Source organism: Rhynchophorus ferrugineus, unplaced genomic scaffold (genome assembly GCF_030347505.1).
Source record: "Rhynchophorus ferrugineus isolate W39M unplaced genomic scaffold, kcgeb_rfMv2 rfM1, whole genome shotgun sequence".
NCBI classification, from domain to species: domain Eukaryota; kingdom Metazoa; phylum Arthropoda; class Insecta; order Coleoptera; family Curculionidae; genus Rhynchophorus; species Rhynchophorus ferrugineus.
Window position 1 is genome coordinate 5265881 of NW_027472580.1, and position 144179 is coordinate 5410059.

The window sequence follows — 144179 nt, forward strand, 5'->3', positions numbered from 1 at the left end:
AGCAATACACTCTCTACAATAGCATCATTCGGTTTGGATGAACTCCATCAGACAGACAGAAGAAGATATTATTAAATAGTAGAGTTGTGAACTAGTGTTAGATTGGAAATTAGTTAGAGCAAGTTAGTTATTGACTTGAATAGTGGTTCAGAATGTGACAGTGAGATAATGAAACTTTCTGGATGTGGATTTATGATTTAATATACCAAAAATGAAAATACCAAGGCAGGGTGATGAGAGTGGAAACAACTAATGGTGAACATATAATTATTAGAGGATAACTCTAAAAAATCATATTCTAGAGTTCGAAAGATCTATATGCATAGACATGTGTGCAATTGTTCAAAATATATATATGAGTATTTGGTTAAAATGTGCGGGGAGAAAAATAATACTGTTTTGCAGATTTGACAAACTGATTAGAGAGAATTGCAATGCATAAAAAGGTAAATATGTTCTTTAATGAAATTAAAATACGTAACTTGAATGTACAATTATTATAACATCCAGGGGATACCATAGATGATTTAAAACACATTTCAATGTAAACATAATAAAATGGCTTTAACCTACAAATAATTGTGGCTGTTTAATTAAGTGTAGTTTAAGTCCTTCGATAATATACGCATGACGTATTGTAGTGTTAAAATAAATTAAATAATATAACTGTTTTCTAATTGTTTATATTTATATTAGAATGTTGTTTTAAAAGAGCTTTAAACGTGGTAACATTGCATCGTTTTGACGTCATAAAGTGAAATGACCTGAGTTTACTGCTACTTAGGACAGACTATATTTAAACTAACACTAATACATTGTAAAAGTCTGTGTGGTTCAGTTCGCTTCGATCTTTGGTTTACTACATGTTGTCCAATAGTAAATTCATAAATTCATTTGATTTCAAAGTTATTGTGCAATTATTTGTTGGTAATTAGCGATACGCTTTAGTAATTACACTTGGAACTTTTTTTAGGCAGTGTTGGGATTCTACTTGGTTTGATATTTTAATGCAACCCCATATTTGAACCCCAGGACCAAAATGCAGACAAAAAAGTTCGAAGACATTGAATTGCAGTATTTACTGGACGATAATCTAGCTCAAACTAAAAAAAAATTCAGATAGCATAGTCAACTATTTTCAGACGTTGAGGTTTAGAAGGTTGACGGGCTGTTAAAATGAATCCATTTTGAAACGGTATCATAATTTTACCAAATGTATAAAAATACGTTGTTATGGAATGTATTTTTATTCATATTTATTTATCAGTTTGCTGAGTAAATTATATGGTGAAGTAAAAATATTACCAAAATAACCTATTACCATAAATAGTGGAAACAATTTAATACGCATAGGAGTCCGTAATTCCTATTTTAGTTAAAACGTAACTGTTCCGGAAACAAACAGGCAAAATGGGTCTCATTGACATTGCTATGGCAAATAGCTTTGAAATATAATTTTGTTAAAATTATTAGTTTTTTATAATGTTCTGTTCTGTTTAGTCAATTTAGCAATCGAATATGTATAAGAACATGATTGAATATTATATTATTGCTCAATAGCGAAAGGTGTTGTAAATAATGAATTATCAAATATATTAATTAAAAATGTCATAATTAGCCAGATAGAACTGATACATATCAGTTTTAGGATCGAAAACATATCAAATTCATATTATTCTTTTACTCAAAACTCAAAGGTAATTAATATAATTAACTATAAGAACATAACTAACCTAATAAGTTGTGGTCGAATTTCAACCACTGAGGAATATAAAAAGACGATTCAACTATAAAAGTATATTTGTTTCCAATTCCGAGTTTGGAAAGGACTAATAGAAATCAGTGAATTTACAAATACTCTTGATAAAAAGTACTGTGGGTATTGTGGTACGAATAATTGGGTGTAAGGTGGAACATATGTAAAACCAGTACGCAAACAGCATGAACTGAAAATAGTAGCGTAAATTTAGTTTCACCATTTCGTCAACAACTTCAACAATTAAATGCAACCTAGTACATATAGAAGATTTTTTTTATTACTCTTCGTGAGTGCACAATCTGCCCTATTGGCAATAAGTATTTCTTATGTCTATTTTATATATACATGGCATGTAGAAAATCACTTCATTAAGCAATCTTCTGTATAAAATATTATATTAACTAATTAGTCTTATTCTAAAGCTTATTCTAAAGTCTACATATGTCCAGTAATCAGATCAGGTGGTGTTAAACGTTTTAGTCTACGCACTTCACTATCATGTCGCATATTTAGCTGATTAGCGAGTACATTGGGATGCACTGACACTCTTTCGAAGTACTTCACACAAACACATTGAATTACACTCATTATAGTTTCTAGAGGAATATCGAGTTGTATCACTTTATTTGAAATATAGTAGGGAGCATCAACAATGGCACGCAACACCTTATTTTGGAACCGTTGAATGATGGATATATTAGATTTAGCTAGCGGTACCCCATAGTTAGATTCCATATGTCCAAATGGGCTTGAGTATAGACTCATACAGCAATACCTTGTTATCTAATGATAATTTGGATTTGCGCCCGATTAGCCAATACATTTGATATAATTTTAATCCCAGTTATTTCCGTTTAGAGAGTATGTGATTCTTCCAGATCAGGCGTCGATCTAAGTGCATACCAAAATATTTAACATACTCTGCCTGGGGGAATTAACGATGATTGATATTCACTGGTGGACATGTTCTTCTACGCAGGGTAAACGTTATATGCGTGGATTTTGTTTCATTGGCTTTAATGCGCCATGTCTTCAACCATAATTGTGTTTGGTCCAGGTGGGTTTGTAGGTTTATTGATGCTGTGACTGGATCTTCATGGGATGCTAAGATTGCTGTATCGTCTTCATATGTTGCCAGAGTAGTTATTTTTGTGGTGGGCAGGTCAGCCGTATACAGAAGATACAGTACCGGACCCAGTACACTACCTTGCTTCATCGCCTTGATTTACAATAAAATGTCTGTCAGTGAGATACGATTTTAGTAACTGATAGTCCGGATGAGGGAGAAGTTTCTTTAGTTTAACCTGCAAGCCCGTATGCCATACTTTGTCAAAGGCCTGAGATATGTCCAGAAAACCAGCCGAAGAAGATGGAAAATAATATAGGCAACCATCATATAATACGCCCAACAACTATAAATCTATTAAAGTTTAAAACGAAAATAAAATAATTTAACATATGTATGTTATGAAATTTGAAAGGATTAAAAACTCAGAACTTCTAATTTACTTCAAAATACCGTGTTGTTTTGAGGGAAGAGGTAGGAATTTCTTGAAGGGCGTTGAAAATCGGCCCAAATCCATCACAACACAAACCAAATACCTATCTCCAGACGTCTCATCCCTGTTATACCCTTTATGGAACTGAACGGCTGATAAACTGAGCTACTGCAACACGCCTTAGGTACATCTTCAACTGCAAGCCTCTACCCAAATGCTTGCAGATATTATGAGTTCCCTGCAACTTCAGTAAGCCTTAGGTGGCCTTACACTCTAAACTGTGACTCATGTGTTAGACGTGATTTTTAAAGCTTGAGTGTTTGCTAATTTGAACCATAACCAGAGCCATAAACTAGGCTAAGGGTTTTTGAGCACATTCAATTCACCCTTTGTGACATTAGAGCTTCGGCTCTGATGGTTTTGCTCATACTCTACTTAACTGCACCGTCTATCGTCCTGTAACTGCAGAAGGATTATCAGTGCAACGTCAGTCTCTGTTCTCTTTTTTGATAATTATTCATGACATCGTATCTATTACGCAAGTTATGAAATATGACAGTTCAAAATACAATAAAACTATTAATTTGCCTTAAAATATTGTCTTATCTTAAGGAAACAAGATGAAATTTGAGATGAGACAAGCAGAAGAATGGACGGCGATATAAAACGACACTGAGGATGTTATCAATTACGAAATAAATTAATCCTCTATCTCTAGATGTCTCAATTGTTTAGTTAGATCATTTAGTATTGAAACAAACACATGGCATTCGAAAAAGTATTTCTAAAAATAAACGACTTTAACGCCATCTATAACGTAAAACCGTAATTGCTCTTGCACAATCTACGACGTTTGGCAAAAGTCCCGCTACTATTTTGAATGCCTCTAACTTTGTTCAAAGAAAAGGTAAGTAAGTTTGGTTTTCACAGGAAGTTATATGGGCTTTACATTTATTTTTTCGTTATGATTGAAAAATTATGTCGGCTAAATGGCAACTGCAATTCCCTATACAACTTTCCGCTATATTTAATTCATTTTTCATAACATCCTGTAACATCCTGAGACTGAATTTCTCCAATTTTGTGACGAATATTGTCTTTAAGATGTTAAATCGTTTGGGGCTTATTCACATAAATTTTGATTTTGAAAAATGCCATGAGAAAAAGTCAAGTGCTATCAAATCCGGAGATCTGGCTGGCTATGCTAAATCGCCACTTCACGAAATTAGTCTTCCTGAAAAGTGTTATTGAGTAATTGAACTGTTGAACGAGCTGTGTGTGCTTTGGGCCCCTCTTGCTGAAACGACATGTCTTCTAGTCTCTTGTCCATTGTCTTCCAGAATGAGGCTTGTCTGCTGTCGTACTGTGCTATCGAAATTTCGCATGTAAACGATTAATTGTGGTTTGGTAAGGCAATGTACTATTGAGATACATTTGACGCAATTTCCGCTGAGTGGACGTCTACACAATACAGTGGTTATAGCGAAACTAAGCTAAACATCACACAACCAAAATGGCGCGCAATCAAAATAGTAGCGAAAGTTTTGTCCTACTTATTATTATTTTTCGGTCACTGGCAATTAATGGAAAAATCGAAAATACTATGGAAATTGAAGACGCGATCTCTCATCGAACACCAAAAATATTAAATTATCTATTATCATTTTAGTTAAACGATAAACCACTTATGTGTTAGGAACGAACGAAAGCGAAATCACCAACATCTTAGCAATATGACACAGTAATTCGCACGTATATCATTTACATAATACATTAGCTATTTCAGAATTTAGTTTATTTTACTGGTTCATAATGGTTCAAGAAGTAGTTGTTTATTAGAAAGTGTCCATTCAAGACCTGTATAGACAATTTAATAATACGAACGTTTTTATTTGGTTATGTTATATGTAAGTAACATTTTAATTTTGTATTATAATTGTTTATTGTTTATCATTAAATGATATTAGTATTTTGAATTTTGGTAATAGTTTAGTTTAGTTTAGATCAAAACTATTGTTTTTTAAATATGAGTGTTGTAACAGGTCAATACAGAGTCTGCGGCCTACCATAGTAAAACACATTTTTTTTAGCAAATTTATTTTTTATGCAACACAATTTCCTTCAAGGGTGATTACTGATTATAGCTACCCTCCAACTATTTGGTACCATTTTTGTAGTACGATTTGTCCTTTGCTTCAAAATAGGCCTCAGTTTCGGCAATCAGCTCATCAGTCGACGAAAATTTCTTCCCAGCGAACATTCTTTTGAAATCTGGGAACAAGAAATAATCGTTGGTGGCCAGATCTGGAGAATACGGTATATGAGGAAGCAATTCGAACCCCATTTCATGGATTTTTGCTATCGTTTTCATTGACTTGTGACACAGTGCATTGTCTTGGTGAAGCAGTACTTCCTTTCTCTTTAAATGCGTCCAATAACGGTATGTAATAGTCGCTGTTGGTGGTACTTCCTTTTTTAAGGTAGTCAATGAAAATTATTCCATGCACATTCCAAAATACAGATGCCAGCCGTCTGTTGCGTTTTCCCACGCTTTGAAACGGGTTCATCGTGTGCAGTCCACTCGGATGACTATCGATTGGACTTCCGAGTGAAATGATGGAGTCACGTTTCATCCATTTTTACATATCTACGCAAACACTCGGGTTAATTATGCTTGATTATCTTCAAATACTGATCCGAATCATCAACTCGTCGTTGTTTTTGGTCAAATGTGAGCTCGCGCAGCACCCACTTTGAACAGAGCTTTCTCATGCCTATATACTCGTGAATGATATGATGCACACGTTCAGTTGATATCTTTAGAGTGTCTTCTATTTCATTCAATTTCAATTTACGGCCATTCAAAACCATTTTTGTAGATTTTTTAAATATTTTGGTCGGTAACAACCTCTTTTGGACGTCCACTACGTTCACCGGATTTGGTGCTCATTTCGCCACGTCTAAATTTAGCATACCAATGCTTGATGGTTGATTTTCCTGCCGCAGTGTCCGGAAACTCGGCATCAAGTCAAATTTTTGCTTGAACTGTATTTTTTGCCTTAAAAATCAATATTTTATCAACACGCGAAATTCTTTTTTATACATTTTTTTCACAATAACAATAGTTGGTTCACTCAAAATACTATAATTCACAAACTAATGATCCGACAGCTGTCAAATTTATACACGCATCTTTTGATGGTTAGGACTTTTCAATTGACCTGTAAATTGCCAAATGCTTGATTGATTGTAAGTGAGATTATTACCAAAAAGTAGAAACACAATGATTCTTGTAAATGATAGATTGTTAAGTAATAAAACAAAGTCTCTAGTCATTTAATGTCGATATTTTAGGACTAAACTTCCTATATGATTGTATGGTATTTTAACAATAAAAAAAATTATATCGCCCAGGTATTAATATATTAACGGTACCAAGTGGTATCAGATGAGTTTTATCCTTGAAAAACAATAGTTTTTGAGTGATTAGGTAAATTAACCAGAGGTCGTATATACTAGGAAGATGACGGATGCCAATACAGAACACTCACTACGACAAAATAGTAATGTTTTTAAAAGTAGTAAAAGACGAAGGGTCATAAACCATTCAATGTTAATTAAGTGGTATATAGATAACTATAAGGTGTGGGTCGCTATAAATCTTATCTATGTACTTAAATGCTACGGTTTATTTTCCAAGGTTATTACCGCTAGTTAAAAGCTAGTTACTCGAATATTGTTTATATACACTAAACATAATTAAATAATGTTTATTGCGTCTTGTAATATTGTAGTTCTGTTATAATCTCCTGTGCTTTATGATTTTTATATGTCACCGTTGTGATTACATCGTATCGTCATCACCATTGGTATCTTTTCTCATCAGCTTTCAACAATGTATTGTTAAACGTCCTCTAAAATATATAAAATACGTAAGGTGAAAAGTTATAGCAACAATGTTATGTATATAGGAATGAATATTAATGCAAAATTTCGCTGGATGGAATATGTAAAAAGTAAAAGGCAAGAATTGGAATTAAAATATAGGAAAATGTTTTGATTGACAGGAAGGAAATCACGATTATTGAATTTCAAGTAATAAAATGTATTTACAATATATTATTACAATTAATATCAATGCAATACAAGTTCCTCCAAAACAAAGTTCGAGAAATATTGTAGATGCATCGAGATACTACAGGACTGGATCACCCAGGAACTGAAGAGAAATACAAGGAGATATAAGGACAGGCTCCATTCGCATGTCAATATCGAAGTAATACAATTATTGGATAACACCATAACAGGAAACAGACTCAAAGTAAACAAATCATTTGATCTTGTGTAGTGTAGTATAGTTAGGTGAATTTAACAGGAAACAGTAGTATTAGTACATAAATATTATTACACTAAAGATTAGACAAGATAGAACCGATGGACCATATATATCTAGATATGAGTTTATGTAAAGACCAATAGTAGGGTAGTTGGCAATGACTAGTAACAATGTAATAAATAAATAAAAACCTTTATTATATGCATGTTGCAGCTCTCGTTTATACGTCTCTGTATTATCTGCGAGATTTATTAAAATTGTTAAAGTATAAACGGTAAAACATAAATATGCAGTTTTTTAGTAAATTTTTTGTTATGAGTCGTATTGGCATTGAGATTATTCAATATCTTTCTTTCTCTTTAGATTTATCTAGGTAAATATTTATAAACACAAGCATATTTGAAATTTAAATTAGGCTAATTCTGTGTAAAAGTAAACGGGGTATATATTTTGCAAATAATCATTCACTCGGTTTTTCGTCTTCGTCGTTAAGTACAGTGTACTTAATCTTTCAAGGAGGCAGGGAATGAGATAAAAAAATAGAATACCAAAGAGGTTATTTTTTCAAAGCTCCAGCACCAGGGATCCGTCTTTTAGTCAATATCGCTTTTCATATATAATTAGAAGTTATATTTCATTAAGTGTTTTGCCCGCAAGAAGCATCATACGAAAACATATGCCGACCAAAAAGAAAAGAAAGTGACAGTACAGAGGGGAGAAAAATCGAAGAGTTTAAATAAATAATAAAATCGAACAACGGAAAAGCATCGGGTCAAAATAGGAGAGTAACTGAAATGCGGAAAAAAAGGTCCAACAAATATATTGATTATGTAAAGAGGAACAAATCCCACAGGATTGTTAAATATCATTTATTATTTCAATGCATAAAAAACTATATAAAAGAGACTATAATGAAGTATGGCAAAAATATTCATTATAATAGTAATATACCAACTATATAGAGATTATTAAAGATAAATTTATTTTAAAATTAAAACTGGGAATACGAAGAATTTACCAGAAATAAAAACACATAATTTCATGTCAATTTTAAGATAAACACATATCAGAAGCATTACGAATCTTTGACGTCAGTTACTATTTCCTAACAATAATTTCCTCAATGCAACTGTTGAACTTTTTAGCGCGCTTCGATTTTATTTGTATTAGTTATCTCATTTTTCACTGTTAAAAAAATTGTTCTGTACAACCAACCAAAAGAAAAGATAAATGAAGAAGTTTAACTTGGATTTATCAAGGCAAATAACCCAAATTATGGCTGTATTCAGTGACCGCAACTGAAATAATAATTTTAAAAAGAATACTGGAACTTTTATATAGTTAAAGTGAGTGAGTGGTCCAGGCACACTAACCATGAAAAATAGTAGAATATTGAATATTAGCTTAACACTTGGCAAGAAAATGAATAATGTCAGGCAATAACTCTAAAGAGTAGCCAATAATAGCATAATCGCTACTTGGGAACTGTGAGAATATTATTATTGAAATAAACCGCTCTATCTTTACCATATGAAAAAATCATATCACAAACACAAATTTAGGACCCTGACCAAGGCGAATCGAATCCGCGACTATCGCAGCAGTAGGTGGACCGTCCTGTCGCCTTTACCTGCGCCACCAAACACACAGATGCATATGTATCTGACAGGATTATCAGTATATTCATTTTACATACCTGAACAAAATTAATAGAGATTCATATACTCAATATATAAAACAATATTAGCTAGTAGTACCGTATGGAAACACAGCCACTATATTGGCACCCTTGATATTAAACATAGATGGAAGAAACATGTTACAAAAAAAACATATTGGTTATTGGGTAGATATAACAAGTCAGAATCCAATATAGACTTGGTGTTCAATTTTGTGATTGTATCAGCCAAAGCAATAGAAATTCAATACAAAGATTACAAAACAAGGGAATGAAATTTTGATACACCATAATGCATTCATAATGACAATTTCCATAAAGACTTCAAGCTAGAAACTGTCGATAGAGTCAAGCATTAGTTATCTTATTTTTTCACGGTTAAAAAAATGTTTCTGCACAACCAGCTAAAATAAAAGATAATAAGGCCCAACCTCAAATGTTAGGAACAGAATTATTTACTCCACTACAAAAAAAAGTTTAAATTATATCCATTTAATAATGCAGCTCTGTATTCTATCAAATTACCTTAATTAAAAATAAGTATATTATGTAAGATTTTGGTAAATAAAATACACAAATTGTAATTTTGAAGTTAATTTTAATAATAGTCTAATAATATTTTAAGCATATGCATCTAACATACATACTTCACCAAGTACTTTTCTGGATCTATGTTTAGGCATTCTTTAACATATGATTTTCATCTAGGAATTCTTCAGTTTGATATCTGCTTAGTATCTTTTACTTTGCTTGACTTTAGTGATGGTATTTGGTTCATACATTATGGGTAGGTAATATTGGAAATGATTGAAATTTCTGTTTACCATAACACACATACCAGGCTATAAAATCGTTATAAAATCACATTATTAAATCAACAACTTGCCCTTAACATAGTGAAGTATAACCTATCGAACTATTTGATTTATAAGAAACCTCATATTGGGTATTGGCCTTTCGTAACCTAAGCATGATGAGATTTGATTCACACTTGTTGACAGCTTTAGTGTAATTGACATTTTTCTTTGTATTTTGATATGGCCATTAGTGAACAGTGAATATTCAGTGATTTCATTTAAAAGTTCTTGTCTACATGGCATTCGAATGTTGTAGAAACATATATTGGCTTCATGCACACTAGTACCACTAAACCATTCGCATTATATTGAAAATAATTTTTATATTATTTCGTACCGGAAAACAGAACCAAATTATTACAGACATATGTTTTTTACCTGGATATTACTTTAATTACACTTTAAACATAATTAAAGGTACTTAAATTGATAAAAACCTACATTAGAATGATATTATTACGGTGAATTAATGACCGATGTTCAAACTGTAGTGGCTGGTTCCCGCCGCCTTGCAGTATTTTTCTGCCGTAGAACAAAAATATAGACTTGTTTGAGGTTTTTAGAGATGTATAATTATGTTAGGGGTCCTGCCGAAACTGATAGACGATGGATTGACTAATTACAGTTGGAATATACTATTAACAGAATTGGTCATGGAAGAGTCAGACGTAATACATATTCAAATTGAGAGTGCATAAAAGAATAAGTACATACATTTAAGTATCTGCGTATAGAAATCAAAAATAATGGAAAATGTTGAGATGGAAATAATCTATGAATTTATTCATCGCAATATATTAAAAAATTCATTAACAAATAGGAAATATCAAGCCAAAAAAATATCGATATATCTATGTATCGAAATTTTTTTAAAAGATATTGATATCTTCGACCGATATATCGATACATTTCTTCCTGCCGATATTTTTTGATATATTTTTTTAATTAAAATAAAATAGAAATATTTCTTAAACAAATAAAATACATTAAAAAATTGTATTTATTAAAATTTTAAATGTTTAGTGTGTTTTGGCACTTAATTTTAAAAGCTTATTAAAAATATCGCAGTTGTTATATATCGATATATTTTTTTAAAATATCGAAAACCATATATCGATATTTTTTAAAATATTGATATATTGATATATCGATATTTTTCTCGCCGGCCAACACCTCTAGTACACAGTAATTTACATTTTCATTATATATCAATTTAAATTCTATTAAGGCAAAAAAAATACCGAGACCGTCGTCACAATATTAAAAGAAATTCAACAATTCCTTATCTAATCTGAAAATCTATTATTAGATTGGGCATTTAATACTAGAATATGTTTAGTAGATTTTATATATTTTGTGATACGGTGTTGTTAACATTAAATGGATTGCTTTAAGCGAAGAAAGAAAAATGGTATGAATTTATTTTAGGAAAATTATGAGGTTGCTTGCAAGCTATCTATTAACGTAATTGTTGTGACAATCAAAAAACGTCATCTACTACTTATGAGAGAATAATGTTGTTTTTAAAAGTATTAGAACGCCGAGTCATATAAAACATCCTATGTTTACATAACCTACAAATAAGAAATGTGCTATTAGTTCTAATTTGTTGAATTGTTCGTATATTAAGTGGACTATAGACGACTACCTATAAGGTGTGGTATCTTATCTATATATTTGAATGCTATCGTTTATTATCCAAGGTTATTACCGCTACGTAAAAGCGAGCTACTCGATTTTTGTTTCTATATACTATACATTATCATTTTTATTATGCTTTCCAATACTCTAGTTCTGTTATGACCACTTGTGTTTCATGACTAGAGTAGATTTTTATATGTCACTGTTATGATTAGGTCGTATCTTCATTACCATCAGGGGTGTGCAACTCCAATGGTAAGTATTGGGTAAAGTTTTGCTTAGTTCAATCATTGGCGGCGCTGACAACGTGAATTTGATTGGTTAGTTTAAAATAGTTATGTAGAAACCTGTAAGGAAAATACTTTGCTTTGATTGGTCTGCCATTTCGCCTGATTATTTTGTGACGTCACATTTATTGGCTAATAGTTATCTAACTTATCTTGATATATTGAAGGTATACTTTAAATCCTTCTCTGTTGATATTGAATTAACTCATAATAGGATATTTGGATAGTTGAAACACTAAAAATGTATGTGTTTTTTTAAAGATATTTAGATTTTAGAGTATTTAATTTGTGGAACTACTTAATATAGAATGCAGACAAATATTGCATGTTGTCTCTTTTTCAGAAGTTTTGTTAAATAGCCTGAAATAAGACAAAAATACAATATTAGACTCTTGTTTTTCTCAGAGCAAAGTTTTCTGGAACTGAAAATATTGTCTCAACTGGTGATTTAACAACCTCAAGTGGTACTAGATCTTCCGTTAAAAAAGAATATAAGTTATCTAACATGTTCATCTTCTTTACAATTTTCTCCGGGAGAATGATGTGAAAAAAGTGGTGGTGTGCCCTTTTAAATATTTCTCAAACATACTAGGTGAAGAATGCTGTTTCTACCTCCATGGCCTCTAATAGATCCAACAAAATTCTTTAAACAATCTTGGTTCAGATTTGTTAAACAAATGTAGTTATTTGTAAATTTAGACAAAATAGATTTCTTTAAGGTAATAAATCCACTAAAAGTAACAATTAAATTTTTAATTGATGGCACCGTAACAAATATTTTCTTAATAAGGTAATCAAATTTAAATATACAATAGCTCTACTATAAAATTATTGAACACTAATTGTTCTAAAAAGTTAAAGTATTGCAAATATTTTAGGGATATTTTACAATTAAAAGTAGTTTTTATTACTACTAATTATCCAGTTATCTTAATTATTACCTTCTTGTAAGACTTCTTTATGTAGAGACATCACACTGACAGCATACGAACAACTTGATAAATTAATTGAATTTTATTACTACTCACATCTTCATAAGTAGGTTTTGATTTTCTGTAAACAAACAATATATAAACAGACATGTAGTAGATAGATACTTTTATATGTACCTGATAAAAACAATGTTGGATATGCATTTACCCTAATACCTGTTCGTGAAGGAATTGTAATTCTAGACTTTTCACTAAAATGTCCGTGACAGACACCATGACGTTGATATATTGCATTGTGGTTTATTCAGGTAACTTACTACTATTTACTTGATCAACCCATTTTTGGAAAGGATCATTCTTTGAGAAACGATGTCTAATTCCCGTAGTAGATTTTTACCCCGGTAAATTATATCTTTTACTACACTGACGCAAAACAAAATAGAAAATATGCACAACGTAAAACGAAAATTTCTTGATCTAAACAAAAACCAAAACCTACAAACAACAAACTTAAAAATGGACGCTCATAGAAAATGCTTACTTCACATAATTTGATCGACCAATCATGTTAGTGGCGGCACCAGGTATTTAAACTAGCCAATCACAATTTGCGATAGCAGCGCTACCGTTGATTGAACTAAACAAAACATTTCCCCAAGGTCGCCTATACCGTGAAATTTCTATTTTTTCTATGATTACCAATGACATATTTGATGGTGTAAAACATCCTCGATTATACGAAAAATATAGGAAAAGTTCCCGGTTGGACAGCGGGAGAGCGAACTGAAGTAGCACTGGAACTGTGCTGAATTGATATAATTTCATAATAATAATAATAATAACAATCGATAATGTAAACAATCGTTCGATAATGTAAACACACAAACATAAATCTTATAAACGGTTTCTACAACAAATGGGAAATTATGTCCCAATTAGCGGCGAGTGTAGAGAGTCTAGATTGATCAATGGAAAACTAAAAGAGACATACAAATATAGATAAAGGAAAATATATAAACTGGGACTGTTGAATGTATATGGTGGGAAATTATCAGCATAATTACAACTAATATTTACAACCATTCAAATATAGAAATATTGATGAAAATAATTCAAGAGGTAATTTATTTTATAATGTTACCAGAAAAAAAAACAATCCAGAAAATATTTAAAAACGTTTCTAGCTTGTACTGATGTTAATGGTTCAGACAAAATAAAGCCAATGATAATCGGAAAAACAAATATTCCGTGCTTATTTAAAAACTGTAATATACCTACTGATTGGGATCGGGCAAAAACTGCTTAGGTGACAAGCAACATATTCCTGAAAAGGTTTCACAAGCCCTTTGTTTCTCTCAGGTATAACAGTGGCGTTGTAATCGCAAATATTCTATTTATAATTTAAAGATTATCAAATAGAACTGAAACCAAGTGATTCGTTGTTGTTGTTAGATAATGGCCTAATCATTTCCAACAACAACTGAGTACCAAAGATGAATAATTTTTTGTCGTATCTGCCATCAATGACAGTTTATTAGTCCAACTAATAGACTTCTACATTTACTAGTTTCTACTGTCATCTGTCAAGGATTACTGAAAACATATCTGAGAGTTTGGAACAGGCGACATTACGAGAAGCGATTTTAAATTTTCATATGGTCTGGAATATTCTTAGTTAAAAAAACTATTTAAAAATATTGGAACAATCTGTTTTGTACCGATATAAAGAAGAGAATATTGGAAAACAATGGTAAAGGCCATTAAAGACAGACTAAAATTGCAGATTATTTTCCTTTTATTTCAATAATAACGATGACTGTTGAAGTATTTATGTCTCAATATAAAATAGCATAAATTTTTTCTTCAATATTTTTTGTTGATTGATGCTGCTCAAGCTTTCAATAAAGTTTGGCATAAACAATTTTTTAAAATGTTAGAGTCTGGTGAGGTACTAACCAGTACTTTTTAATGCCAATTTTAACTTGAAAATAAAAGCAGGTGTGTCGCAGGAATGTGTATAGCGACCACTCCTTTAACTTCTGTACACTGGGGATTTGCCTACATTCAAAGAAAATATTGTTGCTATATATGCAGATGACACTGCAATCCTAGCGAATGGAGATAAAACACTGAATCAGTCGGAAAGTTATAAACAACTATATCCGAAGCACAAGACAAAAAATCACAGCATATTGATTTAACCACCAAAAGAATCAATCACAAAACAGTATAAATAAATTAGCTAGTAGTACAGTATGGAATAATAGCATAGAAGCAAGCATGGTTATTGCGTAGATATAATAAGTCATGAAACAAATATGGACTTGCTGTTCAACTTTGAGATTGTATAAGCCAAAGCAATAGAAATTCAATACAAAGATAACAAAACAAGGTACTGCGAGGAATTTTTAGTGCACCATGATACATTCATAACTACAATCTGCATAAGGACTTGAAGCTAGAAACTGTTGATAAGGTCAAGCTTTAGCCCCAAAGACATGAACAGAAGCTTCAACAGCACATCAGTATTCAGGTTCCCCAGCTTCTTAACAATAATGACTTTGTTAGAGGACTAAAGAGAGTAATTATATTTGATATAGTTTAGTAAATCTATCAGTCAAACTCATTGCACATTAAAAAACCGAGACATGGATATGGTACTATATAAAAAATACATTATTATTTTTAAAATCATAGCAAATTAGAATAAAAACGAAGAGCTTATTGGTGTTAATTTGCTAGATAATTTAATAGTAATAAAAAAAATTTAAATGATATTTACAATTTCCTCGGGACAATAATAGGATGAAGTGCCTTGTCCCAACAAATATACTGAAAATTTCAATTCATTTCCGTGAATTTACTAATCTAGTTATATTCTATTTAACAATTTAAAAATATCTATAGTAGCTAGTATTTTTGTTTAATGTTATCTCTAAATTATGTTTAATTTTCTTAAAATTATCTCTTAAAATATACTGACATCTGGTGGAACTTCATTGTGAAAAATTATATAACATTTTAGGAAAGCAGATACTTTCTCGACACTGTCATGAGAAACACGGGACTTCCTTGAAATGTCAATGAGGGTATACTATAGAAAAATATCGATATATTTTTTTATGTTATTAAAACCAAATTGAAATGTTATCAATCAGTTTTATTTAAGGTCGTCTACGTTCAACTAGACTCTTACATATTACATTTTGTTCCCCTCTCTATAGTCCAGCTCATGGTATAGTATTTCCAATAAAAGCGCCAATGGACGTAATCAAAACTATCCAACATATTGTCATATTCAGTTTATAAAGCGTAAAATCCATTTTAAATTAACTAACTAGCTTTACTCCATTTAAAAACAGACAAAACATGTAATTAAATCGGTTTATCGAATTCATTTTGTGTTGCTACTAGTCAATACCGTTGTCATCTGTCAATATAAATACAATAAAAGAACCCTAACCTACAAACTATTGTCAATTTATTGAACAACCTAATTATATTCTATTTAACAATTTAAAAATATCTATAGTAGCTAGTATTTTTGTTTAATGTTATCTCTAAATTATGTTTAATTTTCTTAAAATTATCTCTTAAAATATACTGACATCTGGTGGTACTTCATTGGGAAAAATTATATAACATTTTAGGAAAGCAGATATTTTCTCGACACTGTCATGAGAAACGCAGGACTTTCTTGAAATGTCAATGAGGGTATACTATAGAAAAATATCGATATATTTTTTTATGTTATTAAAACCAAATTGAAATGTTATCAATCAGTTTTATTTAAGGTCGTCTACGTTCAACTAGACTCTTACATATTACATTTTGTTCCCCTCTCTATAGTCCAGCTCATAGTATAGTATTTCCAATAAAAGCGCCAATGGACGTAATCAAAACTATCCAACATATTGCCATATTCAGTTTATAAAACGCAAAATCCATTTTAAATTTACTAACTAGCTTTACTCCATTTAAAAACAGACAAAACATGTAATTAAATCGGTTTATAGAATTCATTTTGTGTTGGTACTAGTCAATACCGTTGTCATCTGTCAATATAAATACAATAAAAGAACCCTAACCTACAAACTATTGTCAATTTATTGAACAACTTAATTATATTCTATTTAACAATTTAAAAATATCTATAGTAGCTAGTATTTTTGTTTAATGTTATCTCTAAATTATGTTTAATTTTCTTAAAATTATCTCTTAAAATATACTGACATCTGGTGGAACTTCATTGTGAAAAATTATATAACATTTTAGGAAAGCAGATATTTTCTCGACAGTCATGAGAAACACGGGACTTCCTTGAAATGTCAATGAGGCTATACTATAGAAAAATATCGATTTATTTTTTTATGTTATTAAAACCAAATTGAAATGTTATCAATCAGTTTTATTTAAGGTCGTCTACGTTCAACTAGACTCTTACATATTACATTTTGTTCCCCTCTCTATAGTCCAGCTCATAGTATAGTATTTCCAATAAAAGCGCCAATGGACGTAATCAAAACTATCCAACATATTGCCATATTCAGTTTATAAAACGCAAAATCCATTTAAATTTACTAACTAGCTTTACTCCATTTAAAAACAGACAAAACATGTAATTAAATCGGTTTTTAGAATTCATTTTGTGTTGGTACTAGTCAATACCGTTGTCATCTGTCAATATAAATACAATAAAAGAACCCTAACCTACAAACTATTGTCAATTTATTGAACAACCTAATTATATTCTATTTAACAATTTAAAAACATCTATAGTAGCTAGTATATTTGTTTAATGTTATCTCTAAATTATGTTTAATTTTCTTAAAATTATCTCTTAAAATATACTGACATCTGGTGGAACTTCATTGTGAAAAATTATATAACATTTTAGGAAAGCAGATATTTTCTCGACACTGTCATGAGAAACACGAGACTTCCTTGAAATGTCAATGAGGGTATACTATAAAAAAATATCGATATATTTTTTTATGTTATAAAAACCAAATTGAAATGTTATCAGTTTTATTTAAGGTCGTCTACGTTCAACTAGACTCTCACATATTACATTTTGTTCCCCTCTCTATAGTCCAGCTCATAGTATAGTATTTCCAATAAAAGCGCCAATGGACGTAATCAAAACTATCCAACATATTGCCATATTCAGTTTATAAAACGTAAAATCCATTTAAATTTACTAACTAGCTTTACTCCATTTAAAAACAGACAAAACATGTAATTAAATCGGTTTATAGAATTCATTTTGTGTTGGTACTAGTCAATACCATTGTCATCTGTCAATATAAATACAATAAAAGAATCCTAACCTACAAACTATTGTCAATTTATTGAACAACCTAATTATATTCTATTTAACAATTTAAAAATATCTATAGTAGCTAGTATTTTTGTTTAATGTTATCTCTAAATTATGTTTAATTTTCTTAAAATTATCTCTTAAAATATATTGACATCTGGTGGAACTTCATTGGGAAAAATTATATAACATTTTAGGAAAGCAGATATTTTCTCGACACTGTCATGAGAAACACGGGACTTCCTTGAAATGTCAATGAGGGTATACTATAGAAAAATATCGATATATTTTTTTATGTTATAAAAACCAAATTGAAATGTTATCAGTTTTATTTAAGGTCGTCTACGTTCAACTAGACTCTCACATATTACATTTTGTTCCCCTCTCTATACTCCAGCTCATAGTATAGTATTTCCAATAAAAGCGCCAATGGACGTAATCAAAACTATCCAACATATTGCCATATTCAGTTTATAAAACGCAAAATCCAGTTAAATTTACTAACTAGCTTTACTCCATTTAAAAACAGACAAAACATGTAATTAAATCGGTTTATAGAATTCATTTTGTGTTGGTACTAGTCAATACCGTTGTCATCTGTCAATACAAATACAATAAAAGAACCCTAACCTACAAACTATTGTCAATTTATTGAACAACCTAATTATATTCTATTTAACAATTTAAAAATATCTATAGTAGCTAGTATTTTTGTTTAATGTTATCTCTAAATTATGTTTAATTTTCTTAAAATTATCTCTTAAAATATACTGACATCTGGTGGAACTTCATTGTGAAAAATTATATAACATTTTAGGAAAGCAGATATTTTCTCGACACTGTCATGAGAAACACGGGACTTCCTTGAAATGTCAATGAGGGTATACTATAAAAAAATATCGATTTATTTTTTTATGTTATTAAAACCAAATTGAAATGTTATCAATCAGTTTTATTTAAGGTCGTCTACGTTCAACTAGACTCTTACATATTACATTTTGTTCCCCTCTCTATAGTCCAGCTCATAGTATAGTATTTCCAATAAAAGCGCCAATGGACGTAATCAAAACTATCCAACATATTGCCATATTCAGTTTATAAAACGCAAAATCCATTTAAATTTACTAACTAGCTTTACTCCATTTAAAAACAGACAAAACATGTAATTAAATCGGTTTATAGAATTCATTTTGTGTTGGTACTAGTCAATACCGTTGTCATCTGTCAATATAAATACAATAAAAGAACCCTAACCTACAAACTATTGTCAATTTATTGAACAACTTAATTATATTCTATTTAACAATTTAAAAATATCTATAGTAGCTAGTATTTTTGTTTAATGTTATCTCTAAATTATGTTTAATTTTCTTAAAATTATCTCTTAAAATATACTGACATCTGGTGGAACTTCATTGTGAAAAATTATATAACATTTTAGGAAAGCAGATATTTTCTCGACAGTCATGAGAAACACGGGACTTCCTTGAAATGTCAATGAGGCTATACTATAGAAAAATATCGATTTATTTTTTTATGTTATTAAAACCAAATTGAAATGTTATCAATCAGTTTTATTTAAGGTCGTCTACGTTCAACTAGACTCTTACATATTACATTTTGTTCCCCTCTCTATAGTCCAGCTCATAGTATAGTATTTCCAATAAAAGCGCCAATGGACGTAATCAAAACTATCCAACATATTGCCATATTCAGTTTATAAAACGCAAAATCCATTTAAATTTACTAACTAGCTTTACTCCATTTAAAAACAGACAAAACATGTAATTAAATCGGTTTATAGAATTCATTTTGTGTTGGTACTAGTCAATACCGTTGTCATCTGTCAATATAAATACAATAAAAGAACCCTAACGTACAAACTATTGTCAATTTATTGAACAACTTAATTATATTCTATTTAACAATTTAAAAATATCTATAGTAGCTAGTATTTTTCTTTAATGTTATCTCTAAATTATGTTTAATTTTCTTAAAATTATCTCTTAAAATATACTGACATCTGGTGGAACTTCATTGTGAAAAATTATATAACATTTTAGGAAAGCAGATATTTTCTCGACAGTCATGAAAAACACGGGACTTTCTTGAAATGTCAATGAGGCTATACTATAGAAAAATATCGATATATTTTTTTATGTTATTAAAACCAAATTGAAATGTTATCAATCAGTTTTATTTAAGGTCGTCTACGTTCAACTAGACTCTTACATATTACATTTTGTTCCCCTCTCTATAGTCCAGCTCATAGTATAGTATTTCCAATAAAAGCGCCAATGGACGTAATCAAAACTATCCAACATATTGCCATATTCATTTTATAAAACGTAAAATCCATTTAAATTTACTAACTAGCTTTACTCCATTTAAAAACAGACAAAACATGTAATTAAATCGGTTTATAGAATTCATTTTGTGTTGGTACTAGTCAATACCGTTGTCATCTGTCAATATAAATACAATAAAAGAACCCTTACCTACAAACTATTGTCAATTTATTGAACAACCTAATTATATTCTATTTAATAATTTAATATTATCTATAATATTTTTATTTAATGTTATCTCTAAATTGTTTTTGATTATCTCTAAATTATCACTTAAAGTATATCGACATCTGGCGGAACTTCATTGTGGAAAAAATTGAAACATTTTAGGAAAGCAGGAAACTCTTACCTATAAAGCAAATATTAGAAATAATATTTCCATGACACAATCATGAGTTTCACGGGGTTTCCTTGAAAGGGTAACCTTGGTTACCGTGTTTTTATTTGCACAAAACCACTTATTTACCTTCTGTCAACTTACGCTGACGTCCTTATCTAATCTCACGCGAGATAAAACGCTTCTTACGCCGAAATATTTAGTGAGTTTATTGTAGGTGGTGTCGCGTTAAAATAACGCAATATGGATTTCTCTAAAAAGCGTACCAAAAACGGTGTTCAGATGATTCTGACCGAGAAAGAGTACAAATGGGCGAGCTTGCAAGCAATCACCAACGAAACGGTGAAAGAAAACAGCGGGAGGCGCATAAAAGAACTGATCCAAGAGATTAACGCACATCTGGCGGATCTGCGGTCGATTCATATCGAAAACGACGACAGAAGCGAGAAAAAACGCCAAGAACTAATCAAATTATTTGAAGGTTGCCTGTTCAAGCTGGCCCAGTCGAAACAGGGCGATGAGATCTTCCTCAAGCTCAACTCCCAACTGGAGGATATACGTAAACAGTGCAATAATGCGATACAGGAAAGAAACGTGGCGGAACTGAAGAAGTTGAGTGCCAGGGCGGAAGGAAATTTGCAGGTTTTGAAAAATTTGGATAAGTCAAACGATAAAGCAATTATCGATGATTACGCTCAACTGACAGCGAGATATGAAGACCTCTACAACACCATCAAAAAGCATTTCAATTCTGAGAGAATCAGCAGACCCATGTCAACACAGGAGTATCTTAAACTAAACGGTAAGTGTATTTGATTTTTTGATATCATACATATATAGATGTTAAAAGTTTCAATGTAAGTATAATACTCGACATACATGAAACCCGACGATAAAGAAATTATCTAAGTTTTAATCTATGAAAATAAACATGTAATACACAGGGTTGGACAGTATCTAAATTCGATTTATATCTATTTATTTAAAATATTTGATGCTGATGTATTTTGTAATTAGTGTTTCAAGTACTTATGCCAATAAAATACATTTAGCAATCTTAACACTGCATAGTTTTCGAATGTAAAATGCCTTGTGGCCATAGAACTAGAATACTTCAGAAATTCATTGAAGTATAAAAACTGAACTTGAATAAATAATAATTTGCTGATTATTAGAACCTAATGGAAATTAGAATTAATTTTCTGCTATTAACAATTTAAAAAGGGTTAGAGAGAGTTAGGAGATAGTTTGCAGGTATTTTAATACCCATTTATTACTGTAATTAATGATATATATCAAATATGTTTCAGATCTTATATTGAAAATATTTAGTTTTAAAATATTAATATTAATATTAATATAATATATATATATATATATATATATATATATATATATATATATATACATATATAAAACTATAAAATTAAGTACCAATTTTAAATATTTATTAAAAATAAAATATTTTTTGAATATTTAAAAATATCGATATTAAAAAAAATATTTCGATATTGGGCATGTTATTAGTTTCATTTAAAGGCGTTTATGTCAAACGAGACTGTCACATATTATATTTCGTTGACATCTCTTTAAACTAGCCAATAATATAGTACTTCTAATAAAACAGCTAAAGGATGTTTAACATATTGTCAAATTCAGTTTATTAAACATAAAATCTAATATAATAATAAAATAGCTAATTAAAAATAGACAAAAAATCTAATTAAATCGGTCTATAAAATTGGATTTACGTTGGTACTGTTCGAAACCGTCATCATATGTCAATGTAAATATAATAAAATAACTCTAGCCAAAAAACTATTGTAGCTGTTTAATTAACTGTAGTTTAGGCCCTTCGATAAAATATACATTAGATGTGCAATAATGTTAAAACAAATTATATTTTATACATTATTAGTTGTGGTGAGGACGTCGCATCATAAATTTTGATGACCTGCATTGATTATTTTATTGGAAGGACTATGGCTAGTTATAAGTAATATTTTTGATAATAATTTTTTACACTTAGTTCTAAATTAACTATTTGTTCATAAAACAGACGCTACGAATTAATTACAATACAATAAAAGAGCCCTTAATGAATAATAAATATATAGCTTCAACTATTCTCTTACGCTATTGATATCAAGTATTTTAAGAACGAATTTATACTTCCTCTTGTTCTTTATCTGAAACCTTGCTTGGGCCGAGATGATAAAAACATGGCAAATGAAATTTAAACGGTTCCAATAAACGTATGCTCAACAAACAACGTGATATATTTATTAATCGTCTATTTACGTTCAGTACGTCCAGTACGGTGGTTCGGACAGGTTGTGTTTAAGCGCCTACAAGTTTGTTAAATGCAACATTTCGTGATTATTTGGTGAGTTATCTTTGTGGTATTAGTGATCGAGGTTTCATGGAAATCGTGCGGTATTATCAATGATTGTACCATGAAAACTTCAAAAGAAATAACGAGAAACACGCGTGATGTGTTATTCGCTAACGTGACAGTCTTAAATCCGCCGAGTTTTCACGTTCGGTGGCATTTATTTTAAATTCGACTAAAAGTAGTTCAGTTTTATTAAGTGGAATACTCTCTAATTTTTTTGCAAACATTTTCCATATATTATATAGTTTCTTTTGATCGTATTATGGCTGTTATTGAGGTATGACCTTCACCTTGTTTCCTTTTATGACCTCACACAACTCCAAAGACCTTGCCCTTGTACTCATGTTAGCTTTAGAAACAGAAGAAATCACACGATAGTATGTCCGGTGGGCACGGCGTTTATATAATCTTTTGTTGGTACTAACCATTGCTGACTAACCTACAATTTGACTTTACATTAACTTAAATCACTGGTGTAATAATGTTTATTTATTAATACTGATGCTTTTTTTATTAAACACAGTTCACTACACTACACGAATGGTTTGATTCTTTTGAGTTTGCGTCCTGTTTTGGTATTATCCAACAGTTGTCTTGCGATTCTCTTGATTTCCTGTGTGGTTTCGATGTAAGTAACAACTCCTGTAGTATTTCGGTGCAACTAAAATACTTCTCACCACTTTGTGCCGGGAAACTTGTGTTGTATTTTTGTCTTGTATATTTAGCGAAGTTTTAAATCAACATTGATGCTAAGGTACTAGGCGTTCTTTTTATATGGAATTATAATATTATTTATTGTTATTGGTGCTTGTGCCCTCTGATTACAAGTGAACTTCACATTCACAGAATTGCTTTAGATATCTTTTATTTTTCAAGTCCCGGTCCAATTATTTATGTTTGTTACTTGCCTGTCGTTATTTTCTGGTGACTTCTGCGCTATTGTCTCCGACACCAAAAATCGCAGTGTCATCTCAATAAATCTTCATTTTCTTCTTATTTCACTGCATGGATTTCCATGAAATGATCTTTTACGTGGTCTAGTATTATGGCTTGAACCACTAAGTTAGTTTTTCCGATACGAATACTTTTTTTGTATAAAATGTATGCTATGAAAGTTAAGTTAGAACTGATTTTAAAATGTAAATATCCTTACTGGGTCACCCATACTTCTGTACATTTATATCCAAAACCTCTATTGTTAAAAGAAACCACGTATCCTTCCATTTTCCACCCCGTCACTTAGTACGGGGTCCAAGTTCACTAAAACGCTTTCTTAAATTGGAAATATTCGGAGTATATTCTTGAATAATTGTACTATCAATTTATGGAACAAAAAAAATTAATTATTTTGAAGCCTCTATACATATTTCACCCCTTAATAATAGTGCCAAATAATATATAGAAGCAGCGTTAACCATCAGAAAAAATATTCTGAATCTTTCCACTGAAACTTAAAACATCCCACAGTTATTTTTTGCACATATATATTCTTTCAGTGCCTATGTGCGGAATTATTGTTTCCCTTTCAGAAAATATTCTACATATGGCATGTTTTATGAGTACGTCAAATATTCATTTTTATATTCAGAGGCATCATTCTACCGGTTTTGGCACGAAAATACGTTGCCTGTTTTCGTATGAATGTATGTTTGTTATGTCTAGATCATATATTTTATAAATAAAGTTATTAACTAAAATAGTTTAAATATTTCTTAATTAGACAGCAAAACGAATAACTAATTGGATAATTAATACAGATTATTTGACACAGTAATAAAATAATTTCATTATTTGGAACTGTGTAAATATAGGGTGGGTTATCTGTGTATATTTACAGGATTTATTACTAAGGATCTAATAACCCTCTATAAACGACCAAACGGTTTTATCGACTGAATCTTCGTCAGTCTCTTTACCTTTATTAATCTTCGAAATATATACCCTGTAAAGGATCGTCTCCCGAATTTTGATGACTTAAAATTCTAAGGGTCTACGGATGTGAAACTAAATTACTGCAATTCGACTTTGGTGGCTGTACACCCTGAACTGAAATCGTGTGTATTGTTTTCACTGGTCTATATTAGTTATCGGCGCAATTTCAGTGATACAGGTGGTAGGAATCTACGGACTAGGGGTATTTTTCAAATCTTGAATGTCTCCTACTTGGAATAAGTGTTGATGAGTACCTTTAATTCATCTTTTATGACAACTTCAGCTGCGATGTTTTCGTCCTAATTTCAATCCGATTAATTGAATGAACCCAAAAGTGAATATATATATATATATTTATATAATTATAATTATTATTACATAAATTACTAAATTAATTAATTATTACCATTAATATAAAAATATAATATTATTATTATTATACATAATAGGACAATATAGTAACACATAATATCCTTAAAAATGCAATTATTAATTTTCAGATAATAATTCTAACGATATGGGACCTTCTGGTAATAAATTACAGATAAAAGATGAAATCGAGAAAGTGATACAACAAAAGAGAACAAGCCAAATCCTCCAGGGCAACTTAAATAGTAACGCTGTAGCATCGGTGCGACATCCCGTACGAACACTGAATGAACTTCCAGAGGAACTTTTGTATGAGGAAGTGGGAATTGCTTCATCTAATAGAGAGTTTGGTGAGTGTTTTGAAGTTTCTATTTGGACATACAACATGCTATATCTTGTGAAATCTAAAATGAATTGCCACATAAAATATATATTCATTAAATCTCTTGAAATGTACTTGTTGAGTTATTAAGGAGAAAAAACAAACAAAGTAATAAGCATAAGAACCAACTTGTTTATGCAATAGGTTAATTAAAAAGTCCCCAGCCTACCTTAGTTAAACACATTGTTTGGCAAAATTAGTTTTTTTTATTCAACATAATTCCCTTCAAGAGTGATACACTGATTAAGCGACCTTCCAACATTTTGATACCATATTTGTAGTACGATTTGTCCTTTGCTTCAAAATAAGCCTCAGTTTCGGTGATCACCTCTTCATTCGACGAAAAATTCTTCCTAGCGAGCATTCTTTTGATATGTGAGTACAGCAAATACTCGCTGGGGACCAGCTCTAGAGAATACGGTAGATGAGGAAGCAATTCGAAGACCAATTCATGGATTTTTGCCATCATTTTCACTGATTTGTGACACGGTGTCCACAGCAAGGTGTGACACACCAAGTCAATGGTTAAGCATCACTTTCTCTTTATTAAAACGCGGCCGTTTTTCGGTGATTTCGTCTTTCAAGCGATCCAATAACTCTATGTAATAGTCGCTATTGATGGACCTTCCTTTTTCTAGGTAGTCAATGAAAATTATTCCATGTGAATCCCAAAATATAGACGTCATAACCTTGTCAGCCGGCTGTTGTGTTTTACCACGCTTTGGAGCGGGTTCATCGTATGCAGTCCACTCGGATGAGTGTCTCTTGCACTTCGGAGTGAAATGATGGAGCAATATTTCATCATTTTTCAGTTTAAAAAAACTCGGGTTTATTATGCCTGATCATCTTCAAACACTGCTCCAAATCATCAACTCGTTGTTTTTGTTGAAAAGTTGGCTCGCTCGGCACCCACTTTGCATAGAGCTTTATCATACCCAAATATTCGTGAATGATATGATGGTCATATTCAGTTGATAACTTTAGAGTGTGTGCTATTTCATTCAATTTTTTAATGTTTTCGTCGGTAACAACCTCTTTTGGGCGTTCACTGTGTTCACCGTCTTCGGTGCTCACTTCACCACGTTTAAACTTAGTATAATAATCCTTGATGGTTGATTTTCCTGGGGCAATGTCCGGAACGGTGTTGGACATCAAGCCAAGTTTTTGCTTCAACTGTATGTTTTCCCTTCAAAAAGTAATATATTATCAACACGCGAAATTCATTTTTGCATGCATTTTTCACAATAACAAAAGTTGTTTCACTCAAAATGCTATAATTCACAAAGTAATAATCCAATAGCTGTCAAATTTATACACGCATCTCTTGAGGGTTAGGGCTAACTAAAAAACGTATGGATTTAATTTTACTAGTGCTATCTGTGTGTCAGGCCGGGGACTTTTAATTGACCTGTTATATATTGGAAAATATAAACCGATACGTAATGGTGATAATTATCGAATGGAATTGATTGACTACGTCGTATGTCTGGTTTGGTCAATGCCGATTTCGTCGTCGGACCAGTCGGATATAAGAATTCTACTGTTATAATCTTAATCCTCTGACTTGACTGTTCTTGATTATTTACTTTCACTCTCCGATCTGACCAAATATTGAATCTTGACTTCCAATTTTCTTAAATATAAATAAATATAGTTACGTTGCAACAGTGCTAATATATGATACTAGAAGATCTAGTGGACTTTCTATAATCTATTTTCTAGCTATAACAACAACATACAACTTTGTCTCGATTGTCGGTGAATTAAGCCTCACCAACTGATGTTTTGTCTAGGTCTGATGACAATATTATGACTTGATAACATCATATGGCATCTGATCCAATTCTATTTTAAACAGTTTGACCAAATCGTTGTTATGACGAAGTAAAGTTTATAACTCTTGGACAATATTCGCTTCACTGTTGGATTGTGAGTATAAAGCCTATCAATTTTCGCATGCGGATTACCCATAAAGATGCTACTACTTACTACTTAAGGTAAAAATGCTCATTAAAATGTATCTGAATATTGTAGTAATAACAGCGCTCCTAATTAGTGACATATTCGTTTTTGTACCTGCACGTTTGTTTTTCTATTATATTAGACAGGAAAGTTTATTAGTATAATGGCTTGAAAGTAACTATGAAATTATCCTGTACAATATGCGTTGAGCCAAACAACGCCCTAAATCTAATAGGGTGATTAATCTGGTGGTGAGATCATTTGTCGTAATTTTACTTTTCCATCGACAAAATATAACCCAGTAGATTCACCGTTGTATTTTAATGCCTTACAATATTGACCAATTATTATCATTACTCCATTTGTAACTGATTTATTGCCATTATAATATATTTCCGGTCATGGTGCACTGTGTCTGTGGAATCGCTTAACCACACTGTCATTGTACTGAGTTCTCTGTTTTTGTGTTCGATAAGCACGAACTCGTTGCCTCCTAAGCCTAGTCACTTCGTTTCGTTAATGCGGTTAGTACGTGAGGTACTTCGTTACATATTTTAAAAGTAAAGAAATTCTCGCGCACGAAATTTATGACTAAATAATAATGTGATAAAATAAGAAATACAGTTACAAACTATGCTTAACCAACGAACAGTATTTAATATACATTTCAACTCATATTTTTGGCAAACGTTTACTCTACCGCAATCGTACGATTCAAAATTACTGTTAGCTTAGGTTATATAATCGATGTACCTCTCAAAAAATACCTACATCTTTATGAAGTATAAATCATAGTAAAATTTTAAACGGCTAGAGCCGAGAAATTATGTTCTAATCCAGTGTCTCCCGAACATTGTTCTGTCATGGCCTCGTAATTTTTACACTGCCCCTTCACTTGATGTTTTTAAAACAAAAGTATGGAGCTGCTGCTTATCTTTTACTAAAGAATACTAGTTCGCGGAAAATGACGAAAGTTTTATCGTAAGGTGTGGTTCCACTTCAAGTCGGCTTCTATAATAGGTGAGGCAAAAGACCCGCTGCTATTCTTATTGCGTGCCATCTTGGTTATGTCACGTTTACCTCAGTTTCGCTTTAACCATTATGTTGCGTAGACGTCTAAATTTTATTATGAATAAATATACGCCACAAGAACAAACAGATATAGTGACAATATTAATTGAAAATAATCGTTCCATTATTGTCAATCAGCTGAAATTTCGTCAAAAATATTCTAATCGTCCTGTGCCTCACAGAACCACAATTTATTGTTTACATGCAAATTTTCGGCAGTATGGCACGACACCAGACAGGTCTTAGTCTGGAAGACAACGGACGTTTAGTAACGCTGAAAATATGGCTCTGGTGCGCGATAGTGTTGCAGAGCCTCCAGAAACACCACTTCGGAGATGTGGTTCCCAGTTACACATTTCTGTACGCAGTTTATGTTTCCATACAAAATCCAATTAATTCATGAAACATCATTGCATCTACTAAAAAAACTGTATGGTGTGATACTCATGCTGGAAACGTCATTGCTCCCTATCTTTTTGAAAATGACCAAGGTGTTGCCGTTACTATTACTGCTGAATGGTACCAAGACATAATTCGAAATTTTCTTGTGCCTGACATGGAAGAGCAAGGACTAGACACGTGGTTTCAGCAAGATAGGGCCACAGCACACACAGCTCGTTCAACAATTGAATTATTGAATTACGTCTTTCCACGAAGACTAATTTCTCAAAGTGACGATTAAACATGGTCAGCCAGATCTCCGGATTTAACAGCATCAGACTTTTATGACTTTTTTTTTGATGGGATTTTTTAAAATCAGAAGTTTTTGTCAATAAGCCCCAAACGATTCAACACCTTAAATATATCACGCCACGTATTGAAATTGAAAGAAATTTAGCCTCAGATGTTGCAGGATGTCATAAAAATGCCTTAAAAGGGCCGAAAGTTTGATAGCGAATTGCGGTCACTATTTAGCCGATATAATTGTTCAATCACAATGAAGAGAAAAATATAAAGACCATAGAAACGTTTTATGAAATCCAAACTTATTTATCTTTTCTTTGAGCAAAGTTATAGGTAATCAAAATGGCAGTGGGACTTTTGCCCCACGTTATATTTATTTTTAAAATAAACTAGTGTTAAAAATCTAGCGTCACATTTATAAGTTGTAACAAAAGTTATTGCTTGATAAGCTAATTTTGTGTATTCTTTACGACAAGATAACCAAAAGTCTATCGATGATTTTATGTCAAATATATCCTTGAGTGGTGTTTCAGTTGATAATTCAATTAATGAATCTACATTTGAATCTGGAAAATTAGTTTCGGAATCTAACTTGGACGTAAATGAGTTTGTTATCCAAGCTTTGCTGCTGACGATTGGAGCAAAACATTCTTGAAAGTTCCTTTCCAGCCCTAATAAGTGTTTTAATATAACTTAAGATGTCTTTTTGTATATCACTTAAATTACTAAATGCCTTGAAGTTGCCTATTTCCTTGAAGTTTTTTTTGCAACTTCCACTTTACATTGTTACCTTGCCGTGCAATGTCTAGAATATATAAAAATTAAGAAATATCAGGTATGTAAGCCACTTTTGTCAACCAGTTAACATCATGAAATATGTCCGTAAATTCATTTATTACATGTCTGAATGTTGTATTAAAAAACTTTTATTTCTTCTTTTAATTCAATACGCGTTTTAACACATTGCCTCTTGTGAGCCATCGCATTTCACAGTGTAAAAGAAGATGTTCTTGACCACTCTCCATTTCTTTGCCCAAAACAGAGAATAGTCTTGCGTTCAGTGGTCAAAATTTTATAAAGTTTATGAACTTACTTTTGCATTGTTGCTGTCGAGGATAAAGGTATTTTCTTGACAAGCAATGCCTCTCTAGGAATTTTACAGTGCGTTCAAACTCATTCCTACAAGTTTTATTCTTAAATAAAACCCAGTGCGAATACGTTGACTTTTCTCGTCTGCCATCATTACTCAATCACTCACACATGTTCTATTTCATGTTATCCTTAATCAAGTGCAATATTTCTTCGGCTGTCGTTCGTGTCGGCAAATATTTACGAAACAAAAATTATTTGTAAATAGTTTTCCCAAAATCATTTCGTACATAACATATCAGGTTGACATTATCGGATATGTCAGATTGCAGTTTCATCGATTTGCAATGAAAAATAACGACATGATATAACATGACATCAGATGGCTTATGACTGTTGATTCAATGTCGCCTGCTATATCCACAATCCTAGCAATTTTTAGCGACAGAAGTATTATCTTCTCACCAATGCCATGTGGATAGATGGACTTGGCAATTATTTGTGAGTATCAGTATTCAACATTTTAAGACATACAATATATTTGCGAGCGCATCCACAAATAATTTACAATGAACAAAAATATCGATCTTTTGTGACAGTGAAACTATTGATGACCTTTATAGTGACACATTGTATGGGAAACCAAAATTCTTCTTTTTACTATTTTACTCATAATTGTTGAATAGTTTCTCACCATATAAACTTATTCAGCACTCAGCGTGGCAAAAGGAAGTTAAATATCAGATGGAAACCAATATCAGAAAAAAAAAGCGGGGGACAAGTGGCATTGCTCCAAAACTCTGCAATATAAAACTGAGCTGAATAATCTCTTACATTTCAGTTACAGAGGGTTTAATGCATAAGATTAAAATGCTTCTGCTTGACCAATATTCAAACATTTTAAGGTAATATATTAAACTTAAGGAAAATACAAGCACATGGAAGTGTATTGGTACCAGTACTTTATCTGCTGTACACTTGGAACTTGTCTACATGCAGTGAAAATATTGCTACATTTGAAGATGACACTGAAATGCTAGCCATTGGAGAAAACGATACTAAATCAACCGAAAAGATACAAACAGCTATGGTCGAAATACAGTGTTGGACAGCAAAATGACACATCAAAGTGAATTAAAATAAAGTGTGCTTCTGCTAAAGCAACAGAAATATCATAAAAAGTTGTCAAAACAAGATACTGCAGATATTATTGATGCTCCGTAGTACATTCGTAATGCAACTTTGTATAAGGACCTGAATTTAGAAACTGATAGGATACGGTCGATAAGGTTATCAAGATCTATATCCAAAAAATGAACGAAGAATCTAGCAGCACATAAATGTTGAGGTTTTTTGGCTCCTAGATAATTATGGCTAAATCAGAAGAAGGAGGGTAAAACTATTTCATCGAGTTCAGTGAAGTTATTAGTAAACTATTTTAGTGAACATTGAAAACAATGGCATAGATGTGAAAACAGAAGCCTAAAGTGTTTTTCGTAGATAACTACTTTATAATTTTAAACCATTACCAATTAGAATAAAAATGAATATCCTTTAGTATTAATTTACTAGATTGCTATAATAAATAATAAGAATAAAAAATATATAAAACTTTTCCTGGATTTCTATAAACATTTAAAAATCAATATCTCGGTCTTCCTGGCTTCTATGCAGGTTTGGTTCTGAAAAAACAACCTTCACTATTTTAGCAACGTTTCAGCGAAATTTCGTCTGTCATCTTCCGTCTTGCTTCCTTTTCCTCTACTCGAAAGTAACTTGATACAAAGCGACCCAAAGGGTAAAATCACACCAACTATAAGCTCTCCAAACAGAATAACATAAGATAATAAAATATATATACATAAGTATATTTGTATATATGTTTTGTTGCCACCTCTTCGATAGCTCTCTTACTGGATTACAGTTGGAGCCCTTTTATTTGTTGCTAATTCACCTTGCGCCCTGGTTGCTCACAGCTGACGATTTTAGCTAGATTTTCTTTCGACCCAATGATACACATTAATTTATTTAGGCTAAGGCTAAGATGTAAATGAAGGAAGAAAACCTCAGTTCGAACTATTTAACGTGGTATCTATGTCATTCTTATTGCCAAATTATATTGCATTTGCCAATCAGATTCTCTTCTAGCTATTGATTAATATTATAAAGGTTTTTCCATATCCCACATAAGCCAGAGGCTCGGTAGCGCTCACAAAATAAGACTAAATAATGAAAAATTGAGTACTGTATATATAATACTGATATGCCGGAGAGTATTCTGCCATAAATACTATGCAGCTATTATAAAAGTAATATTTTGGGAAATGACTTATTAGAATTTTACAAACATAATTAATATTTTTACTCATTTATCTCTGCGACATCTTTTACAAAGGGTTCCTTTTCTTTCGAATAATTGAATGAATTCAAAAGAGAACAGCCTATGATCTCCGCAGAATCAGAATATGCGAGAGGGTTGAGAAAGAGAAAAACTATTAAGATACTTTAAAATATTATGTTATTTAACGGAATTGTTACTATTTATCTAAGTGCCATAATGGCAAAACCTATGAATTAAAATAATAATTTTTTTGTTTTCAGAAAAACATACGGTAATTAAACAGTCGGATTCGTTTAAATCTGATGGCCAACGCACGCCCAGCCAAATTAAGAAAATATTCTCGTGCATTTCACCCTCGGTCAATGATGGATCTATCGAGGACTTATCGTCGGTTGTCCCTGCTAGATGTAGCAATGCTCCAAAAACGCCAGCCGCAGAATCCTCAAGTTTTACAAATCGACTGAAGGAGTTTCAATCGAAGGAGTATTACCGTGGACAATCCGCTTCAACCCAACGTCCCGATGTGAATACCAGGCCGAAGAAGATGGACGGTACAGAAAAGATGCCGCTGATACCGGTGAGAAAGAATGTGCCAATCGGCAATTACGAAAACGTTCAGCTGCAAAAACCCAAACCGCCGCTTTTAGTCAAACACCCAGCATATATGAGTAAATATGATCGGAACAGTGATCCGGTTAAACCGCCACTTCTTCCGAAGAAATTGAATACCTCAGATGAAAGGAGGTCTCTTAACGGTAAGGATTTAATTCGCACTTTCTACTAATTAAACCTCTACCCCTCTCCTCATCAATAGTTAAGATCATGAGTATTCAGCTCCAAGTATGTAGTATACTCCAAATATTAATCCATTGTATTCTATACATCTTGCCAATATTTCAGGCAGTCTATCGATAGTTTAAACGTAAGATTCAAAAGTATAGACGTTCTTGAGCAACAAACTTGAAATATATTTAAATAATTTCGATCTGCTGTAAAAGAAGCTATACCGTCATCAAGAGAGAATGAGGTCTATGAGGTAAATTATCCCGTTTAATTTATGGAATTGATAAAAGCAAGACTGAAAACTAGAAGAGTATGGTATAGAACCAGAAGAGCTCTAGACAAAACAATATCTAATATAATTAGCAATCAGACAGATCAAAAGATTAGACAATATAATAAGAGTTGTTTCGAAAAATATATGTAAGTCAAAATGTAAGCAAAATGTATAGATTCCCATGACCAATACTTTGAATAAATGAATTTGGTTATCCATTGTAAATAACGGGTTTTCTTGTGAAACATTACAAGTATCATCTTGCCAGTATACTTATTAACACACAATCACTAAAAAATAACCGAATAGAAGCTGAATTATCGATATTAAATAATAGCAAAGTTTGAGCTTCAGTTGACATATATTGGAATTGTATAAAACATACTGGAAATCAGAACTCGTTCATTGTGATACTCATAGTGTTACATCTGGTTGTCAGTACAGAAAAGGAAGACATCTACCTTTGAATAAAAAAGAGCTTGATCATTCCCATCTTTTGTTGATTATTAATTGTTTCCATTAATGGAGTATAATACTAGGTGCTTGCATTCATTTTGGCCAGCGACACCTATTGAAACTTTGAGCTACTACTCTGATATGTTAAAAATCAATTATCGATTTTGGTTTCAACGGTTTTAAAGACCTGATTTAGATGCCAATGATAAAGAATGGCTTGGAGGGCCAAAAAAATTGATAACAATGAATTTCAAGACTTATTGGACGATATTTCAGATTAAACTATAAAAGCTTTAAATTGTTTAAACTTTTACATGCAATGGAAAAGATCCAAAGAGAGGGAAATGGATAGTATTAACAATTGAAAACCCTGATGGAACGCTATAGACAGAAATATACTATCCAAAAACTAAGTAAAAATCATAAATACGGTTGCGTAAAGACTGTGAAGTGATTTTGAGGATATTATTGGGGTTAAATCCAACGCTGTGTTGTAAAAAACTATGTCAAAATTTGAAGCGTTACATTAATTCCTATTTATCAATAGTTTTCAATGATACGGTCGATATTATCTTTTTTTTTCAAGCAATAGTCATAATGTGATCTCTGAAACAATATGTTGTTCGTCACTGCATTGAATCTTGTGTTTTAATATTTTGGTGTATTTATTACTTACAGTTTAGCCAAACAATGCTTGATTTAATTGTTGGTATCTTGTTTAAGTAATTAAATCCTTTCATTCTGGACTCTGAACGTCAATTTGCTTTATCCTCTCGTTCTCTAACTCTGTTGGACCTCTGTTTCTAGTGTTCTAGTGCTTCTTTGGTCCTTGTAAATTACAGACGGCTATATTACTAAACTTTTCTCCTATAAATATACGAGCTCTTGTATCAACTTTATTAATATATTTAACCATATGTTCTATAGCGTGACTGATATGGCCTTGTTAGCTTGAAAGAAAACATAAAACGGAAAAACTACAAATAAACGTGAAGACAATAAAGCACATTTAACCCTTTTGTGTTTCATTTAAAAATATATAGCTATTTAATCACACTAGAATATGATGTAGTAACCAACAGTCAGGCCCAACCTAATACGCGGACAACACCAATCACCACTGAACCTATAAGTACTATTAATAAATTAGAGGAAATGATGGGTAAACTTATGGAACAAATGAGTACAATGATGAATTTACTCACAATCGTCGTTACCAAACTAGCCTAATGACCGATAGCTATTAGAGCAAATATCGAATAGCCATCTGAAATGCTAATGTACTCCAGCAACATGCCAGGGAGCTTAAAATGTTCTTATATGAACAAAATATTGATATAATGGTGGTACCTGAAACACATTTCACGGATAGAAATTATTTACGGATTCAGAAATACCAGCTGTATCACACAAAACATCCGATAATAAGGCACATGGGGGAATATCTATAATTATCCGTGAAAACATGAAACACTGTGAAAGAGAGAAATTCAGCGAGGAATATTTACAAGTCACCAGTGTAACCAATGAGGATGTGCATGGGCCATTAAGAATTAGTGCTATCTATTGTCTACCTAAACGCAACAACAAGGCAGAACAATACCACAGTGTCTTTAACACGCTGGGTAATAGATTCATAGCCAGAGGAGACTACAATGCAAAACATGTTATGTGGAGTTCTACATTAATAACACCATAAGGCAGAGAATTGGTCGAGGCAATGAAGGCACATACTTTACAGCATATTTTCACTGGTGAGCTAACATATTGGCCGTCAGATAGAAATAAATTTCCCGATACCATAAAATTTTGTGTTACAAAAATATTGATACCAAAACATGCAAAGCTGAATCATGCTTAGATCTATCATCTGATCACTCACCAGTTATTCTAATAGAGAACTCAAATATTCTCAAAACTGACCATTATTTAGAGAGAAATAAGACAGTTTAATATCTGTAAATTTACCTCTTAAAACAGAAAGAGATACAGAAATAGCAGCAAAATATATAACAAAATCTATACAAGAGGCCGCATGGTACTCAACACCTAATATCGCAACACATCAAAAGTTTAATTATAATTATGTTTCATCTACAATTAAACAAAAAATTGTTGAAAAGAGAAAACTGCGAAAAACCTGGCTGAACGAGCTAATAAATAAGGAAAAAATTAAGGAATTCAAAATTATTTAACAAACTTAACGCCAACTGATGCAACGGAATATTCAGTCTGGAAAGTAATAAAAAAGATTAAAAATCCTCAACAACATAATTCACCCATTAAAATTAACATCAATATCTGGGTAGGAATGATAAAGATAAAGCGGAAGTTTTCTCTAAACACTTAAAAACCGTATTTAATCCGTACCCGTCTGGAATATCCGCAACAGAAGAAAATAACTTAGTTGACTTTATTAACACACCGTTTCAAATGGACCTGCCACATGACAAAATTTACTGTTAAGGAAGTAAAACAAACAATACTTAAAGAAATCAATGATAAAAAAGCTCCTGATTTTGACCTAATTATTGGAAGAAACTTGAAAAGGCTCTGAGGAAATTGTATCAAATTAATAATATTCATATTTAGTGCCATGATAAGACTTAATTATTTTCCTAGCACATGGGAAGTGGCTCAAGTCATTATTTGGATTATAATTCTTAAACTTATTTTAATTACATTATGTCATTGTGCCATTTTATAAATTAACATTATATCTCCTTTTATTGTCCTATAGGCCCGAAATTTTAAATTGTAAATTTTTCGAAAAACTATACATTAAAAGACTCAAATTAATCACAGAGGAGAGAAATATTATTCCAGACCATCAATTTGGCTTCCGTAATAAACACGGAACAACAGAACAAATACATAGATTAGTTAAATAAATTAACGATAAAAAATATTGCTCCCCTGCATTTCTCGATATTTCTCAAGCCTTCGACAAGGTGTGGCACACTGGACTGCAGGTTAAATTGAAAAGGCTTTTGTCAACTACTGAAATCGTACCCCACAGACAGACATTTTATTGTCAAACGGGGTGACGAATACACTGACCTAGAGCCAATATATTCGGCTGTTCCGCAGGGCCGTGTTCTTGGCTTTGTTATATCTATCCATCACAAGAAACCTCCAACTTCAACAAAACAAAGTCGAATTGTGATTGAAAACGTGGCGTATCAAAGCAAAAGAGACCAAATCTACCCATATGACATTCGCCCTTTGTAGAAGAACATGTCCCTCAGTAAAATTGAATAATTATGAAGTAAGCAGACAACGTTAAATATCTGGGAATGAATTTTGATCGACGTTTGACTTGGAAAAAAACACATAGTTACAAAACGCAAACAGCTTGAACATAAACCAAATCTAAAACTAATGTATTGTATCTAAATTATTATTAGATAACAAGGTTTGGCTTTATAAGTCAATACTTAGGCCCATTTGGACCTATGGTATTGAACTGTGGGATACTACTAGCAAATTAATATAGATATCCTCTAGAGGTTCCAGAATAAAGTGTTGGGAGTCATCGTCGAGGATTCAACGCGATATCCCCTTAGAACCCATAACGAGTGTCAATGCACTCGCCAAACAGTTAAATGTGCGCGATGACGGTGAAGCGCGTAGGCTCAAACGCGAACCATACGAACTGATTAGTAGACGCATAGATTGCGACTTAGGAATCTCTAGACTACGTTATAATAGTCTTTAGAATAAGTTAGGATGGACTTCAAAATAAGTTAGAATAGTAACTAGAATAAGATTTGGATTATAAGTTGTACAGCAGATCACTTACTGAAGTGATCTTCTACATGTTAGGATGGTTATATTATATAACGGAAATCAATCAATAATACTTATTGCCCACGGGTAAATTGTTACGTCTAGAACGTCTAAGGGATTAATAAAAAAAGGATATGACGAAAGTACTCGTTTTGGTTTTCGTATTAATAGCTTTATCACTAAACAATACTAATATTTTGTCTTATTTTTGTAGACAAAGTTGAACCGGCTGAAAAGTTACCCGCTGATTATATAATGACGGTGACACAATCGAGCGCACATCCAGTAGAACCTACTTCTGAAGGGCACTCACTCAGCACGTTCAGAACATCTTCGGATATGCAGGATGCTAAAACGGAACCGGTCAAACAGGAACATCAAAAACGCAGTTTGCGATGGTTCGGGCACGGAACAGGAAGATCGAGGAGGCCATACAGGGATACCATAACAGGAGAAAGATACTCGCTCATGAGCGAATTCGAAGTCATCGTTCGGGATATCGAGCTAGCAATCAGGCAGTTCAAGGGACTCAAGTACGATTCGGAGTACGAGAAGATGGATAAGAAATTGGCCAAATACTATTGCACCATCGAAGATTATAACGAGTATTCTTCCACGGATGACTTGCAGAAGGAGATCCTGCTACGTCGGCTGAGGACGGCTAGTGACGATCTGAAGAATCGAATAGTGAAAAACGAGGTTTTGCTACGGGATATTTTGGAAGAGCAGGTCACTCTGATCGCAGCTCATTATAATATTACACGTAAGTCAACTTTTTGTAAGATTATTTCGTCAGTTTTGCTAGGTTTCGTCTCTTTCATCAAAAAGAAACAGAAGTTTTATCATTCAAATTACATTCCAATATTTTTAAAATATTGTAATCATATTAATCATGTTTCCATTTTTCTTAAATTTTTCTAAAATACAACTAATTTGGTGAGTTCGCTGGGTCTAGCAGAAATCTCTATTCTGTCGTCCCTTAACCAACATATCCTTCACAACTATGGCAAAATGTGGTCCGAACGTTATTACGCAAGTTGCGTCTGTTATTCGCGATTTTTGGTAATTCGTGAAACAGCAGTAAGAATGTATGCCCATGAAAATTCAATATCAGTCAATCAATTTAGATGGCTCTCTTGGTTAAATTCATGAGAATTCCTGTGCCTGGAAATGTTGTAAGAAATGTCCTTTCCATCGCCAGTCACAATGCTCCACAGATAATTTTCATTTATTAGCAGCCATGCAATGTACACGTAATTTTAAATTAATTCGCACTTTCTATCAATTAACAGGTCCGTTAAAAAGTCCCTGATCTACCATAATAAAACAAATTTTTTGGCAAAATTACTTTTTTTAAACATAATTTCCTTCAAGGGATTATAGCTGATTATAGCGACCCTCCAACTTTTCAATACTATTTTTGTAGTACAATTTGTCCTTTGCCTCAAATTAGCATTCTTTCAGGATCTGAGAACAGGAATAGTCGCTGGGGTCCAGATCTGAAGAATACGGTGGATGAGAAAGCAATTCGAAGCCCAATTCATGGATTTTTGCTATCGTTTTCACTGAGTTGTTACACGGTGCATTGTTTTGGTGAAGCACCACTTTCTTCTTCTTCAAATGCGATTGTGAATGCGTTTTCAGCGATTTCGTCTTTCAAACGGTCCAGTAACGCTATGTAATAGTCGCTGTTGATGGTCCTTCCTTTTTCAAGGTAGTCAATGAAAATTATTGTAATTATAGCAAATTATCATTGCATGCGTATCCTAAAATACATATACCATAATCTTGCCAGCCGACTGTTGCATTTTCCCACGCTTTGGAGCTGGTTCATCGTGTGCAGTCCACTCGGATGACTTTCGGAGGGAAGAATCATCAACTTTGTTAATATTCGTGTAATAGTCTTGTTCCAAAGGTTTTTTTTCTTTTACCAAATTGACCAGCTAGAACCAAATGGTCTTAGGCTGATGTCACTTCAGATTCGGAGTATGATTGTTTTGCGGTCGAGAGAGACCCTGGGTTACGACTGGGACTGTCGTAGTTTGTTTACTACCGGGATCTGTGGACGGGTAGGTATTTTATCAAGGTGTTGTTGTGTTCTAAGGATCCTATAGAGAACCTCACGCTGAGCATGTTTATGAAATTTTTCATAAACAGGAGGTCTGATTCGAGGTGTGTATTGAGGCTCCTCATAAATCATGGGGCTTTGAGTAACGCGCGGACTTTTTCGGATTGCAATATTTCTAGTAATTCAAAAAAGCGGTCGAACTGGAGACCGAGGTATGAAGCTTTCTGAGGCCATGGCATAGCGACTTTATCAATTTGGAGGCGATAGGCGCGGAACTCCTTCTTGCGGTGGAACAGAATAGCCCGAGTTTTGCTCTAGTTTATCTGCAGCCGCCAGAATTTGTACAACGCTATCGGTTGGTTCAGCTGTACTTGGAGTCTGTTGCGAATACCGTCAGGACAGTAACCGGTCGTGAAGAAAGCGCTATCATCTGCATAAAATGCTGTGTGGGAAAGTTTGTAGAGCGGTAAATCAGCCATATAAAGGTTGAATAGGGCTAGGGCTAGTGGAGTGCCTTGCGGGACTCCTGCGGAAATTTGTTTATGAGAGGAGACTGCGTCACCGATCCTCACTTGAAAGGACCTACCGTTCAAGTATGAATCTCTCAGGGACATTAGGTCATTCGGTAGATCTAGCTGGTTCGCTTGAAATATTACATTTATTAATAAATATTACATTACAAATATTACATCATGGTGCAAAAGGCTTATACGTATAACCATTATTTGATAATTTTTATCATGTTGGCAGAAACTCCTCTGTAGTACTTTAGATCAAAAGAATAAGAACGTGGCATCTAAGACTGAAAGAGCTTTCCTTCACTGCATAAAGCTAACAGTTTCCCATAGAGATTCCATTCTGATGTTCTGTTTAAATTTATAATACTCAATATATTAAACTTATAACAACTATATTATTTTTAAACTTTTTTATTTCACCTCCGCATTTTTATTTCTCAGAGCAAAATAACTTCTTATAAATGATTTCACTCAACCTCTCAAACTAACTTCTGCATAAAATCTGTAGGCGATGATATTCTACACATTTATTACACGAAAAATTAAGCTTATCAGTGTCAGGAAAATTACATTATATATTAAACTATCAACAAGCATTGGCATTCACCTCTCCAGAAAATCATGCATATGTTCTGGACAATCAGCTCACTTAATATATACTATTTCGATTCATATTGTTATTATGATATTATATACATTTCTTTTTACGTATATACATCTTATCTTTTCCATAAACCTATAAAATATATATCAATAGTAGAAGATGGTAATCGTAAAAACTTTAATCTATTAAAACAAATGGATTATATAAAAGAAATCCTTCAAACTGTCAGATTGAAATGCGAAATATTCTTGGTTATCGTTACTTTTAAAGTGATTTAAATAACCATTACTATTTTGATTTGGTTTCAGTCATTTTTTGTCGCATTAAATATGTTTCTTGATTTGTAAAATAATGCGTGCAAAATTAACGTGAAATATTGTTGGAATTACATTATATATTAAACTATCAACAAGCATTGGCATTCACCTCTCCCGAAAATCATGCATTTATTCTGGACAATCAGCTCACTTAATATATATTATTTCGATTCAAATTGTTATTATGACATTATATACCATTCTTTTTACGTATATACATCTTATCTTTCCCATAAACCTATAAAATATATATCAATAGTAGAAGATGGTAATCGTAAAAACTTTAATCTATTAAAACAAATGGATTATATAAAAGAAATCCTTCAAACTGTCAGATTGAAATGCGAAATATTCTTGGTTATCGTTACTTTTAAAGTGATTTAAATAACCATTACTATTTTGATTTGGTTTCAGTCATTTTTTGTCGCATTAAATATGTTTCTTGATTTGTAAAATAATGCGTGCAAAATTAACGTGAAATATTGTAGGAATTACATTATATATTAAACTATCAACAAGCATTGGCATTCACCTCTCCCGAAAATCATGCATTTATTCTGGACAATCAGCTCACTTAATATATATTATTTCGATTCAAATTGTTATTATGACATTATATACCAATCTTTTACGTATTTATATCTTATCTTTCCCATAAACCTATAAAATATATATCAATAGTAGAAGATGGTAATCGTAAAAACTTTAATCTATTAAAACAAATGGATTATATAAAGGAAATCCTTCAAACTGTCAGATTGAAATGCGAAATATTCTTGATTATCGTTACTTTTAAAGTGATTTAAATAATCATTACTATTTTGATTTGGTTTCAGTCAGTTTTCGACGCATTAAATATGTTTCTTGATTTGTAAAATAATGCGTGCAAAATTAACGTGAAATATTGTTGGACCTAAATGTGCAAGGTATTTATTTCAAATTAATTTATTAGTAATATGTTCGATTGCTCACAGAAACTAACACCGAACTTTGATCAAACGTTTCCACTGTGATCAAAAAATAGCAAGACTTTTAAAATTACAGTAGGATTTTTTAAGTGTAGTTCACATTATCGAAATATTAACCCTAACGGATGTGATTTAAGTAAATTAAATAATAAACGTGTTGTAAAAAGAAACGTTTAATACATACACATATGATTATAACAAACTAAACAAATATTTCAATAGCGACCTTTTTTTTTCAAGAAGAATAATGTGCTATTTTAATCTGACTTAATTGGCGCTTAGCATTGTCCAATGCCTCAACCCATAATTTACGAACTAAAACATCTGTGTATGCTGTATATCTAAAGCTTGGTAAAGACTTGTATAGCCTGCGTGTTAGTCATAGTCATTATATTTCTAACTTCTATGGGACCGTTCCTCATTGTCCTCACTGTCCATATTTTACTTCTCGTTATCATTACGTCCGATCCAGAAATTAATATTAATTGGAGTACGAGCAATGTCGGAATTCATCATTTTCTATGATTGTACTGGTCATTTTTCACCAAATATAGGCAGCCAAATTCCTTATCCTCTCTCAAATCGTTGCAGTCTACAAGATTTTCATTATTTTTGAGATTTTCATTTCACAGTTTAATTCTTTCGAGAAATATTTCTGCGTTAATTGAAACATGTTTCTTTCTCGTTGTTTTAAAAAACACTTTATAGAATTATCTTTATAGAATGCCCCTTATAAAATTGTCCATTGCCAGAAAGGCAAAGATTTTGTAGGTTCTTTGTAAAATGTCAGTTTTCAAATGCGTAATTTTACAGATTATTGCCTTCGATACTCCATATTTTTTGCCAAGAGTATTACTTCTGCAACTGGTGCTACCTCAGCTATGACTTTCGCTTTGCTACTTCATGTTGAAGAACTTTCTTGCATATAATGAACATAGCATTGTCGTAAAAAAGCTGAATATTCCTCACACAACACCACTAGGTTACAATGTTGACTATATAGATTGTTTACGTTACCCCGAGTTCCTACGAATTTTATATTTACATTGACACAATATTTTCATGATTAAATGTTTGCGATATCGAGCACCTTATGTAATTTTCTGTCAACGTTATACAAGATGCTATATACCTTGACCTACGTTTTTCCAATATTCAGTGGTTTATGCCATGATCTTCAAAGCCTCTTCCATTTAGTTTTAGTTTGATTACTTAAGTAAAAACGATGCCTATCAATCTAAAAGCTCGATGCCGTAAACAGATCCAGAAATACAGACTACGGCTTGGTAGGTTTAGTTTGGACGTGTCTGTCAAATGAAGGATTTGTGGCGATAACAGCTTATTATATGAAACCAATCAAAATATCTGATTTGAAAAATATACTTTAACATTGTCCAACTGCGGCGAAATTTGGTGAAGAATATTATAAATAATTTAAGTCTTGCGGCCCCAATAGGCAATACTTTACTCACCGGGAAGCTTGCCATAAGCACTAAATTTTGATTTACTATTTCTTATAAGTGATATGTATGTTTCAAGAATATAATGCATTCAAAAATTAAACTAAAATATCCTTTTAAATTCAAGCTCAAATTTTTATATAAATGTCCGCTTCTATAATATATCAAAAGTGATACCACTAATTTTTCGTGAAAATATTTAATTTAAAAATAATTTTTGTATAGGAAGGAAAAGAAAAAACAGTGTGTGTGATAACAAATATCAGTTATTTATCAAATTATTAACAATGCATTGCAAGTAATGTCAAGAATTTAATGTAAACATCCAAAAGGTATATTTTATTAAAAATAATTATATTATAATAACAAACCAAAGTTACTTTTTGTATAAAATATACATTATTTTACTTAAAAAACGGTTTTATATTATGGAAAAAAAGAGGCAACTGGTTGAACGGTGATCTGCAAATCAACCCCCTGAAAACCCAGGCCATCATTTTCCATAAGAAGCGTTACGCACTGCGCGTCTCGCAACTTAAGATCGACACCGCAATAATTCCATGGCTGGATAACGTCACGTACCTATGTCTTCACTTCGACCGGCGGTTCGGTTGGTATTCCCAAATCCAGAAAGCAATCCAAAAAGGTTCGAGGATAGCAAACCTGCTATCTTCTCTGATCTGCCCTTCTAGCAGACTTTCCATCTCCAACAAATGCTTATTTAACAAGATGTTAATTCGGTCCGTACTCCTCTACGGATCTAATGTCTGCTTCAAGATTGTTACACTCAACCAGGTCAAACGGCTTCAAGTTTTCCAAAATAAGCTCCTCAGGAGAATATTAAACTCTCCATAGTATGTCAGAAATAATCAAATTCATAGGGAAACTGACACTCCAGAAATCAAGTACTTCATATCTCAATCATTCCACAAACAACAACTCAGCTCAAGTTCTTCTGAAAACGCGCTTGTTCGTGAGCTAGTCGACATGCTGGGAGCTTGGCACCGCGTCACCGCCAAGCTCCCCCCCTTTTCCAGGCTGAAACGACCTCATCCGTCGCTACAGTAATAACTTTTGCCCCCATACAACAGTACTCAGTTGTGTATTAACTCAGGTTCGCGAATCAATAGAATCGCCGGGCCCTCGTACCCAATAACGGCTGTCCGATCAGCGGTTGCCATATCCCCAAATTTAATGCAGTAGTAGTAGTGATCCACAGGGCAAGTCTCCGCGACCGGGTATGCGTCATGCATTCCACCTGGTTTTTAGGCCAGAACAAAAAAAAATTGAACGGTGATATAAAGCAACACTGGGGGTTTATTAGAAACACACCAAACCATCTCGTCTAAGTCGTTCACCATTCAGATAGTGTTAAAAAGGCCGGATATTCAGAGCCGTTTAACATCTCCCTCCTAAAGAAATGCTCAAATGGATATACGTGGTCGTTCTTCCTTCTGGAAAGCTTAGAATATCGATTGTAGTTTCGTTCATCCGTTCGCCAAATTTCTATGGTATACAGAGTGGTTTTCGGAATGTTAGTTCCTTGCTTCATATTCCAATAGCCTACTCCTAAAAAATTAACCTGCTGGAATCCACCTTGGTGGCCGTTCACCCTGTATTGCATGTTTCTGTCCAAATTTCAGTAGACTATGGTAATTCACAGCACCACTAAACACATGCAACACTTGAAATGTTTCATAGTTGAAATAGTTTATGACTAGGTGCCGTTGAGCACCTTCAATCCAACTTTTGTGATCTTCCTCATCTTCAGCTGCAATACATTTGCATAAACCCCACATAACGGCATCTAGAAACACTTTCAGTAGTTGTGGACTGATTGCCAATCCAACGTCAACCTGTCTTCTTTTCGTTATAATTAACTTGATCCCCGTTAATTTAATTATGGACAAAGGGATATTATACATATATTATATATATGAAAAAATAGCGCATGTCTACAACTTTTACCAACTTAGGCACCCCTATCTTGTTCTTTTGTGTTTTTGGCGATGGTGCAATGATGAGCTCAATGTTTCATAAAATAAGTAAATATTATAATTCTGCACAATAAACAACACATTTTTTGTCTTACTTTTTCTGATCATTCCAGTAAATCATAATTAATTTTCACTAAAACGTTATATTTAGAAGACATATAACGTACAGTAATCTAGCTATAAATAATTACTAATAATTTCAAGGTTATATCAAACATATTTAATAAAATACCAGTTTGTTAATCAAATATTAATTATTTTCAAAATGTAGATATGACGCGCGTGCTTTAAAAGGAATTAGTTTGCTTTAATCGATATAACAATGGCTGATAAGATATGGGTTCAATAAAGTTGTTTGGAATTATTTAAAAAAAAAAACAAGACGTAAGACGTGAGCTGTTTCTAGTTTGGTGTGAAGTGTGAAGTGTGAAGTGTGAACAACCCTAATAATATGCTATACCGCAGGTATTCTTAAATCACTAACGATATTATTCATGTTTTGGTTTTGGTACTTAATAATAAGGAATATTAATGTATTTGATGTGAACTGTAATTGCATGTTATAAACTATAAATTTGATTAGTTATTTCGGTTTAAGTCATAGCTCGTTTGTGGGAACTTACGGTGAATAAAGTCCGTTGCCTTTGGGCTTGTCATATACAGTGGATAGGGGAAATAATATGAGCACCGTGCAATATACCACATCTTGTGGCGTGTAGGCAATCTGGTTAATACCGCAAGAGGAGGAAGTGCAGTAATAACTTAAAATGTCTCGCTATGAAGAAACATAACTCAATTTACTGCAAAATGAGAGAAGCAGCGATGCCATTTAAGTCAAGCAAGTATAGGATTATACTAGCTTCAATTCATTTCCTTCAGGATATGATTAAAAAAGGAAACTTACCTGAATATACTAAACAACTCATAGGAAATATTTATAATTGGTGGGTTCAATGCTAAAAATATTAGAAGGAGATCACAGAACATAGAGCAGCTGCTGAACTACAATGCAACTACATGTCAACAGTAAAGTCAACTTATTAGCTGCTTGATCCAAATAAAATACCAGACTTTCCGTAGCCAGAAAAATATCTTCAAAATTACATGGAAGTTGAAGAAAATTTTAGTCTAAACTTAGATCTGCAGCTCTGACACTAAGTGAAAGTATAAATCAAAGAACAAAACCCGTAACTCAAAAAACTAACAAATAAGAGAGCAGATTGGGAGGGATTTTCAAAAGAACCCACTAGCGCATCGGATTGTAGACGGAAAAACTTGTTATAGGCGTCCATCAAAAGTCAGTCCTTCTTGGAATAACACCGCTGAAATTAATAGGAAACACCAACTTAACGAACGGTTCCAAAGAAATTAAGCGAGTATTATCTGAAAAACGAAACAAGGACAACAAAATGGAACTAGAAAATAGAACTTTATAATAAAAATAGTTTAGGCAATATAACATAAAGGTTAATAAGTCGGAATATTGTAAAATCCCAATGGTAATTTAAAAAGTAACATCTTATGGACCAGTAGAAATACTAACAAACCAGTAAAAACCAAAGTTTTAATAGGTTTGTCAATTGTATACGTCGGGTGTTCATATTATTTGCTCTATCTTCTACGCCTCAAAAGTTTTATGGTGACGTACTTATGGTTTTACGAGAAATGACTAAAAATATTCATAGCTAAGCACATATCATTGATTAATGTTATTTGATTGAATCTGCTCTGAGAAAGGATGCGGATATAGATTTTCTAGAACATAATAGTCGAAACTAAATTAGCTGGGTCCCATATAAAAAATAAGAATCAGAATAGGTTTGGTATAATATTTTCTCATGAATAAATTCTATCAATATCAACTCACATGTAGATATCCATTTAAAGTTGATGGAATATCGTTTGATACTACCTAGAAATTGGTAAAATAAAATTATCAGATTATTGCAGTGACGTTTTGGACAATCTTAATGTAAAAATGTGGCACAAAATTTTATAGTTTATAACAGAAAAGACAAAAACATCGTACAAATACGAACTGTCCCAATTTCCAACTTATTTGCCAGATTTATCTCAATGTGATTTCTGGCTAATCTCATATTTATATAGGCATTGATTGTTTATATTAAATGAATAGTACATTAATAGCATTGAAAAGAGATTAAATTATGTAAATCACACGTTCGATAACGTAAATACTCAATAATGAAAACATTATGCTAAAGTGCATTCGTAAAATTCCTATATTCGCCTATTAAGGCAAACAGGCCGATGTTTTTTATTGCGACTAAAAAATAATTATCGCCTTTAGAATATTTGTTTGATTTAATTTTAATAATATAAATAATTTGAGATTTCGTTATGATATATGTTTATAATCCAAAACGTTTAAAAGATAAAAAAAATCCTGGAACCCTATCAAAATACTATCTACACGCTTCAGTGTGAATCTAAGACAAAAAGGCTCATGTTGGTGAATAAGTAAAGTCTGGTAAAGGAAACAATTTAGGACTTCTAATGAATACAAACTTGTGTTATATTGCATGAACACATATTTCACATTTAACAGGTCTATTGAAAAGTCCCCTTCCTACCATAGTAAAATATATTTTATTGACAAAATTAGTTTTTTTTAAATTCATAATTCCCTTCAAGGGTGATGGAGAGCGACCCTCCATCTTTTAGATACTATTTTTGTAACACGATTTGTCCTTTTGTTCAAAATAGGCCTCAGCTTCGACAATCACCTCTTCATTCCACGAAAATGTCTTCCCAGCGAGCATTCTTTTGATGTCTGAGAACAGGAAATAGTCGCTGGTGGCCAGATCTGGAGAATACGGTGGATGAGGAAGCAATTCGAAGCCCAATTCATGGACATTTGTCATCGTTTTCTCTGACTTGTGACACGGTGCATTGTCTTGGTGAAGCAGCACTTTCTTTTCCTTCAAATGCGGTCGTTTTTGGGCGATTTCGTTCTTTAAACGGTCTAATAATGCTATGTAATAGTCGCTGTTGATGGTTCTTCCTTTTGCTTTTATCGGTTAAGAAGCTGACTGACTCTACTTTCATTGTTGGGGTCTGTGATTGATCACGGTCCCACTCCGTAAAAACTTCAATTCCGCAATTCTTTACTAGTACTGCTATTCCTGTTACTGTTACTCTAGGCATTATTTCATGTTATTTGTAATGTTTTCTGAAGCTATGAATTGTTGAAGTTTTGAACTATTTGCCTCCTTCTCTTATAATGCTCTTTGGAGTTGTAATTAAGCTGGTGTTATGATGCTAATCTGTCTGCTTTTATTTCAGGGGACAGTTTCCAAAGTTTATCATATCTTCTTTCTAAACCGTGTTTCATTTCTGATGCCTCAAAAATTACAATCCTGCAACCGATCTACCCAATTCGTACCGACATTAATGTAGACAGAAGTTTGCCATAGAAATCATTGTTGTCCTAAATGTAATCTAAAGCTACAGTAATTAGTTCCATTACTCTAATGAATTCCTCCAAGTATTCTTGTTTTGTTATCGAGAAAGTGTTAGACTTACTCTGGAACTGAAGTTTCAGAAGATTGGGTCTATTACTTTTTTCTGCTACCCGATTAGTCAATACTTGTAACGAGGGAAATACTTTTAAATGTAGCTTTATTCTATCTAGTTAAGAGTATTGTTGTTTACATCGCCTCCTAAATTGCGCTCGAGACAAACAAGTGTTAGCACACAATAAATGCATCCTATTGTGTCGCATCAAACATACTGACATATTTAGGGGTTCCTCTTTTGCTTACCAAAGCTATCCATAGTTATTTTCTGTAAATATTTATGCTAAAATGTATTTTGAATAAATCATGTATAAATATAATCATGTAAACACTAACTACAAAATACAATAGCCTCAGGTATTTGAATTACAAATTACAAACGACATTTTCAACAAGTAATTGAATAACAAATACAAAATATGTATTTGTATTTCCATTGCGTATTTTAATATAAAAAACCTTGTCTGCATATTTTTTTAGATAATATTCTAATACCCAGCCGAATCTATCAAAACAAATTAATGCTCGTAACAGAAAATCAATAATAATTAAGCGTTGTTCATCCTAACAGTTTAATAGCCGGTCAATATTGCCCATCGAATCTACATCCATAATTTCAAGATCTCGAATCAGACAAACCGGAAAACAAAAAAAGAAAGAACTCGAACGACCTTATCTTGGTTTAATAGGAAGAAAAACTTGTTCATGGAGCAGTGGTAAGGGCGACAGGACGGCCCACCTACAGTTGCGATAGTCGCGGATTCGAATCCTGCTGAGGCATGACCGTAAATTTATGTTTGTGAGTGTTCTAGTAAAGAGTAACCAGACTGGGTAAGACCGGATGTTTTCTGGAATAATTTCTAAGTTGGTCATTCGCCAGTCGGCAGGCTTAACGCCGAGGTCCGTGGTTCGGAGACCACGTTGAATTGTAGGTCCAGTTCAGAGAAACCCGAAGTTGATAGAAGGACATTTCAAAATATATGTATTAAAAAATTAAAAAAAAAACCCTCCCGTGGGTCAGCTACGATAAACCAAATAGATTTTGCGAGTAAGACAAGCGCTCAGTTATTTTAAAACGTCGAGTTATTTTCGCGATCATTGGAAAAAAATTATAGACAACTTAATTGGGCATTGTGTTTGGTAATTTGCAAAATTGCGTCTGTTCTGTCCGATTCCGACGGGTGCCCTGTACATCCGCTGACTTAAGCGCGTATTATTTTGTGCTCAGATAACGGGACATACATGTAAGTTATTTTTACGCATTTATTAATCTCTCACATAGATGCCGGGTCAATTAACGTTGGTGTTTAACGTCTACAATTAGTGGTTATTTTTGAAATGGATATCTGGTGGCGTTGCTCGGGTAATTGAGAGCTAAATTTAGACCTTGCGATAAAGTTCTCCCAATGCCCGAGACATATTGATACGTTTAACACGAAAATTAGCTTTAAATGTTACAGATTTTGATTAGTATTATTTAATAAGGATCATTAAAACTGATTCAGTAGTTTGAACATTTGGGCAACGTTATACAGAATACGTAGCTGTAGTGTGGTAGATATTTATAAATATTATTCAATAAATTATATGTTTAAATAAAGATGGCGCTCTGCTCAAAAGTGGTTTCTAATACTTTTACGCCAACTATTCACAATTCACTCACAGGTCAACTATGAATGGTTTTGGAATATAGGCTATGATCTATTTACTTTCATTTTCATTATTTTAATTTTCCTTCATTATACTAACAAATGCAGTGAGTATGAGAAATAAGTATATTATTATTTATCAATTTTAAATTTAAAAAGCACGTGGTGCACTTATTACACTACGTTCGGGCAGACCCACTATTGCCAACTAATTCGTGTTTTTTCTCAATACGGTTTTATTTTTTCGTTACTATTAGTACCCTTAGATCTTTTTGGATGTCCTCATTTCTAACATACCATGGAACGTTAACAATTCTTTGAAAAAAGCAAACGTATAATTTCATAACCTAGGTCCAAACTGGCTTCAGATTTTGTTTATATCATAACAATTTAATGTGGAATAATAGTTCGAATTGTCGTCCAAGTAACCACCATAAGCTTACCAAACAGCTTTTTTTATCATGCTCTTTCCACTTGAGCTTGGCATCCGGTGTCATACCGAAGTATATTGCTGTGTTCAATTCCGTATTTGTTTTAGAACCAATTATGAAGGGTAGCAATCTATTTTTTGTATATCAAAATCCACATGATTAGATATCCTAGCATCTAATTTTATTTGCCATTTATTAGTTTACTCAGGAATGCTATTGACAGGTCTTTGTAATTTATAATTGTTATGAGTGCAGCATCATCATTAAATATTTTTTCAAACAATCATGAATAGTCGCTGTTGATTGACTCTACTTTCATTGTTGGGGTCTGTGATTGATCACGGTCCCACTCCGCAAAAACTTCAATTCCGCTGTTCTTTACTAGTACTGCTATTCCTGTTACTGTTACTCTAGGCCTTATTTCATGTTATTTTTAAAATTTTCTGAAGCTATGAATTGTTGAAGTTTTGAACTATTTGCCGCCATCTCTTATAATGCTCTCTGGAGTTATAATTAGGGTGGTGCCATGATGCTAATCTGTCTCCATTTATTTCAGGTGACAGTTTCCAAAGTTTATCATATCTTCTTTCTAAACCGTCTCTCATTTCTGATGCCCCAAAAATTACAACCCTGCAACCGATCTAATCCATTTCGTACCGACATTAATGTAGGCAGAAATTTGCCATAGAAATCATTGTTGCTCTAAATGTAATCTAAAGCTGCAGTAATTAGTTCCATTACTCTAATGAATTCCTGCAAGTATTTTTGTTTCGTCAAGATTCAGAAGATTGGGTCTATTACTTTTTTTTGCTACCCGATTAGTTAATACTTGTAACGAGGGAAATACTTTTACATGTAGCTTTATTATATCTAGTTAAGAGTATTGTTGCTTACATCGCCTATTGTGTCGCAACAAACATACTGACATATTTAGGGGTCCCTCTTTTGCTTACCAAAGCTATCCATAGTTATTTTCTGTAAATATTTATGCTAAAATGTATTTTGAATAAATCATGTATAAATATAATCATGTATAAACACTAACTACAAAATATAACAGCGTCAGGTATTTGAATTACAAATTACAAATGACATTTTCAATTGTCAAACGATCATGAAATTGGATGTAATCATGTACGAATAGTACATGGCACCTACTAGGTAGATATAGTAATACCGACACTATATTATATTTTATCGAATAACGAAACTAACTAAACAAACCAGTAACTAAGATCAAAAATATGTCTCTTGAAATTGTTAATAATTGTTCTTGTTATACGTTATGATCAATATTTTATTGTACACACATTTACAACAACCACATTATAGTACAATTTTAACTATATTGAAGTTTATGTGATTTACTAACCTTAATATGGTGATGGTGGTAATAACAACATTAATTTGATGATGTCTATTCCTATTGACCGTTATTCTATATTTTAGATAATTATACCAATAAAGGAAATAAAACCTGCAAATTAACTTATTATGTCTATTTCTAAGAGGCCTTATTTCAACGGATTATTTCTCCTCGATAACAATCAATTGCAATAATCTTAAATAATTTCAAGAAATTATAATACTGCTATAAATTTTTTATGGAACTTGTTACAGAGTTTGAAAGGGCTGCAACATCAATAAAATTCTACCTGAAAATGGTAAGAAATAGTAGACAAAATGGTGAATTTCTACACCACCCGCCATATTCGCAAGATATTATCCAAATATTTTCAGTAGAGCATACCATAACAATTAATAAACAGTCATATTTGGCTCTTGGTGTCAAAATTGTGTCATGCGAATCACAATTATTCGAACAAATATTTTGGTCTATATATTGAAGACGCGGTATTTCGTGCTTCATTCAATAAACACTTAACTCAAATACAACTAGATCTAGTAACTTACACAAGCTATTTCCAAACGTTTGCAACTGGGAAGATGAGTTCAATATATATTAACCAAACATAAGCTAGGTCAACAAATAAAAACATGCATTTTCATTATCATCAGACTAATCTCAAGCAATTCGCTGCTGTTGGTGCCTCAGGACTTCGAACAATTTCGTCACTGCTATGGATCAGCCGCAACCTTTCTGACAATGAGACAATGGTAGTCTTATGTGTTTCAAATCGTTTTCTATGGTCACGGTTGATTTTTTCAGGTAATAAAGTTTCTGGAATGTCAATTACTAATGGTGTTGTCAAACCCTGTAGCTATATGAAGATATCCTGCAAGCTTATTAAGGTTTTCTCATGTTTTAAATATTATTATTAGCAGATTTACTGCTAATATTTCTATTTAATTTGTGATATTTATCGAGAAAAATAAGTTTTGCTCAGTTTCGTCCTTCTGGTAAATTGGTAAATCAATATGTTTCTGACGCAAAATCCTGGAATATAAAAAATATGTTGAAAAATATACATAAATTATTTTGGAATATGTGATTAAAGAACTTCCAGGGTTTCTATCCAACTTGAGACTAAATATTGTGGTTGAATTTTATTGTGAAAATTTTGCCTGTTATTTTATAACATGGAATATGAAATAACTATATTAAATTATATCTTCTGGCTTATCATCCATTTTTTTATATCCTATTTGCTTGTTTAGTTTGTGCTAAATTAATTAATATAACTAATTCATCTCTGATATAACTTAGGAAAAAACTGCATGGTTCTTCTGGTTAAAATTCCAAAGTATTCGCCTGTAGATAAGTTTTAAAAGATTAATTTTTAATTTGAAGTTGTATTGTGAAGAATTGGTTCAATGTATTTTATTGTCCTTCGATAGCCGCTACTTTTTGTTTTCCTATTTTGCAGACAATTTGTGAATTACATTTCTATATAAAGTTGATAATCTTTCGAGGCTATCCACTAATCGGCTCTTTTTGGGTTTACTGCTCAGACAGATGTGGACTCATATATGGGAACAAGCGGTAATCAAATATGGCAAGGCCTGGAGAACACAACGGGTTGGAAAGCACTTCCTATTTTAATGTACCCAAGAATTTTTTCATCGTTTTTTCAACATGTGGTCGCTGAGTGTGCATCGTTTCAGTTACGTATTAGATTGAAGCCATAGATATTCGGATTTGCTGCTAATGTGCAAACATCAAATAAATCCTTCAAACTCTAGTCTTCTAATTTTCTAGCTGCCGAGAATGCTCTTTGTCTTCGCTCTCACAATCACCACTTTCAAAATGTCGAAACAAATATGTTAGTCACATGTTGAAATCGATGGAGTATGATTGCCACAAATTTCATACAGTAAAATTGAAGTAAATCGCGCTTTACATTTCTTATATCTTATTTTACTTCAGAAATATAGTAGAAATTTCAGTTTGCATCAAAGAAAGTCACAAATAATAAAAAAATAAAACTTGACGATGGCAAATTGAACAATCTCGTAGTATAGTAGAAATATTGATATATTTATATACGACAACCCCATATATTTTTAATCCTTTCAAAATAATTTATAGGCCTGATAATATATTTTTTTTAAATTTCTCTGTTATTTAAGTACACAGAATATGAAATACTACTTTAATTAACTATGTCGTTTAGTTTATTCCCTTTTTATTTCGTTTCTTATTTGCTTATTTTTTTGTTTTTCCTTAAATAAATAATACTTACAATATCATCGCACAACATTAGTTTTGTCAATTAAAATGGTTGCACAATGAATTCAAAAAAATGTATGATATAAAACAACAAACATAAAATAAACAGCAACATTACAAGAAAACGTTGAAAGCATGGCAAGCATGAATTGTACGTCGTTAGGCAGTTTTTATGAAACCATAAAATGGATATTGAGGATTCCCGACGCTTAACCCTTTAAACAAGAAGTAGGTTCGAAAGGATACAATTAATTTGCCACTGACTGTTTTTTGTTAGATATATTTCGCACACCTAATAAACGTTCCGAATTTAACCATTTACGTTTATTCTGTTTTACAAGTCTTTGAACCAGCGGAAAATAGAAAAAATTAAATATTTTAATGTACTATTATCTAATAAAACATTCGAACGTTTATTTCATATTCCATTCATAATATTTTCATTCATAATATTTACATAACTTATACGATTTATTTAAAAAAATATTTGGAATGAATTGAACTGATTGAAAACATTATTGGAGAACTTCTGACGAGGCATTTTTGACATATTTTCTTTATGTTCACCGATCAAAAGAAAACAACCGAAATACATGTTTTGAATATTTGTAGAAGCAGTTTAAGGCGTAATGGGTGAGACCTTCAAAATGAACAAAGTATTTCAGAAATTCATCCAAATCCAATCAAAGAACTGATGTCTTTACGTAGAATTTTTTTTTAATATAGTTATAACTACATATCTGATTGACCTACAGACATGTCGTAATCATATAGTTACTTTTAAAATATTTAAACTTCTACTGTTATAACATATCTAGAAATCCATACAGTAGGATCAGAAATGACCAACAATATAATAACGATAAAAAGTTATTTTCGATTGGTAATCAGAATAAACTATTTTGGATATAGTAACAGTGATATATATTCTCAAGTGATATTTCAACAACAACTAAGAAACAATAATTGATGGTATGTCTTTTAAATACCATTTTTACCATTTCATAAGCCATTTAAATCCATTTAAATCTAATACTATTATTGATTTCCTTTACGTGAGCCACTGTACTTAGTGCTCTTTTGGGCCTAGTATTAATTGTATGGCTATATGTACCAAATCTGAATCTGTACGTTTTAATCTATACAAAGCGTTTACAGGATTTCTCTGTTTAAATAGTTTATAAGACATAGGAGGTGATACTCACCTACCAAACCAATATATAAATTTGTAATTTATTTATTCTTTTATATCTTGTAGTCTAGTAGTGTAATATTAAAGTTTTTTATTATGCCAAATGTGTACTTTGCTTTAGATATTTTTTTCATATTTTACACATTTTTAATACTTAAATATTATACTTGGATTTTAATTGATGTTATCTGAATATGTTCACTTTATTTATAGTTTATTTTCCTTTATAAGTATGCATGATAATAATGTGTGTAAATATTGTAATGCTTTAAATATATTATTATCCATTACTAAGTTATAAGTGGTTGCATATATACTGATCAGCGAAATCTACTGGTGACAATGCAAAATATCCATGTAAACATTACCACAGTTCTCCGTTAATTTTATTGAGTTATTCAGTATATACAAACTCAAAATTTCATTTTCGATATTCGTTACATTTATTGTTTAACTTCTTCTTCTTTTATGGTGCTGTGCCGTCTCGTGATATCTCATGTTGATTCCGATATCAACGATTAAAAGTCGTAATTTTGATGTTAATGACAAAAATTATGTCTAAATGTCAACCAGATTTTGACTGAAATTTTGTGGGATGAAACCCCATCTCAAACTCGCAAAGTCCTTTCAGGCAGCACAGCCTTCTTGAAGTATCAACTATTTTCAGACATTCGTATATGGTGTGAAGAATCTTAAAGGAGAAAAATTGGCTACACCAAACAAATTGGCTCAAAAATGTAATATAATGACATGAAAATGTTAGATGAATGACACAAGTTATCTTCTTATATAACAACAATCGATAACACATTCCAAGATAGGGAGATCTGTGGCATCCAGTGTATTCAATCTATATAGCGCTGACATACAGTTTCGAAACCCTGAAGGAGTGTGAAAATCATCCTTAACATTGTTCTTTCGACACGCTATGTTAATGTTACCGAAAAGATAGGAAGAAGTTGCAGAAATTGAAAATATTTTGATTAATATATATTATGCCTTTTTACACAATGAATTCATGTTCAAAATGAGAAAATTATCACAGTAAATACAAGCACCTAATAATAAAATATTTATAATAAGATGAGTTGATTTACATATTAATACATACTAGTGGTTGAAATAATAGGTTACTAAACTTGCATTACTTTCAATATAAGATATCAATATATAATAACTTTAATTAAAATAATAAATGTGTATATATTAATTAAAATGTGTGCAAATTATTTCAAGAGCTAACATTCACTACACTTTTTTAAATGGCATTTAATTAGATATAGTATTCATCAAGTTTCAATTATTAGCAAAGTATTAATAAGTAAGAAAGTTATTTTTAAAATTATAACAACTTCGGAGCATCAATTATAAATATACATGATATTTCTTTACTTTTCTATTATAAATATAAGTATGGAATAATAGCATGTATATTAAAACAATAACGAACACAATTAAGTAAATTTTTTATAATTATTTTTCAAAACTTAAATATATATAATAAATATTCAAAATAACTAATACAAGGTTCAAAAAAAAATATTATATAGTCACATATATTATTGTATTGATCGTTAAACCTTATTATTTATCAATAATTTAAAATATTTATCTATTGTGTTCAACCTATGCAAATTATGTAGATAGTTTTATATTAATTCCTGCATATTTTCATCTTGCCTTACTTCATTTATGTATTTACTTGTTCATTTCATTTTATATTTATATAGCCTTTATATTTTATCTATATTTATCACCTAAAATATATATTGCCAAAACCATACGCCTATCAGATAGGTCAAAGAATATATTAGTTCATATTATTCCACTTTTCAACATCGCCCTCATCTTTTTTTCGTTGCTTTCTACTTTGCCTTCACAGCTCACAACGAACAAATGAGAATTTAAAATTCTATTAAATTATTTTATAATTGTTATTCTTTGCAAACTTAATTTTAGCTTTTGATACACAAATTTACTTATTTATTACTTGCAATATTCAGTTAGCGCTTTTATGCAACATTTCCTAATACAGCGCTACCAGATTTTGATTTTAGAAATTACGCGACCGCGGCTGGTCACATATAATAGAAACGAGGAGTAATCCTGAAGATCCAATCGATGAAGAAGCAGAAGAAGCCTAATATATTTGTTTATATAACTTGTGTCACCAATCCGACAACTATTTCGTTTAATTGGAATTTATGTATTTGTAATGTATGTTGCATAAAAATATTAGGCCTAAATATTCTTCCTCGATATATGCTTTAACCGTGCCAATTATCGAGGTACCTGGGGAGAGTCAAAAGAGTGAAAATATACCCTAATTCAAATAATATACAGATTTCATAATACAAATCCAAATAAAACAATATTTCAAAATTATTTAACCATTGTTTATTCATTTTAGGTTAAAGGAAGCCATGGGTAATGCTTGCAGATGCATGCTGAAGGAGCCAACCCCCTCCCACCTTGACATCATCGTTGACGATTCCCGAGGGGTAACCATCAAACAAATCAAGACCGAAACGTCGCAAATTGACAAGATTCGATTCATTCTTCCTGTGATAAAAGTGACTAACGATCAGAATGACGTCCAGCTCGTTTTCGATCCGAGCGAAGATCCTTATGCGCAAAATAGGCTAAGGGCGTCCAACCAAGGACCCGTGCCGGTCATAATAACACCCCCCAGCGCCGGCACGTCACAAGTCACCTCCATGACCAGTTCCGAAACCGGTACCCCCGTGATATACAGGATAAGCGAAGAAGCCGAAGTACATGTAACATCACCTCAAATATTAAGCGAACCTGCCTTATAGACGAGTAGAGTTATTAATATTTTAATAACTTAATTGACAAGTTTTTAAAAATTTCCTAATATACTCACTAGTTTTAAATAGATATTCAAACTCACTAAATGAATATTTTTTCAAGTTAAATTGGACGGTTTTAATGGTTAATATAGAAAGCAGTGTCAACAATGCAAATAAAACACAAACCCGTTGTACTTTTATTAGAAAAGTACCCGTAATAAATATTGACCAATATTTAAATAATACTGTGAAATATGTACTTTTTAGTAACTTCACCTGTCCATTTAAAGTTGCCATATATGTGTTGTAAATAAAAATGTATAATTTGTACACAAAAATAACCAAAAGCCCAATTTTATTTTTAACTAGATCTTACAGTTATTTGTCTTACTTTACACTTTTTTATGTAGATACTGTTTGAAGAATTGTGATATTGTCTATAATATGTATAAAGTAATTTAATTATTATTTTCTGTGTACTCTGATACAGAACTGATTATGTTATTTATAATTAATATAAAAGAGCAAAAGTGACGTCATGTATATGTTATTCAGTAAGATGTAATGAATGAGATGATAAGTAAGTTTTATTAATATAAGTGTTATTATAATAAACAATATTGCTTTCTTATAATAAATCTTGTAGTTACTTTTGGTTAATGTTAATCCAACTAAGATTGCAAATGATTTTTGAAATAATTATGAAGAGATAAAGGCACAATAAAAGCGCAAGATATTGTAACTGTGAGAGACATTTTCAGGGATGGTATATTTAGCTGTTAAATACACAAAACAGGTCTACATGTAGTGTATAAAACACACATATAAACAGACATCGTAGTTATAACAACTGATAAGTCAGAAAATCTTGGGTAATACGAAATATGCAAAGGCAGTGAAGAGCATCCAGCAAGTTACAGAGGATGTGTAATTATTAAACTACTACAAGAGAGGAGAAACGAAGTCACCCAAGCTAGACTATAAGACACAGGGAGTAAAAAGAAACAACCGACAAGATATAACCAAGTCAATGATGAAATAAACTATGCCTAAATCATAGAACTAAGATGGAGTTCTAGAATGACTACAATTAATGGCAATGAACTTCATAAATCAGCTGCTGAGATAAGTTTTAATTATCTACCAACTGGAAATCCAACTTATTGACCGACTGATCCAGAGAAATCCCCAGATCTGTGAGATTTCTTTATAATTAGCAACATAACACCCTACCATATGAAAGTCGAAGAAGGTTTGATCAAGTTCATAACACCAGTGACTAATTCTCAGGCTGGGTGAAAATATAATAAGAAAAGAACAATTATCCAGCTTTAACAAACAAGAGAACATACTGGGAAGCATTTGCTGAACAATTGAATAATCGAATTCGACTAAATGTACTCCTTAAGACAGTCAAAATATACAGAACACTTCAACCATTAAATGGGCACGTCATATAATATGACGTGCCCATCATATAATAGAGTATGGTTATTAAAATGTTAATAAATTGATGAGATTTTTCAAATTTCTTCATAGTATATACATATACCATATACTCACTAGTTTTAAATAGATTTTTATACTGGTTAAAAGCATATTTATTTAAGTTAAATTGGACTTTTTTAATGGTTAAGATCAAAAGCAGTGCCAATAATACACATAAAACATAGACCCGTTGTACTTTTACTAGAAAAGTGCCCATAAGAACTATTTACCAATATTGCCTTAATACTGTGAAATATGTACTTTTCAGTAATGTCTTATGTCCACTTAAAGTTGTCATATATCTGTTGTAAATATACATGTGAAATTTGTACACAAAAATAAACAAGAGCCCGATTTGACTTTTAACTTGATCTTATAGTTATTTGTCTTATTTTGCGCTTTTTTTTATGTAGATACTGTTTGATGAATTGTGATATTGTCTATAATATATGTATGGTAATTTATTTATTAGTGTTCCTGTCTACTTTGATACAGATCTGATTATGTTATATATAATAAATATATAAGAGTTAAAGCGACAATTTTTGAATATTTTTCAGCAAGATGGAGTTGGGATAATTATGCTTTATTTGTATAGGAATTATGGAAAGAAAGATTATTGCTTCCTTTCAACAAACCTTGTAATTGTGCTTCATTAATATTAATCCCATTGATTTTGTCAATGATTTTTAAAACAATTATGTAGAGAAAAATTACGCACAGTGTCGGGCCTTGTGCATTGATTATATTTTAATAATAGTATATATTTGACTATTAAATAGACATTACAACACTACAAGGCTATAACAGGTCTTCTTTAATTCCAAGGAGGGAAATACTTTTAAATGTGGCTTTTTTCCATCTAGTTAAGAGTATTATTAAAATCGGTTTCGAACTACGACGACATTCGATTCTTTTAATCATCTCCTAAATTTGGTTCGAGACAATCAAGTGTTAACACGCCACAAATGCACGTTATTGTGGCGCAACAAATATTCACATATTTCTCCAGATCCTCTAGAGGCACTGTTGCAATATGACCAGTTTTTCTGAAGAAACAGGCCACCATTTTCCTTGAAGTGCTTCGTGCGCGCACAACTTTTGTTGGATTTGGTTCATCTTGGAACGCCCATATAGTCGACTGCTGCTTATTTTCGCGCTCATACGAATATATCCATGATTCGTTACCTATAACGATTTTATAAACGTCTTTCGAAGCACCGCGATTTAATTTCTTAAGCATTTCTTTGCACCAATCGACACGAACCTTTTTTTGAAAGATTGTCAAATTGTGTGGGATCCACCGCAAACATAACTTTCGCACAGCTAAGTTTTCATGTAAAATCGCAAATACGCTGATGGAACTAATGCTTAGGGATGCCTCAGTCTCACAATAGATGACACGACGATCTTACTTAATCATTTCGCAGACAACATCGATGTTTTCTGGTACAACAGCCGATTTTGGACGACCTTCACGAACTAAACCAGCGATACCCGATGGTTTGATGGACCTTCATCGCCCAAAGTCAAATTAAGTTGATTGATGCACTCTTGTTGTGATAATCCACGTCGAAAATCGTAAAAAAATCAAAAACAAATAGCGTCCGTGCGAAAAAATGTTCTGAGTATGGATTTCCTCAAAAATGTTAAACTTAACGATGGAACCGTCAGATGGACTCACATGACAACAATGTTGCCAATCCCTGAAATATAAATAGTGACCATCGTACTTTTGAAATAGAATTTCCAACTAGAAAGACGTCAGCCTCGGGTATTTGAAATACAAATTACAAATGAAATTTTTAACAAGTAAATGAATTATGTAACTGAATTGAAAATACAAAATATGTATTTGTATTTCCATTGCGAATTTTAATATAAAAAACCTTGTCTACATACTTATTTAGCTAGTATTCTAACACCCTAACCGCATCGGTCAAAGCAAATTAAGACTCGTAACAAAAAACCAATAATAATTAAGCGTTGTTCATCCTAATAATTTTATAGCCGGTCAATATTGCCGATAGAATTTACATCGGCAATTTTGAGATATCGAATCAGAGAAACCTAAGGAAAAAAGAAATATTCGAACGACTTTATCGTGGTTAAATAGGAAAAAAAGCCCTTCCCGTGGCTCAGGTATCACAAACCAAATAGATTTTGCGAGTAAGACAAGCGCTCAGTTATTTTAAAACGTCGAGTTATTTTCGCGATCATTCGAAAAAAATTATAGACAACTTAATTGGGCATTGTGTTTGGTAATTTGCAAACTTACGTCTGTTCTGTCCGATATCGACGGGCGCCCTGTACATCCGCTGACTTAAGCGCGTATTATTTTGTGCTCAGATAACGGGACATACACGTAAGTTATTTTTATGTATTTATTAATCTCTCACATAGATGCCGGGTCAATTAACGTTGGTGTTTAACATCTACAATTAGTGGTTATCTTTGATAGAGATATCTGGTGGCGTTGGTTGTCTAACTGAGAGCTAAATTTAGTTATTGCGATAAAGTTTACCCAATGCCCAACAAGTATAGATACGTTTAACACGAAAATTAGCTTTAATTATAACTGATTTTGATTAGTATTATTTAATAAGGATCATTAAAACAGATTCATTGGTTTGAGCACTTGGGCAACGTTGTATAAAATACGTAGCTATGGTGTGGTAGATGTTTATAGATATTATCCAATAAATTATATATTGAAATAGAGACTGGTCAACAATTGTTTAAAATAGATATAGTCCAACTATTCAGTATGAATAAATTTAGAATATTGGCTATGATCTTTTTGATTTCATTTTCTTATATCAATATATAAAGCAGTAAGTATGAAAAAGATATATCAAATATATTATTATTTATTTTTTTTTTTTAATTTAAAAAGCACCTAGTACACATTTTATAACTAGTAATTCATTATTCATTATTTTTTCTTTAATAATGCTCTTCAGACCTAATTTATTTAATGTCTGACAGATGTACTGGAAATGGTGCACATGTGAGTCAGTCGAGTAAGTCCACTGTTGTCGATCATTCGCTGTTTTTTCGCAAGCTGTTTTTATTTATTCATTACTATTGCTAGTCTTAGCTCTTCTTGGATATCCTCAGTTCTAATATACCACGGAGCGTTAACTATTCTTTGAAAAACTTTGCGCAACCATATCACTCCATACCGTAGATACAAACTAGCTTCATATTTTGTTTATGTAATAGGTTGTTACCGATGAAAACGTTAAAAAATTCACAAAATAATTTTGAATGACCGTAAATTGAAATTGAATGAAATAGCAGACACTCTAAAGATATGAACTGAACGTGTACATCATACCATTCATGAATATTAGGGTATGAAGAAGTTATGTGCAATGTGGGTGCCACGCGAGCTCACTCACTGACCAAAAACAACGACGAGTTGATGATTCGAAACAGTGTTTGAAGATGATCAAGCATAATAAACTTGAGTTTTTACGTCGAAATGTGAGAATGGATGTAACATGGCTCCATCATTACAGTCCAAAGTCCAATCGACGGTCATCCGAGTGGACTGCACACGATGAACCCGCTCCAAAGCGTGGGAAAACGCAACAGTGGGCTGGCAAGGTTATGGTTGAGCAAGGCAAGGTTATTTTGAGAGACGCATGGAATCATTTTCATTCACTACCTTGAAAGAGGAAGGACCATCAACAGCCACTATTACATGGCGTTATTGGATCTGTTGCAGGACAAAATCGCCGAAAAACGGCCGAATTTGAAGAAAAAGAAAGTGCTGCTTCACCCAGACAATGCACCGTGTCACAAATCAGTGAAAACCATGGCAAAAATCCATCCAGCCACTGTATTCTCCAGATCTCAAAAGAGTGCTCGGTGAGAAGAAATTTTCGTCGGATGAAGAGGTGAGCGCCGAAACTGAGGCTTATTTTGAAGCAAAGACAAATCGTACTACAAAAATAGTATCGAAAAGTTGGAGGGTCGCTATAACCAGTGTATCGCCCTTGAAGGGAATTATGTTGAACAAAAAAAAAAAGAATTTTGGCCAAAAAATATGTTTTATTATGGCAGACATGGTACTTTTCAATTGGCCTGTTAGTACAAGGTTCAAATAAAATATTATATAATCGCATATATTATTGCATTGATCATTAAACATCTTATTAAAATATTAAAAATATAAATTTACTGATAATAATTCATAATTTCTTCTATTGGTTCTATGTGATCCATCTATGCAAATTATGTAGTTAGTTTTATTTCACATTCTGTATATTTTCATCCGGCACTTCATTTATGTATCCAGTATTTCATTTATGATTTCTAATTTATCTTCGCTCACTAAAGGACTCAGGATCAAATGAGGAATTAAAATTCTATTAAATTATTTTATAAATGTTGTTCTTTGCAACACTAATTATAACTATTGATGTTACTTGCAATATTCAGTTAGTGCTTTGTTAAGAAATGCATTTATTAATGAAACCCGAAATGAATTAGAAGTTAATACTACTAAAATTTGCAGAAATTATTTTAAAAACCTTAGAATTTGTATGTATATATCCAGAATTATATCAATTAGTATCAGATCTTAGACAAGAACATTTTTTCTTAGCTGTTTTCTGTTATCAGACATCAGATTATATCAAAAGCTGATTGCAAAAATTTAAATATCTTGTAAGCAAAAAGGACAGACGATTCCCGTTATTCTAGAATTTTTTTAGTTTTTATTGAGACTAAATTTTCTCATATTTCTGGATCTTCTTTTACAGCTTTATATAGATTCTCACAATGCGGACGCATTCATTTGTTCTCTGTACAAAATGTTAAATGCAAATTTACATGACCATTCTATTCTTAGACGTTATTTACCTAATTTACGACCTATCCTATAGGGGAAAGTAGCACAAAATCTTAAATGACACTACTTCAAATAAGATAACACTTGTTAATAATGTTTCAACACACTCATTTTGCGATTTAATATCATTTCGAATATAAAATTTAGTGATTTGTCTTCTGACTTAAAATTGCCCAGCCAATATTTGCAATACAGCGCTGCCAGATTTTCATTTTAAAAATCACGCATCCGTAGTTAATATACATATAATGGAAACGAGGAATAATCCTCAACATCTAATCGACGAAGAAGATGAAGAAGAAGAAGAGCCTAAAATATTTGTTTATATCATTTGTGTCGCCGATTTGACGGCTATTTCGTTTAATTGGAATTTATGCATATTAGACCTAAATATTGCTTCTCGATATAAGCTTTAACCGTGCTAAATTCGAGCCCCCAAGTGCCTCTGTTTTCCTCGACAAAAAATTAAAATATACTCAAAGCCAATTAATATACAGATTTTATAATACAAATCTAAGTAATACAATATTTCAAAATTATTTAACAATCGTTCATTCATTTTAGGTTAAAGAAAGCCATGGGTAATGCCTGCAGATGCATGCTGAAGGAGCCAACACCCTCCCACCTTGACATCATCGTTGACGACTCCCGAGAGGTAACCATCAAGCAAGTCAAGACCGAAACGTCGCGAATCGACAAGATTCGGTTCATTCTTCCCGTGATAAAGGTGACTAACGATCGAAAGGACGCCCAGCTCGTTTTCGATCCGAGCGAAGATCCCTACGCGCAAAACAGGCTGAGGGCGTCCAATCAAGGACCCGTGCCGGTCATAATAACACCCCCCAGCGCCGGCACGCCACAAGTCACCTCCATGACTAGTTCCGAATCTGGTACCCCCGTGGTAATCCGGATAAGCGAAGAAGCCGATGTACACATAGCATCACCTCAAACGTTAAGCGAACATGCCTTATAAACGAGTATGGTTATTTAAATTTTAATAACTTAATTAATAAGTTTTTTAAAATTTCTTCATAATATACTCACTAGTTTTAAATATATATTCAAAGTCACTCAAAGAATATTTGTTCAAGTTAAATTGGACGGTTTTAATGGTTAAGATAGGAAGCAGTGCCACCAATGCAAATAAAACACAAACCCCTTGTACTATTACTAAAAAAGTACCCGTAATAAATATTGACCAATATTTAAATAATACTGTGAAATATGTACTTTTTAGTAACGTCACCTGTCCATTTAAAGTTGTCATATATGTGTTGTAAATAAAAATGTATAATTTGTACACAAAAATAACCAAAAGCCCAATTTTATTTTTAACTAGATCTTACAGTTATTTGTCTTACTTTACACTTTTTGATGTTGATACTGTTTGAAGAATTGTGATATTGTGTATAATATGTGCAATGTAATTTAATTAGTATTTTCTGTGTACTCTGATACAGAACTTATTTTGTTATATATAATTAATATATAAGAGCAAAAGTGACGTCATGTAAATGTTATTCAGTAAGATGTAATGAATGAGATGAGTATGTTTTATTAAAACAAGTATTATTATAATAAAGAATATTGCTTTCTTACAAAAAATCTTGTAGTTATTTTTGGTTAATGCTAATCCAAATAAGATCTTAAATGATTTTTGAAATGATTATGAAGAGATAAAGACACAACAACAGCGTAATTGTAACAGGCATTGTAATTGTGACAGACATTTTTAGTGATAGTATCTTTAACTGTTCAATAGAGAAAACATGCAGTATATAAAACTATCAAAAATAGAAATATCGGTAAGAGCTTTTGCAGACATCGTAATTATAACAACCGATAAGTCAGAAAATCTTAACTAAGACGAAATGTCCAAAGGCAGTGAAGAGGATCCAGCAACTCACAGAAGGCGTTTAATTGCTACAACTCTACAAAAGGGGAGAAATGAAGCTAAAGCACCAGAAACAACAATGGAAAAGAAACAACTGAAAGGATATAACTAAGTCAATAATGAAATAACCTATGCCTAAATCATAAATCTAAGATGAAGATCTAGAATAACTGCAACTAATGGCAACGAACTTCATAAATTAGCTGCTAAGATAACCTACCAACTGGAAAACCAAGTTATTGCTGGCTGATCCAGAGAAAATCTCAAATCTGCTAGATTTTTTCATAGTTAGAAACGTAACATCCAACTATACGGACGTCAAAGAATATTCGACCTAAGTTCAGATCGCAAACTAGTGATTCATTCTGAGGCTCTGAAAAAATTATCCAGAGTAAACCAACAAAAAAACACACTGGGAAGGATTTGCTGAAGAATTAAACAGTCGAATTTAAACTTAACAAGATTTTTCAAATATCGTCATAGTATACTCACTAGTCTGTAGATCTTTAGACTAACTAAAATAATATTTGTATATAGCAGGACCACCAATGCAAGTAAAACATAAACCCGTTATACTTTTAGTAGAAAAGTGCCCGTAGTAAATAATGACCAATATTTAAATAATACTGCGAAATATGTACTTTTCAGTAATATATCGCGTCCACTTAAAGTTGTCATATATCCACTGTAAATATACATGTAAAATTTGTACACAAAAATAAACAAGAGCCCGATTTTACTTCTAACTAGATCTAGTATATTTTCTTCTTTATATGTTCCTTCCAAGTTTTCCATCAAGATTAATTTCGAGATATTTAGCGTTGTTGCTATACGGAAATATTATTTAATATTATTGGTTATATTTACTTTCGTTAATTTTTACTTTCCAAGCTTGTGTCCAATTATTATATATTGTCACTTGCGTGGTGTAATTTTCGTGTGATTTCTTCACTATTGCCTCCGACAGCTATAGTCGCAGTATCACCAGCAAATGTAGCAATTTCCAAATAATTAATGCTTAAATATGCCTTCTACAAAAATAGTATAACCTTCTGCAGCGATAGTTTTGTCCCATTAAAATGGTAAACTCTGCAAAAACACTTTGGTCAGCCTAAGGCCCAAACATAATTGTTATTTAGTGTTTATTAAAAAATATTGAAATAGGTGATTTAAATCAGCAATCCTGTTGAAGTAGTCAAATTCCTATAGCTAATTATCAAATATTAATATACTATTAGTTAACGATGAAAATATATATATGGAAAAATAATTGAATATCATATCATATTATATATATGATCTTCTATATTATTAAAATTCTAATTTACTAAAGCTTCATTATATTAATTAATACTATTAGGCAGTTACGAAAAGATTAACATCATTATTTTGTTAATTATTTATCGGATAGAAAGCCCCTAGTCCTATCATTTATTTTATATTCATAACTATACAATAAACAATAATCTACTGGCACGAATTAATCCTCCTTCCGTGCAACACAGCATATTCTCTAAATATTCGCAAATACTATAGACGTGGCAACACTAAGTAGAATAAAATACTTTCAAATCTATCAGTATTTCGATACCCCTGACAAAAAAAACTAGAATAAATTCTTCTTTAGTATCGCTCGACAGCAGTACCTCTCCAAAATGTAAGTATTTAATTTATTTAATGTTCTCTGAAAGAATATTTTTGTCGCATAAAATCAGACCTTCTGCAAACAGAAGAATGTCTTGGGGTAGATTCTAATCTGACTGTATGTCTTTTATCGGTGAAAGCGTTAAGGCAAACATGATAGCACGTTTTAATTAAATTGTCTAATGCATTTATTAATTGAAAAACAGGGGATGTAACATCAGCATTGCCACGGGGTTAATTTTATTTCTGCTTATTTTTGAAATTATTTGAGAAAAATATATAAGGTTATAAGTATTTTTTTCTTTTGTCTATTGTTACTCTAAATTGTGAACTCGTCGGATTTCAATTAAATTATAGAACACATTCAATTCAGTTACACCCAATTATTCTGCTAAACTGTCCATTCAGTTTTGAAAATAAAAAATTGCAGTTTGAAAGTTTGAACGTTTTCGTCCAAATAACCTTTTTTTTTAATTTTTGAACGCTTTTACTCCAAACCAACAAAGGTACATGATGGATCAGTATCGCCATGAGCATTTAAAATAATTTGATTAGTTTGGGCGGCAGATTTACTACTACTATTATTTCATATAGATACATATCAAAATCATCGGATGTAGTAGTTAAATTAGATTGTTTAAGAACTATTTATGTTGAATACGTATAGCTTATTCAAAGTTTATTTGTATATGCGTCATTAATATATTTAATACTAGCGACCCGCCCCGGCTTCGCACGGGTGCAATGCTGATACTAAATTAAATACACTACAGAAAAAATATGAACGTTGTATAAAAAACCATAGCGGCCCGCTCCGACGTTGAACGGGCATAAAATATATATGCCTATGTCACTCAATGAAAACATGATTAAAATCGATCCAGTATTTTTGGTTCATTCATTACTGCCCTTGGCCTGCACGCATTAAATTTGGAGTAAAACAATTCCTCTTCCCCTATACTTACTATGAAGATTTCCTGCTATCTTTGGAATATCTAAATTCATACAATTTTTATTACATTACACATTTTTAAACGCAAATTTTAAATTTGTAATATCTCCGAAAATATTTGTTTAATTTACATGCTGTAAGGAACCATATTGATCTATATTAATTGCACACTGTATTTAAGGTACTTAATTCGATAAGGATTAATGCCGTATTGCTTAAAACAGCTTCGTAAATAAGCCATTTTCTCACGTAAAAAGTAAACAATAAAAAATTAATGTGGGTTATCTCTAAAAGATAAACATGTACCATCGCGGACTTTTTTGTAGACCTTTTTATGGTGTACAATACTGTAGTACATTAATTTGATCTAACTCGTAGGGTTAGGCAGCGTTTTTGCTAATTGCTAAATAAGCCTAAAAAAATAGGTTAATTTACGACATCCCGTTAGAAACCTCTAAAATTAGCAATGTTGCCTTAGTATATTATGCATGTGTTATAGATATAAACCTTCCTCTTGAATCACTCTATCCATTGAAAAAAAACCGCATCAAAATCCGTTGCGTAGTTTTAAAGATTTAAGCGCACATAGGCATATAGGGACAGAAAAGGCGACTTTGTTTTATACTATGTAGTGATATTGCCTGGGGAAATTTGTAAGTTTGTTTTAGAATCAGACTAAATATTCCTTCTCATTTTATTCTAGTTAAAGAGAGACATAATGTTGTCTAATTAGTTCGAACACGTAAACGAATGAGCCTGTCAAATTCGTCAGGTTGTCAAACGTATGCAAAGTTATTCGAAATATTAGTTATAATTAATACAGGTTAAAAACTGGCAAATATTATTTTAGCCCTTTGATTATTTTAATAAATTTTTGAATCGCTCCGTAATATGTCATATTACTTTGTTTGAAAATGCTGAAAACAATAGATATTCAGGGTCACAAATTAATTGCGGCTTTAATAAGTTATTTAGAAAAGGAACGAGTTAATAAAGGCCTTCTTTTGCCCGTAAATTCCGTTAGAGAGGTAATTATTGATGATATTAAATATTATAAGATGCTGCAATTTTATTGGAAATGTTTTTTAGCGTGTTGCTGCTGCGCTGAATATTAGTGTGGGTACTGTGAATAACACCGCTTACAAAATGAAGAACAATACGTCAGATTCAACCAAGAAACCACAACTACATCCGAAGTGGGGGATGAATCTTGATATTGGCTCTGTTCGAGATCAAATAAAAAATGCGAAATGTATAAGAACAGTGAGTACACAAACTATTTTATCAGTATAAACATAAATTAATAAAAAAGGACATACAACTGTTAGGGACATACAACTTTTTGAGGGATGTAAGACATCCTTTCATAGAGAGCATATAATTTGTGAAACTTGATGAAATTTGGATATTTTAAAATGGTTCGTTTTGTGCACTCTTGGCAAGACACTAACAAAAAAAGTATAATGACAACAAAAATTGATGGAAAAAGGTAAAAGTTACAATAGCATTTGATTAGGTTTTGTTGATCATAATATTTATTAATAATTAATTGTAGATATGTTATTCATGCAGGATTAGTATTTTCCTCCAAAACCAAGAGCGACTTCCATGGAGAATTAACCATAACATATCTTATTATAGTTTGAAACTCAATTGTTAAAAACCTGGAGGAACCATGAATTATTATTTTGGGCAGTGCACCGTATCATAGCACACTGATGGAAAAATCCCAACAGTAGCATCAACAAAGGCTGTAATGAAAGGATGGCTTTCGAAACATTAATTGAGTTTTGAAGGGACTACGCTAAAAACTGAACTATTTCAAATTGTTACTACGTAAATATAAATAAAATGTTTCATTGCGTTTATCATTTCATTAGTATATCAGATGGCTGAACAATATGGTCACATAGTATTATAACTTTCTCTCTATCACTGTATATTCAATCAAATCGGGTTGATATGAGAGGTAGCAAAAAATTATTATAATAGACATGCTGGACGAGAAGGATATTCCATCAGGAACTGTTTGGATATGTGGAAGGAAGCATTGTCGACCATAGCACCTTCGGTTTGGATGAACTCGATAAGACATACAGAGAAACTAATTGATAATTGGTTTATCGTGAACATGTTTAAGACAGATTGGAAATTAGCAGTTTAGTGATTGACTTGGACAGAAACTTTCGGGATATGTGATAATGCTGGAAATTCCTAAGATAGAGAAATGATAATGAAAACAACTAAAGGTATGCACACAATTAAGCGACTATAACTGTAGAAAACGGTTTTGTAGGGCGTGAAAGATTTCTGTGCACAGATATGATTGTAGTTGTTCAGAATTAAACATGAGTATTAGGTTAGAATATATGAGGAGAGAATGAATACTAACTGTTTTGTAGATGTGGTAAATCTATCAGGTAGAATTCAGTGAATAATTTTATCAAGAATGGTGGACACAGGTAGTAGCAGAAGAAATTAAAAATACAGTGATATCAAGAGGACTTTCAAGAAGAAAGTAAAATACATTCCTTTGATACATAATTATTAATTGTATGGATTAGGCCTAGGGTTAGAGAGACACCACTACTGAAAAATATATGCCTAGAGCTCCACCTAATGGGTGGTGTGGAATAGAGTTTAATGTAAATATAATAAAACAACTCTAACCTACAAACTATTATACCTGAATTCTTAATTGTTGTTTTAAGTCCTTCGATAATATATGCATTAGATGTACTGTAATGTTAAAATAAATTGTATTTGATAACAGCATTTTTGTTTAATTACTATTTTTAGATTAGATTTTGTTGTATGCCAAAACCAAACTGAACTAAAACTCACAGTTGATGTGGCAATATTGCGACGTTTTGACGTCACAAATTTAGAAGACGCATATAAAAATAAATTTTGAACAGAATGTATATACTATATGTTATAAAGTAAGAATATGATAATTTAATATGTCCACTAAGCATCATCATTTATGACAATATGTAATATAAAATGACAAAAATTAATTTACATACTAATTAACTAAAATCATAAGTTTCATAATGCTTTTGTTTTTGTTCGCCAGATATTTTTCAAAATGGGAAACGTGTGGCCAAAAAAGAAGAACACATTTCAGGTTGAATTTATAATTGACGATACCAGAGTGATAACTGTGCTTGATGACCGAACCGAAGGAGTTTGTATACCGGAAGGAGAATATTTCCTAATTCCTGATGTGAAATACGTCGATGAGAATAACGTGGGTCATTTTGCATATAATGTAAATAGCAAAGAATTCGATAAGTGTTATTTAGCAAAAGCTGGTAAGTTTCTCAATAATTATATCCATTTAGCATATTGTTAGTTGATTATAATTTCTTTAAAAACGAATATGAAACAGGATTTGTGTAGGATATTAAAGAAATGCTTCAGTTTTTTAAAATGTGCATGTGTATATTATGTTGAACATAATATAAGTAACAGATCAATTGAAAAGTCCCCGGCCTACCATAGTAAAACATAATTTTTGGTAAATTAAGTTTTTTTATTGAACATAATTCCTTTCAAGGTTGATACACTGATTATAGCGACCCTACAACTGTTCGATACCATTTTTGTAGTACGATATATCCTTTGCTTCAATATAGGCCTCAGTTTCGACGATCACCTCTTCATTAGACAAAATTTCTTCCCAATGAGCATTCATTTGAGATCTTAGAACAGGCAATAGACGCTGGGAGCCATATCTGGAGAATACGGTGGATGAGAAAGCAATTCGAAGTCCAATTCATGGATCTTTGCCATCGTTTTCACTGACGTATGACACGGTGCATTGTCTCGGTGAAGCATCACTTTTCTTTCTCCAAATGCGGTCTTTTTTTCGGCGATTTCGTCTTTTAAACGGTCCAATAACGCTATGTAATAATCGCTGTTGACGGTCCTTTCTTTTTCAAGGCAGTCAATGAAAATTATTCCATGCGCATCCCAAAATATAGACTCCATAACCTTGCAAGCCACCTGTTGCGTTTTCGCACACTTTGGAGGGGGTTCATCGTGTGCAATCCACTCGGATGAAAGTCGATTGAACTTCAGAGTTCGGTGCTCGTTTCATCACGTTTAAACTTAACATACCAATCCTTGATGGTTGATTTTCCTGGGGCAGAGTCCGGAAACTTGGTGTTAAGTAAAGTTTTTGCTCCAACTATATTTTTTCGCTTCAAAAAGCAATATTTTATCAACACGTTAAATTCCTTTCCATGAAAATTTATACACGCATCTTTTGAGGTTTAGGGCTAATTAAAAAACATATGGATTTAATTCTACTAGCGCCATCTATGTGTCAGGCCGGGGACTTTTATTTGACCTGTTACTCTAATATATCTATGAATGAAACCATTGATGGAAATTGCAATGACCCTCTTTATGGGAAAACTTGTAGTCCTCTATTACTTTCCTCGCGAATAATCCATATTTTTCCATCACATGAAACACTTCTCCTGGCTTCCTGAAATCTAACCTACTGTTTTCTATTTCAGGCATGTTGTCAAACAGGCTGCCTATGTACGCCGCCAAATTATCCGACGAAGCAATCGAGTTCGCAGTGCCGCATTCTAAAAAAGGAATTAAATTTTTCAGATGCATCTCTCCAGTTAGCACAATAACACTAGATTCAAGTATTATCGATTACGCTTTTCCACGCTATTGATATATTTACAAACAAAACCAAAATATGGCTATAATTCTTCGATACCATCCATTAATTTTATTCAGTCTTCGATAATTATTCTATACCTATTTGCATAAATCAATAGTATTGATGTACTTAACTATATATTATTATTATTATATATCTCAGTGGGTAAGTATATTGATAATAATATAGTAAGTACATTTTTTATCTTTGTTAATAACTGTTGTCTTCCATTTATTGTCGTGATATATGTCATTAATATTACCAATGAAGAAATGTTTGTGTGTTTAAATTGATGGTATTGAAAATTATAACTTTAATTGGCATAACATAACCTCTACAAGTACAATTAATTATTATTACGTGTCTATTACAATAATAAACCCCATATGAACTAAATATAATTAATAATAATTAATTATAAGCTGCTTTGCTGATGTTTGAACTTTGTATTATTCAATTTTTGATCGTAACTTATATTTTCCTTTATTACATACTATTTGGTGTTGTGATATGACACAATATTGTATTCCGCAATGGAAACAGTATTTGAAAATTTGAATATAATCATTCAAAATTATGTTGTGATTTAAGTGTATGTGTAGACAATGAAAATGAATAAATATGCATTATGTTATATTTGTGTTTATTATCTAACTGCATACAAACAGATAGTTAAAATGTATTTATCCCAATTATATATCTTATCCATATTATTGAATTATCGAGTTAAATCATTCACAGAGCCAACTTTCCAAAATCGATGCGAAAAAGTGGTAGTTTGAAGGAGCCAAGCCTGGAAAGTACGGTGGGTGCGATAAAGCTTACAATCCAAGTGATTAAAATAATTGTTTTACTGGTTTTGTCGTATGAGATAATTCTACAAATAAACCTTATCATGTTTTTGATCTTATTTTGGAGGTTTTTCAATCACATTGCACGATTCAGAGTTCGATTTTATTATTTGTTGTCGATAGCGGGGAACATTAGCTGTTACTTCAGATTTCAACAGTTCATCATATATGACACCAATCTGCTCGAACCAGAACAGAACATAACTTCCGATGATACCTCAGCATTTTATTGTCGGTTTTTCGATTTCCAATTGCCTATCGTTAAATGTATATGCCATTTATCTTTCCATCGTTTGTATCTTTCACATCAGATGAATATATGCACATATAATAAATTCCAATTCGGCGTTTTAACTTTTCCGCCTTTTTTGAGTTTTGAATATTGGAACTTCATCCAAAAATGCCTGAAGATTTAAGCGTTTGCAGCCTACCAGAAAGTTGATTGAAAATCTATATGAGGTTAATGTCAGTAGGATAAAATAACATATGTACCAAATCATAACATGATCATAGCTAATAAATTCTGTTACAAAAACAAGGAAATCAGCTAATGATATTCTCTTAGGAAAAGATTAAGTCGACATATTTATTTCAACCTCCATCTACTGCTGAAGCTTTATACAGAAGAATTATGAAAAAAAAGTTTTATTCATATGAACTATTAGGGTACATTTTTAAAGAAATACGTATATGGTTTCTCTTATACTAGCTTCAGGAAAAAAATTTCTGCTACTTAACATGTATTAATTTACATAAGGTATGTAATCGGTGAAAAATGTTCTTCTGTAGTTAATATGATTTATTTACAATATATTCTGATTAATTCTACAACGACATGATATAACGGTATAACATCAATATCACACTTATAATGGTACTTCCAGAGATTAGATTGCTTTTAAAAGAATACAATTTCTAAAAACATTTAACAGAATCAAGGAAGAATTATTATATCAATTTGAAATCAGTTTTTAAAGGACTTGGAAGAACCGTAAGTTATTATTATGTACAATGCACCATATCCACCATATATATAGTACACTGGTGGAGAAAATCCCAACAAGTTTATCAACATAGGCTGCAATTAAAGAATGGCTTAAAGTACATAAAACAAACCATGTTAAAGAATAAACTATTTCAAATTGTTACTCGGTAAATATAAAGAAAATTTACTTTTTTAGAAATAATCCTGAGAAAATATAAATAAACATGGTAGATCAGATTACTGAATGTAATGGCCAAAGATTATTACATCTTTCTCCCTATCATTGCAATTTTAATCTATTTGGGTTGATATGGTGTATTTTAAGGATTTATTATAATAAATATTCAGGTCGAGGAGGATATTCACACCACAACTGGAATTATAGAAAGATGCATTGTCGAAAATAACACCTTCAGTTTGTGGAAGCTCGATCAGTCACATTGAAGAAGAAATTGACAAATGGTAGAATCTTGAGCAAGTTTTTGATGGATTGGAAATAAACAGCATGGTTATTAACTTGATTAGTGTTTTTGAAAGTGACAGTAATTGAATAAATCTTTATGAATGCTGGTTTATGATTCAATGCTGACAATTACCAAGACAGGGTGATGAAAAAGGAAACAACTGAAGGTCCGTATACAATTATTAAATTCTAATTATAGGAAATTGTATTCTAGAGTGTGAAAGCTTAATGAGCATATGTGTTATTGTTCAGAATGTACATGAACATTTGGTTAAAATGTATGAGGACAAAAATAATACTAACTGTTTTGCAGATATGGCAAATGCATTAAGGAGAATGCAATGATTTTAATGTAGTTTTATCACGAAAGATGTATACATGTAACAGGACAAACTAAGAAGAAATATAGTAATATCATAATGAATTTATAAGGAAACATTACATCGAATGAAACAAGAACTAAGCGTAAAACATAAATATGCTCTCTAATGAAAGTAAAATACATTACTCAGATATAATTGTTAATTAGGTAGATTAGGCCTTCGGGAGATACCACTAGATAAAAAAGCGCCTAGAACTCTATCTAAACTAGTGTGGAAAAAAGTTCAATATATATACAATAAAACAACTCTAACCTATAAATTATTGTAGCTGTATACCGAATTGTACTTTTAGTTTCTTCGATAATATATGCATTAAATGTACTATAATGTTAAAGTAAATTATAATACATAACATTTTTGTTTGATTATTTAATTTAGATTAGAATTTTGTTCAATGTCAATATATACAATACTAAAACTCAGAGTTGCTGAGGCAACATTGCGACGTTTTGACAGGTCACGTGTGTTACTGCTGTTTTGAATAGACTATACTATATATAGGATGGTGTATTCAATCTATATCACTGTCTATTCTCTTAGAGATCCACTTTGAGTGGAGTTGAGTTTCTATTTTTCCACCCGGTATGCGGTAAAATATTAAAGATTGTAATCGTTTACTTAATTAACATGGTTTCAAGGTTGGCAAGGCATTTCAGTATGTGGGAGATATAATGGAAAACCCCAAATCCCGTGATTTAACTATGGCGTTACCACGTGTTCTGTATCTCAGACAAATTGCGATATCTGCACATAAAATTCAGTTAATTTCCTAACACGTAGAAGCCAAAGTATTTGGCAAGATTAGGCGATGGAACACAATATGCTTTTAATGAATTTATATTTTTAGATATAATGAAGCTTGCACATATTTGAAATAAATGGGTTGGTACGAATATTCGCGCAATGAATGTTGAAATATGTTTCGAAGTAATAAATATTTTATATCGAGTGATTGCTTTATATAAATATTGCGAATTAATGCAATAAATAAAATGTTTTGGGATTTATACATTCTTAGTGAGATTGCTTGTCAAATTTGAATGAAATACTGGGTTATCTAATAAGTAGCATTGGGTACTATGGAATGAAACTTGATATAGGTCAGTGTATTTAAACAAAAATTATTTGGCAAGTGGCAATGTAAAAAAGGAATGGAATGAACATTGATAGACAGAAAATCGAAAAATTCAATCAAAAAGACCTAATACTTGCCAAGATAATGTAAAGGCATTCAATATAATTTTGCTTCTGATCAATCAAAATATTTTCCGGGCAGACCGGGCCAACGAAGGACAAGGAATGAGATTCGACGTTGAATGCCTACATTCGTTGGCCTTAGGAGCAAACGCTCGTTGGGCGTGAAACCGTATTTTACCGTCCACTCAGCATTCGTCGATTCCATTCATTTTCTTTTTATACTACCAACATTCTACGGATTGCAAGCGAATGCCAACAAACCTTTGTTGACCGTTGCCAAACCGTCCAAAAAGAACTAGAAATGTCCCTAATAAATTCGTTCGTTGGCTTTCGTTGGCCCGGTCTGTACGCAGCATTACCCTATTACATAAACAGTTACTATATGCTGCTGTATAAATGTACGTTAATATTTAATTTTTTTGAGCATATTAAAAACAAAAGCAAAAAAAGTGTGTGTCTAGTTTATTTTATTAAAACTCAACTCCAAATTTATTTAAGAGGACTTATGTATAACAGATTGTGAACAAGACAAAGGGCTTGAACTTTATTTTTTGGCCTCTCAAATTCGACTCTCGTTCCCGACTGTTATACTTTTCGACTTCCAGAATGCGTGAAATTCAAATTATATATCGCTACAAAAGCATAAATTCGATTCATTATTTTCAAGGTGGTGGTAAACGAGAACACTACAAATTGAGTAGTACTAAATTGAATAAACTGGTTACGACTGAAGGTAAGTAGCAAGAAGGGTTCAGAAGTAAAGTAGCGACTTAAAGTAGTTGTCAATAGTTCCCAACGCTACTAGTAAGCAAGAAGGTTCCTTTATGATAACTATTCTTATTGATTGTTATCGTTTAAGGTAATAATATTAATATTTTATTATAGAGTAACAATAATTTCATATAGTTTTCTAGCTGATATATTGACTTAGCTGTTAACATAAATATTTTATATCACCATCATCATTATCATCGCTAATTTACCCCGAGCACCTAGGAAAAATGTCTACTTCGCTTCTGTTGGTGCCTTTAATTCGACAGGCATTCATCAACCGTTTTGATCTCTGTTTCTCAATTTGTTTCTAAATTATACGTTGCATTATTCCTTATCTAATATGATATTGTAAAGAAAAATACATAGAATTTTCCTTAAGCATCATAATTGAAAGATCTCAAGTTTACAGGTGTTAGACAGACTTGGAATCATGCAGCAAAAGCAAAAGCTCCTATAGCTTGACGACTCCGCTACTAGTTCAGTAGTAGATGTCATCTTCTCTTGTATTACTTATGTTATTATAAGTGTCTAAACTCCTTCTCTTCTGCCCAAGTGAAAACTGTTCTGGATTCCGCTGAGATTTGCATTAACAGACGATGGACAGTTTTTTTCTTTATTAACTCAGAAGCCATACAGCTGTGTAATTAAAACTATAATATGATTACAGGTCTCAACATCTGTATCAACGAATAACACGCTCTCGTCAGTAAACAAAAAATTTTTCTCCTCCAGCTCGGATTCCAAATGATTTTGTGTACAATGATGTTTACATGGGCTGCGAATATAAATCAATTTGTCATTAATTTGTGTTGTTTCACTGAATTTCCTTTAATACCTATCAAATTAAAATATTAAGGAAACAAATTAAAAAGTGCAATTTACAGCTCTCATTTGTATCTTTTTTTGGAAATTCTTTACCAGTTTTGTATATTAAAATTATTAACGTATGAATATGTATTAACTGTCTTAAATATGTTAGTGATTGTATAAGCATTTACTTATAAAACTGAGATTAATTAATTTGAAAATTCTCCTGAATTTTCTTTAATATCTATCAAACTAAAATATTAAGGAAACGAATCAAAAAATATAATTAGTAGCTCTTATTTGAACTTTTGGAATGCTTGTTTGTTACTTTTATTTTTTTAAATTATTATTGGGTCAATATGTATTGACTATCTATAATATTTCATTTGTTATTTCAGCATCTATATATAAAACGGAGATCAACCTTTAATATCTATCAAATTAAAATATTAAGGAAACAAATGAAAAGGTAAAATTAGCAGTATTTTTTGGAATGATCACTTGCCAATTTTATTTTTCTAAATTATTGTTGGATCAATATTTATTGACTGTTTGCAATATTTCATTGGTTCTTTGAGCATTCACTTACAAAACTGAGATCAATTCATTTGAAAGTTCTCCTCCTGCGAAAAGTAAAGGCAGATTATTCTTCTTATATTCAAATTCTGATAAGTCTATAATGAAGTTTTAGCACATGAATATATACTTTCATAAAATGGGAATATTAATTTGTTGTCACTACTAAAAACGGAAAATGTTGTAATTATTTATTACTTGTTACTATTCGTAACAACTATATACAAATACAAATAATTAAAGGGAAGGAAAGAAGGTACTGGGGTAAGTTGTACTTTGAAAATGGTAGAAAATCACAAATAATCTTTGAGAAATGTAGAAAGTTCTAGTTGTCTTTTAAAAGATTAAATTTCAAATTTGTTATACAAACGTATTCATTTATTTACATCATTCTTGGATGATATTTATTCAAATATACTTTTACCTTGCGCTAATCCATAAACATTTCGTCTTAACCAATAAAAATAATTTTCGAAATGACCTCTTTCTATACTACTTAGACCTCACACTGACTTCAATATCTTCTATATCACTATCCATATTGTCTTCATCTACTTTACTGTAACTCAAGTTATGGTAAAATTAATTAATAGTGAGTGAAAATGTTGTTAATTTAAACTTTTGCGCGTTGAACTAAGATCCAGTTCACATGTTAAAAACATATTCCAGCAACTCATTACTTCGATATATAATTAAAAATAGTAGGTCAATTGAAAAGTCACCGGCGTACCATAGTAAAACACAATTTATTTTTATTTTTATGGGCAAAATTAGTTTTTTTTTTATAACATAACATAATTCCTTTCACGGATGACTCCAACTTTTCGATACTATTTTTGTAATACGATTTGTCCTTTGCTTCAAAATAGGTCTCGGTGTTGTCGATCACCTTTTAATTCGGCGAAAATTTCTTCCCAGAGAGCATTTTGAAATCTGAGGACAGGAAATAGTAGCTCGGGGCCAAATCTGGGAAATACGATGGATGAGGAAGCAATTCGTAGCCCAATTCATAGATTTTTGACTGCATTGTCTTGGTGAAGCAACACTTTCTAATGGTCCTTCCCTTTTCAAGGTAATCAATGAAAATTAATCTATGGGCATTCTAAAATACATCGTGTGCACTCCACTCGGATGACTTTCGATTGGACAGGAGTGAAACGATGGAGCCATGCTTCATCCATTCTCACATATCGATGCAAAAACTCGTTTTAATTGTGCTTGACCATTTTTATATACTGCTCTGAATCATCAACTCGTCGTTGTTTTTGGTCAAAAGTGAGCCCGCGCTGCATCCACTTTACACAAACAGTTTTCTCATATATTCGTGAATGATATAATGTACACGTTTAGTTCATATCTTTAGAGTGCTTGCTATTTCATTAAGTTTCAATTTATGGTCAATGAAAATCATTTTGTGGATTTTATTAATGTTTTCATCGGTATCAACCTCTTTTGGGCGTACACTGCGTGACCGTCTTCGGTGCTCATTTCACCACGTCTAAGCTTAGCATAGAAATCCTTGATGATTTTGATTTTCCTGGGGCAGAGTCCGGAAATTCCGCATCAAGTCAAGTTTTTGCTTCAACTGTATTTTTTCCCTTTAAAAAGCAAATTATCAACACGCGAAGTTCCTTTTTATAAATTTTTTCACAATAACAAAAGTTGCTTCACTCAAAATGCTACAATTCACAAACTATTGTTCCGATAGCTGTCAAATTTATACACGCATCTTTTGAAGTTCAGGGCTAACTAAAAAACATATAGATTTAATTCTAGTAGTGCCATTTATGTGTCAGGCCGAGGACTTTTAAATTGACCTGTTATAATGTAAGTGTTATATAAGTAATGTCAATTTTTACATGTAAATTATCATTACTCATCACCAATGAATAAAACAATATATAGTTTAAAAGAGATTGATTACTTTTTCATACACCTAGTTAAATATTAACAATTAAAACAATTATGCTAAAAACAAGGGCAATAGTAAAAGGTGATAAATGTTGTTTTAGCCGGATTTCGAATTTGAAATAATATTTGAATACATAATGCCTCGTAACTAGCTTTAACATAATTGCTCTAAATTGTTAAAATTAGCTTCTTTAAAAGATATGAATCAAGAATGACTAGCAAATTGAAAGAAAGTCAATATTGTTTTACACGATGTCGATAATAACGGGCCAGTTTGTTTATGATATTTGATTAATTTAGAAGCGCTAAAGGTTTTTGACACTATTATTAAGTTAGTCAAATATTTACGTTCGACATCATCTCGTATGTGGCTGATATTTACATGGGATTTACATGATATTTTGGGCGTGATTTCGAAACGCATGACCGAAATATTTGTGATGTAGGCATATCATAAATTAGAATTAAACAGAAGAATTAATATTGGAATTTCGATTTAACACTCAGATATCTCAGATAGTACAGTTCTGCAAAAAATTCTAAGAGCTATTTCGGTCCTGTGCCGTAATATTTCTGATTCTGGTTTGACTTTTGGGTCATTATATTAAACGAGACTTTATGTTAAAATAAAAGATAATAGGCTTGTAAAATATTATTTCATTCACAAACTATTAACGATACATTAGCACACGTTCACATCGTTATTATCGTCATCGTGTAAAACAATATTGACTTTCTTTCAGTTTGCTGATTCATTATTCTTAATTCATCTCTTTCTACTTGTTTTCAGTGAGGCTCTCTTTATACATTTTCACTTGTGGAAAGACTCGTAAAAGATATCTCTAAAAATAAAACAGTGGCTTAATCTTTAATGTCTTGGTTAAATGGCTTAACTTGCTCTTCACCCACTTCTCCCAAATTTGCAGCAGATGGTTCAGGTGAGAATGAATAAAATGCACTTTCAGACACATTCGGAATTCTTTTGGCTATTTTACTTATAATTAGTACCTTTATGATTGCTTAAAAATTTCTCTTTGACCTCATACTTTCTTCAAGTCTGCCATTGTTCTTGAGAATCCGTCATAGTCTTGATGAATTGTGCGTCATTCATAACCAATCTGATATCTGGTCCACGAAAATAAATTCTCTCATCTTTGCTTTCGTAAGGACTGAAAGCTTTGAATACATGTATTTGTATGTATCTTGTAACTCCACCTTTAAGAATTTTTACAAATTGCTTCATCAATCCCTACTATGTGGTATTGGTAAAAGAACTATATGTGGACGTACGAATATATCCTGGTTGACGTTATTTTGACCAATTTTATTCTTGATCCAGTGATTTGAGCTCTGCTATACCATAGACATAACAAACAAGGGAAACAAGGCTACATCTGCCAACCAGGTCTCTCTTGTTGTTTTAATTTGCCAACAAGCAATGCCAAATTTTTGTAGTTGTTTTTTTTATGAATATATGCGAATCTATTATACTGTACCGCATTGGATCTTAAACACATTTCAAAGAAATCCTGACCATACAGTATACCAGAATACATACAAATCAATTGAGAATATTCAAATATTTGTTATATTGTAGACCTGTGTAATTTATATTTAAATATTTATAATTTATTTTAAATGGAATAACTGCTCTAAACATCAGATATAAAATTAAGATTTATTATATATTACTAACATAACTGGTTAAATAAATTAAAATAAAATTTCTATTATCTTTTTTCAATCATCAAAATAAATTGCCTTTGAAATATTAAATTATTATTGTCACTATTTACTTCAGTGTTTCGATGTTGCTATGGAAATTGAAATCAGTCTCATTCCTAAATTATTACTAAGCTTATTTAGTTACAAATTAATTACAAATTTCTAGCAGCACGATGACAAGACCTTTTACTTTAACTTATTCTTGTGAATTAAAAACATATTTATTAATTTAAAAAGATATTTGTTCATTAAAAGAACACAAATTTAAGAAATATGTTTTAAAATGCGTTCAATTCAATAAACTTTATATTCAACAAACTTGTTCCCAGACATTTGATCATTCACTACACACAGTATACTATTCACAGTAACACCTATTCGCTTTATTTTCATCAAAATATCCATTATTCTCTCCATCAATTCTCCCACTTGGCCTTCCTTTAAAAGGCACATTCTTTTTTCACAATACCTCAATACCCTAGCTTCTATACTAAAAATAGTAAGAAAGTCCTACTTATTTAACCCGACGGTTTTATTCTATATTCAGTATCTAATTAACACTGAATGGAAGTATATTTTTTAAAACAAGATCATTACTTTACTATATAATTTACGGAAGCTGGTCCAAATAAACAAGCCGTTTTCTAAAGCTATTCATTATCCTGCATTTCTTTAGAGTGTTTCAATAAATACAAATATAAAAAAGCCTAAATAATGAGTTTTAAATGGAATTTTAATGGTTCATAAAAAATTAACTAATTATATAACCAATTAACGTAAACCAGTAAACTTAAAGGCTGTTAGTTTTATAATGCAATATAATAAATAGAAACACAAAACCATTATGTACAAATGGTCAGACTGAAATGTATTTAGATCTAGATCTAGTATGTTATATAAACAAGTAAAAGGAAATAATTGTTTTGTATTTTATTATAGCGTGTAAAGAAATAATTTGTTTGGTATTCGAATTTATTAATATTTGTTCCCGAATGATCTATCATGATAATTGTCTTTTAACTGTCCAGATGGTATCGCGAGTATAATCAAGGCAATCAGTAAATATTGTAGAGTTTTATTTTATTTTCTAGCGGAAGCCCCCCCCCCCGTCTTTTTTATATTTCTTCTTTTAACATTTAATGAAAATTTGCGTTTTCGAAAAACTGGAGTTATATTTGAGCTTTTTGTACCTCTCAAACTTTTGGCTTCGTTCAGTCTACCACTTGCTGACTACTAGCTTTAATAAATTCGTCCATTCTCATATTTATTTTCGTATATTACGTATTACTCTAATTAATATTTTAGATTACAGAAGTTTTTTTTTCAACCAAAAACAATAAAATATAATTGCATAGCATTAGTGCTATCATGCTAAGTTTATTCTCAGTTGTATATCTGTTGTCGCGTTCAATGTAAAACTTAGCTCTAGCTTTTGTCTCTATGACTAATACCTATGTTTTATTGATTTTAGTAGTGTCAATAATATCAGCAAAATTTTTACATTTGAGAATAAAAATTATTACGAAAACGAAAACTTATTTTTTAAACATAAATTTTAACGAGATTCCTAACATTGCTCAAATTTAATTCTACTAATTAAAAACAGCTCAAATTTCAACGATCCTATTTGAAATAACATCAATTAAATATATCCAGTCCAAGATAGAAGACATACATCACAAGACATTTTTTCAATGAGTAAATGCTATTTTAATTTTTTAGCAAATATGAAGGAAATTTCCAATCATTATGTTCACTATGAAAAATAGGCACTATAATGGTTATTATAAAAGTGTATATAGGAATTTAGAGATACAAATACACCACTAGCACATATTTCCTCTTAGATTGATTATCAATATATTACCAAAATTATTTGTGTCCATTTTTGTGACTTTCTAATGGATAGCTGCCAAGTACATAAATAATATGAAGAATTTAATACGTATCCCCAATAAGAAATATAAATGTTATGTCATTTATCAAGAAATCTAAAGCACATGGACATATGTACTTTACACATAATATTTATTATGACCGTAACTGGCCGGCACTTCACAGTTCAACTAGGTGCTTACTCAAACTTGAGGACAATACAAGCAGGTATGTAACAGGGAAGTATATTGGACCCGATCCCGGATATATGTATGTCCATATTGACATGAACCTTGATGTTAAACTCAGATCGAAGCATGTAAAGAAAAAACTCAACTAAATTTTGAAAAATGTATTGGCTATTGGGTAAACCAAAAAGTCTTGAAATCAGTGTGAATTTACATTGTATGTACAAATAATAGAAATATTATACACAAATTCCAAAATATACTGTACTGCGAGCTAATGTTGATTCTTCATGGTAATTCATAATGACAATCTGCATGGGGACCTGAAGGTAGAAATTATCGATAACTTTATACCCAAAAACATAAACAAAGCTTTACCAACACCAATGTTGTGGTTCTCCAGATTCTAGATAACTCTGCCTTAGTTACGAGATTATATAAGACTAAAAAAATTTGATGTAGTTCAGTGAAGTTATTTTTAAAACATTAAAATAGTGATATTTGGTTAAAGGGTCTATAGTAGAGAATCAGTGTGCATTGTTAAAACAATTGCAAATTACGTTAATAATTAAAAAATATTTCTCAGTCAATACTCAGCTTTTAATCTAGTCCTTGATTTATTTTCTGACATAAGCAGTAATGCTGTGGAAATACTAGTTGTATCTCTATTAATTGAAGTAATAAAACTTCAGAAGTATTTTTCCAAAATGTATCAATATTAATGTTCGAATAAAAGCTTTGTTTTATATTGTTTGGAATAACATAACTAAAAAAAAATTAATTTATTCACAAATATATCGCCTACAATATGTCATACAAATATACCTTCCAATATACAGGAAATTTGTTCATATCAACACACCAAAATATTCAAATTATGAAAGGGTTACCTTAGATGATATCCCTTATTTGTTCATTTATCAGGTAACCCCAAGGCCCTACTTACAGTTTCAAAACTATTAGGGTATCGTTTCAGATTATAGTATATATAGGTATCAATAATTTGATTTGGGGAAATGTACCCTGGGGACATTAATACTTGTTTGTCGTCTATAAATGTAATGGATCTTTCTGTTTTTATGTATACAGTGTAATAAATGGACAATGGAATTAAATTTACTTTCAGTAATATATACATTCAGTAATACATTGCCAATATCAATGTGAGTTTATTAAAAAGAGTAGATAATTAAAAATAAGATAAATTAATAAGTAATAGGTTGAAAATTGAATCCAAATGACAGGTTATGTTAGCGATATGAATGACACTATCTTTTTATATAGGACATTCTATAAAATTTTATAAGTATGAATAGATATATACGGCATCAGAGACTTCTATTAGGAGAAAAAAAAATTATATTTTCCTTAACGTTATATAATATGTACTTGTAAATAAATCTTAACTATTAGAATAATTGCTACACAACTGTCATAAAGTTGGAAAATTTAATATTAAATTTAAAAAAATCTTTTTTATACAAGAGCATAATATAATAGTGTATGATAACCGTTTTGTACAATTATCATTGATTTATAAACACACTTTACATAATTTAATTGGTTAGGATTCACCGTATCTTACAATTGCATAATTTAATGACATTTTTCATGATTTGTAACACTATTAAAATTTAATTAAATGATAATTAAATATCGAATACAGTTATAATTTACAGTTTTGCTCTACTAAAATAATTGGTAGTTTCATACAAGTGCCCATTTTAAAAAATGTAATATTACAACGCATTAAGTGTAATTATGAAAAATAACGTTTTTTAACTTTTTAGATATGTAAGAGGTGTTTTATTAATAATTATTATATTTTCATTTAATAAAAGTATCTGTTGGATGATTCTTGAAACGAAATTTCTGTCTAAGTATTCAAAATTTTTAATAACAATGCAAAGTATTTGCATTGCGAAAATGTAATAGTTATTAATAAAACACCTCTTACATATCTAAAAAGTTAAACATTATTTTTCTACTACATTATTTTTCATAATTACACTATTGTAATATTACATTTAAAAAAAAATTTAGTTTTCAATAAAACTAATTAAATAAGCCAGACAAAACTCGTATATACCTTAGAGCTTATATAGAGAACAAACTGGTAGCAAACAATCCCTAAAACATACTCTAGCGACCGCTACAAACCTTTAGGCCACTACGCATTCATCTACAACAAAATCAAATATTGGCAACGCTGGTGGATTGGTACCATGCGGTTCCCGGCTATAAAAGACCACCACGACGGCGTCTCGCTCTCTTTTCCTTTCTCTACCCCCTTGTAACCGTACGACTTCCATGGCGCTACCGCACCTATGTTTTTTACCTAACCTAATATCCTATCCATTCTCCCGTCGATCACTTATATATCAATAAATCGAAATAAACAAGTACTTCTTCAACCAGTGTTTACAGTTCTGATCTAAATTCCTTCCACAAAATAATAGTGAGTGTTAAGGGAGGACAAATAATCGCATCGATAACATTCCGACCAACCAGGCGAACATTCCTACACCGTATATAATTTTCAGACTATTAATTAACCTATTAATTATTAGCTTAAATGAAGATGGCAACTACCGACTGTAGAGTCTTTATTACAGCAGCTATGCCATTGGACTTAAACTAATTTCATTTACAACAAATAAAGGGCACACTGTTTGACACAATCCTAATGAATTAAAATCTCCAATAGAGCTACTCAGGATGTTAAGCCACAAATAATCAGCAATATAAAATAATTTGTTTTAAACTGGTTTTATCAACATTTAGTCGTCATATTGTTTACTAATTGACCATTAAATATTTATGTAGTATGTAATTTTTGCATGCTTTATAAAAATATCCGTTCTCTGTTATTAAAAAATGTCGGTATTAATATTGTTTTCACAAAAGAACACTTGGAAATTCAGGAAAACGTAACACCATTTATTTCATGTAATCTGATAATCAGGATTTAGATCATATTTTATTTTACATCCCCTTGCTGACGTTCCTCTACATAATATTTTATAGAATATCGAGACAAACATACTCTTTATTTAATGAAGTTTGGGTTTCCAGTGAATTTTTTAAATATTTATAAAATTATAAGTCTTCAAATACATATATTGTTGTAAGTTGTATCATCTTAAATAATACTAAAAAGAGACAAAGCATAAAAAAAGGATTAGTGCTGTTGTATATTTCAATCAAAATGAAATATTTTGCAATGCCTTTCTCTAAATTATTTGGATTTAATATTAAGCAACAAAAAGTAGCATAGTTCTACCTACTAAAATGGAACAATACTTATTACCGCAATTAGATCAGGTCTACTGAACAATTTGAATGAAAATCTCTTGTTATAGTAGTGAATAGTAGAGAGATTCACATCAATTAATCTTTCGAATGACCATAATCGATTAGACTTTGTAAGTGATGCAAAAGTTACATTATTGCTGCACGAACGATTATATCATCCCGCAATAGAAAAAAATATGACACAAGAAAAACAAGCTACATAATATATCAAATAAAAAGTGAAATAGTCCACTAATTATAAAGATGATTATTAGCGTTAATGTTCTTGTTAAAATAAATATTTATTTTTACTTACTCTACGTTATTCCATATATTAGTAGTAGTCCAAATTGATAACAAATTCTTACCTGAAAAAAATAAATAGTTGTTAATATTAACTTAATTGATTAATTAAATAATATATTTGTTCGATTTATACACGAGAAAAGGTCATACAAATGTACAAAATCAATCCGCACTAAATATGATCATTCCAATCAATGATATGATCTGAAATGTCAGATATTATTTATATATATATATATATATATATATATATATATATATATATATATATATATATATATATATATATATATATATATAAAGTAAGATTGAAGCAAAGCAAATCTCATTAACTTACATTTATAGTGTATGAATGTTATCATTAACTAATTAACAAAAGAAATTATAACTGAGATTGTGCTAAGCATGTCTAAAACAATGAAATCGACGTTACAATAATCATGAATAGAATTATAATATTTCATTTAATACTTTTATTATAGCCATCGCTGTATATTACAAAAAAATCTACAAGAAAATAAAAATAGACTCAAAATAATATAAAGCAAATTTCTTGTTAATAACTGATGGCAAGTAGTAAAGTCATTACACCATAATTATTTATCTCTATTTATCCGACTCTCTCAATGAAAGAGCGGAAACTATAAAGACGAAGGAAGTTACTGGCTTAATAGCCAGTAACTTCCTTAATATCCTTAATTTATATATTAATATCACTAGAATTAAAGGATTTGCATGATGAGAGATCTTCACTCCTAACCTTTTGGTTTTATTGTTTACATTTAATAATGTCTCTTGAGTACTCTTAATGTATGGTCTGGATTTTCCTTTCTAAATTACAATTCATCTAAAAAAGACTGAATATGTAAGTGTGGTTTATGGAGATTGTTATTGACAATTCATCACATTAGGACTCTTATAATAACATTATTATAATTTATTAAACAGCCAAAATCCTTTAGATTCTCTAACTGGGAAAACTGTGAGCAACATTTTGGATAAAATTTATAATTTTAAAAAACTGCAGCATAATAGTGGCTTCATTTATTAACAATAAAGATATATAAAGTGAAGATATATTCGGATATGACTCAATAGCCGGCTTGGTTGGCACAGTGGTAAAGGCGACAGGACTGCCATTCTACTGTTGCGATAGTCCCGGGTTCGAATCCTGCTGGGGCAAGGTCGTAAATTTATGTTCGATTGTTCAACATTTGTAATTGTCCTTAGGCAAGAATGCAACAACCGACATTATTTGTATAAAAATTCCGAAGGAAGATAAAATGTTATCGTGCATATATATCCGACTTAGCAGACGACAAAATGTATTAAATAATCTAATAATTCAACGATATATATATTATAAATATTAAGCACCTTTAACTACTGGACATTGTAAAAAGGTATTATCTGAATTTATTATTAACTAACGGGTAAAACGTAACTTCTATATTTAGTAACAAATAATTTTTACAGAATGCAATAACATATTTAATGCGTGTTTGTAATACGCATTGTCAAAGCAAGTGCCTATAAAACCGTAAAACGAAAACTGTAAATTTTATTCAAGATAATATTAATTTAATCTAGCTTAATGCTACATATTTATCACTTATATTTCTAGATAAATAGTGCATAATTATATTAATTTATGACTGAATATAACAAATAACTTACTATAAAATATGACGCATTGTATACAGTATAAACATTTCCTTTTTTAGTCATTTTCGCTAGCCTCACTTAATTTTTTATTCTTCTTTCATAAATTGCGAGAGGCAGCTCAAAAATTTATGACACAGTAAAATAAAATGTGATAAAATACACAAGTATATAGGTCAAACTCTCTAATAATATTTTGACGTGCATTTTCAGCAATATGGTCCATTCAAAAACATTAAGAAATACCACACCTATAGAAAAATATTGCCAATTGTTAGTACTAAAAAGCTAGGAAAAGTATATACCGAAAAGTTCTGGGCCAAGCATATCTTATTGTGCAACATGCAAGCAGTTCATTAACTGGAGTATGAACAAATAAGATACAATTTTTATCTCAAGTATGTACTAGATTATTACGAAGATAGATTTTTCGAATACCAGAGATAAAGCTCTGATTTTTGTCCTGTAGAAATAAGGCGTCAAATAACAAAAACCTTTAGAAACTTTCCTGGTGAAAAAAAGCTTTTATACAGTAACTTTGGAATATATAGGATAGTTTGCAACAAGGATACTACAGAGTACGTAAAATTAAATCACAATACTTAAAAAAAGAATAAATTAATAATAAATCAATTAGTAAGAGTCGGATTTTATTAAAAGATTTAATGATTGCTTTCTGCTAATAATATTTAGTTAAACAAATCTTAATAAGGTTATTAAATCGATAATTCTTCGAATAAAATATGTAACATGCGTCATCAGTGCCGTCGAATGGTTGTACAGTTTGTTAAATACAGTTTGTAAACTTGCCAAATTGAGTTTACAAGCCGAATTCGAATACATCATACGGCATTTATGACGTGCGTTGATTGTTTTATCGAAAGTGCTGTTGAGATGCTGGAGAGAAAACAGGTTGTAAATTAAATACAATCTATTTTCACTCTTCCTTGAATATATTAATATCTAAAAAGACGCGCTGTTTATTTTAATAAATTATTTAATTATTACATTGTTACTAGTTGTTTCCGTCTAACCTACAATTTGTCTTTATGGTTACAGTCTCTGGCGAAATAATGTTTATACATGTCACTGCTGTATTTTCTAATATATGCAACTCACTACACAACACTACACAAAATCAGATGGTTTGATTCTTTTGAGTATGTGTCCGGTTCTTGCGATATCCAAAAGCTGCAATATTTCAATATTATCATGAGAATGAAGTCTTTCCTCATGCCCCCATGCAATTCTCTTCGTTTCTTGACTGAGTGTGGGTATCTAAGGCCTCGATGTAGGTAAATAGTCCTATAGTATTTGGGTGCACCCACAATACCTCTCAGGACATTGTTCTGAAAAATTTGTATTTTGTTTATGTTACTCTTTGCAAAATATCCCCATAATTCAACTCCGTATGTCCATATAGATTTCAGTATTTGCTTATATAATAGCAATTTATTATGTACTGATAATTGTGATTTTCTTCCAATTAGCCAGTACATTGTCATATATTTCAATTTTAGTTCTTTTCTTTTCTTCTTTATATGTTCCTTCCAGCGAAGTTTTGCATCAATATTCATTCCAAGATATTTAGCGTTGTTGCTATATGGAATGACAGTATTATTTAATATTATTGGTGCTTGTACGGTTTGTTTATAAGTGAACTGCATATGTACAGATTTACTTTCATTAATTCTTATTTTCCATGCTTGTCTATAATTATTTATATTGTCACTTGCCTGTTATCACAAGTGTAGAGTAGAGAAAGCATTGGTCCCAGTACAGTTCCTTATGGTACACCTGCTTTAGCTTCTTTTATTGTACATTAAGCTCCTTCTTGTTTGACTCTAAACATTCTACTTGTAATGTATGATTTTAATAGTTCGGTGTGTTGTTTTGTAGCATTTTTTGTAGTTTATGAACAAGGCCTTCATGCCAAACCTCATCGAAGGCTTGTGCTAGATCTAAGAATATAGCTGAGCATACTTTTTTGTATTTATGGGATTTTCCAATAATATCTGTTATTCTGTGGAGCTGGTCAATTGTTGAATGGTTATTAATAAACCCAAACTGGTGTGTTGGTATTAAGTTTTTTCTCTCTATGATCGGTTTTATTCTTTTCAACAGAAATTTTTCAAAAACCTTAGATATTACTGACAACAGTGATATACGTCTATAGGCTTTTATTTCATTTAGCGACTTCTCAGGTTTTGGGATCAAAATGCCTACATGTTTTAATCTAAATGCTGTATAGATAAAATTCGTGAGTTTTATTATTTCGTATCTTGGTAGTTTTTGTAGTAATTCTCCTGTTTCTAAATCACAGCCTGGTAATTTTCTGGGGTTAATGTCAGTTTTAATAACTTGGGTTAGGTCTTTCGGCGTGACTAATTCGATCATCGAATCTTCAGCTTATACAAATTAAGATAAAAAAACAAATAGCTTGTTAGTGTTAACTTACCGTATTGCTACAATAGATAATAATAAAATATAGTACAAATATCATATGACCGGTTAGTGTTTGAGGTTAATTAATAATGAAAAATATATATACACTTAAATATTTTTGATTCTTTGTGATTTTGATATTTCTTATGTTTTTCGACGTTTAACCGTTTTCGGTCTTCTGGTTCAATTCTTCAGCAATTCTTCCTTGTAATTATTTAGTAGTTCTGATACATTTTCTTAATTATTTGTTCTTAATTCTGACTTATTCTGATGTTCTTCTTAGTTGCAGTTCTTTATTCAATTCTTCGTTCACTACATTTTCATATCAAAAATCTGATTCTCGTTATCGGTGAACGTTATTTCATTATTTTAGCTACCCCATCGGTTTCTTGATAGTGGTGGATAAGGATACCATGCTACATTTTTTTTTGTCTCAAGTCATAATTCTTTTCCAGTGTCATAATATTACGAAAAACAATTAAATGGTCTCATAAATTAGACCCCTGGACTATATAAAAAGGTTACAATTATTAGAAATAATATAATTTTCGTAAACTAAAATTTAAACGACTTCTTTAAATATAAATAATTAAAGCTAATGAATAAATTATGAAAATATAGAAAATGTTCTCTTATCGTTTTATAACATTATCTATTTGCTGCGTTTACAGCGATAAAAAACGGTGAAATTTTAGACAAAACAAAACCACGGTCTTTTAATTAAAGAGCCATTTCGGCTAAACAATTTTAAGAAAAGAATCCGGAGGGTCCCTTATTAGCTGCCACGCAATAAATTGATAGAAATATTTTCAAATCACTGAATCGGGAAATTATTGTCCGGCATAATTTATAGCGGCATTCGTTATTTCCGTTTTATTGATTAAAAGGAGACACGATTGATTTTCCAACCATTGGAGAGTTTTTGCAAATCTCATTAATTCACGCAATTAATTTAATTCAGGTTTTATTAGATTAGAATTAATTTCTAAATAAGTAAAATATAACCACTTTATATTTACGAAATTATGCACTGATATCACTCACTTTCTATTGCTTTCAGTTACTTACAAGGTGTTGATCTTGTCAATGTTAAATTATATATTAAATAAGAGGTATTTATGGGATCATTTTGACGATGATCTTCCAACAGGTGGATCACTTAGCTAATACTTTCGAATTGGAAACCAACAAAGGTTCTTTTCACCGTTGAAGGTAAGTAAGCCTTATGCTGGGCAAGCAAAAGATCTAGAGCTACTACTCGATGAAGATCCCAGTATAAACAAATTCCATAAAGTGTATGGATAAATACTAATATTTTGTATTTTAAATGATATTAAAATAGAGAGTGAGTGAGCTAAAATATTATTATTCCCTTATTGTTAAACTATTAATGATGAAGAAAGGTAGTGGCTTAATATATTACTAGAATAATGGGATTTCACTCTTAACATTTTCGTTTTATTATTTACGTTTAATAATGTCTCTTGAATACTCTTTATGTACAGTCTGAGTTTTCTCTTCTTAATTATAATTCATCTAAAAAAGTCTGAATATGTAACTGGTTTCTTGAAATTGTTATTGACAATTCATCACATTAGGACTTTTATAATAAGAATTTATTAAACAGCCAAGATCCCTTAGATTCTCTAAGTGATGAAAGTGTGAGCAACATTTTGGATAAAGTCCTTAGACGGTTGAAAACAACCCTTACACTGGCCAAGCAAAAGATCTAGAGGTACTACTCGATAGAGATCCCAGTATGAACAAATCCCAAAAAATGTATGGATAAATACTTATATTTTGTATTTGAAATTATATTAAAATAGAGAGTGAGTGAGCTAAGACTTATTGTGCTTATTAGTATTCTCTTATTGTTAAACTATTAAAGTTGAAGAAAGGTATTTTATTTAGTTATAAGTAGTTTCATTTAAGATTTTATACCATTTGTGATTATTACCGTCTTGTTGAAACTATTCAAGAAATATGGTAGTTATAATTTAGCGATTAAGAAAAGTAATAGGTCAATTGAAAAGTCCCCGGCCTGACACATAGATGGCGCCAATATAATTGGATGGCTAATCCTCAGAAGATGGGTATATAAATTTGACAACAACCGGATAAGTATTTTTTCAATTATAGCATTTTGAGTGATTCAACTTTTGTTATTGTGAAAAAATGGATAAAATGCAATTTCGCGTGTTAATAAACTATTGATTTTTGATGGGAAAAAATACAGTTGAAACAAAACTTGGCTTCATGCCGAGTCTCCGGACACTGAGCCAGGAAAATCAAACATTAAGGATTGGTATGCTAAGTTTAGACGTTGTGAAATGAGCACCGAAGACGGTAAACGCAGTGGACGCCCAAAAAAGGTTGTTACCGACGAAAACATTAAAAAAATCCACAAAATGATTTTTATGAATCTGTACATTATATCATTCACGAATATTTGGGTGTGGGGAAGCTATGTGAGTATATAAGTGACCATATAACAATTAATCCTTTTAATTTTTTTATTATTTTAATTATATATTTAATAGATCTAAGTTTTGAAAATGTAATAGTTCATTTAATGTATATTCGGCTGTCTCATTGCATTATTAATTTAATATGCAAACACAGATAGAAATAAATATAAAGACATTTTTTTTACTTTAGTTTACGTTATATTTCAAATATATTTCTGTTCTTATATTGAACTGAAAAATTTATTCTGAAAATAAATTTTAGTAACATTAGCATATTATTTTTGATAATTTTACTGAATTGTGAGAAAAACATGATTAATAAACCGTGGTCGAATTCCGACCACATTGCTATCACTAGTAAAAGTAAAAACACTGGGAGTTCGAAAATAATATTGTACATATGATAAGAACAAAAAGAGTATTGTACAATTTTTCTTAATAATCTTAGTCTTGGTTTAATTTTGCGTTTATATTGTTCTATTTTCGGGAATAAATTGTGATACGTTGTAATATAATAACTTATAAGCTGCTTATATTTAGTTTATTGTTGTGTAAAACTGTTCCTAATAACTTCCTTTAATTAATAGGCGAGACAGAGAATACAAGATGGAACATTTTAATATTAACCTTCATATTTTAAAATCAATTATATTACTTTAACACCTTCACAATCAAACGTATTTATTATTGCAATGTAACTAATTAATATGTATTTACTGATCACAAATGCGTTAATAATGATAGACTATATTTGAATTAAAACAAACATTGTATAATATAATTGTTATTGTTCATGATTGTGTTATCATTATTATTAAAATGTAACAACATTTCAACTCTACAGTATAACTTAAGAATTTAAGATAACCCAAAATAGAACTTCCAGACATTGCCTTTAAAATAACAAAATTTTTAAAAACATGTAATAAAATAAAGGAGTTGTTGTTATTTCAATTTGAATCAATATTTGAAAATATAGAACCAAATTGAGCCATGCTTGGTAATATTAGAATAAAATTTGTCTAGGTCTTGTTACTCATAATGTTTTTTAATAATTTATTGCAGATATATTGTATTTAATGTTAGAAAAAGGAATTGTTTTATTACTGGAGCAAAGTTAGTGCTTAACTTCAAGTTCAGGGTGGACTACATGTTTTAACTCTGATCTGACAATCAGCTATTAAAGAACTTACCATATACCATAACTACTGAGACTGTATTATTTACTATAGTTTAAGCTTTTAGATAATATATGTCATTATATAACATCATTTTTGTTTCAGTATTTTATTTACATTAGAATTTTGTTATATATCAAAGCCAAGATAAACCAATAATGAAAGTTGATGCGGCAACATTGCGAAATTATAGCGCCATGAAGTTTGATTACATGATTTCACTGTTGTTTTGGAAAGAGTATAGTTAACTGTTTTAGTTATTATAATGTCTTCCCATATGTATTAGTTGTTGCATAAAATATACACATTCTCAAAATATCGAATACATCCTGGTAGCACTAATTCATTTCATTTTTCATTTATATTTTATTATATTACGTTCAGAATACCAATAATATATGTAAAATATATACAGATTTTCTGAGAATTGGTAGAACAAATAACAGAAACACAAGGTTCACTCCGGATAAACTGGGTAGGTCAAATGCTTATCGGGCCAGCTGTACGTCTAGGAATGTTATTTATGGTTTACTAATCATTACATTCGCCAACATTTTCATTCAGAAATACCTATATATAAACAAAAAATTGTAGGCGGTTATTTTTGTTTCTGTTTTTTGTTAAAACACACATTTGGCAAGATATCAAATAAGATTATGTACATACGTGCAATTTTGCAGGTACATTTTAGTTATTTAAGTTAGCATTAGGCAAAAAATGCTGTCATATATCTGATTTACATTATCTGTGACGTAATTAAACTTCAATAAATTGTAGATTCTTTAAGGATATCTTCTTTGCACTGGAAATAGACTTCTCTAACTTTTTGATGAAAAGGGGTTCAGATCCAAAAGAGATTCAAAATTATTCAAAATTTTCAGTAGTTTTTTACGTGAATTTTATTAAGATCGAACACATTAGGCAACATTGATTCTTAATACATGATTTAAGAATATTTTAAGTACATATATTCGTATATTCTTCTTATATTCTTCATTTCTATATTATACTAAAAAAAAACATTAATATAAGAAAAAATAACAAATACATTGTCAAATATTTAATTTTTAATGAAAATTATTACAAATCCTTTCGTTTTAGTGTTTATTTAGTGTTCATAGACGTTGAACGCAAGAAAAATGTGTTAAAAACTTGTTATAGTTTAGAGAATTAGAGATAATTTTTTAGAGTACTACAAAATTTTAATTCTTCATTTTTGATAAGTTGTTAGTTCCCATTTAGGACATAGGATAAAGTAAAAAGCAGTAGATAAACGCGGAAAGCCATAGAAGCCAATTAATGATGAGCTATTTGCAACGAGGTGGCCGTAGAGTGGAATAATTAAGAAAAGAACCATGCAATTTTATTTAAAAATTTAAGTTCAGAAATTATTCTTATAATCAGTTCCGCGTTTTTGCAATATATATTTTAGTTGAGAATTAAGGATAAAAAAGGAAAATATGAATAACATAAATGAAGTAATGAAAATATGCAGCAGTTAAAATGAAGCTAGGTACTTCATTTGCATAGACGAAACATATAGGACAAATAGAAGAGATTATGAATGATTAACAGTATATTTGTAAACTATTTAAACCATTGTTAAATATTAAGGTGTTTGACGATTAATACAATAGATAAGTGATGAAAAATCAACAGTTAATAAATCTCCTTTTACCAACTAAGCGGTTATCTAGACCGGACCTACAGTTTAACGGGGTACTCCACGGTCCTCGGCATTAAACCTACCGATTGGCGAGTGACCAATTTAGAAATCATCCCGGAAGAGATCTGGTCTTATCCAGAATGGTTACTGGCGTGACTGGGATAATTTTTCTTGTCGAATTTTGCACCCTTGCCTAGGACAATCACATATATTAAACAATCACAAACAACATTACGACTATGCCTCAGCAGAATTCGAACCCACGACTATCGCAACAGTAGGTGAACCGTCCTGTCGCCTTTACCTCGGCGCCAACTATTTGATATTCTGAAGTTGTTACAGTTTTGAAAATAATCTTACTTATGTTACGTTGTGTTGTTATAATGTTCAGCGGTGTAGTAATTTAAACTTATTAAAACTTTCTTGTTTATTGAGACTTACTGAAAATTAGATTTATTGAAATACCATTTAAAAAGGATTTGTGAGCGTTAACTCTTGAGATTTTTATAATTTTATATTAAAGATATTATGAAAACAAGGTTTAGTAACACATAATTTTAGAACTATTCTCTCTACTTTGTTATAAGAGAAATAGATATCATATAGAATAGTTATAAGAGAAACAGGATTAACTTATAGAAATTTATTAAATTGCAGATCTCTAGTTATTATAATAAAGTAAATACTTTAAAATCATCTACTAGTTTATATATATATATATATATATATATATATATATATATATATATATATATATTGAAAGAAAGCTGAGGTTTTTTTATAAAAGCTTTTGGGGACTGTAAAAGAGCTTTAAAGGTAAAATAACCACCGAGAGATGTAATGGTAAACATAAAAGTAAAATGCACCACACAGAAAATGCATATTTCTATTACCGTCGGTTGATTTTAGAAAATTGAACGTAAACCGGTAGCGAATAACGTTTTAATAAAGTAAATATTGGTGGAAAAATGTGGCAAATCGATGCCGAATAAAAATGCAAAATAGCAGTTTTTGGGTCGGAATGTTTAATGAGCTTCCGTCCTGAAGTTTCCCAGCCGGCTTAAAGTAGTTTGAAAAGTTCTCTGAATATTATTAGCTTTGATCCTTGATAACTGGATTCGTCGCCGAAACTTATTAAAGAACCAACAAGAAAGTGCTTTCAGCTTTGAGGGTGTGGGCAGGGTTCGCAATTATTAATAGGATAACTGTTTCCGGAATATATTGACGAATATTAATCTTAAAATATGCGTATATTAATCGATAAAAAAAATAATAAACCTACAACTCGATTCCGCGTTTTTCTTATAAATAGCTTTGCTGCTAGTAGATCATCAGAAAGAAACAATATTTTTTTTTATTACTCTTCGTGAGTCCACAATCTGCCCTATTGGCAATAAGTATTTCTTATGTCTATATTATATATATATGGCATGTAGAAAATCACTTCATTAAGCAATCTTCTGTATAAAATATTATCTTAATTAATTAGTCTTATTCTAATGCTTATTCTAAACTCTACATATGTCCAGTAATCAGATCAGGTGGTGTTGAACGTTTTAGTCTACGCACTTCACTATCACGTCGCAAATTTAGCTGATTAGCGAGTACATTGGGATGCACTGACACTCTTTCGAAGTACTTCACACAGACACGTTGGATTACACTCGTTATAGGTTCTAGAGGAATATCGCGTTGTATCACTTTATTTGAAATATAGTACGGAGCATCAACAATGGCACGCAACACCTTATTTTGGAACCGTTGAATGATGGATATATTAGATTTGCTAGCTGTACCCCATAGTTGAATTCCATATGTCCAAATGGGCTTGAGTATAGACTCATACAGCAATACCTTGTTATCTAATGATAACTTGGATTTGCGCCCAATGAGCCAATACATTTGATATAATTTTAGTCATAGTTGTTTCCGTTTAGAGAGTATGTGCTTCTTCCAGGTTAGGCGTCGATCTAAATGCATACCAAGATATTTAACATGCTCTGCTTGGGGGAGTTGACGATGATTGATATTTACTGGTGGACATGTTCTTCTACGCAGGGTAAACTTTATATGCGTGGATTTTGATTCATTGGCTTTAATGCGCCATGTCTTCAACCATAATTGTATTTGCTCCAGGTGGGTTTGTAGGTTTATTGATGCTGTGACTGGATCTTCATGGGATGCTAAGATTGCTGTATCGTCTGCATATGTTGCCACAGTAGTTATTTTTGTGGTGGGCAGATCAGCCCTATACAGAAGATACAGTACTGGACCCAGTACACTACCTTGCGGAACTCCTGAATATATGGGATTTAATTCGGTATGTTCATCGCCTTGATTTACAATAAAATGTCTGTCAGTGATGTACGATTTTACTAGCTGATAGTCCGGATGAGGGAGAAGTTTCTTTAGTTTAACCTGCATCCCGTATGCCATACTTTGTCAAAAGCCTGAGATATGTCTAGGAAAGCAGCCGAACAATATCTTTTGGCATTTAGGTCAGCGTTTATTTGGTTTACAAGTCTATGCACTTGTTCTATAGTCCCATGCTTATTGCGAAAGCCAAACTGATGTTCTGGAATAATTTTTCTTTTTTCTATTATATAGTTTAGTTTTTTTATGTATAATTTGTCGAAAACTTTCGAGATTATTGGTAATAAACTTATAGGTCGGTAGGAGGTCACATCTTCTGGTATTTTTCCTGGTTTAAGTATCATTAATATTTTAGCTACTTTCCAGATACTAGGGAAGTAATTAATTCGTAGCATAGCATTAAATATATATGTTAATAGTTTTATAGCCTTTTCTGATAGTTCTTTTAAAATTTTGCCAGTAATTAAGTCATAACCAGGAGCTTTTTTAATATTAATATCTCTCATTATTGTATGTTTAACTTTTTTGACCGTTAATTTCTCGTGCGGTAAATCCATTTGAAATGGCGAATCTAGAAAGAAACAATACAAAGAAATATACATTGGAAGCGCAAGAAATGCTTTCAAATAATTTTTGGCGCTATAGAAATTCTAAAGAAAGAAATTAGTTCAGTAGGCTTGAAATAGTTTGAAATATGAATTAAAGGATGAGGTCCTTCAATCCGAATAATTTGGATTTAGAATCAAACTAGAGCCTAATAATAAAAAAAGAAAAGTGGTACAGCTAAATTTCTACACGTGGCCCAAGCCTTTGATAAAATATGAAATGAGGGTCTCCAGTACAAGTTGACAAGCCAGATCCTCAAATCTTATATTTTCAATCGTCAATCGCGAGTCCCTCTAAGACCTGTCTCAATGAGAATGAGACGGTGAAGTACATCCAGATGGGAAACCCCTCTATGACAGTGTGCCACAAGTTAGATAACAATCTTTTACCAAAATTGTATTTATTCTGTACGAGATGTGAAGGTGGAGATGAAGTGAACCTAAAGGTGAAGGAGTAACAAAGGCCACATTTGCTGATGATAATTTACTATCTAAAAGTAACATTATTGAGACAACGCTTAATACAGTGCAAACAGCTATCGATAACATTACAGAGTAGAATAAGAGATGACAAATAAAATTGAATGTTATGAAGTCTAAACATACAGGTTCCTCAAAAAAATAGATACAGCAAAACACTTGGGCAAAACACTGGAATTCAAGCTCAAATGGAAAGAGAATGTTAAACAACAATATTCCATAAACAAACTCTCAAAACAAAGTTAATGTAGGTTTACAGTAAGTACAGTGGGTTACACAAAGAAAACTAATATTAACATTAGGTTCTTCGCATCGGTGTGAACTACCCACGAGAGAACATTCGGGAAGATCTAAGCGTACGAACAGTCAGCGAATAAATTATAGAATTTGCACAAAAAACACCAAGAGAGATTCACTAAATATTAGAGATCTAATATAGTTATATTACGTTTAAAAAATGTGCTTTATTTTAAAAGTGCACCAGTAAGAGTACATCCATCAAATGTTAATTTGGTTTAGGGCTGAAATTTTAGGCTTAGATTTGATCTTTGATAATCATATGTAGGAAAAATTATTAGTCAGTTGTAGTTAGTAACTAGTTAGGTTAATTCTTCTAGATTTTATCAGGGCCTATTGAAAAGTGAGGCAGCAGTACCTTCTCAAGATATTAGAGTTGGTTATTAATAAGTAATTTACAATCATGCTTGGAGAACATTATATATACATAACTCACTCCAGTGTTATACTTTGTCAGTGAATTTAAAAATAATGAACATGTTTGTTAAATAATAAGAAAATGTAGCCTGTTCGAAAATGAAATCATAGGAATATGCTTAATATACTTTCTGATTTTGCTATGCCGATGCGATGCAAATGTCCAAGTTAACATAGTAAAACTTAACTTTCCTGTAGACACTTCTGCATTCTTTTTAAGGTTTAGTTAGTCCAAACATATACGTTATTTTATTTGGTCAACTTATTTGAGAAGATTCAAAATAATCTACAAAAGACACAAGCAATAATTTTCTATATTAAGCGGTTACTCTTCGAAAACAACGTTCTAAAAAGTTCCGTGGATATCAAAAATTGAGATATCTCAGACTATATTTTAGGGTAAATGATGTGGCTCGGTGAATGGAGGTAAAACGAAATGAAACAGTGGTGTTTACATTATGTGCCCGTTGTTTATTGACAATATAAAAATGTGAAAAATACAAATAATAAAACGAATGGCAGCGGAGTTACCTGGAGACGAGGCTTGGGCAGTCGATGGTGGCACGTCTAAACCAAACGAGGGTTGAGCACTGAATGACCGAAATACCCTTCAATAACATCCCAGATAAACGTCTCGGGGTTGCCGCCAGCTATTCGTTGTCGGGTTCTAGTTGGCGCTGTTGGCACCCCGCCCGTGTTCAACATCTGGGATTATATTTCTGGGTATTTTGTAGACCGTTATTCCACGATGTAAAATTCGACAAGTATCAAGGTCGCTACAATATCAATCGTCAACTAAAATCGTCAAACGATCATCACCAATCCCTAGCCGGTGCTCGAGGAGAGTGTCTACTTCTCAATAAATATGTTTCTGTTGGAACCGCAGGAGTTAGAACATTTTTTACTAAATTTCGCCAATGTTGACTATCGGCTACAGTTTCCCTGGCCTCCGACAAACTGCTAATCTCTTTCAGCGTTCTTTACAGAATCTTTACATAAACTAATTCACTTTTCATTCACACATATACTTGATCCATTTAGTTTGTCTCTGAATTTGTTCCCCCGGGTTTGTCCAAGTCTCCGGGCCATACAAAATCTTCTACAAGCACCATCTCAGATAAGCAAAAACTCCTGCAGCCTGGACGATTGTGCTTATTACTTCAACGGTATATGTCAATTCCTTCTCCTGTATTATTGGTACTAAATACTTGAGCTTCTGCACTTGTTCCAACTACCACTGCTGGAAGTGAATTCCGTTGATATCTACAATAGTAGGTTAACCGTCAGATTTCAATATAGGGAGTAAGAAATATGCATATATTTAAAGGACATGGAATCCTCTCATTACACTCTTGGGTAAGATAGCATATACATGATTTAAATATAACCTGCGAAGAGGTCTGATGAAACTTCCAGACACAGCTTTTAAAAGAATACAATTTTTTAAAGCATATAATAAAATCATGGAGGACTTATTATTTCAATTTGTACCAATAAACCCAATAGCTATTTATGGCAAGATGATAATAAAAATAGTGTACACAGAATAAAAGTTGCTAGAAAAAGATGAACGATGGAATAGCAATTGATTAAATTTTATCAGACCAAACTTTTATTAATTATTGAATGTGTATATATTGTTCTTCACGCTGGACACAGTAATGGCTTAAAACACGTTCTGTTTGAATGAACTCGACTAGACACATTGAAGAAGAAATTGACAAATGATGGAATCGTGAACAAGTATTATATAGATTGGAAATTAACTGCTAAGTTATTCATTTAAATGAACCTTTCTGAATGCAGGATTGTAGTTCAATGCTGACAAATTCCAAAGGAGGATGATGAGAGTTGAAACATCTGTTTAGATTATATATGAGCATTTGGTTAAAATGTATGAGGAGAAAAAGAATACTGTTTTACAAATATGGCAAATAAATTAGTGAGAGTGCAGAGATTAAATCTAGTTTATCAAGAAAAATTTATACATTGCTTGGATTGTTGTTGTTGTTGATTATGGGGATTAGGCCTCCAGAAGATACCACTACATAAAAGCGCCTAAACATCTACCTCTTGGGGGTGTATAAAGGACTTAAATGAATATATAATAAAACAGCCCTAGCCTACAAACCATTGTAGCTTTTTAATTAATCGTAGTTGAAGTATTTTTAAATGGATATTTCAACCATAAAAAAATAAATAAAATGGTGAATACCAAAATGGCGGATTCTTTATTTATGTTAAATCAAGATGACACATCTCAAATATTGCAATCATGTGATATTCGCAACACAATAGACATTTAATCCCATACAATTACATTAGTAAGCGTTATCGGCGGTCGCTAAATGCCGTCAGCCAGATTAAAAAATATCAACGGCAATTAACGGAGTCACCTGTTCAAGTACAATATTTTTCATTGCTCTGACCTCCCAGTTTTCGAGCCATCCGAGGGGAAAACAAACAGAACGCTCTAGGTAAATAATAATCGGATACATAAACTCATGCCAGCAAGAGGCTTAATGTATTACTTGCTTTAATTTGTAAATTCGTTTTAGAATCAGACAATATTTTCCTTCTCATTTTATTCTAGTTAAAAAGAGACACAATGCTGTCTGATATGTTCGAACATGTAACTGAACCAGCCTACAAAAGCTTTTCGGTTGTCAAATGTCTGAAAATTTCATCAAAATTTTTGTTGCAACTACGGGTTGTAAACCGACAAATATTACTTTAACACTTTGCTTGTTTTAATACATTTAAATCGCTACTTAATATTACTTTGATAGAAAATGCCAAAGCTAGACAGAACAAATTGCGTCTCAAATAAGTTATTTCGAACAGGAATGAGATAATAGAGCTTCCCCTTGCCAGTAAAATGCATTAGAAAGCTAAGTATTTTTACTGCAAAATATTAAGCAACTGCTGTTTTTATTGAAGATATTTATAGAGCGTTGCAGTTGCACTGAATAATAGTGTGGATATAGTCACTAAAATATCCGAAAAAATTTAAAATATTATCTTGGAGTCATTGAAAAGAGACCGTTCTCATACGAAGCTGGTAACGAATCAAGATCGGTTTAATGTTAGCTCTATCAGATATTAAATATAAGAAATGTATAAAAACAGTGAGTAGTTTTTCAATATAATCTTAATTTAATAAAATTGTCTCAGAGTAAACAGTTAGTCTAGAAAATATTCATAGAAAGCTTAGAGTTATGCAGCTTCTTGGGGGATATAAAATAATACATTCATACACTATTGGGTAATATAGAATTTAAATGGTTTAAAGATACATCTACGAAGAGGTCTAATGAAACTTCCAGACTTCCGACTTTTAAAGGAATAAATGTTTTAAAATTATGTAATAAAATCCCGAAGGATTTATTAGTTCAAACTGTTTGTTTAGATGAGATGTAGATATTTCAGAATGGGACACCAGGTCGCTTATGGCAAGATTATAATTATATGGCTATGAAAGTAAAAGATGATGATTTTCATTAGTCATAACATAATAACATATTCGGTTTGAATGAAGTCGATTTATTAACAAGTATTAGATATATAGGAAATTAACAGTTTAGTTATTCACTTAAATAACACTTTCTATGGGATTATGGTTCAATGCTGACAGATTCCAAATCAGGATGATGAGTGTGGAAGCAATTGTTTAAAATATACATGAACATTCAGTTAAAATATAAGAGGAAAGAATACTCTTTTACAAATACGGCAAATATATTATGGAGAATGCAGTGATTAAATCTAATTTTATCAAGAAAGATGTATACAGGTAGTAATAGAACAAGATAACGAGATATCAAAATAACCTAATAAGGAAACATAGTAACTAAATAATGCAATGTAAATCGTAATGAAAATAAAATAAATTGCTTCGATATAAAATTGTGAATTAGTGACATAACTTAATATAGTTTCGTTACCTCTCGAATAAGTTAATATCAAATGCAGTAGTACTATTAATGCTAAAATAACGGATATTTCAACCATAAAATTTAAATAAAATGGCGAATGCCCAAATGGCGGATGCCCCTCTAGTTGTCGAAATACTAAGTTCATTACAAACTGTTTATTTACGTTCCATCAAGATGACACACCTCAAATATTGCAATCATGTGATATTGGCAACACAATAGACCTTTAATCCCATACAATTACGTTAGTAAGTGTTATCGGCGGTCTCGAGATGCCGTCAGCGAGATTAAAAAATATCAACGGCAATTAACGGAGTCACCTGTTCAAGTACAATATTTTTCATTGCTCTGACCTCCCAGGTTTCGAGCTAACCGAGAGGAAAACAAACAGAACGCGCCAGGTAAATAATAATCGGATATATAAATGATGTAAGTATAGATACGTCTCGTTAGCTGCATGACTATGGGGAACGTGTTCATAATCGGCCGAGGAGCGAGAGAGAGAGAAGCGCATAACACGAAAATAAAGTCACGGGTTTTAAAGCAGAACCACTCGAAACAAGCGACGGGGCCTGGCACAGTTCCCGAGGTGCAAAAAGCAAAATATTTTCGTAGGATCGCGTAGGCGCTGCCGGCATAATTTCGACGCCGTTTTTTATGCGGTTTTTTCGCTGTCATATCTAAACAAATGAACGATTTGCGAGGCGCGGGGCGAAAACAGCTACGTCAATGGATATTTTTTTTGCGCTAGAAAAAGCCCGATGCCATTCATATGGGTACCGATGATATTAATTATAATTCTCGATCTTTGTGTCTTATTTTCACTCTAATTGATTTCAAAGTAGAGGGACCAACGTAAAGACTATCCCAGAGGGCTTAATGAATCCTATTATTAACATACGTGTATTATTGTTCCACACTTTAATGTTACTTAGCAGCTTTAATAGCAAATTGATATAATTAGGGCACTCATATTAGGATTGTTGTTCTCTGATTTTATATTATTTTATTTCTTTATATCATAGTAACAACACTTTAGTGTCAGCGACTTAAAGCCTAAATTTATTTAATTCGGATTCTAATTTTAGGGTAATTGTTAATTGATAGTAGTTTATATTTTTTAAACTATAGTAGTGTAGCGACAGCTACAACTATCTGCATGAAGTTCGAAGGTTGGCAACGATGGTGGATTGGTACCATACGGTTCTTGGCTATAAAAGACCTCTTTTTTCTTTTCTCTACCCCCTTGTAACAGTATCAGTTCCACAGCGTTTCCGTACTTCCTTTACCTAACCTAATATCCTGTCCATTCTCCGGTCGACCACATGTATCATTCAATATCGAAATAAACAAGTTGTTATTCACCCAGTGTTTTCAGTTCCCATACGATTCCTTCCAGAAAATAGCGGTGAGTGTTCGGATAAATTACCGCGTCGACAGCCACACATTCCGACCGATAAGACGAATATTTCTACAGTAGCTTCAGCACTTTAGTATTACTAAGCGACTTAACACATAAATGTATTTATTTAGGACACTCATTTTAGGGTAATTGTTAATTGATATTAGTTTAAACGGTCTTACCCAGCCTGTTTACTTGTGCGACTGGGATAATTTTCTTTGTCAGATTTTGCTAATTCTAAATTCAACAAATAGTCCAATTAGTTTTGCTCATTGGCTATTTTAATCTTCCAGGCCGTTCTTCTACATTGACATCTGGATCACTTCTTTTAATTTGTTGCAACCAAAACCAACAATTGAGAGCAGTCGCATCACTGTAAGCTTCTAAACGTGTGATGGACCTTGGTAACAAATGCCTTCAGATAAAAAAATTTAAAAAAAATATTTACCAATGCATTCAAGTAATAATTTACTTCAAATTAGTAGTTTAAAAAATATTATCTATAAATAACCAATTACAAATGTGTTCTAGAACTGCAACTAACATTTGACAACGGAAGGTAAATAAAACTAATTTCTAAATTTTAAAGGATAAAGGTACCAGACTGCATATTTAAGAAGAATTGAGAGGATTTTGTGCACCTCTCAATTACTATAGATGATAGATTGATCTATCGTTTGCTTGGAATTTATTTGTTAAAGTTTTCCATATTAAGAAAACGTTTATATTTCTAGTTAGTTCTATGTTATTCATGGTATAGTTATATATTGACAGAAAAAAACCATTAAGTGTACATTCACTGCTCACATTATTTTAAAATCTGACTTATTTCCCGGACTTAACCCCCTTTTACTTCCGACTGTTCTTATGGCACCTATTATCTAGTAGAAAGTCATTTTGCTAGCCCTCCAGAAACCAACAAATTCAAACAGTGAAAATTTCCAAAAATCAGTATATCAAATGGTTGCTTATTGTGCATAGGTACAATTTTAGAAAAGTTGTACAGAGAATAAAGTCAGTTTTACAATAATAAAACCATTTTTTCATAACTTATTGAATAACCTGTTATAAAGATACCAGAAAATTAAATGGACTGTTGAAAAAATAAAGTGATAACATATTTTTCCGATATGATATCCGCAAATTAACAGAAAGATAAGAAATATAAATGTCATATTATAGATAAAATGATGTAGTTTGAGATGTATTTGTCAATATAATCAGTTGAGTGTCTGACTGAGAATAACTTGCGAATATAATATTTTGAGCGCAAATAATTTACAAAAATGCATTTTGTTTATGTTTGGTAGATATATATTTAAAAATAAATAATAAAAAATGCTAAAATATAAAACAAGCAATATAATAAAAGGACATAAAATTAAGGTACACGAAATTATGTAACACAGCACAAAGAAACATAAAAAACCGAATTCTAATTGAACTTTCTAAAGAAAGTAAACAGCATCATATGCCTTATGTAGAACTACAAATAGGTATTATCTGTTTTTGATGTTTTTCATGTAGAACACAGTATTAGATTTAAAGTTTTTGGTCGTGTAATTTGAAAATATTTCTTATATTAGATGTCATTTATAATAAATGGCGTCGAATCATTTCAGAGAGCTCTATTTTTAGGATTAAAAAGGTCGTAAAAATTATTTACAAAATACCTTCAATTTGCAAACAAAGAATTTAGTCACAGGGAATTTAAAAATAATCATCACTGAATAAGTCCCTCCCTTATACAACTCTAAGGCAAAACTTCGATTTCTAATATCGATATCTCATAGAACACCCAATTATTCACAACAAATACAATAGCATTGAACACAATAACAAAAACGACATAAACACGAAATAAATTAAAATAGATTTAATGTCTGGTGATCTATGTTGAAATAGGTGATGAATGAGGATGTGATTTAAAGTATCCTCTAAAAATATAAAAAAATACTTGGACATATCATAATGTATTGAGATTGTCCAATGGTCATCCTTCTCTTGCCTATGGATTAATCACAATTACAATAGAAAGCATAAAGTGAACCCATGACATTAGATATCTTCGTCCTGTCGCCTTGGTGATCACAGGTACCAAGCTGGCAAAATCCATAAATAAATGTAAATATTTTAAATTCAGTGAACCAAAATTGTTACAACGTTTATGTAATTAACAATAAATAAAATCCAGAAACCTTAGTGTTACATATATGAGTTCATAGTCTATCCACATTCATGTTTTCGTGAAATATTTAAAACGTATTTAATACAAACAATACTTGGATTTAAATTTGGACGATTTTCCGTTATTTGTTGAGCGAAATCTAATTATAGGCAACAACTTTCAACAGTTACTCTAAAAGGAGACTGATGTAAAGTGTGGTGTTTTTGCTTATATTTATTATATCTTATTTATAAACTCGTCAACATCGGGTAATTAAATATTTCTAGTCATAATATTTACTTATTTATTTTAAATTTATTTATCTACATCATATTTATATAATTTATAATCATATAATTTATATAATCAATGTATAACTCTATGATATATAGTAGTATAAATCAATAATATTACATCGGATTTAAAATTAATAAAAGTATTAGATTTTTTAATAGATCAAGGCAGAACAAATAATGATAATTGACAATATATAAACATAAATATATAAACATTAGTGGTTAAAATTTTGGATCACTAACAATTGTATACAAAAAGACTATGCATAAACAATTAAATTCTGATACTGTCTTAAATGATCCGGATGTTGTAAGTCTGTGGCTCTCATGTTGGTTAGAAGCTTAAACAAGAAATTGAAAAAATATAAACTTTTATTTGCAGGAGCTATCAGTATATAAAATGTGATATTACTCACTCGAGAATAATCAAGGGGACTAGAAGTTCTATAACAGATATATTTCCCATAAAAAGCAATAATACAGAAGAGACAAAAAAGAAAAACCATCATTTCGCTAAAGACATCTAATGATGGACGAATTATAGTACATTAAAAGGTTGTCAGAATAAGGAAGATACATATGAATTTAATTTTAAAAAGTGTTAAAACAGACTTGAATATTCATGTGAAGATAAAATAATACGGTCTGTAATTTTAAAAGATATGACACAAGCTTTCGACAAAGCTTCACGAAAGGCCCTGTCTCTCCAACAGACTCTTAAAAACTAAACATAAGGGTTAATGTTCTAAGTTAAAGTACCGCGCTTGGGCCTATCATCAATCTCCTATTTTAGGCAGCTAGTGTAAAAATAACATACTGGTTCAAACAGTGGCAAATGCAACTAAGCGCGCTGAAATATCTTCCTATCATCTTTAATATCAAAGGACTGAACAAAACATCAGTCTTGAACATAAATGGTATTACTGCACCATATGAGATATGACGTTGAAAGTCAAATTGAACTGAAAGGCGAGTAAATTGAATGGAGAATAAAACACAAATAACTGTAGATGGAACATCATTTAATGCAGTTAATATGTTGCCAATACTGCTTCCGAGTAAAAAATAAAAGGTGGGGCAAAAGTCCCGTTACCATTTTCCAAATTTTATTAATATACGTCACAAGAACGAGCAGAAATAATGACAATATTTATTGAAAATAATCGTTCCATTATTACCACTCAGCGAAAATTGGATCAAATATATCCTAATCGTCCAGTGCCTCGCAAAACCACAATTTATTGTTTATATGCGAATTTTCTAGCGATGAAGCCAATTTTCTAATCAGTGGCCACGTCAATAAATAGAACAATCGTTTTTGAGAACACAGAATCCTCAATTATTTCATGAGACATCCCTGTTTTTCGAAAATGACCAAGTTGTTGCAGTTAGTGCTGGACGGTACCAAGATATGATTTGAAATTTCCTTGTACCTGAAACGGAAGAGTAAAGACTAGAGGACATGTGGTTTCAGAAAGATGTGGCCACAGCACACACATCTCGTTCAACAAATCTTTTATTGAATGACGTTTTTTCTCGAAGACTAATTTCGCGCAGTGGCTATTTAACAGCACCAGACTTTTTCTTGTGGAGTTTTTTTTTAAATTAAAAGTGTATGTGAATAAGCCTCAAACGATTCAACATCTTAAAGACAATATTCGTCGCGAAATCGAAGAAGTTCAACATCAGATGTCGCAGGTTGTTATAAAAAAAGTCGCAAGTTGCATAATGAATCATTTAGTCGATATAATTTTTCAATCATAGCGAAAAAAATGTAAAGACCAAATAAACTTTTTATGAAAACCAAATTTATTTATTTTCTCTTTGGGCAAAGTTATAGGCAATCGAAATGGTAGCGATACTTTTGCCCCACGTTGTACGACGCGTATGTATTGCTCAAATACATGCCAAGTCTTGTGGGTTATATTTCAATGTGTTATATATTTTGTTATATGACTGTTAAAAGAAGCAGTTGGTGAAATGTGTGATATCTTAAACCTCGATAGAGAGCAAATCGTTATTGATCCCACTTTAATGACATCATCCACAAAACACAGTAAAACATCAGTGGCTAGGAGGAGTCAAGTCAAGTGTGCGGTTAGAATTAAGTGAACATTTGAAAGACTAAAATAACAATAATCTTATACCATATACGAAAGGTGTTATACTGGTTTTAGCATTAGACTATATACCACAAACTTTTTATATATTGACATTTTTTCCTTTTTTCTTTTTTGTATTTTGTTAGGGAATTTATACAGGGAATGGACAAAGTAAGATGAACACACCAAAAAAGAAAAAAGAAAAAATGTCAATATATAAAAAGTTTGTGATATATAGTCTAATGCTAAAACCAATATAACACCTCTCGTATATGGTATAAGATTATTGTTTTATTTAAACAATCAAAATGTATACATTAATCAACCAAATCCCAATTCTAAGAAAGTGTCACAATAGCAATATTTTTATAGATATGTTAATTATGATTCATTTTACAAAGCATGTAGTATACTCTTTGTTAAAATTTCTATAGTCATAATCAGTAAAACCAAACAAACAAAACCTATTATGCTTTCGCTAAGAAAAATAAATTGTAAATTATGAATTAATTGTGCTTTATTATAACTTTGTTTTTTATTAACTTTTACCAGTTACGAAATATTATAAAATATTAGTTAGAAGAAATGCAAGTGTCCCAAGATTTATTTAAAATATTTTGTTGGATTCAAGGTACTGTAAAAGAAACTTAAATATAAATAACCACAAAAGCTCTATGCGTTGGAGGATGTCGCCATGACCCTTGTTCTGTAACAAATGTCTTCTTGATTGACATATTTTCCACCCGAAAAAGAACTGTAATTTATTATACATACATCTTATATTCGCAGGTATCACTTATGCAAGATTTATATATATCGTTTGGTGCTAGCCTTGCTTTTTGAATTCCATTTGAGTTTTTTTATAGGGTACTTTATAAAAAAAGTAAAGTAAAGGGTTAAATATAATACATTGGCGTACAGTTGGCACCACTACGAGGGTTGTAAACAATGATAATGTGCTCGAAATGACACCAAAGCTCAAAAGGATAATTTTTCCAATTAGTATTCAGAAAAGATAAAAAAATGCAATAGTGGTGTATGTAAAGCTGTATTTAACATCTACACAGCAAATCAAACAACAATCTACAGTATGAGTCTTCCAAGTCCAGCTTCGATATTCGATAAAAGTTACACAACCCTGATTTTGGAGGTGCCCAGATGAAAGTAGAAATAGTGTTACCAAGAATGGCACGAGCGCATGAAAGTATATTGATCATCATGGAGAATACCTCAAAAAAGCAATTTTCATTAATAACTTACACTATTTTCACTATTAGGGTTAAAATAGAAACAGCAACCCTACTATTAACAGATCCATATAATTTCTGTAAAAAATCATCAATGGATCCCATTCCACATAAATTAATTTATTTTTTCCTTATATTTTAGAAAATGTATTGATTCAGATAAGAACATATGATAGGAAATAATTTAAATTCCCTAATAGATAAAGATTATACATAAGCATAAGAAAAATAATGAAAAAGTAGAGCTAAGTTAAGAAATGTAATGGGTTAAACTAATACCTTAATAAAATTGTAAAAATAATTCAGAAAACATATGGGGTAAATAGCGATACTGCTCTTGCAGGTAATATGAAATTAAACACCTTCAAAACACAAGCTAAGGCAAGGCAGAAGTTTAGGCCCAACTCTGTCGATATTTTATTGGATTAAATTAAATTGGATTAAATAAAGAAATGTTAAATATAAAAAGAAGGGCTACATATACCACCCTATAAAAATATGTAGAAAATAAAAATGCCCATAGGAATGTTTGCAGATGTACTAAGAACAAATGAAATGTAACCGATTTGGTGGCGCAGTGGTAAAGGTGATAGGACGGTCTTCCTACTGCTGTGATAGCCGCGGGTTCGAATACTGCTGCGGCATGGTCGTAAATTTATTTTTATTATTGTTTAAAATTTGTGATTATCCTGGGCAAGAGTGTAACGTCCGACAATGAAAATGATCCCAGTCAAGTCAGTAACAAGGCTGAGTAAGACCGGTGGTTGTCTTCTGGGATGATTTCTAAAGTTGGTAACTCGCCAGTCGGTAGGCTTAATGCTGACGACCGTGGGTCGGAGCCCACGTTAAACTGCAGGGGTCCAGTCCAGATAAACCCATAGTTGGTAAAAGGAGACGTTAAAATATATTAAAAAAAATTAAATGTAATGAGTGCAATGTGCGATGATAGGAGAACTAGAAGGAATAAATACACATATTAAAGATATAAAAATAATACAAGAAAAGTAAAAAAGTGTAAATTCATTAAAAGAAAAAGAAATATTAAGCAAGACCAAAATGGAAATGAACAAAGCAATAACTCCAACATACGGTGGCAAAATATGGGCTATGAATGTGGAGTTGTTTATATGAAATAAAAACATGTCTTACCTACGAGTATTAAGTCCATTTTAAGAAAAAGGACAGATACTTCTATCTCAAAAATGCACCAAATATTTAGTGGAGTCTTGGAATCAATATATGTTATATTGAGTGAGACTAGCTATAAAGATTGAATATGTCACTTAATGGTGTGATGAGTCTAGAGGTCTAAGCATAGGGTTTTGTTTTAGGTTAGAATAGACCCGATTTAAACCTTCAGTGTCGTTTTGTATCGCTATTTTTGTTCTATTAAACCCTTTTCATCTCATAGCTTATATTAATCTTCAATAACTACTCGTTAATAGTCGAAGTCCAATTTCTAATACAATTTTCTAAGAAAACCTGAGACTTACTGTATGATTATATATTGTGCAGATTAGATTGCTGTGCTATTGTGTACGAAATACAAATATAATTGATGGAATGTCATATACTTTTATATTAAATATTGAAAAAGTGAGATATCAAGTGTTAAAGATCGACTCAATTTCGAATTCAACTGAATCAGTTTTCAAAATGATTGTTAAGCCTCCCCAAAATATGCATATAAACCACAAAAATATACCACATCAAGTATTCTTTTACCAACGAGGGTTTATCTGAACAGGATCTACAGTTTAACGTGGGCTTCGAACCACGGTCTTCGGCATTAAGCCTGGGCCTGGGGAGTGACCAACTTAGAAACCATCCCAGAAGACATCCGGTCTTACCCAGCCTGTTTACTGACATGACTGGGATCAGTTTCCTTTTAAGATTTTGCACTCTTGCCTAGGACAATCACAAATGTTAAACAATCATAAACATACGAAAATGTCACAGCAGGATCGAACAATCTTCACTATTATTTACAATTTTTAATGGGTACCACGTAATAGTACTGTAAAATAAGAAGACTGTTATCTTCCATTACTGTAAATCATTCGGTACGCCTCAAAGACATTTGCAAGAACTTAGAGTTTGTTCAGTTCATTATAATATGAAGACCAGGTTGGCAGGTATGCGACGATTTTTAAATTCTGCGTATAAAGCTAAAACAACCAAGACTTTCACAGAAAAAAAATGAAGAAACGGACCAAGAGCACAAATTGGTGGCAATCATGTCAGACTACTGTTGCACACTCCAAAAAGTCTTTCCAGATTTCTCCCACAAGCGAAAATGTACAAAGAGGGAATTTTACTGAGAAAGATGAGAAGTATAAAGATTACGTCATAAAATATAAATAGCTCTTATATTTTTTATTGCAAACTTGCATAATACTGAAGCAACACAAGAAAATTACTTGTTGTCCATGTTTGTTAAAATTCGAGACATTGTTTTTGGTCAATGGCTGTCATCAACTATCTGAATGGCGCAGTATATAAAAAAATTATCACAATATTCTATTAATAGATAATATCTTAGGGCAGCAGTTATGCACTTAAGTAATTGCGTGGGAAATGCCATGTTAAAGAGCGGATTGTGTTTTATGTAATTTATGTTTTTGAAATGCCTGAGAAAAGACACACAGTAGATCTCATGGTCAGCTCGAGAAAGATATACAAGCAAGAACTGTTCGGATATGTGAAAAGAATTATCTGCAGTAACACACTTCAGTTTGGATGAACACCATCTGATACATAGAAGAAGAAATTAACAAATGGTGGATCGTTGACAATGACAGTCGGAATTTTACACTGAGAGAATGAAACCTTCTAGATGTAAGATTATAATTCAATTCTGACAAAATCAAGACAGTGTGATGAAAGTGAAAACAACTAAAGGTGAGTATATTTAATATAGGATAAATGTAGAAAATCGTATCGTAAAGTGTGAAAGGTCTAAATGCATAGTACATATAATGTTCAGAATATATATGACTATTACGTAAAAAATTATGAGGAAATAATGGATACTAACTGTTTTGCAGATATGACAAATTCATTCGGGAGAATGCAGTGACCAAATCTAATTTTATCAGGAAAAATGTACACAGGTAGTAGTAGTAGAAACTAAGTAAAAATACAGTGATATCAGAACGATTTGACAAGAAAATACAGCAAAGAACGAAACAAGACCTCAACATAAAAACGTACATATGTTCTCTATTAAAAATAAAGTATATTGATGGGATATATAATCATTAATTAAGTTAATTTAGCCTCCAGGGGATATTATAGGTGGTTTAAAAAAGAATTAAACGTAAATATAATAAAATAACTCTAACCTATAAATAATAGTGGCTGTTTAATTAACTGTAGTTTAAGTTCTTCGATAGTATATTTGTTTAGTTATTTTATTTATTTTAGAATTTTGTTATATATCGAAGCTAAAATAAACTGAAAAGCGTAAAATATGAAAGTTAAAGGTAGCAACATTGCACCGTTTTGATAATCGTCTGAATAAATATTGTTGTTCTTAAATAGTTATTTTATGTATATCATAGGTACTGGTATCATTATTATTGTTTTTGTAAAGTAACAACACAGTAATTGTGTGACGTTCCTTTTCACTCATTGTCCGTTAAAACGTGTAATTTGCTGTATTGTAGATATTATATTTTCATCAATTTTGATCGACTTTTAAAATATTCAACTCTTCAACAAACGGTGTTATGGCATTCCATATTTCTAGAGAGATATATTCCTTCCTATACTATATATTATCAGAGCGAGATAGCAGTTACTACGTTGAGATTTAAGGTCTGACATTAATCGACTAAGAATTGATAACAAAAAGCCTCTTAAGGAAAGGTTGCTCGTTCGACTACGACAACAAACCAAGAGGGTGTAAAGTTCGAACGACAATTTTAAGCAGGTTGGTTTAGGAAAATCTAATAGGACGGTGCTCTATCAAAAAAATCACATCTAACCCACAACGTGAAAAAGAACTACTCCAATGGACTAGACAACATCGAAATACGGCTGCTGCAGACCGAAGTCAAGTAAGTATAACTTTTTTTTAACACTGCAATTGCCTGGTAACGATATTCTAGTATTAATACTATTCATTTACAGGTATACTTTTCCGATGAATCAACCTTCCAAATGTTGAGTGACAAAAATTCCTGGTGTATGTACCCTACCCCATGTACCCTGGTGAACAATTCCACGCCGATTGCTCTCTAGAGACGTTGAAACACCCGGTTTGTGTCATGGGCTAGTCTATTATCTCAGCCAAAGGCCTGGAACATTGTAGAGAGAACAATGAAACAAGACGAATGCAAGCGAGTACTAGAAAAGCGGCTATCAACGCAGATCAATGAATCACGATCTCAACTACAGTTTTATACATAATTTGGCACCGTGTCACAAAGCCGGAAGTGTAATTGCATATGTGGCGGAAAGAATCGCTATTTTGCCTTGGCCAAAGTATTTACTAGACATGAATCCCGTAGAAAACATGTGGGAACTCACCAAAAGTGGCTATTGCTAAAGAAGTGATCACCGCCAAGCACCAATTAATTAAAGCTTTCATCAGAGAATGACATCACAACTCCAAACTCGAAGAAGATGCGAAAACATGTATTGAGAGCATGCCCGACGCATAGAAGTTTAACTAAAGCAAAGATTTAGAACTATTTTGTATATACCTGTTGCAGTTTTTATGATGCCAATAAATTACAAATATATATATATATATATATATATATATATATATATATATATATATATATGTAATATAATATATAAATTTACAACCACGTCCCAGCAGGATTCGAACCCGCGACTATCGCAACAGTAGGTGGATCGTACTGTCGCCTTTACCACTACGCCACCAAGCCGGCAACAACTAATCATTTGTTAAAGAGATCCCATTAAACTATAAAATTAACTCTCCAAAAACTAGAAATTTACTCCCCATTAAACTAATCTCAATATTGCCCCTAATAATTGGCCACCCACTATATTATATATTTAATTAAAATTGATTATAATATTAAATAACGACAGTGCATAGATATTACAGACCCATAGAACATATTTCCCCAGATTCAATAAAACTGAAATGTTTGGACGCGTTTGTTTACTTTACGAATACTCGACCTTCGACTGTAAAATCGAAAAACCACGGTTTTTCGCTGAATTTTTTTCCGGCTGCCGTGTAGAAATTCGCCGGTGACGTTGACAGTCACAGGATCGCGTCGTCACGCCTGTGTTTTATTTACATGCAATAAATATAACAACGAAAAGTTGGAGGTTCGGATTTTATTCGTATAACGAGACTTTTAGAGGTAATACACTATCTAAAATACTAAATTCAGTATTCGTCCTCAGCGGGCAGCAGAAAGAAGCACGACCGATCCGCAGGATAAATAGCGGTGCCGCGAAACCACGCCGTTCAGTTGTTTATTAGGTGAGTCAAACATGTAGATTGCCTTTTGTTTTTTTTTTCTTTCGCTTTTGTTGTACTGAGCATACAATATACCAAATCTAATAATTAGTTACATATAATTTACTTTCAAATCTTGCTAATATAATTCTAAAACCTTTTACAACATAAGAATCAAAATATATCTGATATTTAAAGGTATATTAAAACAAACTCTTAAAGTAATAATAATTATATATTGTTGATTATAAAACTTATAAACTTACTTAAATTTATATTATAAATTATGAAACTTCTACATATCTAATATTTAAAGATATATTTGATATTTAAAAAAACTTAAATCCTTTTCTTATCCTACAATATTTTTGAAATTTGTTATAACAAAACAAACGAAATAAAAATGAAGAAAAATTTAATTCCTAAGTCTCGGATAAAGTTGTTAATTCAAATAATTTTGAAATACATAGAAATAAATGAGGATTTCAATTTAAACTCTTATATTTATATACTAACGTAATATTTATAGTAATATTACTAACGTAATAATTGTTGTATATTTATATATTGTTAAAAAAGGGAATCTCTAAGGCTATAAAATATTCTTAAAATTATGATCATAAATTATTAAATTTAAATATAAATATTTAAAAATATAAATTTAAATATAGTATAATTAAACAAAGCAATTTGGGAAACAATTACCTAACATTTAATGATATGCTTGATATAAAATCATTAAATGCAATTATTGTTATTCTTCAGAAATTATAATACTTCCTTTAATAACTCTAACCGAAGTAAAAAAAAACGAAAAATATAACTCTGGAGTCTGAGATTTGTTATTATTGAGAATTAAAATAATTGTCAACGAATTAGAAATAAGCGATGATACCATCTTACACTCTTATACTGATAATATATCGGAGCACAATATTCAACATATATTTTGCATATCTATATATTGTTGAAAGAAAAAGCAATATATAAGGACATAAAAATCCCTTAAAAGGAATAATTATGTTATAACAGTTAGGAGATTTTAATTAGCTATATTGCTTAGAAAGACACAGTTAAGATAAGCTAAAATAAGCTAAATAAGTCCAATAAGTACCAATAAGTAACAATGATGAAAAACAAATAATATGCTACTTCTCAAGGATCATTACTATTGACAAGAAGATCTTATTACTATTGACATAAGTCTTATCTAATTAAAATAACTTGTTTTGAAACAACAACACGAAAATTAAACTTTCAGCAAATTCTTCCTACACAGTTTATAGAGTTTGTTTAAATTAATTTAAATCAATCAATTTTAAATAAATGAAAATTCATCTCATATAAAATTTTTATTGATAAATAATGTTCCGATTAGAAAGAAAATTTTGAAAATATATATTTGCTTTTGACGGTGTTATGATATTTATGATGTGATAATAATATGTGTTACTGTAGAAGGCATAATATACAAGCTGCAAATATTAGTAACGAAAATTAATAAAAAACTCTGCTTAATTTGTATGTTAGTATTAATTATTATCAGTATTATTCCAAATTATATATGTTACAACATTTGCTTAATTAAATTTCAATAATAGCTATTGAGCTATAGAATTAAAAGGAATAATAATTAGTGAGGCTATTAAATATACTAACTTTTAACCATGATGAAAATTATGAAACAACCAAGAATTATCTGTAATTAACATAGCTAAAGAACTTTGTAAGAAAAAAAGAACAGCACCAATATTTCGATACGAGAGCACCATTTTAATACAACAATTTTTTGTAACGAGAATTTAATTAAGCAATATAAACAAGTGTTTGTATTAAACATTCCAAAAACATAATATTTAGTTACAATCAATTAGTCCCATTAATATCATTATTATTTATTGAGAATAACGTAATAGAATAACTTTAAATAGTATCAAATATCATTATCAACAATTACCATATATAGTCAGCAGTATTTTTATAATAAATTCCGCTACAATAGATATAAAATTATGTTAAATAAATATTTACACAGATGAATATAAATAATGATTTTAATATGCATAAAAACTGTATAAACGAATGTACGAGTGTGTATGTTAAGTTATAAAAAATAAAAAGTTAAATAAAAAATTAAGTAAAATAACTTGAATAAATATTACAAAAATATAAAATAATTTTAAGAAATAACAAAATATATTCGAATTAGCAATAATGTATAATAAAATATACAATTTAGAAAATACTTTACAATCCTGCTGGCAGATATAACGAAATTTAAAAAAACACGATATCAAGAAAGTTCCAGATTGTTATCTAATAAGTGGCCAAGTACTTAAAGGCATTCTTAAAACAACTAATCAGGTACATCATACTACAGATGTAACAGAAGTTTTTTGAAAAAAAAATTGTTCAGCTATATTTGTAGACGTAGTCCAAGCCTTTGATAAAGTATAACAGCATGAGTTCCTCGAATATAAGTTGACATATAAACTACATAGCCAGATGAGTCTGATTCTTAAATTCTACATTTCTAGTCGTCAATTAGTAAATAATCTAGATGGTGTCCTTGGACCAACACTGTATTTACTCTATACTAGTGATATTTCTAAATGTGAATAACAATAGCAGTAACAATGGCCAGTTTTTTTATGATACTATACTACTTGCTATAAGTAGCAACACTGAGACAACTATAAATAATGTACAAAGAGCTCGCAATGACAATTCTGAGTGGACTACGAAATAGCGAATAAAATTATAAACTAATTGCCAATTATAATTGATTCTAGTTTTCAGTTGAAGTTATGTTAACACAGCAAAATACTTAGGCATAGTATTGGATATCAAGTTTAAGTAAAAAACGCATGTCAAAGACGAACAGAACTTAGTATGCGACTCAAAAAACTATTGTGGTTGCTTGAACGGTAATTGGACGAACTCCACTACACAACAAATTGTTATTATATTAAACAATATTAAATTAAACAAATCTTTTGTGGGTTTATGTTATGTCACTATAGGGTTTTACAAAGATATAATTATCAACATGATCCAAACCTTACCAGAAAGAAATTTATCGCAGTATTATTAAGGCCTCATGATTTGTCAGAAATCAGAACAGCCGCAGACAAGTATTTGTAGTTGTAACATGTATGCAATGTATTTTTTAAATTAAAGAGAAATATTATTATAGTTTCTTTTGATGTATTTGCTCAAGTGACACGTTTTCATTCAGTATAAACAAATTTTGTGGACTCAAATGAATATGTCGTCTAATAAAATTTTAATATGATTAACATCTTTGTACTAATAAAATAACGAAAAATGTAAATAAAATGAAATTTTCTCAGTTAAATATATAACTAAGAAAAGAGGATTTACTTATCAACATATTCTTCAAGAACGATATATTTATTTTAACGCTTCTCTAATATTTCCAAACCCTATTTTTATTCAAAAAAATTTCTAGAAATATGCCTTAGAACTGTGCCGTGTTTGAAACTATGTGGAGTGCACCAATAGAAACACCATCCATGAAATACTAATTAAGTTTAGGTCTGGAAGCATTAATCTGAACTTAAGAAAAATATGAAGGAAATTTTACTAGATAATTCTAGTTAATAACCAGTTGTAACACGTGTGCTATGTGTTTATCAAATTAAACATATATTTCTTATGTACATTACTAATTATCAGTTTATTCCTAGAATATATGTTCCTTTTAAATGTATTTGTTCAAGTTACCCGTGTTTTCAACCAATATAAACAAATTTTATGGATGCAAATTAATATGTCGCTCGCTCTATTAAACTTAATTGTTCCATTAAATAGAGTACCATAAAGAACAATAAACGCAATTCATCATATTAAACGCCATGTTTATATTTTCATTTGAATCAGTCACGTTATGACTAACGAACAATAACTGATAAAATAATTTTACAAGCTGAATTTAATTAAAATAAATTACTTTAAATATACCATACAAATCAACAAATGAATGGTGAAAATTCGGGATGTAAACGCAGAGAGCACAGGATTCATTAATTAAAATGGTATTTAATTCATTACAAGGGTTTTTCGAACAAAATTACATTTTTGTGTTAAACATATAACAAAAAATCTCAATACAATAACTAAAACTAATAACATAACTAACAATAACATCAACATATTCTTCAAGAGTGATATATCTTACTAATTCCAGAGCTTTTATAACTTTTTAAACTTTTTTCCACTATTCTCCATAATGTTTTCACCATCAGTTATTACGTTCCCTTTTTATCCTTTGTGTCTAAAGTTTCTCCTCTGCTACTTTTTAAAATTTTGTAAAAGTGTTTTTGGGCTTTCTTTAATAGGCTTATTTCATGTTTTTATTATAAAATCTTGGATAACTTAATATATCCATTTGATTTCAAAGTCACCGAATTTCTTAGATGTTTGCATAGCAATAAGAATTGATAATTATTCGAAGAACTTTATTTTAGCTGCGTTGGATAACTAGGTTATTTGATGAATGAATGAGACTTAATATTTTCACATTATAAATCAAAATAGGCTTTAATATTGACTGCTAAATTAGTTTATTTGCTCTTAGATCAAGTATCCTCAAATTAATCAGAAAAAGTATTAAATGTTCAGTATAACTTAATGTTTCCAACTTAAACTACCATTGAGAAGGATGCAATCGAAAGGTATTTTTCTGGTTCTATTTGAGGAGTTGGGCAATATCGAAGTCACATAATTAGGTTTATACCGTCTCATCGTAATACAAAGTTAAAATTGACAGATTTCGAGATATTGAGCTGTACTCTCCAGTACTTTTTATTATAATGACTAGGTCGTTAGCAAATACTCCGAATACTGTACAGTAGAGATTTGAAGAAATAACTCTGGAGAGTAGTTGGTATTCAAGTGCTTTTTTGGAAATATTAGAATTCAGTATCATATATGTTTTTATAATGAAATAACACATTATTTGCGTAATACATGAAGGCTGTTAAAACTTACTTTTTAACGTAACAAGTTAAATAAAAAAAAATTATTACTATATTATAAATTGATGTTCAAACAATATAATTTTCAGCATGTCTTAAAATACAACTTACTCTACAGTCTAAAAATAACTTAATCTTATACAACATTGATGGAACATAGCAAACATTTGCTGCAAAACTAATGGTGCTTAATACTAAGTATAAAATTAATAAACATAATAAATACATTATATTAAACCTTGTTCGTGCCTATGTATATATTTTCATTTTATATAATTACGTAAAACAAAACAAAGAAAACAATATTTGAGAACGAAATAAACATACATCTTATATAATAATGGGAAAAGTGCCAAAGACAATAAATTATTGCATTTGATTCAGGTAGGCATTATGGTGATCGGAGCCAAATCTTTTGAAATCGTAATTCTCCAAAAATCTAGATCACAGATCTCATTTAAATGCAAATCACTCGTATAACGCTAACCTCATATATTGAACTACTAACATCAAAACTGGAGTAACTAAATATTTATACTTTTTTAATACGATTTCTATTTTAATTTCTATTGATTTAAAATATATTGTGTTATAGTAAATATAAAATAATGTGTATAAAATATATTATATTCGTAAAGTTGTTTAAATGAGTACGGATTTATTCAATAATGGACAACTATTATTTTAAGCATATTTTCAACTTCCTGTGACTGCATCTTGTAATTACATCTGTTCACGCTATATTTATAGGCAAAACATTAATGGTGAATCGGTGAAGATACATTGATCCTTAATCCAAAAAGTACGGAATGTTGAGCCATGTTATTGAAGCTAAAACAGTTGATACAAAGCCCAACAGCTTACCTAGTCTCTCTAATAATTATTAATATACCATTTTCACGGCGTGAGCATTCTGACTTACCAACACCATAGTCTTTGTGAAATACGTTTAATTAAGTGTCCTTAAGTATCCAAGATGAAAATGATAAGTTTTCTGAGATTATTTTGTGACGAAATAAAAAACGTCACATATAATGATAATGCTGCCAATGTTCAAAGATCATTTTAAAAATAAACAATAAACTGATGACACCCTATATACGGAATACCTAACTATTAATTGAGGATTTAATTATATCATATATACTATTTGGTAAACTCGACAAGTTGCATGATCAGCTATTAGTTAAAATAAACGCAGTATTGCATAAGGATATATGGTTAATATAAACCCCGAATTCACATTGTTATTTCAGTATATTCGAGAATTTGTGGTATTAAAAAATCAAATCGATTCCAGTGTGTATATTCTAAAAAACAAGGCAAGTTCTGTATTAATTATTTATTGTGTATGTGGTAAAGTTCTTGCATCATATTTTTGTTACTTGTTTTTTATTACTTATAAACTAGTTTATATTGAACTATAAATAAAAAATATATGTTATCTGTCTTACTAAGTATAGGCATAAATGTGTTTCAATAACAAGAAAACGTTTAGGAATTACGTAAGAGGCTAGTGGACCAGTAGGCTAGCAATGCTGCCTTCTTATTGTTTTTTGAATTTGTTCTAATTTTAAACGAGATAGACAAGCTGGATGTTAAAAATAATTTGCTTAAAATAACTGTCTGGAGATGAATGGATATTTTTCAAAAACGATTATATATTGGATATTAAATATTTTGATCTATAAATATAATTTAGAATTAATGATACAAATATTTTGATATTTAAAATGGTTATATTTCACGAAAAAGTATACCGAATTATTAAATAATATACAAAACAATTTGTTGCTGTTCCAAAGTAACAATATTCTTTAAAATTACCGCCTATCTTTCTAGTGAATTACTTTTATCAACCTCGTTCACACAATGATTATTATCCTTTCATATTTCCTAAGCCTCATACAAAGTTCTGCTCGTTTATTTTTAAAATTCTCCTTATAATGATTGATTATTAATAATCTTATGAATTTTAAATTATTTATTATAGATTTTGGGTATATTTCAGTAATTTCATAATATTTTAATACACTATGTACACCACTAGAACTCTACAATGCTATTTTACTCTTTTGCTAAACCATTTTAGTATTTATATTGATTTCAGATGAGCAAATAATTTCGTAAATGTATATTTTAGTTAACAGACAACGTGGAGCCAAAGTTCCACTACCATTGAGGCAATTTCTGCTGAGTCGCAATAATGGAACGATTATCTTCAATAAATATTGTCACTATTTCTACTTGTTCTTGTGACGTATATTTATCCATAATGAAATTAGGACGTCTGAACACAATGGTTAAAGCGATACTGAACTAAACGTCATATAACAAAGATGGCACGCTATTAATATGGTAGCGGGACTTTTGCCGCACCTTAGTTTCAAATCCAAATGGTAGCAAGACTTCTGCCGTACTCCATCTAACACGTCAATTGAAAAGTCCCCGGCCTGACACATAGATGGCTCCTAACCTTCAAAAGATGTGTGTATAAATTTGACAGCTATCGGATTATTAGTTTTTAAATTATAGTACTTTGAGTGAAGCAACTTTTGTTATTGTGAAAAAAATGGATAAAAAGGAATTTCACGTGTTGATAAAATATTGCTTTTTGAAGGGAAAAAATACAGTTGAAGCAAAATCTTGGCTTGATGCCGAGTTTCCGGACACTGCCCCAGGAAAATCAACCATCCAGGATTGGTATGCTAAGTTCAGATGTAGTGAAATGACCACCGTAGACGGTAAACGGAGTGGACGCCCAAAAGAGATTATTACCGACGAAAACAAAAAAATCCACAAAATGATTTTGAATGACCGTAAATTGAAATTGAATGAAATAACAGACACTCTGAAGATATCAACTGAACGTGTACATCATATAATTCACGAATATTCGGGTATGAGAAAGCTCTGTGCAAAGTGGGTGCCGCGAGAGCTCAAAAAAGTGCTGCTTCACCAAGGCAATGCACCGTGTCACAAGTCAGTGAAAACGATGGCAAAAAGTCATAAATTGTGCTTCGAATTGCTTCCTCATCCACCATATTCTCCACATCTGGTCCCCAGAGACTATTTCCTGTTCTCAGATCTCAAAAGAATGCTCGCTGAGAAGAAATTTTCGTCTAATGAAAAGGTGATCGCCGAAACTGAGAACTATTTTGAAGGACAAATCGTACTACAAAAAAACTACTTAAAAAAATGCATGAGTGCCAATAATGAGTAACATATTCAATTCAAATAATGTATACTGGGTTTGGGGGAAAACCGTTGCGGTTATAAAATGTTAAATTTACACATTTCTGGCGTTTAAATCGATTTTATCAACCAAACTGTACATCATATTATTCAGAGTATAATAGTGATGGATTTCCCAGATAGAGAACTGTGATTATGAAGCTCTTCTTGACCTCAATCTAATCTAATCTATCACGAGAATACTGCATTAGTCAATAACAACAATATTAACTGAATTGCAAGACATGTTACAAAGTTTCAATTGTTAATGTGGCGTCATCAACGATAAACCGCAATAATTTTTCCCAGACCTAGTACATTGATAAACACATATAAATGGATACCAGTTTATCTAACGAAGTATTTCATTCTTAAGTTTTTATATTGTTTATTGATCAAGGTTGACGGAAACGTTATTTGTGTCTTTTTTGTTATTATAGAATAATTTAAGGTCATGCCAACTGATGCGTATCGAAAACGTAGTTAATTTTCTATTAAATGTTTCAGAAATATGATATATTTGTTGAATAAGGTGATTATTTAAAGGACAAAATATCTCTCACTTATTAAACTAGATGTACCCAGTTACTTGTTGCTTTTGATTCAGATGTACGCACTTTCTTACGTTAAAACTGAATGAAAATAAAATATTCTGTTATATACACAGAATATTTTCTTAATTTATTTCTTCTAGTATTATATTGCAGCATTAAGTATATTACTGTAGTATTATATAATATTTACACCTTTTGCAAACTGATCATCTAAAAACCTAAGAACGTTTCTGGTTTGAATTTGGACTTCAGCTTTAGCAATTATGATTTCAAGTCGAGTTTATCAATCCAATTGATTGTACTCTATTTATGCGTATATTTTATAGCTTTTATGATTAAAAAACAAACCAAATGCGAAAATCATCTAAATTTGATAGAAAAGATAGTGTTCTTAACACTAGTTGTACCAATCTTAAAAATTACGTTAGAAAGCTTTAAAAGTTTTATGTTAGAAAGGTTTTTATATATTTTACAATTTTGTATCAGTCAATGTATAACTTTCTTTATGATAATTTCATTTAAAAAGCTAATTATAATCCACCCATGACCGACTTAATTAAATAAACAATTATACATTTAAATAATAAATATTTAACATTATCAACTGTACTGATATTTATAACATCAAAATAATTACTTATGATGATTTAAATAATTCATTCGATCGACTTAAATCAAAATTCAGAAATGTTTCAGCAGCAAGAGTAGCATTATCATGTTTAATACTCTTTTAAAACTCTTTACTCCTTGGGTTTTCCTTTGCTATAATATATGTATATTTGTTTCGAACTAGAGTTATAATAATTACGTTTGAAATGTTACTGCAATCATTATAGATTAGTCAAAAACTGTCAAAAAAACATAGAAATAGTTTTGGAGAATATTTTTGAAACAATTCAAATAAAAAAACAACTAACAACCGGTAAGAAACTCCGTACATTCTTTATTGACAATCTCCTCAAATGTTATTATACATTTCCTAATTATTAGGTGCTTACATGAACTATTAAGCAACTCAAATGATAATTTTATTGATTTTAATATTTCTTTATGTAAAATTTAATGGATTGTGGAATTAAAAATGGATGAAATTATTAAATAGCCGCCAAATCAATATTATTCTGTCAGTAGAGTACCATCATATAGCCAGATAATATTTCTATTAATAAATATTGTACCAATTTTTTATAAAGACACCTAATAACTAACTAATCATAAATATATGTTTGAATTTCAAGATTTTCTGACACTAACTTATGTTACTCTTTCCAGATTCCGAATAAAACACCACCACAAAAAAAATGGACCACGCCAGGATCCTCAGCCGTTTACAATCCTACGAAAGCCAGATTTCCAACAGCAACGACACCAAATCGGACATTTCCTACCACATGATGAAGCAATCACTCCACAACATTTGGTCGTTGGTTTACTCATCGGAGAATAGTGATTCCCGGACCAACAACATCAAAAAGGTCCAGGAATGCCTCTCCAGCTTGGAGAAGAAAGTCACGGAGAACGAGGAGAAGAAATACCAGAAATATTATGGAAGGCCACATGGTATTTCACGAAGTGAAAAATGTTGCTAGAAACTTGTACATCTTCTTTGTAACAGTGTGAATGATGGATGTGAGTAATTAGAATTGAATGTGATACAATAAATGCATTATTTTCGGTTTTATTACCTTTGAAATGTATATTTTGATTTAAAATTAACAATTGAAACATTATTTTGTTGTATTCTGTGATATCTGTTTGTTAATTTACGCAATAATTGATTATTATAGGACCGCTTTAATTAATATAAGTTGCATATTGCATTTGAGTTTATTTTCTTGATATTTTACAGCGACCACAATACAAAGACATATCAAAATCCAACGCATATCTGTATAATAGGCTATCGTATATCTATATATGTTTCATTTATATCAAAAATAATTGCTTTATTGTTGTAGATTTAGATAAGATATGCAAATTATTATTGTGGCGTTTGTAGGATAATATACGAACGTGATATGGAGTATGTATATTTATTTTGCTTTTAAAAAGCAGATTTTAATTATATGTTAATAAATGTTGAGTATGCCTAATCAGTTTGTTTTATTTATCACGCTTGACATATACAAATAAAGATGATATTCGACAAAAAAGGTTAAGGCTTGGAACCTTACTTGTATAGCGATAAAAATTTGCTAGAAAATGAAAATTGCATTTTTACTCTATGACAAAATATGTCCTGAAATTATATTTACTAATTCTCGTGTTATTTGGTACGTTTATCACTACATAGTATAAAACAAAGTCGCCTTTTCTGTCCCTATATCCCTATGTGCGCTTAAATCTTTAAAACTACGCAACGGATTTTGATGTGGATTTTTCAATAGATAGAGTGATTCAAGAGGAAGGTTTATATGTATAATACATGCATAATACACTAAGGCAACATTGCTAATTTTAGAGGTTTCTAACGTGATGTCGTAAATTAACCTATTTTTTTAGGCTTATTTAACAATTAGCAAAAACGCTGCCTAACCCTACGAGTTAGATCAAATTAATGTACTACAGTATTGTACACCATAAAAAGGTCTACAAAAAAGTCCGCGATGGTATATGTTTATCTTTTAGGGATAACCCACATTAACCATTTTTATTGTTTACTTTTTACGTGAGAAAATGGCTTATTTACGAAGCTATTTTAAGCAATACGGCATTAATCCTTATCGAATTAAGTACCTTAAATACAGTGTGCAATTAATATAGATCAATACGGTTCCTTACAGCATGTAAATTAAACAAATATTTTCGGAGATATTACAAATTTAAAATTTGCGTTTAAAAATGTGTAATGTAATAAAAATTGTATGAATTTAGATATTCCAAAGATAGCAGGAAATCTTCATAGTAAGTATAGGGGAAGAGGAATTGTTTTACTCCAAATTTAATGCGTGCAGGCCAAGGGCAGTAATGAATGAACCAAAAATACTGGATCGATTTTAATCATGTTTTCATTGAGTGACATAGGCATATATATTTTATGCCCGTGCAAAGTCGGAGCGGGCCGCTATGTTTTTATATACAACGTTCATATTTTTTCTGTAGTGTATTTAATTTAGTATCAGCATTGCACCCGTGCGAAGCCGGGGCGGGTCGCTAGTTTCAAATATAATAATAAAAATTCGAATTACCCATCAATTTTTATTACTTACGTCAACATTAATATATACCAGCTCTCGGTGAGAGTATTTAGTCGACCAATATGCTGCTGCTGGTGGGGCCAGTTTGTCTTTTATTTTCAAAGTCACTTTCAACGATTGTCATCCATGCTTTTTTTGTTATTACTAGATTCGTGTGAGGTTTATAATGGCATCTGATCTATCAGTTGTCATTTTCTGGTCTTTAATTGATTAATTATCAAATTATAGAGCTCTGTACTATGATGTATATCGATTAGAATTCCTCAATATCTTTATCAGCAAATACAGTGCTGTCATTCTCAAACATCAGATCATCCCATCCTATACTCCATTCTCACTGCTCAGCAAAAAGGATTAGCAAAGCTTTCTTGTTCTACATATGAGTAAATCCTCATAAAAAAACAATAACCATTAGTCAAAAAATATAGCCAGTAATAAAAACTTTGACACAGGGCAAAAAGCATTTGTATTTTATATAAAACTTTGGTATTCTTCAAAAAGATTCTACCGCTACACATAGAGTTGGTCTTAATGTAACAATATCTAAAAGTGTTAAATATTTGTATAGAAAACTTTTTCATCCATTAGAATCTAAAAGAAAAAAATCAATTCCAACTTCGAAGCGTTGTTAATGCAAAAAAGGTTTGGATATCATTTTAGAATTTATTATTATTACTTTCATGATGTGAATGAAGAATTAAGGGGAACGAATTATAAAGATATGAATGAGATAGAGCAACAATATCAAGGAAAAGTTGTGAGGAAAGAAGTGGAATATATTGTCTAAAAATATTTCTTTCAATATTTGTTAGTTACATACACAGTTACATTTTATTAAAATATGTATGGTTTGATTAAGACTTTAAAATTTCAAGCAAGGATTTAAAATGAAAAGGTTTATGGAAAACAATTGGCACTATGATCGGAATATAATTTGGAAACATTAAAAGCTATTTTCATAGCTTTCCCTTCATCAACATTTCGTTAAATGCAAATCCATGAGCTATTATTATTTTATTTATTTAAAGTTTCCCTAGTGGTACACGAGTTAACACATTGTTTGTCAATAATACAACAAATATTCATTTTATTAAAACATTTTACTAGAATTAAATCCATATGTTTTTTTGGTGAGTTCGAACCTTCAAAAGATGCGTATATAAATTTGACAGCTGTCGGATCATTAGTTTGTGAATTATAGCCTTTTGGGTGAAGCAACTTTTCTTATTGTGAAAAAAATGGATTAAAAGGAATTTCGCGTGTTGATAAAATATTGTTTTTTGAAGGGAAAACACAGTTGAAGCAAAAGTTTCGCCGAGTTTCCGGACACAGCCCCAGGAAAACCAACCATCAAGGATTGATATACTTAAAATCGTAAATTGAAATTGAATGAAATAGCAGATACTGTAAAGATATTAACTGAATGTGTACAACACATTATTCACGTATATTTGGGTATGAGAAAGCTCTGTGCAAAGTAGGTGCCGCACGTGCTTACTCTTGACCAAAAACAATGACGAGCTGATGATTCGGAGCAGTGTTTGAATATGATCATGCATAATAAACCCGAGTTTTTGCGTCGATATGTGACAATGGATGAAACATGGCTCCATCATTTCACTCCGAAGTCCAATCGATAATCATTCGAGTGGACTGCACACGATGAACCCGCTCCAAAGCGTGGGAAAACGCAAGAGTGGGCTGGCAAGGTTATGGCGTCTGTATTTTGGGATGCGCATGGAATAATTTTCATTGACTACCTTGAAAAAGGAAGGATCTATCAACAGCGACTATTACATATCGTTATTGGACCGTTTTCAGGACAAAACCGCCAAAAAATCACCGCATTTGAAGAAAAGGGAAGTGCTGCTTCAGCAAGATAATGCACCGTGTCACAAATCAGTGAAAACAATGGCAAAAATCCATGAATTAGGATTCGAATTGCTTCCTCATCCACCGTATTCTCCAGATCTGGCCCCCAGCGACTATTTCCTATTCTCAGATGAAATTGAGGCCTATTTTCAAGCAAAGAACAAAACGTACTACAAAAATGGTAAGTTGGAGGATTGCTATAATTAGTGTGTCACCCTTGAAAGGAATCGTGTTGAACAAAAAAAACGAATTTTGCCAAAAATATCTGTTTTACCATAGTAGGTCGAAGACTTTTCAATTGGCCTGTTATTTTCCAGTTTTGGTCTTTGTCACTTTACTGTAGTGTAGTAATTTCGACGTTCAAGGCAAATAATATCTTGGAGAGGCAATAATACCAGGAAATATATAATTCCAGGAATTATAAGATGAAGACCCAACGCAAAATACAAAAATAACTTGTAAAATAGTTGTAAAGATGAATCACAATTTATGAAATTAGTAACGAGTTAAATGACAGGCATTTTGATGAACAAAAATCATCAACTAATGAGCATTACAGACATTACTGTACAGAATAAATAGCTTTTTTAGGGTGATTTCCATAAATTTCCTGAGAGATGGAGAAAATATATAAAATAACCAATACTTTAACTAAATACATTTCAACTATCTCTTGTAAGTAACCTTTTTTCATATAAAAACTGTATATACACACCGTATATAATATATTATATGTACGTCGGGATAACGCAAGTAGAAATAAGCGTTTAAACTAACCTCGGATTTATTAGAGGTTAAGCGAACCCACGGCTCACATAAATTATTCGTTGTAATATTGCATACAAAGGTTATTTATGAGCTGGTTAGTCTTCACACTTTTTAAATTGTGTTTATCATCTTTTTAAGCTCGTATAAAAATTGTAATATGTTTTATAAATGTAAATAGATAGGAAATATGGAATCACCAGCCCCAACTAGTCAAATATCTTATCTGAATTAGTATCTGTAAGAAGAAAATCATTATCTGAAACTGGTCATAGACAATTTAACGTTTTTCCTGTCTACCTCAGGTTTTAAGAGCCTTGGAATTTCATGATCATGATCATCATTTAAACAATTATTTAATTGATATAGTAATAAAATGTATAGAGTAATAAAGTATACTTTATATACATAATGGGTTGATGAAGAAGTAATTTCCAGTTTTCCTTCTAGATAGGTTTATAGCAATAGTGAATTTTCTGGTAATATTTCTTCTGTTTGATATTATGTAGTGAATTATATTAAAAAGCTTAAAGGTTAATAGATATTACAAAATTATAGAAAGTAGATTAAAGAAAAGTTTATGAAATTGTTTCAATGATCGAGAGTCAACGAACATAGTATATCTTTGAACTATTTACAAAACAGTTAAAATCAAGTGAAACTCTATACTTTATGTTCCACATGAATTAACTGTTGAAATTAAAATGGGCAGAATTTTCATTAGTAAATCACGGCTTAAAACGAACGAAATCGAACCATATTTGAAACAAATAATTACGAACAATAAGAATACTGAACACACAACCGAAAAGTTACAAAATGCTATTATCGATATATAATGCTCCTCCGAAAAAATGGTTCATCAAACTGAATTTAAAAAAATCATGACATCAACAATCAAGCCAGTATATATAAATCAACAAATAGGCCCTTTGGAAATACAGCTATATATCTTTTTATTGACGGAAGACAGGTTTCAAGTACAAAAAATGTATTGGTTATTCATACGTATATCAACACTGATAGTATATAGTAAGCTTTACCAAAAAGTATTGAAACCAGTTTGGACTGGTGGCATTCAACTCTGGAGTTGCACCAGCCGAAGTCATAGAAATAACATACAAATTCCAAAACAAGGTACTATTACGAATCACTTATGATTCGGGACGGGACGGAATTAATACACCATTTATGGCCTTGGAACAAAAGAGGAACTTTATTTTGATCCCTGGTAATTTATACCCACTCGATACAAGTCACAGCGCCCTCTACTAACTTTTCTTCCTCCTTTCTATAGTGGCTCTTGTATCGAGGCAAGTCATATATTTAACACTCCCCTTCAATTTAAATGTACTATCTAACTTAATCTAACTAAGATTGTAAACAAAGATTACAAAAGTACATTTAAATTACCAGAACAAAACTATTACATTGTACATACAAATTTGTTCAAACTCAAAACTATTTTATTTCTACATCGCGAGAATTTTAACTTTAATTAATAATTTACTAAAATGAATCTACACAATTATGTGATAAACAAACGTAACAGTCAGTTTTCTACTTAGAAACAATTCTCTCTTTGAACAATCATAGAAATAGTCGCCACAACACTGTCCAGTTTAATATCGATTTTATAGTTTGTTCTTGGAATGCCCAACATATACATGTATTTCTCTTCGAATGAATTTCTTCCATGTTTCCGGGATGCTTTTATCAAATAGTATGAATCCATTAAAACTTCCTAGTTGATTACCATACCAGTCTTTATAACTTGCTCCTTCAAGTCCACTTCTGCCTTACATTAGTCGATGGCCTTCTGGTATCACTGAGGTATCATGACTAAACAGTCACCACTGCCGTCTTCTTAACTTGTTCCTTCAAGTCCACTTCTGCCTTACATTAGCCCATGGTCTTCTGGTATCACTGAGGTATCATAACTAATTCGTCACTACTATCTCCATTTTCTGCTTCTAATATTGTACTCAATTTTGTTTTCTCCAATTTTCTAACTTTATCACCTTCACTTATTACTTTATTATTCTGCTTTATGAGCTTTCTTCTGTTCTTTACCTCTATATTCCAAGTCAATTATTAATGGGTGGTCACTTTTGTTTTTTTCTTTTAACATTCTTCACAGTTCCTTTTGTTTTATTGTTATTTTCATCTAGACCATACTCATCAGAGTCAAATCCTAATATGTTTGTTATTTCCATTACTATCAGAATCATTATCACTCCATTTCCCAACTCGAAATCAGAATCTTTTTAATATAACTCAGAACTGTCTGAGTGCTCTTGAATGCTTTTTTTTTCCATCATCATTCAAACTCTTGATTTCTTTTTCCGGTTGCAAAACTATATGCGTCAGTTCACTCACAGATTCTTCTTTGGAATTTTCTATGCTCGCCTTATCTTCTCTATCGTCTTTCTATATATTTTCTAAACGGTATATCTTTAATTATTTCATCACTATTATCCATATTGAAATTTACTTCCATTGGCTTAGCAAATTGGTCTGTTTAGATGTGATTTTATAACTAACGAAACTTATATGCCTTTTAATTTTCTATATAGTACCCTAGAATTCCTCAAGCAGTTATATGTTTTATATGTATTATATGGTTTTGATGAATCTTTAATCTCTACTATCTTCTCTCTTTCCATTCCAATAAACTATTCTTCTTCATAAAGACTTTCCATTAAATCCACTATTTATTCTTACTGTCCTTTTAATAATGAGCCATCAATGAATATAACGATATGAACATTATCTCATTTCGTGTTCCAACCTTTAGGTGAATTTCTCAATCCATACAATGCTCAATTTAATTTATAGTTTCTTGTTTCAGAATTAAATCCTCCGATTTCCTGATATAAATATCTAGATCTATTATTCCATTTATAATATGATCGAGCGTCAAATTGATTTTTCTTTCACTTTGGATCCAGTTGTGTTGAATTTATATTTATATCAAATTCTAATGTTTTCTAACTAAACGCTTCTTCATTTGGGTTCAATAGGTTTTCATTCTACCTGTAATTCTGTTCAACCCCTTGTTCCTAGTTTCCAATACTTCTCTTTTCCTTGCAACTTATACATGGTTGACTTTCTAAATTCGTCTACATTACTAATTGCTACATTGATTACAATGTTTCTTTATCCTACTGATAATTAGGTTGGACCCCACGTTCCTAGTTTTCAATACTTCTCTGGTCCTTGCAACTTACACATGGTTGATTTTCTCTCTTCTCCATTACTAATTGGTACATTGATTACAATATTTTCTTTATCCTAACGATAATTATGTTGAACCCCATGTTACTCGTTTACTAATGTTTCCCTGACCGTTGTAAATTATACACGTAGTTGATTTTCTAAACGAGCATTACTTCATTACTAATTACTACATTGATTACAATGTTTCTTTCTATCCTATTGATAATTCTGTTGGATCTCATATTACTAGTTTACTAGTGCTTCACTGATCCTTGTATATTATACACGTGATTGACCTTCCAAACTCTTAACCAGTGCACCACTATTTACTACATTGACTACAATGTTTTCTTCTATCCTACTTATAATTCTATTGGATCCCACGTTACTAGTTTACTAGTGCTTCACTGATCCTTGTATATTATACACGTGGTTGACCTTCCAAACTCTTAACCACTGCACCACTATTTACTACATTGACTACAATGTTTTCTTCTATCCTACTGATAATTCTGTTGGATCCCCCGTTACTAGTTTACTAGTGTTTCACTGATCAAACTCTTAACCACTGCCCCACTATTTACTGCATTGACTACAATGTTTTCTTCTATCCTACTTATAACTCAAGATCACATTTTTCTAGTTTTCTGGTGTTCCTTCTGATGGTCATTGATCTTTGAGTGCTCTAGTGCTCCGAAATTAATTTCCGTCTGTTGCATACAGCCATCTTGTTACTTCCTCTTTCATTCGTGTATATATAACTATATATATACTATACCGAACCAAACACTTTTTTCCTAATCTCCATTCCCCTGCACTCTCCGTCGTCACCCTACTACTTCTCATTTACACCGAGAATTCTGGGCCCATAACCTTTTACGAATCACTTATGATTCGGGACGGGACGGAATTAATACACCACTTATGGCCTTGGAACAAAAGAGGAACTTTATTTTGATCCCTGGTAATTTATACCCACTCGATACAAGTCACAGCGCCCTCTACTAACTTTTCTTCCTCCTTTCTATAATGGCTCTTGTATCGAGATAAGTCATATGTTTAACAGGTACAATGCTAGATATTGTTGATGTTCCATAATATATTCAATAATGATGGCTTAGTCAGAATATTGAGCAGAAATTATATCTTAGATCTAGATCTAGTTAGATGTTAAGCCCAAATTGTCTATAGTAGAATAATTTTTTTGTAATTTTAAGACCGTAGCCAATTAAGATTTTTATTACTTTATCATTCAATTACTATATTGTTACTAGTCGTTTCGGACTAACCTACAATACATAAGTCTAGGAATATAACTAGGTGGACCCATCGGCCCTATCTCAATCTGTGGTGAAATAATGTTTATACATGTCACTGCTGTATTTTTTATTATATGCACCTCACTACACAACACTACACAAGCTCAGATGGTTTGATTCTTTTGAGTCTGTGTCCTGTTCTGGTGAAGAAAATAATATAGAAAAGTATAGAAAAGTGGTATAGAAAATAGTATAGAAAAGTTGCAATTCTTCAATATTCTCACGAGAATGAAGCCTTTCCTCATGCTCCCTTGCAATTCTCTTGATATCTTGACTGACTGTGGGTATCTGAAGGTCTCGTTGTAGGTAGTAGGTTCTGAAACATTTGTATTTTGTTTATGTTACTATTTGCAGAACATCCCCATAATTAAACTCCGTATATCCATATAGGTTTTAGTAATTGCTTATATAATAATAATTTGTTATGTACTGATAATTGTGATTTTCTTCCAAGTAGCCAATACATCTTCCTATATTTCAACTCCAGTTCTTCTCTTTTCTTCTTTAAATGTTCCTTCCAGCGAAATTTTGTATCAAGATTCATTCCGAGATATATGGCCTTGCTATATGGAATGAAATAGATGTTATTGGTACTTTCGTTAATTTTTATCTTCCATTCTTGTGTCCAATTATTTTTGTTGTCACCTGCCTGTTATAATTTTCGTGTGGACTCTTCACTATTGTCTCCGACAGCTATAATCGCAGTATCATCAGCAAATGTAGCCATCGTAATATTTCCCATTTGTGGTATTCACAGGTGTATAGTAGATAAAGCATTGGTACACTTCCTTGTGGTACACCTGCTTTAGCTTCTTTTGTTGTAGAGTAAGCTTCTTCTTGTTTAACTCAAAACATTCTGGCTCTAATGTACTATTTTAGTAGTTCGGTGTGTTTTTTTTGTTAACAACTTCTGTAGTTTATGAACAAGGCCTTCATACCAAACCTTATCGAACGCTTGTGCTACATATAGGAATATAGCTGAGCATATTTTTTGACTTTCATAGGCTTTTTAAATAACATCTGTTATTCTATGGATATGGTCAATTGTTGAATGTTGTTTAATTAACCCAAACTGATGTGTTGGTATTAGGTATTTTTTCCCTATGATCGGTTTTATTCTTTTCAACAAGAATTTTTCAAAAGCCTTAGTTATTACTGGGAGCATTAATATAAATCGATAGACCTTTATTTCGTTTAGTAGCTTTTCAGGTTTTGGGATCATTATAATCTCCGCCATCTTCTAAATGCCTGGGACATGTTTTAATCTAAATACAGTGTTGATCAAGTTGGTGAGTTATAATTTCCTTTCTTGGTAGTTTTTGCAGAAATTCTCCTATTATTAAATCATAGCCTGCTGATTTCCTGAGATTAATTTCAGTTTTAATAACTTTGGTTAGGTCTTTCGGCGTGACTTATTCAATCATCGAATTTTCAGCTTAAAGAAATATTAAAAGATATAGAAAGAAAGAAAAAGATATATTAAATATTAAAAAACCATTATACTCATTGAGCAATATATGATTAACAGTACATAAAATATAATTAATTGATTTATATGGACAAAAAAGAGAGTTCGGATACAGTGACTGAAGGTTGAAAATTGTTGAATGTTACCTTCGTTAAGTGCGTCTCGAACAAAAATAATGAAAGTGAAATTTTTTTCTCTTAAAAAAAAGAGAATGTATTTAGTTCATGTTTAATAGTTTATGTTGTTATTCGAGATTAGTTTTACGCTAATAAATTAATTCCTGTATGGGGATTCGTGTAAATGCAATATAAATATGCTAGAGAGCAACTCTGATAAAGGAAATGAACGTGATTAGAACGTGAGTATTTAGACGTCAGATTACTTGACGTATTAGTAAGCTTTTAAGTGACTGGGTTATTCAGAAAGTCTTGCGATTTGATAAGAAAAATATTATCTTATTGTTGGATATAAATTACAAATACCTTTTAAGTGAGTAATATTCTTATTTTTGGTAAACAAAATACAGCCAATCAACAAAATATTGCAATAGTAACTACCTTAACACATTACGGGGTACTCCACTGGTGATTACATTAAAATTCGTATATAAAATATGATACTCTATGGTAGTGTAAAACTTCATGTTATTAGTTCGTTCACAACCTACGTGATATTTACAATATCTAGTCTGTTTCGATTAGCCTTAATTCGTTGACAAAGCTGATGTCTTTTTATTTTCTTATATTTATAAAATAATTCAAGGTAGTGATTGGGCTCAAAACTTTGTGGAACCTAAAGTCCCATCCGAATATATCTTAAACCACTTAATAAAAAGGCTGAAGTTGCTATTAAATGTTAATATTTAGTCTACATCATTCATCTACGTGTAGTCGAAGATTAAAGTTACATGGGACTATCGATACCAATTTATGTTTCTGATTATCCCTAGAAATAACCATCTTACCATCTCAGTTACGCCAATAATCTCTGGTCTCTTATATCTAAATTGGAAACTAACAATTAAACATTTTCCAAAAGCTGAATAAAATTATTCGTATAAAAGGACCTAGTTTACCAAAAGATATGTATCAATACAGTCCTACCACGCAGCTCAAAAAAATAATTAGAGAAAATAAGTTAGTCTTTAACAAGAATTGTAGCAACATCTAGTTTTTTTCCAAACATCATTCTGGTCAATTTCTAAACTCTAAAAAATTAATCCAAAAACAAATAATTATGGAAGAGTAAAAAGTATCTTCTGGATTCATTTCAGAAATTAAAGAAGAAGAATGGTTGGTAATAGTAAATCCATGGTGGTTTATTTTATAAAAAATACGATTTAAATAATGAATTAGATTTTTTATGATATAAATGTAGTAAAAATAGACACGTATGTTATTTCTGACTCTATGTCATTAAAAAAATATATAAATTATAACTATTATCCTTCAGGAATATTCTACAAAACATGTTGTGTTTCATTTAGTAGCGACACATTCCCACAATTTCTCATTGCCCACAAATATAATGTTTTAAATACAAAAACCTTCAATATTATTCACTTATTCCTCCTAACACAGTTTTGGTTAATCCACTATCAATACTATATTGATATTTGATTGTATTTATTTACATGAGATGTGTTTAATTAAGATAAAATGTTTAATATCTAAAGTGTCCGCAAAAAGATTTAGGTTTAATACGTTTTAAGGAAATTATATATTATGTTAATGAAGTAGTTTATATTCTTATTTAGTTGTTGAAACTAGGTTCTTCGAATATTTTTTCAAGCAGGTTTCTAAAGAGATATTCTAGGTGTTTCTATAAAATTAAAATATTAATTCTGAAATTATAAAGTTGCAATGTTGAAAAACAAATTAATTTTTATGTGTGATTATTCCTAGAAACAGCCATCTAAACATCTCAGTCACCCAATAATCAAAGTAAGTAAGATCAGATATCTGGGATGGTCTCTGGTATCTAACATACATTGGAAACTAAAAATTAAATATTTTCCAAAAGCTATATGGGCTGCCAGAAAAGGAAGAATAAGTGAATTTATAATAAGAATTGTAACAATGTTTAATTTATTTCCAAATTTTATTCTGGTCGTTTTCTAAACTGAAAAAAATTAATCCAAATATAGATAATTATGGAAGAGTAACAAGTATCTTCTGGATTTGTTTTAGAAATGAAACAAATCCAATGCTGTTTATTTTATATAAAAAACAATTGAAATGATAGATTCAATTTTTTTATGATAATGTTCAACAGTATCTATACTTTTACAATAATTAACTTATTATAACATGTTTAGAGAAAAGATATGATAAATACTCATTGTTTAGGATTTTCCATGATAACGTACGACGTATATGTTATTTCTGACGTCATGTCCTTAAAAACAGATTCCCACAATCACTTTTTAAACATAAAAACGTTCAATATTATTGAACACATTATCCCTTGTCCTATCTAACACAGAGCTAATTAATCCTATTTCAATATTTTACTGATCTTTGTATTTATTTACATAAGATGTGTTTAATTAAGATAATATATTTCATATCTAAAGTGTCCGCAATAATGCTTGGTTTAATACATTTTAAGGAAGTTGTATACTAGGTACACATTCATAATATGTACTTATTGAAACTAGGTTCCTCGTAAATCTTTTCAAACAGATTTCTAAAGAGATATTATAAGCGTTGAAAATGAAAATATTGATTGCAAAATAATTAAGTTGCACTGTTGGTGAAAAAAATAGATTTAGAGATACAAATTCTAATGGTT

General features: G+C 31.2%; 3 protein-coding genes and 2 long non-coding RNA genes across 7 annotated transcripts; all 5 read left to right on the forward strand.

The window, feature by feature from the left end:
• Nucleotides 1–5146: 5146 nt before the first annotated feature.
• LOC143194859 (uncharacterized) lies at nt 5147–60346 on the forward strand. 3 transcript variants are annotated; one of them, XM_076401613.1, is made up of 6 exons: nt 5147–5165; nt 21212–21796; nt 25822–26040; nt 33480–33974; nt 38736–39284; nt 59306–60346. In XM_076401613.1, the coding sequence occupies exons 2-6, from the start codon at nt 21238–21240 to the stop codon at nt 59308–59310; spliced, it is 1827 nt and encodes a 608-aa protein (XP_076257728.1). In that variant the 5' UTR covers nt 5147–5165; nt 21212–21237; the 3' UTR covers nt 59311–60346. The 3 variants fall into 3 exon arrangements, with proteins under 3 accessions (XP_076257728.1, XP_076257737.1, XP_076257716.1); XM_076401622.1 differs by lacking the exon at nt 5147–5165 and adding an exon at nt 11467–11540 and having other exon boundaries at nt 21476–21796; XM_076401601.1 differs by lacking the exon at nt 5147–5165 and adding an exon at nt 11497–11540.
• Nucleotides 60347–63427: 3081 nt separating this feature from the next.
• LOC143194872 (uncharacterized) lies at nt 63428–67181 on the forward strand. The gene is made up of 2 exons (XM_076401633.1): nt 63428–63561; nt 66622–67181. Exon 2 carries the CDS (start codon nt 66635–66637, stop codon nt 67028–67030), a length of 396 nt encoding a protein of 131 aa, XP_076257748.1. The 5' UTR covers nt 63428–63561; nt 66622–66634; the 3' UTR covers nt 67031–67181.
• A 2310-nt stretch (nt 67182–69491) lies between these two features.
• On the forward strand, nt 69492–75868 carry LOC143194877 (uncharacterized). Its single transcript, XM_076401648.1, has 3 exons — nt 69492–69608; nt 73627–73864; nt 75077–75868. The coding sequence occupies exons 2-3, from the start codon at nt 73639–73641 to the stop codon at nt 75244–75246; spliced, it is 396 nt and encodes a 131-aa protein (XP_076257763.1). The 5' UTR covers nt 69492–69608; nt 73627–73638; the 3' UTR covers nt 75247–75868.
• A 21132-nt stretch (nt 75869–97000) lies between these two features.
• Nucleotides 97001–98412, forward strand: LOC143206892 (uncharacterized). The gene is made up of 2 exons (XR_013008554.1): nt 97001–97144; nt 98210–98412. It is a non-coding gene; the product is annotated as an uncharacterized LOC143206892 (long non-coding RNA).
• A 22197-nt stretch (nt 98413–120609) lies between these two features.
• On the forward strand, nt 120610–131639 carry LOC143202881 (uncharacterized). The gene is made up of 2 exons (XR_013007243.1): nt 120610–120782; nt 130819–131639. It is a non-coding gene; the product is annotated as an uncharacterized LOC143202881 (long non-coding RNA).
• Nucleotides 131640–144179: the final 12540 nt, after the last annotated feature.

Bases quoted from the DNA above. Each gene is read 5' to 3' on its own strand.
- LOC143194859 (XM_076401613.1), top strand. From the start codon at position 21,238: ATGGATTTCTCTAAAAAGCGTACCAAAAACGGTGTTCAGATGATTCTG. The intron at 26,041-33,479 runs GTGAGTGTTTTG...TTTTGTTTTCAG, and splicing joins TTCATCTAATAGAGAGTTTG to AAAAACATACGGTAATTAAA. The intron at 33,975-38,735 runs GTAAGGATTTAA...TTATTTTTGTAG, and splicing joins TGAAAGGAGGTCTCTTAACG to ACAAAGTTGAACCGGCTGAA.
- LOC143194872 (XM_076401633.1), top strand. From the start codon at position 66,635: ATGGGTAATGCCTGCAGATGCATGCTGAAGGAGCCAACACCCTCCCAC.
- LOC143194877 (XM_076401648.1), top strand. From the start codon at position 73,639: ATGGGAAACGTGTGGCCAAAAAAGAAGAACACATTTCAGGTTGAATTT. The intron at 73,865-75,076 runs GTAAGTTTCTCA...TTTCTATTTCAG, and splicing joins GTGTTATTTAGCAAAAGCTG to GCATGTTGTCAAACAGGCTG.